This window comes from Orcinus orca, chromosome 7 (assembly GCF_937001465.1).
Source record: "Orcinus orca chromosome 7, mOrcOrc1.1, whole genome shotgun sequence".
In the NCBI taxonomy this organism is placed as follows: domain Eukaryota; kingdom Metazoa; phylum Chordata; class Mammalia; order Artiodactyla; family Delphinidae; genus Orcinus; species Orcinus orca.
Genome location: NC_064565.1, coordinates 29,814,578 through 29,958,756, shown reverse-complemented (window position 1 = coordinate 29,958,756; position 144,179 = coordinate 29,814,578). Strand labels below are relative to the sequence as shown.

Genomic DNA, 144,179 nt, shown 5'->3' with positions numbered 1-144,179 from the left:
CATGGATTCATAATTCCAAAGGTATCAACATGATATACAATGGAAGTCCTCTCTCCCACCCCTTTTCTATTGCCACTCTGCTTCTGTCTCCAGAGGAAAACCATAGTATAAATGTCTTGTGTATCCTGGCAGAGATAAATGAATACGTCCTGAAGTGTTTTAAATGATTCAAAGTGTTTTCAGTTTCCCCAGATTCTCCCTTTTGTGTGTGTCTGTTTAGTTGAAGTGCTGTGATCTGTTCATTTGTTATTTTTTTTATTTTTAAGTTCAACAAATCACTTTCAAATTTCAATTTTTTTAATTTAAAAATATTACCCATAATCTCATCACCAATAAGTTAAATATATTTTCTTCTCATCTGTACCCATACATATGGATACTCTGTACACATGCATATATATACAGTGTTTATGTAGTTGCAATAGGTATAGTATGGTAATGCAGTAAATATACCATTATATCTTATGTGCAAAATTTTTGACTGGGATATAAAAACACTAAGAACATTTCCTCAGTGTATGGCTCAATACATTCTCAAAAAATGGAATAACCCCAGGATTGTATGAGTAATGGATGCTCTCTACCTTCTCTCTTTCTTGTCATCCACACTATGACAAACAGAGGTCCCATGGAATTACTCTAGTCCCTGAAACATAAAACAATTTTGCAGAACTTTTAGGGCAAAGAGAAATTACAAATCTTATTTAAGAGGATTAAGCTCACATCCCACTCCCAATAGGATCTGGGAAGCCAGCTCACTCTCAGAGCCCCTCTGGCACTCATGTGGTAAATGCAGCCTATCTTTATCATAATCCCACTCCACTCACTTTCTGAAAGAACCATTCAAATCATAGTATAACAGAAATGAAAGAGTCTTTATAGGAAAAGGGAGCTAATGTTTGTTGATGCTTACTATGGGTCTGACACCATCCTAGATACTTTTCAAATAAGTACAGACTTTGTAGTTAATCCAACCTAGATTTGTGTCTTAAGTCTTCCATTTAATAGCTGTGTGACCTTGAGCGACATGCTCAACTTCTCTGAGTTTTCCCATCTTCAAAATGGAGTTAGAATGCCCAACTCATAGCAGTGTTGAGATTATGAGCTATAAGGAATGACAAGAACCTTAAAGCAAAATACTCTTTTTATTATTTTCTACTTACCAATTACCAATAATTTTAGACAATGAAGACACACCAAAGGCAGTGTAAATAATTAGATTTCATTGTTTTTATTCAAAATCTCTCCCTCGAAAGTACCTGGTATATCAGTGGAAAAGTCCTTATTACCAGGCTTAAAGTGATATGTGCAGATAAACAGGTAGTTGTACCCTCAGGTGTCTTCAGAGAGATATCTACTTAAGATATTTTCATAGGAAACTTGCACAAGCCTCTTAGATAGCCTTATCCACCAGAGGGCAGACAGCAGAAGCAAGAAGAACTACAATCCTGCAGCCTGTGGAACAAAAACCACATTCACAAAAAGAGAGACAAGATGAAAAGGCAGATGGCTATGTAACAGATGAAGGAAAAAAGATAAAACCCCAGAAAAAAAACTAAATGAAGTGGAGATAGGCAACCTTCCAGAAAAAGAATTCAGAATAACGATAGTGAAGATGATCCAGGATCTTGGAAAAAGAATGGAGGCAAAGATCAAGAACATGCAAGAAATGTTTAACAAAGACCTAGAAGAATTAAAGAACAAACAAACAGAGATGAACAATACAATAACTGAAATGAAAACTACACTAGAAGGAATCAATAGCAGAATAACTCTTGCAGAAGAACGGATAAGTGACCTGGAAGACAGAATAGTGGAATTCACTGCTGCGGAATAGAATAAAGAAAAAAGAATGAAAAGAAATGAAGAGAGCCAAGAGACTGCTGGAACAACATTAAACACAACAACATTTGCATTATAGGGGTCGCAGAAGGAGAAGAGAGAGAGAAAGGACCCGAGAAAAATATTGGAAGAGATTATAGTCAAAATCTTCCCTAACATGGGAAAGGAAATAGCCACCCAAGTCCAGGAAGCCAGAAAGTCCCATACAGAATAAACCCAAGGAAAACATGCTGAGACACATAGTAATCAAACTGGCAAATATTAGACACAAAGAAACATTATTGAAAGCAGCAAGGGAAAAACGACAAATGACATACAAGGGAACTCCCATAAGATTAACAGCTGATTTCTCAGCAGAAACTCTACAACCCAGAAGAGAATGGCATGATATACTTAAAGTGCTGAAAGGGAAGAACGTAAAACCAAGATTACTCTACCCGGCAAGAATCTCATTCAGATTTGATGGAGAAATCAAAAGCTTTACAGACAAGCAAAAGCTAAGAGAATTCAGCACCACCAAACCAGCTCTACAACAAATGCTAAAGGAACTTCTCTAAGTGGGAAATACAAGAGAAGAAAAGGACCTACAAAAACAAACCCCAAACAATTAAGAAAATGGTAACAGGAACATACATATCGATAATTACCTTAAACGTGAATGAATTAAATGCTCCTACCAAAAGACACAGGCTTGCGGAATGGATACAAAAACAAGACCTGTATATATGCTGTCAACAAGAGACCCAGTTCAGACCTAGGGACACACACAGACTGAAAGTGAGGCGAAAGAAAAAGATATTCCATGCAAATGGAAATCAAAAGGAAGCTGGAGTAGCAATACTCATATCAGATAAAATATACTTTAAAATAAAGAATGATACAAGACACAAGGAAGGACACTATATAATGATCAAGGGATCGATCCAAGAAAAAGATATAACAATTATAAATATATATGCACCCAACATAGGAACACCTCAGTACATGAGGCAACTGCTAACAGCTCTAAAAGAGGAAATCGACAGTAACACAGTAATAGTGGTGGAAGTTAACACCTCACTTAAACCAATGGACAGATCATCCAAACAGAAAATTAATAAGGAAACACAAGCATTAAATGACACAATAGACCAGATAGATTTAATTAATATTTAATATTAATTTTATTTAATAATAAATGAGACTCATTTAATTTATATTTAATGGACATTCCATCCAAAAACAGCAGATTACACTTTCTTCTAAAGTGCGCAGGGAACATTCTCCAGGATAGATCACATCTTGGGTCACACAACAAGCCTCAGTAAATTTAAGAAAATTGAAATCATATCAAACATCTTTTCTGACCACAACGCTATGAGATTAGAAATGAATTAAAGGGGAAAAAAACATAAAAAACACAAACACATGGAGACTAAAAAATACACTACTAAATAACCAACAGATCACTGAAGAAATCAAAGAGGAAATCAAAAAATACCTAGAGACAAAAGACAATGAAAACACGATGATCCAAAACCTATGGGATGCAACAAAAGCAGTTCTAAGAGGGAAGTTTATAGCTATACAAGCCTACCTCAAGAAACAAGAAAAATCTCAAATAAACAATCTAACCTTACACCTAAAGGGACTAGAGAAAGAAGAACAAGCAAAACCCAAAGTTAGCAGAAGGAAATAAATCATAAAAATCAGAGCAGCAATAAATAAAATAGAAACAAAGAAAACAATAGCAAAGATCAATAAAACTAAAAGCTAGTTCTTTGAGAAGATAAACAAAATTGATAAACCATTAGCCAGTCTCATCAAGAAAAAGAGGGAGGGGACTCAAATCAATAAAATTAGAAATGAAAAAGGAGAAGTTACAACAGACACCGCAGAAATAAAAAAAATCCTAAGAGACTACTACAAGCAACTCTATGCCAATAAAATGGACAACCTGGTAGAAGTGGACAAATTCTTAGAAAGGTATAACCTTCCAAGACTGAACCAGGAAGAAATAGAAAATATGAACAGACCAATCACAAGTAATAAAATTGAATCTGTGATTAAATATTTTCCAACAAACAAAAGTCCAGGACCAGATGGCTTCACAGTTGAATTCTATCAAACATTTAGAGAAGAGCTAACACCCATCCTTCTCAAACTCTTCCAAAAAATCGTAGAGGAAGGAATACTCCCATACTCATTCTATGAGGCCACTATCACCCTGATACCAAAACCAGACAAAGATACTACCAAAAAAGAAAATTACAGAGCAATATCACTGATTAATATAGATGAAAAAATCCTCAACAAAATACTAGCAAACAGAATCCAACAACACATTAAAAGGATCAAACACCATGATCAAGTGGGATTTATCCCAGGGATGCAAGGATTCTTCAGTATACACAAATCAATCAATGTGATACACCATATTAACAAATTGAAGAATAAAAACCATATGATCATCTCAATAGATGCAGAAAAAGCTTTTGACAAAATTCAACACCGATTTATGATAAAAACTCTCCAGAGGGGCTTCCCGGGTGGCGCAGTGGTTGAGAGTCCGCCTGCCGATGCGGGGGACGCAGGTTCGTGCCCTGGTGCGAGAGGATCCCACATGCCGCGGAGCGGCTGGGCCCGTGAGCCATGGCCACTGAGCCTGCGCGTCCGGAGCCTGTGCTCTGCAACGGGAGAGGCCACAACAGTGAGAGGCCCGCATAACGCAAAAAAAAAAAAAAAAAAAACTCTCCAGAAAGTGGGCATAGAGGGAACCTACCTGAACATAATAATGGCCATATATGACAAACCCACAGCAAACGTCATTCTCAATGGTGAAAAACTGAAAGCATTTCCTCTAACATCAGGAACAAGGCAATGATGTCCACTCTTACCACTATTATTCAACATAGTTTTGGAAGTCCTAGCCATGGCAATCAGAGAAGAAAAATAAATTAAAGGAATACAGATTGAAAAGAAGAAGTAAAATTGTCACTGTTTTCAGATGATACATGATACTATACATAGAGAATCCTAACAATGGCATCAGGAAACTACTAGAGCTAATCAACGAATTTCGTAAAGTTGCAGGATACAAGTTAATGCCCAGAAATCTCTTGCATTCTTATACACTAATGATGAAAAATCTGAAATAGAAATTAAGGAAACCCTCCCATTTACCACTGCAACAAAAAGAATAAATTACCCAGGAATAAACTTACCTAGGGAGACAAAAGACCTGTATGCAGAAAACTATAAGACACTGATGAAAGAAATTAAAGATGATACCAACAGATGGAGAGGTATACCATATTTTTGGATTGGAAGACTCAATATTGTGAAAATGACTATACTACCCAAAGCAATCTACAGATTCAATGCAGTCCCTATCAAATTACCAATGGCATTTTTTACGGAACTAGAACAAAAAATCTTAAAGACACTGAATAGCCAAAGTCAAAAGACTGAATAGCCAAAGCAGTCTTGAGGGAAAAAAACGGAGCTGGAGGAATCAGACTCCCTGACTTCAGACTATAGTACAAAGCTACAGTATTCAAGACAATATGGTACAGGCACACAAACAGAAATATAGATCAATGGAACAGGATAGAAAGCCCAGAGGTAAACCCATGCACCTATGGACAACTAATCTGTGACAAAGGAGGCAAGGATATACAATGGGGAAAAGACAATCTATTCAATAAGTGGTGCTGGGAAAACTGGACAGCTACATATAAAAGAATGAAATTAGAACACTCCCTGACACCATACACAAAAATAAACTCAAAATGGATTAGAGACCTAAATGTAAGACCAGGCACTATAAAACTTTTAGAGGAAAACATAGGAAGAACACTCTTTGACATAAATAATAGCAATATATTTTTGATCCACCTCCTAGAGAAATGGAAATAAAAACAAAAATAAACAAATGAACCTAATGAAACTTAAAAGCTTTTGCACAGCAAAGGAAACCATAAACAAGACCAAAAGACAACCCTCAGAATGGGAGAAAGTATTTGGAAGTGAATCATCGGACAAAGGATATATCTCCAAAATATATAAACAGATCATGCAGCTCAATATTAAAAAAACAAACAACCCAATCCAAAAATGGGCAGAAGACCTAAATAGACATTTCTCCAAAGAAGACATACAGATGGCCAAGAAGCACATGAAAAGCTGCTCAACATCACTAATTATTAGAGAAATGCATATCAAAAGTACAATGAGGTATCACCTCACACCAGTTAGAATGGGCATCATCAGAAAATCTACAAACAACAAATGATGGAGAGGGTGTGGAGAAAAAGGAACCCTCTTGCACTGTTGGTGGGAATGTAAATTGATACAGCCACTATGGAGAACAGTATGGAGGTTCCTTAGAGAACTAAAATTAGAATTACCATATGACCCAGCAATCTCACTACTGGGCATTCACCCAGAGAAAACCATAATTCAAAAAGACACATACACCCCAATGTTCACTGCAGCACTATTTACAATAGCCAGGTCATGGAAGCAACCTAAATTCCCATCGACAGACGAATGGATAAAGATGTGGCACATATATACAGTGGAATATTACTCAGCCGTAAAAGGAACAAAATTGGGCCATTTTTAGAGATGTGGATGAATCTAGAGACTATCCTACAGAATGAAGTAAGTCAGAAAGAGAAAAACAAATATCGAAAAACAAATATTGTATATTAACTCATATATGTGGAGCCTAGAAAATGGTACAGATGAACTGATTTGCAGGGCAGAAATTGAGACACGGAAGTAGAGAAAAAACGTACGGACACCAAGGGGGGAAAGTAGTGGGGCGGGGGTGGTGTTGTGATGAACTGGGCATTTGGGATTGACATGTATACACTGATGTGTGTAAAGTGGATGACTAATAAGAAAAATAAATAAATATATATATATAAAGATGTTTTCTTTATTTGGGAGAAGGTGAATATTTGGACGTTTTGTCTTGCATAGGGAAAATGAAAGATTTTAAAAACAAGGGACAATTGACTTCTTATTAAAAAGCCCAAATTTCTTTTAAGTAGAGAACAGATATTGCACTAAACAAAAAGGTAAAGCAAAAGTAAATTAATTTTACTTAGTTATAAATGCTGTTTAACAAAATAATGATGACAAAGGAAAATCTATAACCAAAACAATATCTGTGTATATCTGTGTATAGTGAGCACTTAATGGATGGTCTTGCCACCCCCATTATCTCCTATCAATTTTACTTTGGCAGAATCAATGTAGTGACATTGCTGGATCCCAGCAGCTATTTTGTGCAATGTGACCTTGCCGGTTGGATTCCTTCAATAGCACTGGGAATGAGCACCTCTTGCACACTGAGCCAGCCAGAAGTTTTCTCTGGGAATGTCAAGGTAAGACCAAGAGACACTTAGGGACCGTTGGCCATGATGTTTCCAACGTGTAGGTAAAGAAACAAATGAAACTATCCTACAGAAAGAGAAAGAGAGAAGCAAACAGAAAGCAGCAGAGATGAGAAACAGCAAGCATGCGAGTCTCTGATTCCAGTTCATTCCCAGGAGCTGGCTGCAATCCCCGTCTTTGGGTTCAGAGAGACTACTCTAGGTATAATTTTAATCATTTTTTTTTCCTATAGATAGTTGTATTAGCTAGAGTCATAGCAGGAAATAAAGGTCACCCAGATTGTCTGAGAATCCTGTGGAAGAAGTAAATGTCCCCACTTATTTGACTTTAGGCTTGGCCATGTTACATGCTTTGGCCACTTGGAAGTGAGTAGACTTGACTTTTGCCCTATCCAAACAGAAGCTTTATGTGTAATTGTGGGGTTTGGGTTGGTTCACTTTCTTAAGTTTCTGCCCTCTGTCATGAAAACATCATATCCTTTCAGCCTGGGATTTAAATTGAGACGACACTTGGAACTTGAGCCACAGCTGACTCATATCCCTCATGTTACATGACCCAAAAACAAGTCCATTGTTTTAAGCTACTGAGACTTTGTTGCCACAATAAAAACTGACAAATACAGTGAGGCACCCATAGATGAGCAATAGCTAGAGGCCATCGGTACCTTAAGTTAAAGAAATAAAGGAAAAAATAGTATACTGAGAGCCAGTGAGAGCTGCAGGAGTGAGCAAAGCCTAGGGGAAGCTGTGGTCCAGGGAATGGAGCCACTGCTCAAAGAACAGCAGAGGAAAGAAATGAATATCCAGGTCTCTCCCTCCTCTTACCTTCATTCATATTTGACAGCACTTCCCACTGTCAAAGCCAACCAGAATTCAATCAACAAGATGGTCCACGTGAATGAGCCCAGACGGCTCAGCATCCCAGAGCGTTGACCAACACGATGGCAGACACTAGCCATTAGCCATACTGGCAGTGAATGGATGGAGAACGGGAAGGACAAGTGTAGAATAACTCCAAAATAACTCAAACATATTTATGTTTCATGCAACCAAGAGTCCTACAAATGTAAAAGATAAATTTTACTCACACAAAGAATTAGTGAGAGATACATAATGATTTGAGATCATTCTCTCAATAGAAAAGAACATTGAGACCATAGGTTACTAGTAGGCTATAAGCTACTTTATTGAGAGGAAATAACTTGATGGGAAGGGGAATCACATTTTATTTAAGCTGATTCTATGGTACCTGATGTTGTACCACATAATTTTATACGTTACATAAGTACTTGATCAGGACAATGACAGTGATAATAGATTTGCTTCTCTTCCAGCATGGATTTAGAGAGTGTATTTCTATTTTCCTGATTATGCAATGTAGAAAAAAGAAAAACTGTACTGTAGTTCTCAAAGATTTTAGGTAACAAAAAACTGAGGGTGTTATTTTGCAAAAGACAGTCCTGAGTTGTGGGATTCTACAAGTGATTTATTCTGCTACATCATGGGAAAATAAATGCTCTTTCCCACTGACTGAGACTCTTTTCATTTGTCAACTATTGATCCCCTCCCACAACCTCTCTACTTAGTGCCATGATTCTTCTTGAGGTTAAACCAATGAAGCCCAGTCCCATTTATTTCTTCCTACTTTATGCTGTGGTATCACCACGATAACATCAGAGCAGCCAGCCACTCATCTTCAGTTAGTAGCTCTGTGGCAGACACTAGCTAAAAGGAAGCTTTTAGAGGTTGTCTAGGTATTTCCTTTCAGAACCTAATAATATAAATTACACCCTGAAAGGAACTACAGAATGCATATTTTTAAGAATTATTTCCTTTCAATTTTATAAGCATCTACATCTGCAGTGCCCCTTTGTTTGCATTCTAAGGAGAAAGCAAGAAGGAAAAGCCATAACAGGTATTAGCACCTTCTATATTAGGCAGGAGGCGGGCAGCTTCCAAGAGAGATAATGAAGGGAATGGACCAAGTTGAAGGTCAAAGAAAAATCCGCCATGACTCCCAAATGCTCCTGATAATTTAGTGCTAGGATCCACGGATGACGTTCCTCTAACATTTAGTTCCTCAAATCTTACTGAAGAACTTTTTGCTCCCAAAGGATTTGTATTTATTGTTTCTAATTCATTAATCACTACTCCCTATTTCTGAGCTATTGTGCAAAGATGCTCATCTCCCTCTTAAGTCCTCCCATTAGGGAATGTCCTGGCAGTCCAGTGGTTAGGACCCCAAGCTTCCAATGCAGAGGGTGATGGCTCGATCCCTGGACAGGAACGCAAGCGGAGCAGCGCGGCCAAAAAAAAAAATAAGTCCTCCCATTAAATTGACATGGTTCTGAACACACCAGGGATCTAGACTCCTCCACAAACACTTAGACTACCCAAACACTAGCTTATATTGTGGAAGTGAGAGGCCAAAAGAAAACATCTGTGTCTGTCTAAATAATTTTTGTTGATTCCTTTAGATAGATCAGTAATTTTGTCATTTGAGGGACATTATCATTTGAATTGTACTGACTTTCTTTTTAGACTGAAAGCTACATAATTTTTTTAAAAAGTTTCTTAGCTTCTAGTCTATGAAATATTAATAGCTGCTCATGTGCCCTCAGTGATGCTTGACCAATATTATTAAAAGTACCAGGAGATCAGTCTCTCTATTTATTTACTTACGTTTCATCTTGTCCAAGAAATTATTTAAGGTGGCTTAGAGGGAAAGTTTTTTTAATACAAAATGCTATAGATCAATGATGACAAATGGCTTTTATGCTATATGAAACTTTATTGTTTGGTAGTGGAGACCCAGAAAATGGTGTTGAAAAGGATTTGCAGCCTGCTTTGCTGCTCACTAAGAATGAGTGACATAACCAATTAGCAATGTCTGCCATGAGTGTGGGAGGGGAAAACAGCAGATATACCATCATAGTTTTTTTTAGGTAAAAACTGAAACCTAAGTTTTAAATGAAAATATAAGTGAATAATCACGTACTGGAGAGGGTTTCCCCAAGTATGACACTAAGGCAGAAACTATAAAAACAAAAGACTGATAAATTTGATCATGGAATTTTTTAAATACCAAAAGAGACCACACAAAAAAGTTTTAAAATGAAAAACTGGAAAAGATTTGGCAATACTCATTAAATAAGGTGTTTTCATACCCTTTAAATCAAAAGAGCTCTTCTAGATTAATAACCAAAATATGGTCTTCACAATTAAATAGGGGCAGAGAACATATCAGCTCCACCTAAAAAACACCCAGCTTAGAATGGCTTAAGCAAATAAACGTTTTGTTGTTTTCATGTAAAATAAGTCTGGAGGTAAGCAGGGAAATCTAGGGCTGTTATGAAAGCATCATGATGTAATCTTGCCAACAGGGACCAGGCTCTTCCTGCTGTGCCATCCCTAGCAGGTGGCTTTCCTCTCCTCCTTACCACACAGTGAAAAGGTTTGCATCAATGCAGTCTTATATCAGGCAGGAGGAAAAGGAAAGACAGCGGGCAAAGCCAAAACAATGAAACAGACTGGTTTATCTACCCCACGTTAAAGGGCTTTCCCCGAAGCCCCTCCCAGTGACGTCCACGTCACATTCCCTAGGACTGCACAATCCCAGCTGTGAGATAGGCTGAGAAAACAGTTGTTGGTGTTGTTTGGGATCCTCATTTTCTTCCACAAAACGTGGTTACAAGAGTTTGAACCTGAGAGTCATTCTAAGGAAGAGGAAACCCAACAGCTATCCTTCCCCAAACAAACTCTCAGTAAAGCCCTTATCGATTGATTGCCAGTTTTCGTCGATGAAAATAACTTTCATCGAAGTTATTTTCTGATGTACTCTACAAAACGAACCACTTCCTAAATGTATGCTGAGGGAAATACATGAAGTTATTTCGCAATAAAGCATTCTTATTTATTGAGCATGTTTACCAAGAATAACAACTTCATTTAGGAAAAAAGCTATAGCCTTTTTCCTGCAACACTCAGGAAGAAGTTTTTGTTCAGGTCTTTTCTAACTGAATATAATAAAATCCTATCTGCTGCAAATAAAAGAATGGTCATCTTTCTGTTCCCTGTAGTAAAGGTTGGGGGGAAAGCAGGCAAGATGCAAGATGTGATTAACTCATTCACAAATAGTATGAATGTGTAAGAAACAAGCGAAAGAGAAAACATTTCAAAACACATGCTGGGGTTACCCAACTGGAAATGTTTAACTCTTTCATCCCCAAACCTTCCCACCCGACTTTCATGGAGATCTTGTCTAAGCCTCAATATAGAGGGTTCCATGCTGAGTGTGAGCACTTTAGTCCAAGGACAGGTCAATAAAACTTCAACTCATCAAATGTTATTTTCCATGATTTTCTATGTGGTGGTAATAAATATAACACGGTCTATGGCAGAATAACCGTGTCCAGAGACGATGTGCTTCTTAATAGATGTTGCCTTGAGGTGCAACCTTAGTGACATGATACCTGGTCAGGGTACAATGTGGACACAATGATAAATAGCAGGTATATAATTTGTGTTAAAAAAGCACTCTCCTTTTGACTAGATTGTCCACTTGCTCAGACCAAGGATCTCTTCTTCATTGTTCTTATTCATCATTCTTCCCGAGCACTTAGCAAAGTGCCCGACCCCTAGTATGCCCAGTAATTTGTGTTTAATTCACTTGACAATGAGGAGACTACCTTCTGGGTCCCTCCGTTTGGGGCCATATTGTGGAATTAGTAAAGTCCACCCTTAGGTGATATATCTGTCAGTCAATATTCCAGCAGGAAACAAAAGACACCCAGAAGAGGTATTCTGAAAAAAATGTAATGAGGGACTTATTTACAGAGGTACTGCAAGGATTGAGGAGCTACCAAAGGGTGTTGAGACACCGAGGGAAGGCAGCAGTGGGAATTCCCTACTACTCCCAAGCCTGAAGGGAAGGAAGGAAACAGGAAAAAAAATCACAAGAACAACAAAAACAAAAATCAGTGAATTGGAGCTACTACCAAAGCAAGTATGTTCAACAAGAGCTGAGCCATGAAGGGATGAAGACTCAACAGAATTTTAGTCTGGAGCACGGATGGAGCTGAGGAAGAAATACCCCAACCTTTCTGTCCTCCCACCTTCCAATCTCCTGTTGGTGCTTCCACTGATCAACTCAACCGTAAGCCAAAGAGCAATGGAGAACACACAGTACCACATGTAGAGGTCAGATTCCCGTGGCTCAAAGCAGAGCAAAGAAAGGCAGGGAACGGATTGGTTTGGAAGAGGCAGCAGCAGATGAAGACGGACCAGCACAGGGGGAATATGGTTTCCCTTGAGACGTGTTATTCGGAGTGTGAGAGACCATTTCTGAGACTCAATCAGAAAGAATGCGCAGATAAACTGGATTTGTAACTATGGGAGAAATGAGCCTCTCAAGTATGTATGGTTTTCTTAACATTACTCATCAGGACCATGTTTTACCATCTGACTCTTTTTTCACTTAAAAAAGAACTACTAAACTTAGGTTCTCCACAAGGTTTTACTCTGCATTTTGAAGAAAAATTTATAACGTGCTTTAAGTTTTGCAAGACCGTTTATGACTAATTCTTATAAACTATACTTTGGTTTTGCTTGGTCGTGAGGAGAGGAAAAATAGTCTTCCTCCTCCCCTTCTAGGTTTTGGGCTGAGACCACCCCCCCCCCCATAATAAAAGAGAGATTAACAGGAGAAAAACAAATTTAATTGAATTTTGTATGTACGGGGACCCCAAAGATATGAGACTCAAAGAGGTGACCAAAGCAGGCAGGTTTTATACGTTTTTAGACAAAGAAATGATAAATTCATGAAGAATTGATAAGACAAAGAAGTTTGAGCATAGGGTAGTAAATGACTGAGGAAGTAACGAAGTTTGTTTATACAGTCTTCTCGGACCTGAATTCCCTGTCTCTGGTGATAAGGATGTCTCTCTAACCCCTGGTACAGGGAGGGTACCTTTCACATGAGAGATTTCTCTCTCGTTTATTTATCTCTCATTTATTCTTGCACCTGATGTTTCTTAAGTAACTTTAAATCAAAATCATCAATATGTCAAAGTGGTATATTTTGGGGTGGCCTCCCCTGAACCTCACCAGTTGGTTTGTTTGGTTTGGTTTTGCTTTAACTTTTCAGCTACAAGGCCTTCTTAGGAAAAATCAAGCAATAGGGTATTGGAACCATATTTGTTGAGACATATTTTATTCGGGAGGTAAAATCAGTTTGAAGTGATTTTCAATATTCAGTTCCTTTAAAAGAAAGGAAACCTCTACCTCTGCATGCCTAAAGCCAAGTGTTATATTGTCCTTAAGTCTGAAAGCCTTTGAATCCATCATATTCCACAGCATCTTGCCCTTCTCAGGCCTGTGGGCTCCCCAAATTTCTGGAATGGCTGTATTCAGGACTAAAACAAAAGGGGCCTCTCCCCTGAACTCCAGACCCATACACCCCTCTGTCTATCTGACATCTCCATGTGGATGCCACAGGCCTCTCAACCCTAACTAATCCAAACTCAATCTCTTAATCTTCAACCAAAGTTGGCTCCCCCCACAGGCTTCCATCATCTTTCCCGTTACTCATCCCCAAAACCTTGGAGTCATACTTGGCTGTGCTTTTTCTCGTACCTCATATCCAACCAAATTGCAGGTCCCTGCCCTATTCCAAACCGCATCACCGCTGGAATGGCTTATTGCCTCCTAACTGGCTCGCCTCCATCTCTTCAGGCTCCTGATGGTATATTCTCAAGTAGCAGGCAGAGTAACCCTTCAAAATGTAAGTCAGGTGATACTACCCTTTTGCCCACAATTTTGCAAGACCCACCTTCTCATTCAGAGAAAATCCAAAGTCCCTCCAATCAGCCCTCATCATCTGACTTTGCTATTTCTTCTCTCACCTTGTTTCCTTCCGCTTCACCGCATTGCAGGTACACTTGCCTCCTCGGGTCCTACTAACTCAGCAGGCATGTTCATGCCTTAAGACAATGGCCGTCTGGCCAACTCTGCGGGGGCTTCTGCCCCAGAGCCACATGGCAACCTCCATCAGGTCTCAGCTCAAATATCCGCTCATCAAATGAGGCTTTCCCTAACCACCCTATTTCAACTACCCATCCCTCACCCTCCTCCTTTCCTGCTCTATTATTCTCCACAGCATGCGTCACCATCAGCATTCTATGTATCTTTACTTTCATTTTTTTTTTTCATCACGCTTTCCCCACTCCCAAGAATAAAGCTTTCAAGGTGATGGGAGATTTTCCCAGCTAGCTGTGCGCCTGGCACATAGTATGTACTCGATAAGTAATTATTAGATGAATGAAAGATGGGATGAATGGTAGAATAATGTTGTAGTAGAGATGTGGATAGACTTCTTTTTTTCTATACCTATTATTTGACTTCTCACGTTCTGTTCAATAAAAACTTCTGGATTTTTTTTCATTTAAATCAGTATATCTCTCTCTAAAATTACATTGCATTAGGAAGTAAACTTCTCATTCCTTAGTTTCTCTAGATTGGAGATCAGCACAATTTTTTCTTAAAAATCAAGTAGTAAATATTTTTAGCTTGCAGGCCAAAGGGTCTCTGTCACAACTACTCAACTCTCCCTCTGTATTGCTAAAGTTGCCCTGGGTACAATAGTAGACAAAAGGGCGTGACTGGGAGCCAGTGAAACTCTATTTACAAAAGCAGCTGTGAACCAGATTTGGCTTTTGGGCTGTGGTTTGTCAACCCCTGCTCTAGAAGAAATCCCAACAGATTTGTTACTAATCCTGGGGTATAGATTACCACAAATCAGCTCTGCCCAAAAACTACCAATGTTTGAATACACTCAATAGACTAGAATCTGAGCAGAAACCAACTTGATTCTTGCTTTCACTGCCTTCCAGCCTGCTCTATGAACTATGTTTTCTTTTCTCTCCCCTGGACAAAATCTCGGACTGATCCTATGGCTTTTTCAGTCTCTCTCAGATTAAAACAGTTCCTGCTCCCTTGGAGATAGCATAAAGTCCACGACAACATTTTAACTACATAACTACGTGACCTGTCCAAATTCTCCCATTCCTTCAGGGCCTTACTCTTCCCTAAGTCTCCTCTGATCATTTCAGCCTATGGCATCCTTTCAGCTTCTACTCCACCCCAGCTTCAGTGTAGTCTCTGGTCTGCATGTTAATTTTGTTAACATATCCTGCCATACAGTTTCACGTTTTGTACCTTTTCTCTCTAATGACAAGCAGACCTCAGAGATACTTCAGGTTCAGTCTCAGACCATGGCAATCAATCAAGCATCACGATAAAGCAAGTCACACAAATATTTTTGTTTCCCAGTGCACCTAAAAGTTATGTTTACACTGTACTGTAGTCCATTAATCGTGCAATAGCATTATGTCTAAAAAAATATTGATACATGCCTCAGTTAAAAAATACTTTACTGTTAAAAAATGCTAACCATCATCAGAGCCTTCAGTGAGTTGTAATCTTTCTGCAACAGTAACATCAAAGATCACTGATAAGAGATCACCGTAGCAAATAAAATAATGAAAAAGTTTAAAATACTGAGAAAATTACCAAAATATGACACAGAGACAGAAAGTGAGCAAATGCTGTTGAAAAAAAATGGCCCATAGACTTGCTCAAAGCAGTTACCACAAATTGAATGTTTGTAAAAAAATGCAATATTTGTGAAGCACAATAAAACAAGGTACACCTGTATTATAGTAAGTTCTAAATATCGTAGACGTCAGACTGAGGAGTCTCCCCACCTCCCCATATTCCTTGTATGGGAAAGTTTCATTGATTTTACTCCCAAATCATCCACTCACCATGCCATGGTACAACTATCACCCGCTCCTGTGTGCACTGACCTGGGCCCTAAGTAATGACCTCATTCCCTCTTGACCACCCCCCTTGAATTTATTCTCCACTCTACAGAAAGAATCATCTTTCTACTTCAAAATGTAAATCTGATCCTCTCTCCAGACCCACCCAGTCTTTGCTCCCCCAAACTCCCTTTAAAACCTTTACTGACTTGCCATTTGCTCTGAGAATTAAGACACTCCTCTTGACTTAAAAGGTAACACACTGCTACATTTAAAATGGGTAAACAGCCCAACCAAAGTCCTCAAAGTCACTATGGTGTAATGTTCCATCTCATGAACCCATGAATATGCCACCCTAACTTATTAGACAAAGAAGTCATTTCCAGTGTTTTGAAATAATTGTTTCAATGATTATTCTCCCTTGTCTTCCTTTGTGAGGTTCATCTTTCTTTTCACCATAGGCACTTTATTTAGCTATTATAAATAGCTATTATAAATAATACTGAGATAAACATGGTTTTGTGCATAAGTATTTTCCTACCTTCTGATTATTTCCTTAGGACAAATGCATAAAGATGCAATCAATGGGTCAAAGACCAAGGCTGTTGAAATATAAATTGTCCTCCAGGAAGATTGTACCAATTTGGACTGTACAGCAGAACCTCAGGGTGTGATTGTGTTGATTTCCTAACATTCTGGCTAATTAACCCAAGCCCCGCCCCCAACCCCACCCACCAAGCGTCAAGTTCTGTCACCTACATGCCTTTGTTTCTTTTGTCTACTCGGCCTGGCTAATGTTACTCCCCTTCCAATGCTTAGGAGCTTGTCTTGAAAACATGTCCTCACCAATCTCTGCCAGCTCCTCTTTGTTCTATGTTTCTATCATACTTCTGGCATCCCACCAAATATAATACATTGCAATGATTTGTTCATTTGTCTGTCCCTTAAACTAGGCAGTGAATTATTTGAGGGAAAGGACTATATATTTATTTATTTTTAATTTTTATTTTATATTGGAACATAGTTGATTAATAATGTTGTGTTAGCTTCAGGAGTACTGCAAAGTGATTCAGTTATACATATACACATATCTGTTCCTTTTCAAATATTTTCCCATTTAGGTTATTAAAGCATATTAAGCAGCGTTTCCTGTGCTATACAGTAGGTCCTTGTTTGTTCTCTACTTTAACATATAGCAGTGTGTACATGTCAATCAAAAGGACTATTAATAAATAGTGATTTTTAATATTAATATTCAACCCTGTAACCTCACCATTTAGCACCATCTGGAATACAGGACGTACTCAGACTGTTTCAGATGGAAGAAACCTGGAAGCCAACTATCCTCGTGGTGCGATATAAGCAGGATCCATCAATTCCCACAGCTCTGTCGCTCCATTCAGCCTAGTCCAAGTAGTGTGAGTCACTTAGGGCTGGCCCAGCTCTGGAGCAGAGTGTTTCTCTCCAGAGTACCCCAGGGCTTGGCTGGATATGGGAGGTGGCCAGCCCCTTTTTTAGGTGTTGCTGCTAGCCTGTCTTTAGGGTGCTAAAAGCAGCAAGAGATCATCAGATCAGGGAGATGAGCACCTGGGGTTGACAGAACTCTAGACCAGATGTCACTCCACCCTCTTTCCTCCAGGATCTGTTCACATCCATCAGTAGGATTGGCGCATGTTTTGTTACTCAGAAAAGAGGGGGGAATTTGAATGTTAGAAGACTGGGAAGTAGATGAGGAAGGCCTGAGTGGATGCTAAGAAACTAGGAGCAGAAAACCATCGCCCCCCGATTTGGCCAATAAACTTTATTAGAGTCTCTGTGACAAAATGGAAGGACCAGGAAAAGACAGAACTGTTTTTGTTGGTGTGATTGTTTGTTATTTGATGAAAGTATTGGGGAGACATCAGGGCATGAGTGAAAGCCAGAAGCTGATGGAAACCCTGCACCCCTGAGCTCAAGCCGAGTGGCCTTGGGGCCAAGTGGTGGAAAGAGGCAGAGAAATGCCTTCCCTTCATTGGTTCCAAGCTGTTGGCTAGCGTGCTTGGTGGAGCTGGAGGTGTGATGGGAGGGACCAATGTGCCCAGGGTCAGATTTTCAGCTGGTGTGGTCAGGAGATTGAGCAAATAAGTAAATACAGTGAGAACAATGAGAGCCAGGTTTTTCACTGTCAGATAAGGGAGTTAGGATTAGGGAAATGGGAATACTAATCACTTTATAGCGCTGAACTGGACTGAACTGGCCTGTAATAGAAAGACAGGCAGGTAGGCAGGTAGGTAGATAGATGGATTAAACAGGTATAGGTGTATATGTGTGCATCCATACATTGATTGATGCATTCAGAGACTCTAGAAGCAGCAACACTCTAAAGGCTGCTCTTGCTTTCTTAATGCCATTTTCCATTAAAAGGAACCTGGGCTTCTTGAAGAAATGGCTCTCTCCAGGACTGGGGCAAGAAACGTACATAACGAAACTAACACCTTTTGTGCTAGAAATTAAGGAAACGCTGAAGACTGATGAAGGAGACATCAGAAGGGCACACGAATAAGGACAATTTGAGTATAAAAATAATAATTGTAACCTATTGTAACCCCCTGAGTAAAATGGAAAGCCATGAGTACATGCTGATACAAAGGAATCAATAAATGGAGGAGAAGGGAAAGTTCCACCCTACAATAGATCGCCAATTCATAAATCTAGACGGGATGATGGAATTAGAAAATCTCCATCTGACATTGCCTGATTCATCCTCTGTGGTAAACAGAAACAGCAGATAGATGAGTTGTTCTCCCTCTCTTCTTTGGCAAGATTCATCTTTCTCTTCACTATATGCACCTTATTTATCATTCTGGATATGTTTTGGGAAGTCCCATCTATTTTCCCACCATCCACCGTTATTTTTCAGTCCCTGAATTTGACCTCTGCGCATTTTGGTTAAATGGGACCTGCCTCTTGAGGCTCTTCTACCCTCTTCCACCATGTCCATCATTTCCATCATGGGTCTGGCCTGTCGTACCTTCCCTCACCCCCAACTGCAACCCAAATCTGGAGCTCTCAGACGGGCAAAACCAGATTAACTTCTGCTTCGTGATATAAGGACAATGGACGGAGTTTTCCCTTCTCTTTCTTCCAACAGCTCATCCTACTTTCCCCACTCAATCTGAGATGTGTTTCTTGCCACATTACGATGGTATTGGCGACCGCTGAGGATTCTCCCAGCCCTTTCCTAGTTGAAATAATACAAGTGTTATCAAATACTCTATCCTTTCCACAGAATGTATTCTGCACCTACTAGAAGGGTGAAGAGTGGATATGGAAGGGAAAACATGATCCTGCACACTTTGTTTCCCTCCCTTTTTTTCTTTCATCTTATTAATTTCTTTTTCTCCTTCAGCACAGGAATTATTATTTTGATCATAAGATAGATGAAGAAGCAGTGGGCAAGAAGCTACCAAGTCTGGATGGTAGTCTAATTCTGCCAGCACAAATTATATGATCTGACACGAGCAACTTAATCATTTGAGCCTTAGTTTCTTCACTGAAAAGATGAGGGTTTAATCGAATAACTTCTTAGAGCCTTTTAACTCCTGAGCCCATGAGTCTATGATTTGAGCTTTAAATATTGGAATGCTCTTGGACACGGTCCTCAAAATTCTTTTCTCTACTGTCACTTGGTGATATCAAGAAGTCTCTTGGTTTCATATACCAGCACCCTGACAACTCCAAACTTTATATCTCCAGCCCCAATCTCTCCTTTCCTCCCACCATGAGCTTCCCATCTCCAATCGCCCACCTGATATCTTCGCTGTTCAATAAGCATTACAGATGTAATGTCTAGAAGAGAATTCTTCATTTATGTCTGCTTCTCCTTCTCCAGCCTTCCTCATCTCAGTGAATGGCACGATCTATTACCTAGATTCTCAGACAAAAAAATTTAGCAAACTTCACTGATTCCTCTGTTTCTTATACTCTCCACATCCAATTTAACAACTCCTGTTTGCTTTTCCATCAAAAATATATTCAGTCAGACCAACTTTCAGCACTTTACCACAGCCATAACCTACTCCCAGCTATGACTATCACTCCCATAGCCTTTCTTGTCCCTTACTTTGTAGTCTCTAGAGAGCTTTCAAGTTCTTTTTTTAATATTGAAATCCAAGCGTATCACTCCCTTGTTTGAAACCTCCAGTGGCCTCCCAATATACTCAGGAAAATAACACATAGTCCTTACTATGACCCAAAGGTCTTACCTACCCTAGCACTCGCCCACCTTTAATCCTTCAACAACAGTCATTCCGGCTTTTGTATATTCTTCATATATGGTGGGAAGAGATTAGCTAGCTGCTTCCCAAACCTGGATCTCTTCCTCCTGGATTGAGATAGGTTACCTTTCTCAGCCTCCCATGCCATTAGCAGTGGCATATAACTAAGTTCTGACCAGTGGAATAAGAAGAGATAAGTGACACATACCATTTCCAGACCTAGCTTGTAAACACCTCCCACATAATCTATTTCCCTCATCTGCCAATGGGATGCAGACAGTCTGGCAGAGGACTCAGGCCCCTAGAGGGTAGTAAAGCCACGAAAGGGAAGGATCCTGGATTCCTGAAGCAATTCATGAAAGCACATCCCCTAAAAGCATACTAGCCTCTGCTGTGAGGAAGAATTAAGCCTATTTTATATTAAACCACTGAGTGTCCATGGTGGGAGTGAATGGTATTTATTAAAGCATAATCCTCTCCTAACTAAATCATGTACCGAACTTCTTCCTAAGTCACTTACTTCCTTTGTTTGAAACCTTTCTGTATTCACATGGCCTACTCATTAGACCTTACTTAAATGTCATCTACTCCAAAAGGCCTTCCTTCTCTCATTACTCCTCTGAAATAATCTAGCCCCTCTCCATCACTGTCTATCATCCCCTTGCCTTACGCTATTTTCCTTCAAAGTATATATCATCAGCTAATGTGGGTATATATTTAATTATTATTTGTTTATTGTCTTCTCACACAAAAATATAAGCTCCATTAGGACAGTGCCAGCAGTTTCTTTCTTTTTTTATTTTTGAATATTTTTTGCTAGATCAGTGCCTAGTACGTAGTAGGAGCTCTATCAATACTTGAATGAATGAATGAATTTTCGCTGCTCTGTAGCAGCATGGCCCTGTTTCTGCTGCTGCTGTCACCACAAATCCAGTTTCCTCTCACACACCTCATTTGCAGAAACACAGCAGCACCCATCTTGTCACTCTCCCATCCAGTTAAGCTTTCGTTTTCCTTATCTTAACAGCTCCAAATGAGGCAGCACGCCTCCTGAAGGGTGATATGCTGTCACGGCTTCAAAACTGCGAGAAGTGAAAGAACAAAGGCAAACTCCAACAAGGAGAATCTGAACCAGTCTTGGAGGCTGACGGTAAGGGCTGAGAACACAGCACCTCCATATGGACCTGGACCGAGACTGGTCCACCACAAGTGGGTGCCTCCCAGCCCCTGCTTTCATGCAGAACTTTTCAGAGCTGGAACTTCCAGTCTTCCTCTCCTCTCTTGCTCCTTGGTAGGATTTGGACCAGGATACTTTTGGAAAGAACGTTGGTATGGTTAGGAGTCAGATAGCCTCAGGTTCAAAGCCGGGATCTAATCCCATCAGGTTCACCTTTCAAGGTGGGGTCACATTCATTAATTCAGCAGTACTTACTGAGTGCTTTCTCTGTGCCACTCTATACTAAATGATGGAAAAACAGCCATAAGATAGATGCATATAAAGATTCTTGGGCAAGATACCTAGCCTCTCTGAGGCTCAGTTTCTCTGGCTACAAAATGGGCAAGAAACCAGTTTCATTTCATCTTTAAGAACTAAATATGACAGCATGTGAAAGGAATTGGTACATGTTATTTCTTCATTTTCATTAATTGATGGCCTCAAATATTTTTTTTAAATTTAACTTAATGGATCATCTTTTCTATGAGCATAAACAAAATAATAAATCCATGCTTTCCTACAAGTTCAATAAATTTAAAAAAAGATAGGTGTACAGAATGCTACTTCAAGGAGTTTATAATCTAGTAGGAAAGATAGGCATAATTTCACAATTCCTTGGTTAACAACTGTGACAAACTCCCTGACAGAGAAGCCACTTGTTGTATGATGTTTCACGTCAATCTATAGTCTGTGGGATCAGTATACATTTTCAAACTGTAACTGGACTGAAATTTAAAAGATGAGAAATTAACTAATCACAGCTGGGCAATAAGGCAGAAGGACGATGGGAGTGCACCAGCGGAGCTGGGAAGGCATCTGGAGTACGATCAACATGGCACAAGCCCGAGTGTCCAGTACCCAGCGAGCAGAGTGGAAACTGATGAAGTGAGGCAAGGGCAAGATGGTACCCAACCCTGAGAGCCAAGGTTGGGACCTCGGTGTTATGCTAAGAACAATGGGAAATCATTGCAATATTTAAGCAAGGGAGGGAGGCCAGGGCATAATCAGTTCTGCATTTTGTAATGATTACTCATGTTTCTGAGAAGAGAATGGATTGTCAGAGGAACAAGCATAGAAAAAGGGAGTCAACTAGGTAGTAAGCTCTCGCAAGTTCCAAGTGAAAAATAATGATTCCTTGGACAAGGGTGTTAACAATAAAGATGGAGAGAAGCAGATGGACTTGAGAGATATTTAGAAGGTAAAATCAATAAGATGTTGTGATGGATTGGATCTAGGCAACGAAGGAGTGGGGCGCACCCCGCAAGACTCCTGGGTTTCTAATTTGAGCAGCTGGGAAGATGCTGCTGCCATTCGCTGAGATAGGATTCACTGGAAGAAAGGCAGGCAGAGGAGGAAGATCATAATTGTGATTTTGGACACTGTGAATTTGCAGTGACAAAGTCTGAGCTCATGTGTGCAACAGTGAGGACGTTACTATCCTAAAGAGTGATTATGAAACCTGGCTCAGGACCCCAGCAGACGAAACGCTCAGCTTTCTTTTCTCACACCCAGCCTTCCTTCATAAATTCATTCAACACGTGCCAAGCACTCTTCTAGATACATGGGTGAACCCACAAGGTCCCTGCTCTCGTGGAGTTTACTTTCTAAAAGTGTAGACAGATGATAAAACACACAGACTGTATTCTAGCTAAACAGCAGGAAGATGAATAGAGTAGAGTAAAGAGGAGAGATGGGGCTCTGTTTCATGTAGAATGGCCAAGGAAGTCTCTCTGGGGCAGTGACATTTAAGCACAGCCCTGAGTGGAGTGAGAAGGTTGGCCATAAAGATGGTGATGGGGAAGTGGATGCAGGCAGAGGGGACCAAAAATCGTAAAGACCCTGAGGTGCATTCGATTGGCTTGTTCTAGGAGTGGCGCAAAGACCTATGTGGCTGGAACCCAGTGGGTGTGTTAGGAATTGATACTAAAGGTGTGGCCAAAGCTAGACCACATGAGGGGAGGAGTTGGCTTTTACTCTGTCAAAGTGAGATGGAAGACACTGGAGGATTGTGAGTTGGAGAGTGACAAGAGGTATGTCCTGGAGCGCAGAATGTTTCAGCCTATGTCAGGAGGCAGAAGCCTTCAACAGAACCAACTCTCTCCAATGCTCTCTTCTAGTTCTACTTCAATTCAGTGAATGAATATAGAACAGCCTGTAGAATTCAATTAAGTTTTTTTCAAACGACATTTACAGAGCATTTACTATGATGCTCTTCCAGGCCCTTTCACGGGTGATAAGTGGTTCAAGAGCAGCCTCCTTTCATGATACCTTTGCTGGACATGGTATTCATGACAGCTAGGAAGTGGATGGATTTTATTACCCTTATTTTACAGATGATGAAACTGAGGTTCAGAGAAGTTAAGTACCTTACATAAAGTCACACAGCTGATAAATGGTAGAGTCAGGATTCACCACATGGAGTTGGGCTTCCCAACTCCAAGTCCACAGGGCCTCCATGGCTCCATGCCAGGCTGTCCATGACCTGAGTCTACCCCTGAGTGTGTTGTGTATTGAAAAGAATGGATCTGAAAACAAACAGGCAGATGACCAGTGCCCGAGTATGTTCACATTTCAAAACAAAGTGCATCACTAACAATGAATGAAGAGGAATATTTTCAAGCAAAGAAGGGGAAAGAACCCTCCAAGCAGAAAGAACAGCAAAGTGTACATACTGTTTAAGGGCCATGATACTGGCTCCCCATCCTAACTTCACTTCAGAATCACATCAGATGTGTGTGTGTCCGTGTGCACACGTGTCCACACATATACATATGTACTGTGGCTCTACTTAAGACCAGTTAAGTTACTATGTTTTAAGTGACCCCGGGTCTATTCTGCTATGAAGTCGGGATTGAAAAATACTGAATTATATATTGGTTGTCAAACTTTATGGCCCACATCTCTGGCCTCCTCCTTCTTTATTGGGACACCTATGGGTCGGGGCTGGTGAACACGTACATTAAGTAGTAACCAGGTGACTCCAATGCAGGAAGCATCTTAATCACAGCTCAATAAATGGTAACAATGGTCAGATTTGCCAGAGGGAGCCATTTCGCCTGCAGGCAGGAAAAGTGTACAAAGTAGCACAGGTGTTTAGAAGAAGAGGCTGCCAAAAGTCAGCTCGAGTGGAAAAAGCCGTGACTCAGCAGAGCTCAGCAGGATCTTCAAGGCCCTTCTGACTTCTAATCTGCCCCATCAAAAAAAAAAAAAAAAGGAATATCCAATACTACAAGCGGAAGTACAGACTTCACAGAATTTCAAACACTTTCAGAAAAGAAAAGTACTGCCTCTTTTCAGCGTTTCCATTTTCCAAGTGGTTTCTAAGTGCTTTCAATATTGAGGGGAATAACTCGGGCTTCTTTTTTTTTTTTTTTACAGTGCACAGCTAATTACCAGACATACCCATCCTGCAAGGATTTAATGCCTACATAAAACATGGGGCCATAATGAAGATAATTGAAAGTATGACTTTCATCAATATTTAATTAGCATTTGGTGCTAACTCATTATTTCAGTACAATTAATTTGACATCTTGCTATATGTCCTGAACAGATTTCAATCCAGAGGGCTGTTTTATTGGCAAGACATGTGTAACACTACACGTGCCCCTATCCAGAGGAAACAATATGAAATATGAGGGCGATGACTGACAGTTTAATCTAGTTCTGAACAGCAGAGCCTAATATATTAAAACCAAATAAGCATGTTTACATAGCAAGGCAAATCCAGGGCTAATGAAAATCCTGGCCCTGCTCAAGAGGCAGGGACAGATCCCCAGTGTCTAGCACCACTCTCAGGGTAACGGCTGTTGCACTGGTGTGGGGAAACATTCAGAGCTGGGCACCTGCAAGCAGGAAGTTTAACAACTCACACACCTGTTCAGTCAGAGAAGCTCAATGTATTATCCTGCTAGAGGCAAGGGATTCTGCAGCAGGAGAAGAACAAAGAACTCAAAGCCAGGATCCTGGGACCTGGGTTTCTAGCAGGTCCCATGATTTAACCACATGTTAGCCTTTAAGCAAGTCATTGCCCAGCCAGCCCCATGGCTCAGTTTATACATGTGTGGAAATGGTAAATATGCCCCATTAAACCTGCATCTCTTCAACTATCGGTGGTAAAGGACCAGTTTCTTGTCTTACATTTTGTTTTGTTTTTGTAATTTTCCATTGGTTGTGAATTGATAATCCTTGAAAATACAAGAAAAAAACCCCACAAAACAACAAAAATACAAAAACAGTAACACTATTCTGGGCACTGATGAGATGAAAGAGCAGATAAAACACAAACAAGTTTCCTGAGTCCATAAACCTTATATTCCAGTGCAAAGAAAAAAACTAGTAAATAAGTAAAGCAATAAAGAAAATGGTAATTTGGGATAGTGACAGGAGACATGGGGAAAAGAAACCAGGTAACAGGTCAGAGAGAGATAGGGAATGATGGGTTGCCTTTAACTGGGTGGTCCCTGAAGGGAGATCTCCGAGACAAGGATCTAAAGCCCAAGATCTGATGGGAGGAAGAGCCTGGAGGGCCTAGGTCTTGGGGAGGAGCGTTCCAGGCATCTTTACACGCCAGGCACTAGGATAGATACCAGAGTTGCAAAGATTGATATGATACAGCCCCTGCCTCTGAAAAGGTTATTTTCTAATTAATACTCATACATAATTGGAACATTTTAACGTAAGAGAATCTGGGTATTTTATTGCCCTTTTGATGTGACTACTTGTTAAAAAAATTATTAACAGATAATACCTTTATTGAGTACCTACTGCGCGCCAGGGTTTCTTCCAAGCAATTTTCATATGCTCATAGAAACCCTATAAAGCAGGTTTGATGATGATTATTACTATATTATTGTTAGTGAACAATAAATAAAAAGGCACAGAGTAGGTAATTTCCAAAAATCACAGCAAGTGAGAGAAGCAGAAATGAAATCCCAATAGTCTGAGGCCAGACCCAGCACTCCTGACCTTTTGTAGTATACTGAAATTACTTCTTACTCTGTTACTGTGTCAGTAAATATATCCTTCCTACATGGAGTTCAGAAGGTTTATATGTTTTTTAAAAAGAAGGGTATCTTTTCATTTTGGAGCAATAAGTATTTTTTCTATGCCAATATTCAATTTAACAATTTGAAAAATGGAAAGCCATAGATTCCTCATTAAAATAATTTATAACTTGAAAAAAATAGGTAAAATAAGATAAAAAGATATGCAGAGTAAAGCCTCAATATTTTATTATTAGATTCGACAGATGTAAAATTACTTTTTTCAAATACCATATGATATCACTTATATGTGAAATCTAACGATGATACTACTTGGAAGCCACACCATTTTTTTTTCTTTTCTTTTCTTTTTCTTTCTTTTTTTTTTTTTTTTGGCCATGCCATGCAGCATATGAGATCTTAGTCAGGGATTGAACCAGTGCCCCCTGCATTGAGAGCATGAAGTTTTAACCACTGGACTGCCAGGGAAGTCCCTTTATATGTGGAATCTAAAATATGATACAAATAAACTTATTTAGAGAAGAGAAACGGACTCACAGACATAAAAAACAAATTTATGGTCACCAAAGGAGAAAAGGGGTGGGGGAGGGATAAATTAGGAGTTTGGGATTAGCAGATACAAACTACTATATATAAAATAGATAAACAACAGGGTCCTACTGTATAGCACAAGGAACTATATTCAATATCTCATAATAAACCATAATGGAAAAGAATATGAAAAGGACAAAAAAAAAATTAATCTTTCAAATTGCTATACTCCTGGGCTTCCCTGGTGGCGCAGTGGTTAAGAATCTGCCTGCCAATGCAGGGGACGTGGGTTCAATCCCTGTTCCGGGAAGGTCCCACATGCCAAGGAGCAACTAAGCCCATGCGCCACAACTACTGAGCCTGCGCTCTAGAGCCCGTGAGCCACAACTACTGAGCCCACGCACCACAACTACTGAAGCTGGCGCGCCTAGAGCCCCGTGCTCCGCAACAAGAGAAGCCACTGCAATGAGAAGCCCGCGCACCGCAACGAAGAGCAGCCCCTGCTTGCCACAACTAAAGAAAGCCCAGGTGCAGCAACGAAGACCCAACGCAGCCAAAAATTTAAAAAAAAAAAAAAAATTGCTGTTTTCTTATTCTCAGTTTTTGTAGTTATCTTATATGGATCATCAAACATTCGCAAACCACACCTGAGGGCCACTGCTTTAGACTTCTCTCAGGGTTGTGAGAACTAGTGAATGAAATGGATTTTAAAATAATTTGAAGACAGACTGAACAGCAAGCTACTTCTGAGGTAAGAAGGCAGCAGTGGCATTTGGATACAGGGAGGAGATGTACTTTTCTTATGATCTAAGTGGGAAACAACATTGATCCCCAATTTCTTTTTCTGTTTTTGGCCACGCCCTGCAGCATACGGGATCCTAGTTCCCCGACCAGGTATCGAACCCATACCCCCTGCAGTGGAAGGGTGGTGTTCCAACCACTGGACTGCCAGGGAAGTCCCTGATCCCCAATTTTGAGTCAGTCTCCTCTCTGAGATTTCCTGGGGCTCATATTCAAGAATAACACAATTAATTTATGTTTAGTCCTGCTATAAACAGAAAGTTTATGAACTAGATGAACTAATTGGTACGCCAATAGTATGTATGATATATCAAAACTTGAAAAGCAGAGAGAAATCTGCTTTACGAAACAGTGCATCACTGTGAACATCTCTGGGCCTCTCTGTCGCACACATGAGTCCCCTCTCCCCACTCCAGGTAAGGAAGCTCCAGTATTTACCTCTAGGCCCCATTGTCATTGGCTCCTGAGATCTCTAACTCCCTGGCACATCTCTGTCTCTTGCTCAGGCCAAGAGAAAGATGTTAAGCAGAGAATTGTAGGTGCTTGCAGTAGAGTGCTGATCGACCACCTGCACTAGAAAGGTGAGTGCTGGGGGCACATGGGAAGGGTACCTACAGCATCTGCTACAACCTTGAAGGATGAGCACATCTACCAAAGGCACGTAAAACAAAGTCACTGTCTTTACAGAGCAAAGCGGGAAGCTGGTATTGTACAGTGGACAGGTCGTGGAGTTTGGATTTGAAAGGAGCATACTTGAATGTTATCTCCAGACCTTACTGGTTATGTATATCAGACAAATCTCTTAATGTCTTTGCTTCATCCATATGTTTCCTCATCTGTGGAATGACTAGAATAATAGTAAAACTGACTTCAGAGCAATGCAAGTGAGGTCTGTACTGATGGGAAATGCCTTTAAACAGTCCATTTTCGTTTTTTCTATTAGATGGTTTTAGAAAATAAGATTTCATGTTGTAAGCTATTCAGATTTTACTTGGAAAGCTTGTTAAAAATACAGCATCCTGGAATCCATATTTAGAGCTTCTGATTCAAGGTGCTTAGAGTGTAACCCAAGATTCTGCATTGTTTAAAAGTTCCTCTGTGACTCTAAAGCGTGTGGTCTGTGGGCCATGCTTTGAAAAATGCTGCAATAGCATAGAAGACACAGAGGGAAGAGGACAACTGGATGTGACGGAAGGATAGGGCTGAGTAAGGAGGTGACGGTCACGTGGGAAACTAAGGGGAACTTGGATTTACTCTGTGGGCAGAGAGGCAACAAGTCAAAGGCTTTAAAATAGGGGAGTGATGTGATTGGTACCATACTGTAGAGGAATGCATCTGACTGCAGCACTAAGGATAGATTGGGGGGAGGGGGAGGAAGGTGAGGACTGAGAAAACTCCCAGGAGGGAGGCTACTGGAATAAACTGGAAGAGAGGAGCTCAGATCTGGCATTGGGGCAATGAATGTGAGAAGAGAGAAGAGAAGACATGGGAAATGGGGACCCAGATGCTAATGATAGATTTTAAGAGAATGAAACAGAACACAAAAATGTGTCCACATACCGTATGCTCCTATTTTGTTTATAAATTTGTGTGTATAAACACACACACACACACACACACACACACACACACACACCATTTACATAGAGAAAAGAGAAAAGGAAATGCAACCAAACATTGAGTGGTTATTTATCTCTGAAAGATAGGATATAATGGTGAGCTTAAGGATTTTTCAAATATATATTTTCTTCCAAAATGCTCTATAATAAGCATGGATTACTTTTATGATTATATAAAAAAAGAATGTGGGAATTCCCTGGGGGTCCAGTGGTTAGGACTCTGTGCTCTCACTGCCAAGGGCCTGGGTTCAAGCCCTGGTCAGGGAACTAAGATCCCACAAGACATGCGGCACAGCCAAAAAAAAAAAAAAAAAAAAAAGAAAGAGGGAAAAACTTTATTATATAATTCAGGAGTTCACAAGGATGAATGAGAAACAGCCAGAGGAATATCTACATAAAGAACAAGCCAGGCTTCCTGAGGATTTGGAAGCAGATTCCAGAGAACCCTTTGGCACTATTAGTTAACTATGATATGACAATTTAGGTGAGACAGGCTTTTTCCAGCTACTACTGTCATCGCATATGCCTTTAAAATACAACTAAATAAAAGTTACTACAGGTTGATTGATGGCTGGAGTCCTGCTTGCTTGCAAAATGGGTAGAACTTGAACTATATATTTATTGCACATTCGAGGGGTGAAACGCTTTTCTATTTCTTTAATGATTTTTAACTTTAGAGTCAGATATTCCCAAGGGAGGAAAAAATCCATAGTTTTCAGAACTGACAGGAAAATATGTAAGCCTTAATAAAAATCATGCCAAGTACCATGGTGTGGTAATATATCTAAGAAAAATCCGATATATAGAATAGTTCTCCTTAGATTAGCATGTTTTAATTTTGCTTGAATGAAACTTGATCGTTGATTGGAGGTGAAAAGAGTAACTATAATCCATGACCACATAATTTGGGGTAACATAGCATGGAGCTTTCAGGATTGGCACTTTTCCTTCCTTGAATGAGCTTCTGATGAAAGTCTCATGTCATAGTTATGTCATCTTAGGAAAGAGGCCCAAAGCTTCCCTGGGCAGCCTAAAGCAGCCAGCTCCCCTGAAAAATCCTCACAGCGCTATTCCATTGACACCCAACAAGGGAACAGGAGACCTCCTAATCTTTCCCCTCAAAGAGGAATGTCAGGCTGGCTTCAAACAGTGGAAGGGCTAATTACCTCGCAATATTAACAAAGGATGCGAAGAGGGGTTTTCGCTGTAAACTAGGCTGAGAGGGGGCATCACCATGATGGAGGAAGCAGGGATCAGAATGAGAGCGAGGTCAGGCTCTGCTATTGTTCCCAACAAAGCAAACAGCCCCAGGCAAATTACCCAGAGAGAGAAGAGCCTGGTGCCTATGTAGGCAACGCCTGTAAAATGGCAGAGCTTGTGTCCTAGAGAATATTAGGACATAGGTGGAAATGTAAACAAATCAGTAACAACAAACAAGCACTTCTCAAGTCAACGCTATGAAAACACTTGCTGTTTGCTGTCTACAGCCCAACAGGTCAAAATGTCTCTCTACAGTCCTGTCCAGGAAAAGCAATTCCTAAATTCAGTGACTCCTACTTCATTGACTGTGGACTTCTGGAGAGGAGCTAGGGGTTTTGCAAGGGACCCTGATACCTGTAGATAGGCAAATCTTACAGAAGAAGATATAAGAATGCAGAACTACCTGTAAAGAGCATTGGTATTGCATCTCACCTGTATTTCTATACCTACTACTACTTTTCAAGCGTATATCAATTTCACTGAGATTAATTCATAGTAACTTTGGATATTTGATATTTTCTCACAGCACATACCAAAAATAGGTCAACTGTGGTGTGAGGGACTGTGAAACTTCCTGACACTCAAGGAGTACTTCCCTGCTCAAAAAAGCTAGGAATGCCTGCCTTAAATAATTTACAGTTATCAGTATAAGACAGTAAAAGAGCTTCTGATAACAGCTTAGAGATGTGGTTCTCAGTCTTGGTTACACATTCTAATTATGTGGAGAGCTCTTAAAAAACCCAATGCCCAGGTTATGCCCCAGACCAATTAAGTCAGGATCTGTGAGGTGAGACCCTCAGCATCATATTGTTTAAGCACATGTTTTTCAATTTTAATTTCTCTGAAACTGAAAAGATGCACACGGTAAACGTTTATATGCAAAACCAAGGATAGACAGTAAACGTCTCCTCCCACCTCTTAATAAAAGATCTATTATCTTTTCAGACACTACCACTATGACCAGCTTCTTGGCAATGAAGCAGAGCTATCCGGAGCATATATAAGCATAAAAATTGATATTCTTCTTGTTATATGAATTATTAACAATTATATTCACCACACATACGACAACCTCCGCTATATGGATGTATGTAGCATAAAGCTGTTAGCCCACAAGTCTACAAAGAAACAAGCTGCTAAGCTGACCAGAATCAGCTGCTTCTAGGTTTTGTATAAATATTTTATTTATATATGTTTATATATGTTTATATCTATATGTTTACTAATTTTGCCATCCGTTAGCTCTCAGTGACAGACCAGCAGTAGTAGACACCAACATTTAAAAAGTACTTTGGGAGATAAACTTTAGTTTGAGAAAATTCTATCAATTATCTTAATTTTTATGCAAATGCCTGCCGCTGTTAGAATTCACCCTTGGAACTAGTTTGAGAGCCATTGCCTTGAAGGATCTGGAGAAGTGCTTGGGTGAAGGAGATAGAAATGGATAGAAGAGAGAAAGAATGATTTGTCCCAGTTCTGTCCCTTTAGACGTCCAGACCCTAAAAGAAGACGACAAAAGTCAGGTCCCAGGAGTTTCTAAGATTAATTAGAATTTGCTCAAAATCCATGTCTTTATCTTTTCATTCCTCTGGCTATCTCTGGGCTTCCCCTTTAAACAACCCACAGCACTGTGTTCCCCCTTAAGATCATGGACAATGTCTTGTGACCGAGGCATCCCTGATGCCTGGCACAGTAGCTGGTCCTGGAAAGTAAGAGTCTCAGGAGCAGAGTAATGCCAGCTATTAGCAGAAGGGGCTGCCCCTTAAGCTGCTGTGAGAAGCAGGTGTGGAGGCTTGGGAATGAGGTAAAGGGAAATCTGCAGATGTCACCAAAGAAAACGCCGTCCCAGGAATTCTTCAAGGAAAGAATATGGAAATCAGAAAACCTGGATCCCAATTCCAATGCTGGCACTATCTACTTGGCCTTCAGCTGGACAACGTTATGGCCCTTGAACGGTGTTCTCTGAAGCCTCGGTTTCCTTAGAGACGTGGTGGGCATGGAGGCATTGTGAGAAGGTGGCCACGTGTATCAGCTGTGGCAATCTTGCCCCATTTCATTCAGAACAGTTCTGTTTTCATCTGGTTGGGAGTCTCCCATCACATCTTATTTGAATAAAACGTTTTCTTGCTTTAAATGTGGTTAAAATCAGATCATTTCTGAGATTTCCTCTGGCTCAAACATTCTAAGATTCAATAATTTCTAGAACATGAAATTAGTATTTCCGACTCCTGAATTTTAAAATTCATTTCTTCTTTGGCCTTGGAGTGAATCATTTTCTAGAAGTGCTGTCTGCCTCTAGAGGAATGTTCTCACGCTGGCACTCTAAGTGCATGTAGGCATAAACGCATTAATAGCTTTTCAGGATTTCCCAGGCAAATCAATCATTGTCTTTTCCGGTCAGATTTGTAAAACAGCAAATGGGATCTACTGGGGTATGAGTGGCCCACAAAGACTTATCTCTTCCACTGAAAATTTCCAGTGAAAATCAAAACGTAGAAAATATTTCTGCTTCCCCCCAACTTCCCAGCAAGCAGAGGAAGAAGCACCACTTCACTTCATTTAAAGATAACAAATGAGAGAGATGCTATCCTAATAGGAATCAGAGGACTAAAGGATTAATTATTTCCCCTGGAAGTGACTACCCCCCAGTAAGAGGCGATCTTTCCCTCCAGCAGTTCTCCTGCATCACCGATAATACTGCCTTATGCAGAGAAACAGTAGCAGCTGCAGTTGTCACTCTAGATTTTTAAATTCTCAGATGCTAGGACTTAGTGAAAACTGAGATTCCTGAGTGGATTGGGAGGGGCACTGGACTAGCATCTAGGACAACTGAATTGTGGCCTTGGTTTGACCATGTGACTTACCTGAGTCTCAGAGATGGGAATAATGATCCTGGTTCTACAAACCTCAAGGGGTCTCTGCAAGATAAGATGCATGAAGGTTCATTATTGTAGGTTGTCTTAGTCAGCGCTTGCTACTATAACAAAGTACATAGACTAGGTGGTGTCTTAAGCAACAGACCGTCATTCCTCACAGATCTGGAGGCTGGAAAGTCCAAGATCAAGATGCCGGCAGATTCAGTTGTCAGCAAAGTCTCTCCTCCTGACTTAGAGAAGGCCACCTTCTTGTTATAGTCTCACGTTAAAGGAGAGAGACTGTGTGTTCTATTCTCTTCCTCTTCTTAAAAGGGCACTAATCCCTTCACGCTCATGGCCTTATCTAAATTAAATTACCTCCCAAAGGCCCCACCTCTAAATACCATCACTTTAGTGGTTAGGGCTTCAACATATGAATTGGGGCAGGGAGAGGGGTGCAGACAGTGGGACACAAACATTCAGTCCATACCAAAGGCCAAGCACTATAGAAATTAATAAACTATATGTTGGAGACTGTGGGATGATCTGATCAACATCTATTCCAACCTCTTTCTAGGATGCCTTCCTATATTGTAGGGCCCAGAAGTTAATGACATTCCTCAGATGATCTCGCAACTGTTAGTCTGGGTGTAATTTGAGTTTTGCCAATCACACACATTTATGAGAGACTTGAGTACGGGATTGGATGTAGTGAAGAGCCCGGGTTTTGCTTGTGCCAACTGTTACAGAAGTGGCATGGTTTTGCAGCAGGCAGCTGGATAGGTAACCTCTGGATAGGAAAGGCAGTTCAGTGATTGTGGTTGAAGCGGCTCCTCCTTTGTCAGCCCGGTTCTGGGGTATGGCCTCGGGAGTTTTTCTTGGAAGCTCTGCCTATAGAATTAGTTCCCTCTGTCCTCCAGTGATTCTGTAAACGATTTAACAATCGGCTATAAATCCTGCCTTAAACTCACTAGAGTCAAAAGTTATTTCGATTTTTCCTAAGTCAGTTGCTAAGGAGAGATAGGACCTCAGAGAGAGGTGGAAAGAGGTCTTCAGATTTTCAGGTTGATGTTTAAGAGATGTTTAAAAATTATGTATGGATTAAACACAGAGTGTCTCAGGACAGACTGGTGGAATCAGATTAAGGAGGTGACCTGTGGACATACGTTGAAGGTCCCTGGATGTCATACTAAAGACATTATGCCCTGAGTTTGTAGCTAATGGAAAGCAATAGATTCATGTGTGTGTTTCTGAATGGTCAGCCAGGATAAGCTAGGATTACATGCAATCCCAGAATCGTAGTGGTTTACAACAGGGGAGGCTTATTTCTTGTGTATATTTCCTACATGTCTGATACAGTTAGACTCCAGCTAGGACCCCCTAATAGAGCACCCTCTATCTGGAACATGGCAAGTCTCACAGCAAAGGGAAAGAGAAGTTAGAAAACCCCATGTGATTTGTGACAACAAGTCATGATGCCAAATGAAATAAGCCAGACAGAGAAAGACAAAGGATGCATGATCTCACATTCATATGTGGAATCTAAAAAAGCCGAGCTCATAGGAACAGAGTAGAATGATTGTTGCCAGGAGCTGGAAAAAGGGGGAGATGTTGATTAAAGGGCACAAACTTTCAGTTATAAGATGAATAGGTTCTGGGGACCTAAAGTACAGAATGGTGACTCTAGTCAACAATACTGTGGTATATCCTCGAAGGTTGCTAAGAGAATAAATTTTATTTGTTCTTACCGCACACCCACACAGAAAAGAAAAAAGGAAAGAAAAGAAAAAGAAAAAAGGAAAACTGCAGGCAGGTCCTTCCAGCCTCTGCTTGGATATGTCACAGGACATCCCCATCGTCATTTCATTGACCAAAGCATCTCCATCGTCATTTCATTGATAAAGCCAAGCCTGACACCAGAGCAGGGAAGAATACCCCTGCCCCCAAGAGGAATGGGCAGAAATATTTTTGAGCAAAATTACAACTTGCCACACTCTGGACGGCTTGCAGAAAAGGATTGAAGAGATGTTACTCTGTAATGACCTCTATGGGAAAAGAATCTAAAAAAGAGTGGATATTTGTATAACTGATTCACTTTGCTGAACAGCAGAAACTAACACAGCAGTGTAAATCAATTATACTCCAATAAAAATTACTTTAAAAAAAAGAACTGATAGTGTTGAAGCCCTGCTAACTTTGTTTAAAAGTCTAAAAATAATTGCACCCAGTAAAACCTAAAATAAATATTCATACATTTTTATAATAAAAAAAAGATTGAAGAATTATCATAGTAACAATGAAATCTTATTCATTCCACAATACTGAACACTTGTTATCCACCATACCTTCTGCTGTGCTGGTGCCAGAACAGAGTGGGGTCCATAAGATGGACAGGGTTTGGCTTCAAGAAGTTTTTAGGCTAATATGTACTTATTATGTGCCATGCGCTGTTATAAACGCCTTTCCATGTATTATCTCATTCAATCCTCCTAATATTGGGTAGGCCAAAAAGTTCGTTCGGTTAGTGAATCCATTTTCAATAAACTTCTTGGTGAAAATGAAAAAAGTCTTTACCTGAAGCCGAACAAACTTTTTGGCCAACCCAATATCATCCCTAGTTTTTAGATTATTAAACTGAGACTTAGGGAAGTAAAATACTTTCACCAAGTCCAGACAGAATATGGCAGACCAGATCTGCACCCAGGCAGAACGCCATGTGCTTGCCCTTCGTGGTAGATCATCACTCAGCTGAAACTCTCCTAGGAAAGCATGATGGAAGTCTGTGGGCTGGAGAAGAGGCAAGGGCTTCGAGAGAGAGAGAGGGGGAGAGAGAGAGAGAGAGAGAACAAGAGGAAATACCTGGGCCTGACTATGGAAGAGATACGAGCAGTGAGGGAGCCGGGTCTCAGATGAGTTAGGACACTTGACAGATGAGCGAATGTTTGACTCATCTTTAACTAACATAAGTGCATCAGAAGAGGCTTGTTTGTGAGGGAAGATGGTGACCGCGATGTGGGACATGTAGGTTTGAGATTCCTATGTGAGGCATCTAGATAAATTTTGGAAAAACTAGCTTGGAATTCAGGAAAAAAGTGAGGAATAGAAAGATAAGGAAATTTGGTTGTATAGGATTTTCATTGATATCATGAAGCAGAAGAGATAGTATCCCAGGCATAGATTAGCTTAAAAAGGTTAAATAGCCAGTTCTAAACTGCTGCAGCCGAAGAACATGTTCAATTGTACAAAGCAGAGTCACTCAGTGGCTTGTTTCTGTAGAAGGGGGAAGATTTCTCAGATGAGGCTCAATTTGGAAGTTACCCTCTTCCCGTCAAAATTCATTCAGTAACAGGCAGCCGGATTGGACACTTTGCAGAGTAGGTGTTACAGAGCGTAAACCTTTTCATTCTTCATAATTGCATGGATCTTTACTGCAGCTAAGAGGAACAGAAATAAGTAGGGAGGTATAGAGTTGACATATACTCTGTACTTAGTGTCAGAATTAGAAAAACATCCGGAATATCGGCCCTGCTATAAGTAAGTCAATATATGGGTGCATTAAATTATGAAATATTGACCAGGGTGGACACCAAAAATAATCAGCAAACAGAGCTGTTCTGGGGGTTGGATGGGAAGGGAGGAGAGAGATTGCTTTGAGCCACCTTTGATGAAGGCGTTCCCCTTGCCCTCATTAGGGTGAATATGAGTTAAACCTGAAAGGACTGAGGAGTCTTTTTTTTTTAATGTTGGAAATCTGCCATGTTTTGGTTCTTTGTAATTTTCCTGCTCTGTTGGTCCAGAAACCATCTTTTGTCCTTGTGGCTTACCTTCTCTTTGTTCTGGAAAGGACCCTTTTCTGTCATGTAAATGCAAGGTAAGTACCCAAATATTGCCCTTAGGGGAGCCTTGTATGTAGCAAATATAGATGCTTAAGACCAAATATTAAGTAAACTGCATAGCAATGTAAAGTGGAGGTTTTAGCAAAGAGTATCCCTGAATTGTTAAATTCTTCACCCTAAAACAGGAATCGATTGTCCTGTGCTTGAAAACTGTGGCTTGTTCTTGAGAGATGCATGTGAATTCTCACCTAAACAATTATTCATAAGAGACTGATGCCGAAACTCAGCCTCTGTGCACTGGTGCCGAATCAAATCTCAGAGACAGAGTTGTGGGTGAAGTAGAAAAGAATAGCTTTATTGCTCTGCTAGGGAAAGAGGGACACAGTGGGCTCATACCCTCATAAACGGTATGTTCCCACCCGGGGGGATTTAGTGAGGAGTTTTATAGCAATGGTTCAAGGGAGAGGTTGCTGATAAGGGTCAGGGTGTGTGCAGGGCCGCACTCCTTTAATCCGGCCTCAGGTGGTCTCTTGATGAGCCCCTGTGGTTCTCGAGGTTATCAAACTGTGACCTTCTCTCTGGAATGAAGAATGCTTCATCAAGTAGTTAACATCTTCCATTTGTTGGGGGTTTTAGTTTTGCAGAAGAGCTCAAAGATATTGTTATGTGTATCCCTTGAGGAGGAACCAGGACCCTGCCCCAAGGCTACACTATTGTTTCTTGGTGATCCTCCCTTGTCTCTGCATCCCCTCATTCCCTGATTAGCAAATATTTGGTCCTGCCCTTTGGAACTCAGGGAAGGTCATGGAGGCCGGAGCCTATTTCCTACACACAAGAAAAGGGGGACAGAGAATGGCTTTCATGCCTAGGAGCCCCACAAGGTCCTGCTCGGTTTCAAGACGAGCACAGAGGCCAGGCTATTTCATGAGATGAGCACAGACATGCTCTCTGCCCTCGGTGCTGGAGGAAACTGGTGATGATGAGGGCTGCACTTGGCACCTTGCTCCTGGGATGGGATTGTGGGTCGCCACACGTTGGGCTGCATGGCTGAATGAACCAGACTGGAAAGGAATTGTTGGCCAGATTCCATCCCAAGAGTAAGCACGTGATCCGCTTCATCTGACGGTCAAGGATTCTTCCAAGAGGCTAGTCCCAGGGCATGAACAAGGTAAGGGCAATCCTCTTCCTCTCCCTTGGATTGTGAATACTTTGAAAGCAGAACCGAGGATCTGTAGCCTAAATTCCAAGAAAAGTTGTCTGGAATCTATGGAAGCAAAGACTGGTCCTTCCAGATGCAGTTGTAAGTTTCAGTCTGTGTGGCACTGCTGCTGTCCCCCAGTTCACAGCCAAGTCTACTTAGAAGTCCCACCCGGGGTGTCTCAGGTGTGCTGGGAGGGTTACCAAGAGCACTGCCAGTAATCTCCAAAGACCAGTGGGGATTTCAGCAGCCGTCTCCACCAGAGGAAGCTGTGACCAGCAGAGTAGCTGTCCCAAGAGGGCAGCAGCCACAGAGGCCCCTGGGAGGGGTTGTGCCTTCTTCAAACTCATGCAAAGGTCACATTAGCGTGGGCCAGCCCCAGCCCTGCCTCCTTTGGTGGGGAGAACCTCTATCCCAATCTTGTCCAAAGATGATCTCGGGGGTCCTTCTATTTCACACCAGGAAAGCAGTCAGCAAACAGTCTACAGCTTACCCTAAGGATGCAAAAAGGGCTCAGCTCAGATACTAAGTCTCCCTGGTGGAGGAGAGGGTGGGGAGTCCAGCACAGCCCATCTTTTCTAACCCCAGTGATCTGTAAATCACTCCCTTCCTTTCAGAGTGAATGTCAACTGAACACCCCTACAAGGAATATACCCGAAAATGCCATCTTTCTGAAAACACTTCAAATGGCAAAATAAAATTATAGACTCATGTCTCCTGACCTTCACATGACTCGAGATGTCTTTACTAGTTCTTCTTTCTCTTTTTATTCTAAATCAGTGCTTTTTTTTTTTTTCTTGGTTCTCAGACTTTGCATCCAACAATTTGGCACAAGGTATCTGGACTCCTTTGTTAAATCATAAGTTTCAAGCCAAGCTATTAATAATGTATCATCAGACAAAGCACCAGAACAGAAGCAGCTTGAATGGAACACTTAAATGATCTTCCAGGAAGCAAGATTGTATTTAAAGTGTGAGCTGTATTTGAGGCTTTCTACCCATTTCGGCCAATGTGCTTGCTCTTTACTTACAAGCCCTTGTGTGCATCTCTCCACGTGCTTTTTTATTCTTTGTTTTTTGTTTTTTTTTTTTCAGTTTTTTGGCCGTACCGCATGTGGCATGCAGGAAACTTATCCTACCAGGGATCGAACCCACACCTCCTGCCGTGGAAGCGAGGCGTGTTAACCACTGGACTACAAGGGAAGTCCCTCTCTGTGTGCTTTTTAACAGACTTAGGTCTGGAGAAGCAAGCAGGCAAGTATAACGGAAGAAACCTTGGTTAAAGATGAGAAAACTTAGACTATTTACACTTTGTTCCGGGGCCTTATTATTGTTTGACTTTGAACATGTCAATTAAAACTCCTACTTTCCATTTCCCCTTACGTAAAAGTAGTATTATTTAAAGATATAAAGGTAATCTGAAAGAACTTTGAAATTATAAAGAGCTTTCCAGTGAAAGGCATTAATTCCTTCTTCGTATGGTTTATTTACTATAATCCATGGGAATGCTTCCACTGGCAGGAATCTGGACTTCATTTAAACTGAACTTCCAAAGGATCCCCAAAGCAGTTGGCCTTTCTTTATTCTATTTGGCATCAACATCAAAAAAATGTGCACACAATAAATATTTAACTTTCAAGTCATATTTTTCTTTTGATGTTTATCATCATTTCTGGGAGGAAACGTTTAGACAATGTTTTATCCTGGGTTCCCAGGTGATAGAGCCGGAGGCAAAACGTATGGACTAATATTTATCAGAGAATACGCTCCCCAGGGAGCAGGAATGGCGGCAAGGGCAGCAGAGTGGGGGGGGGGAGAAGTCACCAAGCCACCAAGCCAGGCACCACAGGCTCCATCTCAAGGGACACTTTTCTGAGAGGCCTTTTGGAAGACGGACACTCGAGGTGGTCCACTATGTGCGAGAGAGAGGAAGAAACTATTGCTTCTTCGCTTCCATTTCTCCTTGGTCAAAAGTTTGCATCTCAGGTTGGCGTTAACTCCACCAGCCTGGCAGTCGTGCCTGCCTGAGTGGTCCAAGCATCCTTAGCTCTGCCAGGAGGAAGCCCAGCCCAGGCAGTGCTGTCAGGCTGCACCTGTGTGAATTCAGGCGACAGCAGCCTCTGGGGCCAAACTAGTGCCCCAAAGCCCCAGTGGAAGGCACAGCTTCGAGGATCTTAAAAGGTGCTTAAGAGGTGTCAGCTCAGAACATAATATTGAAGTATTTCAGGGATTACTTTACTTTGCAAAAATATCCATTTGTGTTTATTTTCTCTGTCACTTTTCGTAAGAATAGAGTCAAAAGCAATCCATCAAAATGGCACACTTAGGAATTCTTAGCATCTGTAGACGCTGAACGCTAAAGAAACTACCGTCGACTGAAAAATAAATGCACAACTTAAAAGGGAGAATTATGTTTCATTCGACAGACTCCCTGAGGAGCTAAGCCTGGGAGGCAGCCTCTCAGACAGCTCTGAGGGACTGCTCTGAAGCGGTGGGGGAGAAGCCAGTGTATACAGGAGTTTTTGCAACAAAAACCACGAGGTCAGAACATCAAAACATTACTGTTAATTAAAGAAAACTAGACTTCTCAGGTTAATGAATTTAGGGCTTTTCTGTGTATGGGAAGATGCAAGAGTCTGGGTTCACTGAAGTCATCCCTTTGAGATGCATCTTAACTATCTAGGGCCAGTGCCCTGCTTTTCTCCATCCTGAATCCCCGCAGGGTGCAGCACTGGGGGTGGCTGCAGTGGCTGGCTGATGGCTTCATGGCCCCAACATCCTTTGTTTACTGATATGGCAGGTGACATTCTTCATCCATTCCATCCAGCCTTGACTTTTCCGGATTCTGTGCCCACGTTTGTGGACAGTGGCCCTTCTGTCTTGTCATTCATTCATTCATTCAGCAAATATACTATTGAGCATCTACTCTGTGCCAGGCTCTCCTTTAGGCTCTGGAGATACAGTGATGAACACAGACAACTCCCTAGCTCTTGTGACACGATATTCTGATGGAGGAAGCTGTTAATAACCAGGTAGGCTAAAAGTAAATAAATAACTTCAGATGAAGAGGAGGGATACGAGAGAAATATAACAGGGTGATGAAATAGTCTTGTAGGTTCTGTGACTCTAGATCTGGCTTAATTTTTTCATGGCTGGCCACTGGTTTTAAAGCCTTGATATAACTACAAGAGTATATGGCCTGTGAACTCCTTCACGCATTGAGGGGAGCTTTTATCTTCTCTTCCTCAGTGTCTTCCTAAGTGCCCGTTTTAAGCATGACTGTTAATAAGAGATACGTCTAAGTCCAACAAACAATGTCTTCTTGAGGATTGGTGAGATGATCATTTGAGGCATAAGAAGCCTTCTTTCATCCCCCCCCCTCCCCACATCACATGATGCCTGCAGGTTCTGCCTAGGAATGTTCCCTAGGAGGTGTTCTGTCGTAAAAGTTCAATGGCTTCTGAAGAAGAATTTGGCCTGTCCATTTTAACCAGAAGTTTGTTCTTGTATTATTAGATCTAGATATATATTTGGAATAAAGACTGTCACAACCCAATTCCAAATAAGCTCCATTTGTAAACTTTGTTATTTTTCACCCCAGTGTATTCCTCACACTCTCAAAGGAAAGAGAAAAAAGAGAAAGCAAAGCTATATAACCAAACAAGATTTTTAGAAGTCTTTCTGGTTTTGCTGTATCCACACATTGTTGGTCAGAATAGGCTAGCTTATGCTGCAGTAACAAATAATCTCAAAATCTCAGTAGCTTAACATACCAGAGGTTTCCTTCTTACTCACAAAACATCTGCTGTGGGTCCATATGACTCTTTAGAGCAAACTTTCCGTCGTGTATGACACAGCAATCCAAGCCGTGCATCTCAACAGGAGTCCTACTCAGGCACCAGGCAGCTTTTCCATGCCTTGGCCTGGAGATGACACACATCATTCCCAACCACTGCCCATTAGCCGGAACCAATCATATAACCTTGTCTACCAGCGAGGATGCTGGGAAATGTAGGAGAGCAACATGGGAATGTTTGCAGAACCCCACTGTCTCTCCCACACTGGTCACTATGGGTATCAAGGAAAGAACACACAAAGCAGGGAGTGTTCATGGGCCCTTTGCCTGCCTTACTCTCCTACCAGCATCAACTTAGGGGGTCCTGTGAGGTTCTTACTCAATTTCACACAACAGGTAGAATTCGTTGGGAAGGACACCTGGCAGAGTATCTCACCCAAATTCTGCCACCACCACCCCCATCCATGGTTATGGTTATTATTTCTCCTTGAAGTTGTGATTTCCACAAGACAGCTCACCCAAAGTACAGATGTTCCCCCGAAACTGCTGAAAATACTTTCATGACAAGTTCTGGAAATAAGGCCAAAAACATGTGTGCCAACAACCCATTTCAGTCATTTTGTGAGATGGTTATAAATGTAAGCACGTCGATTTTTATTTTGTTTTACATTTTGCTCGGATTCAGGGGGGCCAGATACCATGATTTGATATTCACCTTGGGAAGGAGGAGCCTGGCATCTGGCAGGTTCTGCTGTGATAGGAACAGACTGCAAACTACAAAAGACCCTCCTTAGGGTCCTGCTCCTGTAGCTGAGGGAAGAGAATAGAAACTCTGTGTGTGTGTGTGTTTGACAATGTGAACAATTAGCATCCCAGTCTTCTTTTCTTTTGTCGGTTCTTCCGACAACATACCTCCAAATTAGGATGGTAAGCCCTAATCAGAAACTTCTGGAAAAGAAGTGGATTGGATAAGGGAAGAGACGGAGGAGAGAAAGTATGCCCATTCTCGAGTTAGTGCCTGCCAAAATATTAACAGATCATTTTATTCTCTATTCTCAGGCTCTCTTGAATGTCTTTCATTCATTCATTCAACTAATATTAGGGACCAGTCTTGGTCCCTATGAAAAGCACTGAGGAATCAGTGATGGGAAAAATGAACCCCGCCCTTGCTCAAGGAGGTTCAGTCTAGTGTGGGCACCAAGCAGTGTACAGATCACTACGGAAACAAACCTATAACTTGCCAATTGTGGGTCTGTGCTTGTTTGTTCTCGAAGCTATTTTCTGCTGTTCCCCTGATCTGCTGCATTTCCTCCACCCTCTGGCTTTCTGGTCAGTTCAGCTGACAGAAGGCACCTGGCAAGACTGGAGGGTGGGAGGAGGGGAAAAGCCACGAGCTTCTCCTCCCTCACCACATTTCCTCCGGACAGCCCTGGCTATGGCTCTAACTCAAACCATGTGGCTTCTCCCCCAAGTTTCCAGTGCCTCCCAGGCCTCCCCAGCTCTTCAGCTCTAATAATATTCTTCTTCATCACCCCTCCAGACCCAAGAGTGGCAGGGGCTTCCAACAGTCGTCTCCCCCGTGTTTAGCATCTCTGGAACCATTCTTCATTAAGTTTCCTCCAGTATGGGTTTACTTCCTGTTTACTATTATTACTTCCATAATAGTAAACACTGTGATGACGGCCCCCCCCAAAAAGGTATACTGTGACAAGAGAATGTATAATGAGGACTCTGTCATTGTCATCATGGACAGAGGAAGCTTTTTGGAGGAAGTGACATTTGAGCTGAGATTTGAGGGCTGAATCAGAGTTAAATAGGCAAAGGATGTGGGTAAGAGCGTTCCTAGGAGAGAGAGCAGCCTGGGCAAAGGCCCTGAGGCAGAGGAGCTGAGAGCCATCTAGAAATGGAAATAAGGGTAGTGATACCTGAGTATAAGGGGCAGAGAGAGGGAGTGTCATAGGATGGGGCCGCAGAGTTAGGAACAGACTGGATCACACAAGCCCTACAGACCATGCTGAGGACTTCATTTGACAATGGGAAGCAACAGAGGGCTTTAAGCAAAAGAAGATGATATGCATTTTTAGAGGACCACTCTGTCTATAGTGCAAAGGGTATGAGAGAAGCGGGTGACAGTGGATTTGAAGAGGCTGCTTAGGAGGTACTGCAACAGCTCAGGCAAAAGGAGATGGCAGCTCTGGCAAAGGATAGGATTAGAAATGGAGAAAAGTGGATGGACTCAAGAGATATTTAGGAGAGCAATCGACAGGACCAGGTGACTGATGAGTTAGGGAGAGGTGATGGAGAGAGGGACACCAAGGATGACTTCTGGGGTTTGGCTTACACAGGTGGGTGGATGGATGGTGTGCCATTCACCAGGACAGGAAACACGAGGAGGAATGGGTTGTGTGTGCACGTATGGGGTGAGGAAATGGATCAGGCGTTTGGTTTCGCTCACATTGAATTGAAGTGCCTTAGCGGTATCCAGAGGCATTTGTCTCTAGTAGGCAGCTGGATAGATGGCGCTGGAGCAGCTCCATGGCAGGTTGGATTATTGTTCCTAATTCTTCACTCCCCTGGAATAGGATTTTACACCCACGTCCTTTGCCACGTAACTTCGAAGTGACTCTCACAGGAGCCTTGGCCATGTAACTGTCTATGATCAGTATAATATTGGTGGACGAGATGTAAACAGAGACTTTAAATATGCTTTCATGTTTGGCTTTTGATCTTCCGTGAGCCGTTTCAGGGAGCCCCTGGCCCTCCAGCCTAAGCCCCAGCGTGAGGCCATGTAGAGCTGACCTGAACACAACCTGAAGCCTGGGTCCAGCCTGACCCAGCTAAGCACCGCCTTGCTTAGCTGACCTGAAGAACTGTAAGCATTGCTGGAAAACACTGAACTTTTGAAGTTGTTATGCATCAGAAACCGAAGAATGTTGTTCAAGGGCAAGGACCAGACAGTCCTCCCAGGGATCGCAACCATTATGGAATCTGGGGGCACGTTCATTTCGGATAAAGCTGGACAAACTTTTCTTTGACTGTCCCTCTGTCTTCTGGCCCAGGTAGTTCACCTCATCTGAATATCTTTAACCTTTCCTTCTGTTGCACTCCAACTAGGTTGATAATCATGTACTTGGGTTCCAAAACTGTGTCACTGGGTTCGCTCCCAAACTCTACGTTCTCTATCCATCTTTTCTTTAAATATTTATTTATTTTTATTTATTTGTCTGCGCCGGGTCTTAGTTGTGGCATGTGGGATCTAGTTTCCTGACCAGGGGTTGGACCCAGGCCCCCTACATTGGGAGCGCAGCGTCTTAACCACTGAACCACAAGGGAAGTCCCTCACTATCCATCTGTTGGCATCTATGGTACATTCTGACTCGGTATGTCTTTGAGTGGCAATGGCTATGCCTTTCAAAAATTTGCTCTTTAAATAGGACCTTCAATGCCTTGGGCCAGAGTCAATCAGAATATCCTACTATGGATTTGACATCTTTGCCAAGGGAAGGCTTCATCTATATCACAAGCGTGACAGACTACATCCATCAGTGTGGAAACCAACTTTTTCCAAATGAGAGTGGAAGGACTTGAAACAGGATCTTTTCTGAAGGCTCAATTCAGGTTTCTTGACAGGAGGAGGAGGAGAAGGTGAACATCTATGTTACGCACGTTGCTTCATTGTTCCTCCAATTGGAATTTGCTCCAGCTTTTTTAGCTCATATTCTCAACCTCTTTCTTTCTCTTCCTCTCTTTCTCATTCCTTTCCTCTCTCTCCACCTATTCTCTGTTCATTAATAAAAGCTCTCTTTACTTAGTTTGGAATAAAGGAAACACCTTAAAATATTTAGGTAAATCTCTTGTCCCGTTCTGTGCTAATTCCTTATATTATTCATTACCATAACAGAAGTTTATATTCATTCCCTTTCATTCCGCCGCTTCTCTTTGTGTTTGAAGAATTCTCTCATATCCATTACATTCTGTAATGTAACTCTATTTCATAAATGACTCCCTTCATCTTTCAGAGGACTGTCTAATGAGTTTTTCCCTTTCTCCACTTTAAATCAACCTGCAATGATGTTTAAGACCCACAATGGTTCTAATGCAAAGGTCAGGAAAGACCTCATGGCATTCACAGCTTCTTCACTGAGTATTTCAAAGAGTCCCCAGGCAGGGCTGGAGGACCTGGGTCCCAGCCCCAGCTTGTGCACTGGGTAGATTTGTCACCCTAGGTAATGTTCTTCTTAGCTTTAAAATAGAGATAATATCATGCTATTTAGTGTATGTGATTGTTGAACTAATTAAACTGAGCAAGAAAAAATTTTGATATGTTAAAATATCAGGAACTGTAGCTGTTAGGAGTGTTTTGGGGGTAAAAGAAGCAAACAACGCAACTCACAGTAACTTGAAGAATTGGGTTTATTTTTCTCGTAGAACAAGCCTAGAGTAGGCGATCACTGGGATTGGTTCAGGGATCAACAGTCTCCTCTGCCCCCTTTATCAGGAGAGCACAGACTTCCCAGAACAGTGCACCCTGTACAGACTTGCACTTATTTCTCATGGGCTAGGCGTGGGTCATATGGTCTCATCTAGCTCAGCGGAGCCTGGACAATTGAGTATTTGGAAGTCAGCAAATGGCAAGAAGAAGAGAGTTGAGAATATTGGGGGCAATGGGGCAGCGTCGGGGAGGGATTATTTAAAGTTATCTGGCACAGAAAGCTTTGAATTACAGCCACATTAATGCACCCACAATTCTGGTACTAGTTCCACTGTGTGGGTTTTCTCCCCACACCAAGTAATTCTCTGACACCAGCTGGGTGTCCTACAATTCAATTCAATTCTGACACTGTCTACTTGGAGATAGCATCATATCCCACAGGTTAAGGGCTCAGTCCCACGAGACTGTCCCCCAACCCTAGGATGTCAGTCACCAAGTCCAGGTTGTCACCTGTGCTTCTGACAGTCTAGCTATAGATTGGAGGTTCCAATGACCCTCTCCTTGGGTTTGATTAATTTGTTAGAGCAGCTCCTAGAACTCAGAGACACATTTTACTTACAAGATTACAGGTTTGTTATAAAAGGAGCAGCCAGGGCTTCCCTGGTGGCGCAGTGGTTGAGAGTCCGCCTGCCGATGCAGGGGACGCCGGTTCGTGCCCCTGTCCGGGAAGATCCCACATGCCGCGGAGCGGCTGGGCCCGTGGGCCATGGCCGCTGAGCCTGCGCGTCCGGAGCCTGTGCTCCGCAACGGGAGAGGCCACAACAGTGAGAGGTCCGCGTACCGCAGAAAAAAAAAAATAATAAAAGGAGCAGCCAGATGGAAGAGATGCATAATTGCAGAGTATGTGGGGAGGGCACACAGAGCTTCCATGCCCTCTCCAGGCACGCCGCTCTCCCCAAATCTCCATGTGTTCACCAACCCAGAGCTTCTCTGAAGCCCATCCTTTTGGTTTTTTATAGAGGCTTCATTACAGGGGCAAGATTAATTAAATCACTGGACATTGGCAACTGATTCAACCTCCAGTGCCCCTCCCCTTCCCAGAGGTCTGGGGTGGGACTGAACCCGCTAATCACACGTGGTTGGGTTGGCCCCTCTGGCAACCAACCCCGCACCCCCAGGTCCTTTCCAAAAAGTCACTTCATTAACATAAATTCAGGTGTGGTTAGAAGGGGTTTGTTATGAATATGAAGACACCTTTATGGCTCTTTTCACATGGGAATTCCAAGAGTTTTAGGAGCTCTGGGCCAGGAAAGGGGGTGAAGGCCAAATACATATTTCTTATTATAGATCACAGCATCACACACCTAACACTTCCCTTTTGAGAAGGTGCATTGCTTCCAGAGGTACAAAACTTCCATTTATCTAGAGAGAGCAAAAACCAGAGAGGAGACGTTATGTCAGTCGTGAGAGCCAAGTGCACTCTGTGTTTTCCTCGGGGCTGCCTCGCTCCCCAGATCTAGATTACGGCTCCAAGGAAATCAGGAGACTCAGCAGCTTCCTAAATAGAAGTTCTCCATGCAGAGTGTTCTTCTCTGGCTCTAAGTTATTTAACCCAGTGACTCAAAGTCCTGGCTCTAGAGTCAGATGGGCAGAGGTTTAATTCTGACTGCCCTTTCTAGTTGCTGATCTTAGGCAAGTTAATGTTTAATACCCTCATGTTACTCACTTGAAATGGGAATAACCATACTACTTACCTCCTTGTACCACTAGGAGGATTAAATGGAAAACACTAAATACAATGGCTGACATATAGTAACCACTCAGTAAAGAGGATCTATCGTTAATATTAGAGGTAATAGTGAAAGTTTTCAAACGTACAGATTCCCCAACCCTGTCCCAACTTTACCCCAAAGATCAAAGTTAACAATAAAAATTAGACTGAATAATGATCTTTTATTTGCCTCTAAAATTAAGTCACATGATCTCTTGCTGAAATCCATCCTAGATTCTCTGTAACTGTTACTGTTAGAATGACAAACCCTCCCATATATTTACTAAGGCTTATAATGAAAAAAAGATGCCATTCTCGAGTTTGGTGATCAGTCCTAATAATGTATCCAGTAAGCTCATTGGTTGCCTGAGGTAGTATCTTGCCAAATCCAATTTGCAAAGACAACAGCTTTATAGACATTTCTTTTTATCTTGTTCGTAATATTGCCCATTAAATAGAAGATGTACCGTGCCAGGTCTTGTTCATTTCAAAGCAAATTATAGGAGGTGATTCAACTGTGCACCAGGAGAAAGAGTCCAGTGTTTCACCAGCAGGGCCACAAAATTAGACGTCTGCTTCCTGACAGGATGACAGATCAGAAGAATTTAACATTGATGAATCTTAATGCTGTCATCTACCACAATGTTCTTCAATTATTTCTTTGTGAAAGAATGACTAATGATAATTCCTACTAGAGGATCATTTGCATATTCAAGCTCAAGTGTTACGCGGAAGAGAAGAGAATGTCGATTTGTTGAGAGGACAAACTCCTTCCCTCCAGAGTAAAACGATTCTTTTCTACATTAGGCTTGCTACTGAAACCCAGGGAGACAGAAAATATAATTCAGGAGCTGAGTCCAAATCTATTTTCTCATTTCCAAGAACAAGAAAAAACAGTATCTTTTTCTCCCATTCTAGACTAGATTTTTTTTTTTGTTTTTAATGTGCTCCCTAGTTGCCATTGTTCATAGGGGAAACATGATCTGGATACAATTGGCCTAATCAACTCTTAATTCGAGGGCCTAAGGGGATGATTACACCTAGCGTTACCCACACAAGTAGCTGCTGACACCAGGGTCCTTTTGAAAGTGCTGCTCTTGACATCAATGCCAGGTAGGTGGCCCTGGAGACTTCAGACTCCAGGGCCCAGAGAAGCTGAGCCGTTGCATCTGGTAGAACCAATCACGGCAGCGCCAAAAGCCTGTTCTGTCCTCCAGATGAACAAGCGTCAAGATATCTGTCCTTCCTAGACCGTGAGCAGATGCTGGCCAAGGTTGCCACCTTCCAAAAGGAGACAGTTGGAAGGAATGAACCCGGGCTATGCCAGTCTGATTTGTTAGACTGTCTGATCCCAGGAACAGATCAGGAGAACTTGCTGCTGCTGCGAGGCTGCACATGGTTCTTCCTAATTACAGGAGGAAACAACGAGCCAATGCGAGGTAGAAGCAGCAGCAGCATCCTCTAGCGGGCTGCATTCTGCTTTCAGCTCTCCCTTGGCCCGCATGAAGCCAGTCCTCTTCTAGACAGTCAACAAAGTCCACTTGGAAGCAGCGAGTGGAATGTGCAGGATGGATAGGAAGTGTCCACGTGGATATAGAGGAGAGCGTGTTTCTGGTAGAAAGAGTCTCATGAGTCAGGCCCACGGGCTTGAAACACCACGATGCTCGTATCAGTTTCCTAGGGCGGCCATGACAAAGTACTGCGAGCTGGGTGGCTTAAAACAACAGAAATCTGTTGTCTTACATTTTGGGGGGCTAGAAGTCTGAGATCAAGATGTTCTCAGGACCATGCTCCCTCTGAAGCTTGTAGGGAAGAATCCTTTCTGGCCTCTTCCAGTTTCTGGTGCTTGCTGGTATCCCCTGGCTTCTGTCCGCATCACTCCAATCTATGCCTCCACTGTCATGTGGCGCTCCTCACGTGTCACTCATGGCCTTCTAATAAGGACACCAGTCACCAGATTAGGGCCCACTCTAACTCAATAGACCTCATCTTCCCTTGAGTACATCCACAATGACCTTATTTCCAAGTAAAGTCACATTCACTCATTCCAGACCCCAACGTTTCTTTTTTGGAAGACACAATTCAACCACAACACTGGCACATGAAGAACAAATAGGAAGCATCTAAGTGAACACAGAGGAGAAGATATTTCTTTCTTTTTAAAAAATATTTATTTATTTACTTGGTTGCGCAGGGTCTTAGTTGCGGCTGGTGGGCTCCTTAGTTGTGGCATGTGAACTCTTAGTTGCAGCATGCATGTGGGATCTAGTTCCCTGACCAGGGATTGAACCCAGGGCCCCTGCACTGGGAGTGTGGAATCTTACCCACTGCACCACCAGGGAAGTCCCAAGAAGATATTTCTGATAGAAAGACTATCATAAGTCAGGCCCAGAGGGACTTGTAACACCATGATGCTTGCACAGAAAAACAAGCAGTGCAGTAGTCTGGGTTCCCCTCCTTCCCTCTTCACTCTCATCAGCCCCTTTCTTCCCCTGTGCTAAGACCTATAACACTCATGATTACTCACCCAATGCATATATAGGGGTCAGTAATATAATCATAATAGACCAGCCCACCCTTAACATTTGCTGGGCTCAGGATAAGACGGCAAAGTGACCCACATGGCATGTGTCTAATTATTTAAAGTCATACTTCATGCTACAAATTGTCAAATAAGTTATATTCTCCTCTTTTGACAAACACACCTTCATTACTACACACTTTACAAAGAAATTGGAAAGCTATGGTTTTGATTTAATTGAAAATCGGCAACATATCAAAGGTAATGTGCCTGGGTGTTCTGTAGAAGGGTTGGTGATATTAGGATGAGCAATAAAATGAAAACATATATAATTCATAAATTATCATATTTATTCCATAGAATTTCTTTTTATTGCCTTAATTTCAGAAAATGTACTAATTATGTTGTTGTTATCAAGCTTTTCACATAGTTTGTATTTTATTGACAGTATTGACAAATTAGACTAAATTCCTTGAGTGGTTATTGTTCTTAGGTAGTTTGTATGAATTTTAATCTTGAGAAACTTTGCTGAGGCATGAGCAACTGGAATAGTCAACAAAATGCTTAAAGCACTGCCTACATTCAGATATGAAACATTTTCTGTGTGGTAGGAATACTTAAGATTTACCCTCTTAGCTAATTTCAAGTGTTCAAGACAGTATTATTAACTATAATCAACATTTTATACATTAGATCCCCAGAACTTATTCATCTTTTAGTGAAAAGTTTGTACCCTTTAACCAACATCTCCTAATTTCCCCCACCCCAAGCCCCTGTCAACAACCATTCTATTGTCTGCTTCTATGAGTTCGAGTTTTTTAGACTCTCAAGGGTGTGGAGAAAAGAGAACCCTTGTCACTGTTGGTAGGAATGTAAATTGGTGCAGCCACTATGGAAAACAGTATGGAGGTTCCTCAAAATATTAAAAATAGAACTAACCTATGATACAGCAATCCCACTTCTGGATATATATCCAAAGGAAATGAAATCAGATCTTGAAGAGATATCTGTACTCCTATCTTCACTGAAGCATTATTCACAATAGGCAAGATATGGAATCAACCCAACCCATTCATCAATGGATGAATGGATAAAGAAAATGTGATACACACACACACAATGGGATATTATTTAACCACCACAAAGAAGGAAATCCTGCCATTTGGGACAACATAGATAAAACTGGGGGACATTATGCTAAGTGAAATTAGCCAGACACAGAAAGACAGATACTGCATCATCTCACTTGTCTGTGTTTTATTTATCTTCAAACTACTTTCATATATCTCATTTCCTCCATGAAGTCATAGAGTTTTTTTTTTTTTTTTTTTGAAGTCATAGAGTTTTAAACATTAAAATAATCTTATAAAGTTTTATTGGATTTGGCTGTGTATGTAGCTAGAGCTTCCTCTCGGCTGGACTATAACTTCAAGAGTAGGGACGTTAAGCATTTTACTCATCACAGTCTGCCTTTAGTATTAGACATTTTTGAGGCAAATAGATAAAATAAAAGAGCCCAGTTCAAGATTTTCTTTGTCAGGCTAGGAGCTCTGGGAACTAGGAGTCCTGCAGCAAAACTACTGACTAAAATAAAGTGCCAATAATACCCATTAATCCAGAAATTCCACTTTCCATTTTCTACACGGAAAATACACGAAGAGGCAATATGTACGTGACATCCATTGTTTATAACATAGAAAAGTTCAAGAAATCAAATGTATATTTTACCATTCCGTTACTGACAAGCTGCAGTAGAGCCATATTATAGAATTCATCAAGGCAATTTAAAAAGGATGAAGCAGATATATGTACATTCACAATGAAAGATGTTCAATACATGGATTACATAAAATAAAAAGCAAATTGAAATACAATTGATTTTGATTTCAAAGTTGATGTTTGGCTTATTTTACAATTACATTTTTTGTCTAGGGTATCTGTACTTCCTGTTCCTCTACCCCTTCCTGAACAGTTCAATTCTGAAGTCATTAAGTGGAAGGGAACAAGGTAGGTGCCCACACCAGAGAAAGGGGGAGCTGTAGTGGCCCAGAGTGGGATGTCAGGGTTCAAACCGGGTGAGGAGAATGCCCACGTGAACTTGGGGGGCGGAGACAGGAGATCGAGTACACTCAAGAAAACCGATCACATAACTAAGTATATTAAAGATAATGGGAGATAGGTTTATCATTAGCTGGAAAAGGGTCTACAACTATGAAAGGGAGAACACTAAAATGAATCCTGTCGTTTACTACTGGATTTAGAAGTATCAATGTGACCTTGTGGTTTTCAAAATACACAGATGGACATATAATAAACATAGGAAAAAGGACGTAAATATATATGCATATGATATATGTACACATATACATGTACATGAACATGTACATGTACATATATTCCCTTGCTCTAGCCCTTAAAAGGATCTGAGAACAGGGATACTCCAGTAGCAATAAGCATGCCAAGTGCTCATATCCTGGCTTCTACATACCATTCTCCACTAAAAGCAACTGGGGTTACTTGAAAAAAACCTGATTCTAGGGCTGAGGCAGAAGTATATGTCTGAAACATCTTGCTATTTCAGGAAGCAAGGAAGTGCTTAAAGAATGTCGAGACATGACTAAAGGACACAGAACTCAGCTGGATGAAGCCCTCATTGGCCAAATCAGGGACAATTTGACCATTAAAAGAAATAATGATAGTAAAGGACTGTAACCCATTGAATAAATAGAAAATGATATTCATACAGATATAAATAAATACATAACCAAATAAGTAAAAAAGTTTCATGAAGCTTGGGATACTTACTTACATGGTTTCAAAGTAACTCCTCACAAAAGGCTTATTAATTTCAAAAAGATTAAAAAGTTACATTCTAGTGGAAAAGCCCGACTGACAGAAACTTAATAATCAAGGTGAATATAATGGGACAAATGGGAGTCATGTGCCACCAGATATGCTACAATGAGAAGAACACAGATTTACTTCTGTGATATTCCTCCCAGTGTATTCCTGCAAGTAACCAGAATTTAATCATGAGAAAAAAAAAAAAATCCAAACCAACTCAAATTGAGGGACATTATACAAAATAACTGGCCAAGAATCTTCAAAACTGCAAAGGTCATGGAACTCAAGGAAAGACTGAAGGAGACTCAAGAGCCATTATTACAATTAAATGCAACATGCAAAGCTGAACGGGATCCTTTTGTCATAAAGAACATGACTGCAACAACTGGCAAAATGAGAATGCAGTATCAGTTTAGACAGGTTTAATGTACTGATGTTGATTACCTGATTTCAATGGTTCTATTTAGATAATATCCCTGATGTAGGAAATTCACACAAAAGTATTGAGAGTTATGAATTATCAGGTCAGTAACTTCCTCAAAATGATTCAGGAGAATAAATTCTTTGTTCTGTACTCGCAACTTCTAATTTTGCAATTGTTTCAAAAATATTTTCTTGAAGACAACTATACAAAATAATAGTACATAAAGTCTATTCCAAATATGAAAATAGAAAAAACTATGTATAACTTTACATACAGACCTATGGAAATATACAGAAAGAGCTTTAGATGAACAATGGTTATATTTGGGAAAGATAGCTGGTGGGGCAAGTTAGGAAGGATTCTTGTTTGTGATTCAAAATGTTTCTGTATTGTTTAAATTTTTATTCAGTGATAATAGATTCATATATTGCTTGTATAAAATGAGGAGAAGATAAAACTATCATTATTTGCAGATGATACAATTATATATTTGCAAAATAAAATTGACTTGAAAACTACTTCATGCATGCAGTAAGAAAATTCAATAAGGTAGCAGAGTAGAAAGTTAATGTACACAAATCACTGGATTTCATATATACCAGAATCAAGTTACAAAATGTAGTAGAAGAAAAAAATCCCATTTCTAATTGCAACCAAAAAAGATATAATTTCCAGGGGGAAAAATAACAAGATGTCAGTTCTCAACTACATTAATATAGAAATGTAATATAATCTCAAAAGTGCCAACAGGATACTTTTAAAAAAACTTTAAAAGGTGATTCTAAAGTTTATATGGAAAAATAAACAAGAAAATAATGTGTGAAGACAAGATGAGTTTTTCAATAGGTGATGCTGGAAAAACTAGATAATCGCCTAAAAAAAAAAAGTTGGTTTAAATCTTACATTTTATGATCAATTCCATATGAATCAAATAATTCAATGTTAAAAAAAACATATAAAGTTACTAGAGGAAAACTTCAGGAAAATTCTTTGCAAACTTGCAGTGTCCTTTCTACCTGATTCAAAATCTACAATCTATTAAAGAAAAGATGGATAAATGGGTACATTCATCTCCATAAAAATAAAAACTTCTACTCAGTGAAACACAAAAATACAAGCAATTGGGAGATTGGGATTGACATATATACACTAATATGTATAAAATGGATAACTAATAAGAACCTGCTATTTAAAAAAATCAATAAAATTCAAAAATTCAAAAAAAAATACAGGCAAAGTCAAAATATAAGTGGTCAACTGGGAAAAGTATTTATTTACAATTTATATTAGAAGTATAGTGCTAATTTTCCTAATATATAAAGAGCGTCTATACAAATGATGAGATTAAGATCGACAACATCAAAGGGAAAAAGAGATAAATAGGCTAAATGGGCTCTCTATAGGAAAAAATGTTCCTTAAATGAAAAACATTCTAAGATTTATTCATGTATACATAGAAATACAAAATAAGACCATACTAAAATATGACTTTCCTCATGGCAAAAATTCCAGCCATTTAACAATGTATCATGCTGGTGAAGCTGTAGGCAAATAGCACTTTCACTCATTGGCAGGAGCACAAATTGCCCCTGAGGAGGTAACCTGGCAGTACTATCATACGTGCAAATACATTTACCATTTGACTCAGGAACTTCATTTCTGAGAATGTGTCTTAACCATATATCTGCACACATAGGACACATGGCAGTGTTATCCACTGTAACATTGTTTATAATAGCAAAAGCTTTGCCTGGTCATATCAATAGTGATCTTAAAAATATCATCAACCTGAAAAATCCATCAATCGGGGCTGATAAGACAAGTAATGTTACATTCTTACAGTAAGATACTTACATACTTGTTTTAAAAAAGGAGGGGCGAGGGGGATTTGAAGCTACTGACACTTAAAATATATTTTTTTCAAAAAGCAAGGCCTATAGTGAATATGGTATACTTTTTTTTGCAAGAATAGAAAAAAATACATATTTTTATTTGCTTATATTGATATAAAGATATTCTTGAAGGAGACACAAAAATCATTAAAAGGAGCATTCAGTTTGGATGGAGGTAGAAGTGAGAGCAATTTTTCCCTCTATTACTAATATTAACCCCGCAAGGTATGGGTTTATCTCATAAGAAATTGGTAATATTTAACTATTTTGACCTACAAAAATGGCAATTTCTAATAGTTACTGTTGCCATGTTACAGATTTTGAATATATGTGAGAGTACAGAAGAACATGGGAGGTGCTAATATTATTGGAAAGTTGTAATCTTATCAATTGCATGAAGTCAAAATTCAGAAAGATGTCATCTGAGGAACGATTATGTTGTCTTCTATGAGATAATGTTAATTCACCAGCTTTTTCTTTGTGCCTTGACCAACTGGAATCTCAAAAATGTTTTGACATTTAATGGTTGTCAGGTTTTCTCTTGCTTTTTTTCTTCTTAATTTTTGTGTATGATTTTGAAAAGTGAGGTTTTTTTTGTAAAAGGTATAGTATAAAAATAATTGTATCTGGTAAAACTGGTGATCCTTCCTGTCTAGGGAAAATGGAAGACCTAAATAGTGGTGGGATATACCCTAATAAATTAAGCCTTGAGTTCACATAGTCACCTAAGAGGTACTGGAGATCACTGAGTATACTGTAATCAAAGAGTCAATAAACACAACATTTTTGCTGTCATTTGGAGCCCTGAAGATGTTACAGTGGTTGCAGGAAAAACAGGAAGATGTATCAGATAAGCTATTAAGGAGAAACCTGGGTGGGGAATTCCCTGGTGGTCCAGTGGTTAGGACTTGGCACTGCCGAGGGCCCTGGTTCAATCCCTGGTCAGGGAACTAAGATCCCACAAGACGCGTAGCATGGCCAGAAAAAAAAAAGTACGGAATGTGAATTAAACCCAAATAAAAATGCAGGTTGGACCTCAGGTTCGGGGGCTGGAGAGACATATGATCTAATCCAGGTTTTTCAAGGTTTTCTGTACCATGAGTATTTTCTCAAAATGACCTCTTATGCAGGATGGGGGTGCTAGCTCTCCTAGAAGCAGAGAGATAAATCTTCTTTTCACAATTCTGAGAAATATTTCCCTCTCTAAGCTGACCATCACTCACTGTGTATTGGAGTATTGTTCTGATTTCACCATTGGTTACAATTCAGTATAAGATCCAAGTGGTCTCTAGGCAGAAGCTGTCTTCTGCCTGATGTCGTCCGTAGTCACCTGGACAAGGTGACTAAGTCCCTTCACGTCCCAGCAGAGAGGATGAGAGCCAGTGAGTAATTTCTTGCTCTCCCAGTCTTCCCTGAATGACAATGAAATCAAGGGGAAGGGGCCAGGGAGAGGAAAGGATGGAGGAGTGGAGAGAAAAGGAGTAGGAGAGAGTCACCTAAAAAAATATAGGTCTGAAGACTCTAAGCAGAAGGTCGCTTCACTTGAGACAATTTGGGGAAGAAATTCTCAGCCTCCTTTTCACAAAACAAACTCAAAACCCTAAGAGGTACAAACATTGACCAAGAAGATAGGAAATCACTAAATTTAAATGTAGATGAGAGAGATACATTTTATTACACCAAGAGCTACAAAAGGAATAAATATAGCTATCACTTAAAGGTCTTTCCACAAACCTGAAAATCAAGAAATATTTTGGAGGGCCTCCCTGGTGGCACAGTGGTTGAGAGTCCGCCTGCTGATGCAGGGGACATGGATTCGTGCCCCGGTCCGGGAGGATCCCACATGCCGCGGAGCGGCTGGGCCTGTGAGCCATGGCCGCTGAGCCTGTGCGTCCAGAGCCTGTGCTCTGCAACGGGAGAGGCCACAACAGTGAGAGGCCTGCGTACCGCAAAAAAAAAAAAAGAAGAAAGAAGAAACATTTTGGAGAGGAAGGGAAGGGATGAAATGCTGCCCAACTGGAAAACACAAATAAGCAGATGTCTGATCCAGGAGGAAGGAATATGACCACGGGAGGAATGCTGAATTTACAGATTAACAAAACGCTCAGCTTCATCTGTTTGCTCTGCTGGCTTTTCGTTCCTATGGCTTCTAGCTCAGGAAGTTGGTTCATCATGCTTTTTGAGAGTTAAGAAACCAAAGCATAGGTCTTATTTAAAAAATCCATTGGTTCAGCCTCGATAAAGATAAAAGTCAAGTTTAAAATAAGCAGATCTTGGGACTTCCCTGGTGGTCCAGTGGTTAAGAATCGGTCTTGCAATGCAGCGGACACTGGTTAGATCCCTGGTCGGGAAACTAAGATCCCACATGCCGTGGGGCAACTAAGCCCGTGTGCTGCAGCTACTGAGCCCCTGCACCACAACTAGAGAGCCTAAGTGCCGCAACTCCAGAGCCCATGTGCTCTGGAGCCCTCGCACCACAACTACTGAGCCCCTGTGCTCTGCAGCCCGTGAGCCACAACTAGAGAGAAGCCTGCACCACAACTAGAGAGAAGCCCGCACCACAACTAGAGAGGAGCCCGTGCACCACAGCGAAGAGCCCACGTGCCACAAGAAAGATCCTGCATGCCACAACTAAGACCCGAGGCAGCCAAAATAAATAAACAAAATAAAATAAGCAGATATTCCCTAAATTGATCTGATCCTCTTCATCTCCTTTTTCTATACTATCTATGGTATTGGAAGTCATTTTTCTCCTAGGGAAATGCCAAGGGATTTGCTCCTAGGATATCAGAGATTATAACTGCAAAACTGTGAACAAAGGAGAAGATTACAGGAAACTACACAAGGTAGGATGACAACTGTCCCTTAAGTGAGAACTGATCCTACTGTAAATCAGTCTATTGGGCTGTCTTGCTCTTTACAGTTCTACGAGAAAAAAAGATCACAGTGGAAACCGTTTGCTTCCTACTTTCAATTTTCAATGTGTAATTAATGACAAGGTCTATAGAAGTTTACAGAGACATTTGAAGGTTAGTAACACAGAATGAGTTGAACAAATTCTTAATAGCGGTTTGCATTTGAATTACATTGTGAATATCCTCCATATCAATATTTCATTTGTAATCACTGCAACAAAGAGCGCCTGGTTTTAACTCAGAAACAATGCAAGCCCAATTTGGGGTCTAAAACATAAAGAGGATTTCCTAGGTTTGCACTCCATTGTAAAAAAAAGGAAGAGAGAAATTAGGATAAATTCTTTACTTACAGTACCAACAAAGAGAACATCACAACTTTTCTTTTGGTATCTCAAGGTCCTGTGTCCTGGACGCCCCATGTTGCTGGGAGGAAAACAAAAACGCTTGAGAGGTCTCATGCTAATTCGAAAGACAAAGTCGTTAAGCACAAGGGTACCCGAAGGTTTCGGCCAACATCTGCTCTAGGATGCAGCTGATCCATTATGGAGAATTAAGAGTCCGTAGCAAGGTACTAAAAGAAAAGTCAATTTCTGAGAATAGTCCAGTCTGTGGAATCACTCATTTGAGTTTAGTGATTAACTGGAAACTCTCAGTGGTGTCAAGAGTGAACTAATGTCCTTTTCTAGAAAAACTGTTCTATCCTGTACTATCTAACTTGTCCAGGGTGGTGTCAGGTTTTGTGAGGCTGAAGTTTATACCACTTTTGGGGGTGCTCTTTAAGAAAAAAAACCTAAATTATTGCAAAATTTGTTAGAAAAGTGAATATTTATTTTGAATAAGAAATCAGAATAAATTACACACTTTTAAAAGCTGATAAATACAGAATCACAAAATCAATATAACAATGTTTCTATTAATTAATGGTCTGACATACACTATACTTCTCTTTTTCCCTAAAATTTGCATAACCTTTGAACACTTCTTCATATTGACAATTTTGTAATATATTATCTCTAAAGAAGTAACAGAAACATAAATCAGTCTGAAACATGGCAGATGAAATCTGTGTTATAATACTGATAGTTTTTTTTAAAAAGTTCAGTTTCACAACTTGCTGTTGTTAATGAGATGCTGTATGTTGGGATGCATAAAACATGACTTGACACTCAGTTGTACTGCGTCTATAATACTGCTACCGATTTTGTGCCCTACACACATAGAAATTTTGATAAATTTTACACAAATTCCATCAAGAAATAAAAAATGTGCTTTGATAATTATAGATGGTGCATTATAAGGTACTATATTCTCACAGGACACAACTTCCATCTTTCCTAGGTATTAATGAGAACTGAATTCACCTCTTGCAAATTTGTACATTTGAGGGTTCGAAGACTTTTCCACAGGCCACATGGCTCTATACATGTCAAATATTGTTTCTCCTTTATTACCCATATACATAATGCCAGGTGCAGTAGGACACGTTTATATCATGATATAACATCTGGTCCTGAACCTTTTTTTACATTGTTTCAGGAATTTGGCATGGTAGGCAGAAGGATTATTCCTGGAAGTCATTCCTTCACCAGAACAGCTAGCAATAATTAACTGTACGTGGATGCTGTGATCCACCTCCATAGATCCCACAAAACTCAAACTAAATGTGTTCCCAAACTCAATCTTTCCCTGGTCGTAGCCTCAAAATGCCTAGGGCCACTCCAATACAATACCACACCACCCAATACAAGAGGAAGAGTGTCAGAGAGAAAGTTGAAGTGAAAAGAGGCAACAGCCTTAGCCAATTGCAGTCCAAACATCTTATTTCGCAAATTTTATGAAAACACAAGAATATGCAATCACATTACCAGAATCTGTCCCAGAGCCTTGGAAGGAGCCCATGTGAGGGGCTCTGAAGCAGAAGCTTTATTCATTTCATGGGAAACTCACATTCATACACTGGCCACAAAAGCACAGTTTGGAAATGTTGGGTCTTCCCCTACGTTCATGCTCATGGCCATCAATCCCAGTTAAGACCTCGGCATCTTTGTTCTGCAATTGCTCTCATGCTCTTCTTTTGGTCTCCAACCCCAATCTTTCACTTTTCCTAACTTTCCAGATTACTCTCATCTTTCTCCATTTTGTTTTCCCACTTCCCACATCAGAATCTTAAACTAATTGCCAATTGCCTCATTGAAACGTGAAAACTCTTGATCCTCTAAAAAGTAAGTTTCCTCAAATTTAGAAGAGTTAGTGTTCAGTTTAGCTACTGATTGATCCTGCAGTGGTGATGAGAGCTTCTTTCTCCTGTAGCCAAGTATGTGCCTGTATGTATGTCAGTGTGAGAGTTGCATTCACATCCACTCTTGTCATTCAATCCTCACAACATTCCTATAAGGTACCAAAGCCGTTAACATTTTAAAAAATGGAGCATTAAGCTCAGCGTTTAAGTCATTTGCCCAAGAACATACAGCTGGTAAGCCGTGGAGGATTCCATTGCAGTGATACTGACTCCCAGCGGCTTAGTTAAATCTGTGTGTACTGAGGGCAGGAAACCACAGCTGGTTGGTGGACCCAAGTTCTAACCATTCAGCTTAGATTGAGTGTCCCTTCAATGTCTATGCAGCTTTCTCCAGTCCCTATTATCAGGTTTACTAAATCTTTTCTCTAGGTCCAAAGCACATCTATCTGGCTCTTTAAGACAGGAAGTTACACACAGGAGACTTTGGGCTATACCCCCATTCGATTTTCAGCTTCCCTAGCCTCTTGACTATATACTTTCCAAAGCATAGTAGTTAAGAAATTACAGGGATGACATGGACATTTATAATTTTTCTTCAGATGCTAACAGCCCTCAAATATTCATAAATAAAGCTTATTTTGCATATTCAAAGAACAGAAAAAGAACAGGTCTTCAAAGGACTACAAATGTCTTTCAGGGGAGTAAACCTGAGAACAAGCGGATGAAAAATTATGAAAGGAAATACATATAAAATAAACTAAGAAGTAAAGTATCAGGCTATAAGGATGAACATGACAACAAAAATACACCCCCAAAATTAATGGAAAATTTTTAAATGACTAACAAAATCCCCTCGTCTTCATCACTGCTAGGCCTCAGGGAAAAGCAGCTGAGACTTCAAAGAAGCTTTTTTTTTTTTTTTGCATTACGCGGGCCTCTCACTCTTGCAGCCTCTCCCGTTGTGGAGCACGGGCTCCGGATGCGCAGGCTCAGCGGCCATGGCTCACGGGCCCAGCCGCTCCACGGCATGTGGGATCCTCCCGGATCGGGGCACGAACCCATGTCCCCTGCATCGGCAGGCGGACTCTCAACCACTGCGCCACCAGGGAAGCCCCCAGCTGACACTTCATACTTCCATTTTACTCTCCTGCCAAGTTTTTATAGCAAATAGAACCAGGATGCCCTTCAGTTAGCCAAACACATAGATTTACCATCATCTGCTTTAATCCTATTTCCTCCCCTCTTGTTAACAGACCAGAACAATTGTCTTTTCTTCTATTTAAGGCCACTTATGTTAATGAACATCATCCCAATGTGCGTATTCAGAAATCCTACATAGTCCATTAGCCTGTTTCTTACATACTCATATCTTCCCTCTCAGTGGGATATTCCCATTAGCTTAAGGATTGTTTTTGTTATCAGAGTAGTACAGGTACATAATACAAAAAGACAAACAGTAAAACTAAACCTGTTATGAGAGAGAGCAGCCCCTACTTTACTGCCACTCCTGCTTTTCCCAGAGGCAAACTCAGCCAACTCTCAACTCTTTCCTCTTTCCAAACTCCAAACTTGCTGTTATGGCTATTTACTGTTTCTTTCTTTTTCTTTTTTTTTTGGCCACATCACAGCAAGTGGGATCTTAGTTCCCCAACCAGGGATCGAACCCATGCCCCCTGCAGTGGAAGCGCAGAGCTCTGACCACTGGACTGCCAGGAAATTCCCCTATTGTTTCTTATTTATTTAATTTTTAATTTTTACTTTGACATTATCTATTGATTTCCCACTAAGATAGATTAAGAGCATAGAATCCCAGTTTGTGGTTACAGCAATACTCAGTGTTTACATTATTGTGCTAGTATAAAAACACTGTTCCCAGTTGAGCCCAATAGTATGATCTGACTGCATTTCCTCTCTGTAGGACTACTTTAGTTCCCTGGAGTTAACAAATGTTTTTGTCTGTATATGTGCTTAGTTTTCTAGTTATCAATCATTAACTTAATTCACAAACTCTCTCCAGAATTCTCTAAATAAGTGCAAAAACAACAGATGAAAATTCAGATCTACATGAATAAGAACACTGAAATACTAAATATGTGGGTAAATAGAAAATATTTTCTTTCTTTTAATTTCTTTATAAGATATTGGCTGTTTAGAGCGATAACTATAACATGATAACTGTATGTAGAAATAAAGCACATGACAAGAGTGGTACAAGAGATGGAGGAGGCAATAAATGAAATTAAATAGTTGTACTTTTTTCTAACTTACATGAAATGATGCAACATTAAATATAAGTAGACTGTGATAAGTTAAGGATATACATTGTAAGTCTAACACTACTAAAAATGCAAAAACATATAGCTTAAAAAGTAAACAGAGGAAATGAAATAGGATTAAAGACATTAAAAAACACACAAGAAGAGCAGGAAAGGAGCAACAGAGGAACAACAACAACAAAAAAAGGAAGAAAAATACAGAAAAGAAATACGAAGATAGATGTAAATTCCAACATATCAGTAATTACATAATGTAATTTATGTAATTTTTTAAAATTGACAAACACCAATTAAAAGGCAGAACTTATTAGACTAAATTAAAAATAAGACAAAACTATATATTGTCTATAAAAGACTCACTTTAGATATAAAAACACAAATAGGATGAAAGTGATGGGGGGAAATATATGTAGCATGTTAATATAAGCTTTAAAAAACTGGTGTAGCTATATTAAGATTACTAAAGTAGAGTTCAAGACAAAGTATTATCAGAGATAAAGAGGACTTTTATTATGATAAAAAGATTATCATTAGAAAAACATAAAAATCCTATGTGTGTGTGTATCTAATAAAAAGAAATTTCAAATACAGTAAGTAAACATCAACAGGACTGAAAGGAGAAATAAACAAATATACAATTATAGTTGGCAAGATTGAGATGAACACCCCTCTCTCAGGATCTTTACCTATTGATAAAAAAGAATGCAAAAAACTAGTAAAGGTATAGAACATTTGAATAGCATTTTCAACCAGTTTGATCTAACAGACATTTATATAGACTGCTACACAACTGAAGAATACATATTCCTTCCCATGCAGGTGAAACATTTACCAAGACAGATTACATGCTGAGTGATAACACAAGTATCAATAAATATCAAAGGCCAGAGCATATCATCTGGCCAAAACAGAATTAAATTAAATTTAAAAAATAAGATATCTAGAAAAATTCCTAACTATTTGGAAATCAAGATAAAACACTTCTAAATAACTCATTTGTCAAAGAAAAAAATCACAGGGAAATTAGAAAATGGTCAAATGGAACAATAAAGAAACATAACAAAAAGCAATTTTTGGGCTTCCCTGGTGGCTCAGTGGTTGAGAGTCTGCCTGCTGATGCAGAGGACACGGGTTTGTGCCCCGGTCCAGGAGGATCCCACATGCCATGGAGCGGCTGGGCCCGTGAGCCATGGCCGATGAGCCTGCGCGTCCGGAGTCTGTGCTCCACAATGTGAGAGGCCACAACAGCAAGAGGCCCACGTACCACAAAAAAAATAAATAAATAAAATAAAAAGAAGGAAATAATTAGACAAGTTGGAAATCAATAAAATAGAAATAACCAACAATAAAAAAAGAAAAGTCAAAAGATTAAAAAAAATCTGACCTTTAAAAAAGATTAATTAAAGCTGATAAACTCCTATGAAGCCCAGTCAAGAAAATAAAGGAAAAAAAATACCAATATTAGGAATGAAAAATAGGTATCACTACAGATCCACAAACATCAAAAGGATAAAAAAGGGAAATAGTATGAGCAACTTAATTCATGCCAATTAAGTTTCACAACATATATAAGATGGTCATAAGTGAAAAACATGACTTACCAAAATGTACATGAGAAGAAGTACAAAATCTGAACAGCTTTACATTATTAAATAAATTGCAAAAAAAAAAAATCCCTATAGAGAAAATTTCTGGTCTAGATAACTTCACTGGTGAATTATTTCGAACATTTAAGAAGGCAATAATGCCGTATTATACAATCTCTTTCAGAAAATAGAGGACAAAGAAACATTGCCCAACCCATTTTAGAATAATTTATCAAGAATAATTGTAATACCAAAACCTAATACAGCTACTACAAGAAAAAACGAAAGCATACACACACACATACACACACACACACACACACAGACCAAAATCCTTCACAAACATATACACAAAAATTCCTTAAACATATATTAGCAAATTTAATCAGTAATATAGAAAAAGAGTACCTCACAGCCAATTTGGGCTTATTCCAGAAATCAAGATTGTTTTAAAATTTTTTAATTACTCAATGTAATTCACCACATTAAAACAATAAAAGAGAAAAATATGTAACCATCTCCATAGATTTAAAAAAGTGTATTTGACTAAATTTAACACCTATTCATAAGAAAACTTGCAAAGCTGGGTTAGAAGGAAGCTTTCTCAGTCTGTTAAAGGCATCTGTGATAAACTGCAGGTAACACCATACTTAATGGAAAAGTAGTAAACTTTTCATGCTTACTTCAGCAACCTGGGAATGATGTTCATTCTCATCACTTCTATTCAACATTGCACTGGAGGTACTAGATAATGAAATAAGCCCCCGCCTCAAAAAAAAAACAAAACAGAAAGTATAAAGAATAAGAAGGAAGAAGTAAAACTTTCTTTTGTTCCAGAGGATAAAAATTTATGTAGAAAATCAGAAGGAATATATAAAAAACAAAACAATAATATACAAAAACCCCTAGTAGAGTTAATAAGTAAATGTAGAAGGCCATACAAGAAAATATAAAAATTGCATATTTATACCTTAGAAACAAATAATGGAAAATAAATTTTTAAAAATACCAGGATTTCTACTTCCAGTTAGTATTAAATGGTTGCAAGAGGTTATCACTTTCACCCTAACAACAAAAATAAACCAGACAAGGCTTAATTTTTCTAAACCCAGGATGCAAACTGAGGATGCAAAAAACAAAGAAACAAAACAAAACAAAACAAAAAAACAAAAACCTTAAGAGAACTGCAGAAAGTGACTAGTTCTTTATAAGGTGGAAGAAATCCATGGCTATTCTCGTCTCTGGTGAAACAGCAGGGTAAAGCAGAACCTACCACAGATGTAAGGTGAAACTAACCAAAAAAAAAATTTAAACCACTTAATGGCTGTCTGTGGACTGGCATGACAAATTATAATTCTGAAATTCTGAAAAGCCACAGTCACAGAGGAAGTCAGGCACCAACCTGCCAAATCTTTCCTATGGGACTTTACAGAGTGCTTTACAGAGTACTAGGCACAGTACACCACAACTGAGGGCAGAGTAGGGCAGGAAAGACACTCCTATGCCAGAGGAGCCTCTCCCAAATATAAGGCAACCATCCACTGAATTGCATGGGCAAAGGGAATGAGGGAAACCAATTCAAGGTACTCAGGACTTTTACCAGGGAAATATTGAGGGCCAGCTAAAATGTAGAGAGCCCTTCTCCCCTTTCCCCACACTAGGTATTGCAGGCTCTCATCTTCCAAGGTATGGGGGTGAAGTTGGAGATACCTCTCCAAGGCAGAAAGAGATCTCCCAGGGAACTGAAAGCCTGGAACAAGACTGAAGAGCAAATGACACTTCTCAGCTGGCAGCTTGGCTATAAAACACAAAATACATCTGGAATATTGCCAGTGCTCAGAAGGAAAAATCTTCATTTTGTTTCAAAGTATATGAAGCCAGTGGTAAAATGCATTAATACAAAGTTGTGACAAAACCCAGAACAGAATCACTACAGATATTGACTCAGCCTCACTTTAGTGGTGGGACAAAAAATAGCATGCACTTTTTGGGAAGTACATATTATTTACTTTAGTTTTTATTGCTTTTTTTTCACGTGTGGCATAAAATCAAACATTACCAGCAAAATTAAGAAGAAAATGTGATTCATCGTCAAGAAAAGAAATAGTCAATAAAAGCAGATCCAGCTATAGCCCAGAAGTTGGAATTAACAGAGAGGGACTTGAAACTATACCAAAAATGCTAAAGGAAATGGAAAGCTAAACAATATACATGAAAAGAATAAGAAACTTCAGAAGAGACACTAAAACATTGAATCAAATGGAAAGTCTCTAAGTGAAAATTACATCATTAGGTGAGATTAGTACCAGAGTGGATTCCACTTAAGAATCTGTGCACTTGAAAATGGGTCAACAGATAGTACACAAACTCAAAAACAAGTAGGATACAGAATGAAAAAACAAGAAAACCAAAACAGAGCATCTGAAATATGTGAGGCAATATTAAATGATCTAACATACACAATTGGAGTCACAGAAAGAGGAGAGAGAGAATGGGAAAGGAGAAATATCTGAAGAAATAATGACTGAGAATTTTTCAAAATTGATGAACAACACCAACCTGTATATCAAAAAGCTCAAGAAACCCAAAGAGGAGCAATTCAGAGGAAAACATACCTAGACACTTTACAGCAAACTGCTGGAAACCGAAAACAAAGAATGAATTTTAAAAGCAGCAGGAGGGAGAGGCTTCCGGGAAGATGGCGAAAGAGTAAGATGCAGAGATCACCTTCCTCCCCACAGATACACCAGAAATACATCTACAGGTGGAACAACTCCTACAGAACACCTACTGAATGCAGGCAGAAGACCTCAGACCTCCCAAAAGGCAAGAAACCCCCCACGTACCTCGGTAGGGCAAAAGAAAAAAGAATAAACAGAGACAAAAGGATAGGGACGGGACCTGCACCAGTGGGAGGGAGCTGTGAAGGAGGAAATGTTTCCACACACTAGGAAGCCCCTTCGCGGGCGGAGACTGCGGGTGGCGGCGGGGGAAAGCTTCGGAGCCGTGGCAGAGAGCACAGCAACAGGGGTGTGGAGAGCAAAGCGGTGAGATTCCCGCACAGAGTATCAGGGCCGACCAGCACTCACCGGCCTGAGAGGCTTCTCTGCTCACCCGCCGGGGCGGGCGGGGCTGGGAGCTGAGGCTTGGGCTTCGGTCGGAGCACGGGGAGAGGACTGGGGTTGGCGGCGTGAACACAGCCTGCAGGGGATTAGTGGGCCACGGCTAGCCCGGAGGGAGTCCGGGGAAAAGTCTGGAGCTGCCGAAGAGGCAAGAGACTTTTTCTTCCCTCTTTTGTTTCCCGGTGCGCGAGGAGAGGGAATTAAGAGCGCGCTTAAAGGAGCTCCAGAGGCGGGCGTGAGCCGTGGCTAAAAGCGTGGACCCCAGAGACAGGAATGAGACGCTAAGGCTGCTGCTGCCGCCACCAAGAAGCCTGTGTGCGACCACAGGTCACTATCCACACCCACCTTCCGGGGAGCCTGTGCAGCCCCCCACTGCCAGGGTTCTGGGATCCAGGGTCAACTCCTCCGGGAGAACACACGACGCGCCTCAGGCTGGTGCAACGTCACGCTGGCCTCTGCCGCCGCAGGCTCGCCCCGCACTCCGTGCTCCTCCCTCCCCCCGGCCTGAGTGAGCCAGAGGCCCCGAATCAGCGGCTCCTTTAACCCCGTCCTGTCTGAGCGAAGAACAGACGCCCTCAGGCGACCTACACGCAGAGGCGGGGCCAAATCCAAAGCTGAGCCCCTGGGAGCTGTGAGAACAAAGAAGAGAAAGGGAAATCTCTCCCAGCAGCCTCAGAAGCAGCGGATTAAAGCTCCACAATCAACTTGCTGTACCTGCATCTGTGGAATATCTGAATAGACAACGAATCATCCCAAATTGAGGAGGTGGACCTTGAGAGCAAGATTTATGATTTTTTCCCCTTTTCCTGTTTTTGTGAGTGTGTATGTGTATGCTTCTGTGTGACATTTTGTCAGTATAGCTTTGCTTCCACCATTTGTCCTACGGTTCTATCCGTCTGTTTTTTTTGTAGATTTTTTAATTTTTTTCTCTTAATAATTATTTTTTTATTTTAATAACTTTATTGTATTTTATCTTACTTTATTTTATTTTACTTTATCTACTTTCTTTTTTTCTTCCTTCCCTCCTTCCTTCCTTCCTCCCTCCCTCCCTCCTTTCTTTCTTTCTTTCTTTCTCTCTTCCTATTTCTACTAATTCTTTCTCTCTACTTTTTCTCCCTTTTATTCTGAGCCGTGTGGAGGACAGTCTCTTGGTGCTCCAGCCAGGAGTCAGTGCTGTGCCTCTGAGGTGGGAGAGCCAACTTCAGGACACTGGTCCACAAGAAACCTCCCAGCTCCACATAATATCAAATGGCGAAAATCTCCCAGAGATCTCCATCTAAACACCAGCACCCAGCTTCACTCAACGACCAGCAAGCTACAGTGCTGGACATCCTATGCCAATCAACTAGCAAGACAGGAACACAACCCCACCCATTAGCAGAGAGGCTGCCTAAAATCATAACAAGTCCACAGACACCCCAAAAAACACCACCAGACGTGGACCTGCCCACCAGAAAGACAAGATCCAGCCTCATCCACCAGAACACAGGCACTAGTCCCCTCCACCAGGAAGCCTACACAACCCACTAAACCAACCTTAGCCACTGGGGACAGACACCAAAAACAATGGGAACTACAAACCTGCAGCCTGCAAAAAGGAGACCCCAAACACAGTAAGATAAGCAAAATGAGAAGACAGAAAAACACACAGCAGATGAAGGAGCAAGATAAAAACCCAACAGACCTAACAAATGAAGAGGAAATAGGCAGTCTACCGGAAAAAGAATTCAGAATAATGATAGTAAAGATGATCCAAAATCCTGGATATAGAATAGACAAAATGCAAGAAACATTTAACAAGGACCTAGAAGAACTAAAGATGAAATAAACAACGATGAACAACACAATACGTGAAATTAAAAACACTCTAGATGGGATCAATAGCAAAATAACTGAGGCAGAAGAATGGATAAGTGACCTAGAAGATAAAATACTAGAAATAACTACTGCAGAGCAGAATAAAGAAAAAAGAATGAAAAGAACTGAGGACAGTCTCAGAGACCTCTGGGACAACATCAAACGCACCAACATTCGAATTATAGGGGTTCCAGAAGAAGAAGAGAAAAAGAAAGCGACTGAGAAAATATTTGAAGAGATTATAGTTGAAAACTTCCCTAATATGGGAAAGGAAATAGTTAATCAAGTCCAGGAAGCAGAGAGAGTCCCATACAGGATAAATCCAAGGAGAAATACGCCAAGACACATATTAATCAAACTGTCAAAAATTAAATACAAAGAAAACATATTAAAAGCAGCAAGGGAAAAACAACAAATAACACACAAGGGAATCCCCATAAGGTTAACAGCTGATCTTTCAGCAGAAACTCTGCAAGCCAGAAGGGACTGGCAGGATATATTTAAAGTGATGAAGGAGAAAAACCTGCAACCAAGATTACTCTACCCAGCAAGGATCTCATTCAGATTTGATGGAGAAATTAAAACCTTTACAGACAAGCAAGAGCTGAGAGAGTTCAGCACCACCAAACCAGCTCTACAACAACTGCTAAAGGAACTTCTCTAGGCAAGAAACACAAGAGAAGGAAAAGACCTACAATAACGAACCCAAAACAATTAAGAAAATGGGAATAGGAACATACATATCGATAATTACGTTAAATGTAAATGGACTAAATGCTCCCACCAAAAGACACAGATTGGCTGAATGGATACAAAAACAAGACCCATATATTTGCTGTCTACAAGAGACCCACTTCAGACCTAGACACACATACAGACTGAAAGTGAGGGGATGGTAAAAGATATTTAATGCAAATGGAAACCAAAAGAAAGCTGGAGTAGCAATTCTCATATCAAACAAAATAGACTTTAAAATAAAGACTATTGGGCTTCCCTGGTGGCGCAGTGGTTGAGAGTCCACCTGACGATGCAGGGGACACGGGTTCATGCCCCGGTCCGGGAAGATCCCACATGCCGCGGAGTGGCTGGGCCCGTGAGCCATGGCTGGTGAGTCTGCGCATCTGGAGCCTGTGCTCCGCAATGGGAGAGGCCACAACAGTGAGAGGCCCGTGTACCGCAAAACAACAACAACAGAATATACAAAAAATTAACAGATAAGGGAGAAGCAGACCAATTCACTGATAAAGTTGAAGATTTTAATACTCATTGTTCAGTAATTACTAGAAAAAAGTAGACAAAAACTAGTGAACATATAGATGTGAACAGCACTATCAATCAGCTTGACCTTACTGTCATATAGCATACAGTACTCAACAATTGCAGAAAATACATTCTTTTCAAGTGCATACAGAAGTTTCAAGATAGATCATATTCTGTGCCATGAAACAAGTATCAATAAATATCAACTTAATGAAAATATATGGGGTCTATTCTCTGACCACTATAGATTTAAATTAGAAATCAGTAAAAATATAATACCTAGAAAAATCCTCCCAAATATAGGAAGTAAGCCCATGGACCAAAGAATAAATCACAAGGGATATTAGAAAATATTTTGAACTGGTGATAATGAACATACAACATACAAAAAATTGTAAGATGTAATTAAGGCAGTGCTTAGAGAAAAATCAATAGTTTACATGATTAGAAAAGAAGAAATATGTAAAAATTAACAATGTGAGCTTCCATCTTAAGAAACCAAGAAACGATGAAGAAGTAATAAAGTGGGGACATCGATGAAGTAGGAAATGGACTAACAACAGAGAAAATTAAGTCAAAAGTTTGTTTTTTATATTCATATAGCAAGACCGATCATTAATTTTTTTATGGATATTTAAACAACTTTTGTTTTAAACTAATTTTAAACTTACAGATTTATAGATTGTTTTTAAGGGCCTGCTCTTAAATGGTCCTTCTATGATGCTGAGCATGGTGAAGTGGTAATATAAATGTGTGGTAGAAACAGGAGGACTGAGCTCCCTCTTTGCTTCTTGCTTATCTTGTAAAACAACTTGCCCACATATATTTATATAGGCTTTACATATTTTAATTTAGAAAATTGCCACCATTTACTGATATACAGTGTACACTCTTTTTTTGTATGCTTCAAAATACGATGCCAGTCAGCTTAGTTGGTGGAGGGACCATGCCATAGTCACAGTATTTAAATTAAGCCCTAAAACTATACAATTTTAGAACACACTCTGAATATTTACCGCTAAATTTTCCATTAAAACAACTGTTTATAAGGACGGATCATTATTGATCCATGACTGTTCCTCTACTCATCTGTGAGAAGGTGCATGAGAGTAAGGGGTCTGTCTTTGAATTTGTTTCGTTTTGCTTTACCATCACTGCAACTTGTATAGAATAAGGGCTCAACTGTATAATTGAGGAAATACTCCTCCATTCAGCCTCAAACCTGAAAGGTCCAAGATGAATGCATCAGATCAAGACTCCAATGTGCTAGATTCTCCTAAGTTTGAGTGTTACCAGTTCTCATTAAAACAAACAAAAACCAAACAGCATTTAATTATCATTCATTTTATGGAAAAAAAAAAACCCAATCCTCATTTCATGGAAAATGTTATGTTTTGAAAATAAGAATTTACATTATTCTAGCAATTGCATGCCACTTATTTCCATATGATTATCTAATGATGGTCTGTCTAAGAGTTAAGTACAAACTAGCAAAACAGCTTACATGACCATAATTATCTTCCCCAAGCAGAAGCTGTATCAGTAACTTCTGTTTTCAGTGTTACCAAATTTACCATTCTGGATAGCTTAAAAAAAAATCAATTTATTGACTTTCCCAGAATGTACATTTTTTAATGTTTAATCTTTTTTCTCATTAGTAATATAAACATATATTTGTTTTATGGAAATTTTGGAAAATGCAGTCCATTGGAACAAATGATTCCCAGTACATAATCCAAAGACAAATGCTCTTATTATATCCTTATATTTCCCTCAAGTGTATTTTTATTAAATATTGGTATATAATAGTATGGTTTATCTAAACAAGATAAAAAAACCAACAGGTTTTTTTTTTTAATTAACTTCACAATTCATTTCTTTCCCTTTCTCATATAATAGGATAGGTTCATTTTGCCCATTGTAGTGCTTTTACATCTCAACCTAAGGTCATTCCTAGGCCTTTTCCATTTTATTTGCTGCTACTGTAATTGGGATCTTATTTCTCATAAATGGTTTCTGCCAGGATATATTATCTTGCAGATTATCTCTACATTTTCCTAGCCAGTTTACTATGAATTTGGGTCTTCTAGGAAAACAACTGTATATAACTTTCAAATATAGGCTTCCTTTCCCATACTTATGTTGCTTATTTCTTTCATATATATTTCACTAAAATTTCTAGAATAATTTTAAATAAACATATTATCAAACTACCTGTGTTTTGGCTGACTCTAATGGGTCGTCATTATGATGTTTTTGGCTAATGGTGTGAGGGTGGTAGTCTCAATGGTGTTGAAGAATTATTTCCCATACTAGGTTTGTAAGGATATCTTGTGAAAAAAATAAATGTGCAGTTTTGCTGAATTCCACTAGATGATCATGGCTTTTACTTTACCTTTTGATGTGGTACAAAACTGTTACCGTAATACTGAACCATCCTCAGAGTCCTAGGTCAACCTTAGGTGACTTGGTTTTTCTTTTTATTACTAAATTCTAGCTATTAGGATTTTATTTAGGATTCTATCACTCATATTTATAATAGAGATGGGTCTGTAAGCCTTCCTTTTTGGGTATTCTCTTAGGAAAATGGGGAAAGGGGTTAGGAACCAGCATTTACTAGGCTACTGCTACCTCTAGGACAATGTATTAGTGTCTTACATATATTTCACTTATTTTTTGGCAATTTTCTAAGGTTATCTGGTTTCATACTAGTTTGATTAGAAGTATTGCTTAAATTTATTTTTCAGTATTTTCTTCAATGCACATATCATGGGAATTATCAGTTCCTAGAAAGTTTGAAGAAAGTCAACCTAGTTCCAAGACTTTTCTGGAGGTAATTATTTTATAATTGTTTCCATTTTTTCCGTGATTGTGAATTTGGGCAATTAAGAGCTTAAAAGGCCTTTCCTGACTTAGTCCTATGTACTCACGTATTCAGAGTTCTCTCACTTGGATTCATTCTTACCCTCATCAAAAAAAAAAAAAAAAAAAAAAAAGACCTGCACACACAGAGGTACTACACATCAACAAAAAGCACTACTTTTCAGCTCTACTGAATTTCAGTAAAATCACCAACTCCTCTGACCCCTGAGCCTCCATACTTATTCCCTTATATAAACACTCTCCTCTATGCCTGGCTAGCAGTAATTTACTCTTGAGATGTGCTACACAATACCCTCTATTCCCCTTTCACAGGCTTATATTTTGTTACTGATTTTATTAAATTCCATCAGAACAGGGCATGTCTATTACATACCCACAAAAGAGATCATTACTGAAAAGGTTTTTCTGATAGAACACGTTTTACCTATTCTGTTTGTCACACTAGTTCTGCTACATCTCTGTAATATTATCTTTGCCTTCTCCCTTTTTGGTATCCTAGTTGATTCTTTCCCCTGACTTTGCCACACACACAGTATTTTGTGCTTTGGAGGATATACAGTCTATTTTAAACAGTGGATAGTTAGAGCCTCTTATTTTTTTAAAGATGCTTAAATGTTTATAATTCAAAGTTTAAAATCAGTGAGAAAACATTTTAAATTCTCATTTTATGGAAGAGGAAGAATTTTGCACTTTTGATTTCCAATGCCAGTTCCCCCTCTTCGTCTTGTCTAATTTCCTTTTTACTTACAACAGATGAACACTTTCACATTTTACATTTTACAGTTGTGAACCAGCCAGGGTTCACCAGTGAGGGAAGGGAAGGAGGACCTTCTTCCGGGAGGACGACAGCTATCTCTGAGTGTGATCCTGAGGTGGGAAGAGGGGCAAGCAGGTGGGAGTGTGGAAGGTTGGGGAGAGGGGTTGCATTCAAGTTTACAACGTTACAATTAGTCAGTCTTCCCTCTAACAGTTTAATACTTATTGCCAGTCCTTTTAAGCCTCAGCTTCCTATGCTTGGATTACTTTTGATCAATGTTCCCTATGCTTTGGGTACTATGTTAATATACTACCTCTATATAATTTGTGTTAACTTTAGAAATGAATCGCTAAACAGCTAAGAGTTTTGGGGTCAAATTTTTTTTCACTTAAAAGTATTGCCAGAGAAACATGACTTTAAAATTTTTTTTTATTGCTTGGATACTCACACTACTTATCTTTCCAATTTACAAGTCACCCAGTATGTCTAGGTTTGGACATCTGTTCATGAATTCCACCTGGAGCACTATGAATTTTCTTATTTCTAAAACTCTTAATTTTTTTTAAGAAAAATAATTAGTATCTTTAATCACTGATTCTATTCCAATTATTATTATTATTTTTTTGCACCAATTATGCAAACACCAAGTCTCCTTAACTCATCCTCTGTAAAGTCATGGCCTCCAATTGCAACTGGGCCATCATGTTTTTTCTTCACGTCTGCTATTCCAAAACTCCTCTGCTCTTCTCAAATCTCTGAAATCAGCAAACTATGGCACCAAAGTTAAATCCTGCCCACTGCCAGCTTTTGTGAACAGTTCTAATGGAAACAGCCACCTCGTGAGCTTACATATTGTCTATGGCTGCTTTCACATTACAATGGCATAGCCGAGTGGGTAAAACGGTTACTACCTAGTCCTTTACAAAGTAGGTTTGCTGACCCCTGATCTAAACCCATCATCCACCCCCTTTACTCTGAATAGATGACTTCACAAGGAATAAAAGACATAAAATGAGTATACCAACTTTCAGGCCAAAAAAAAAAAAAGTATTAAATCTGACTCGACATCCTTTGCATTTCCCCTTCACATGCGTTAGGGGCAGTCTGTCTGGCATCTCATTCCACTCCTCTTCTCTTCAGACTAGGACATCAGTAATCCCTTTTGTATTCTACTTTTCTGACTCCTTATTATGACATCCTAATATACTGACATTTCTCCCACCATAAAGGAAAACAAATCAAAGTAAGAAACTGAACCTAAACCCCATCTTACAGCTACGGTTTCTGCCTTGCCATCTTCGCTGGACACCCCACAGTCTCTACTCAGAGCATACATTTCCTTACTCTAATCCTACTGCTTTCCCCACTCCAAAGACTCCTTTCATTTGCTCCCTCACAAATTGAATTTATATTTTAGTTGCCTATTTGACTGCTCGGTAGCACTTGACACTGTTAACCATCCCTTCTCTTGAAGCATTCTCTTCTCCAACTGCTAGGATGGACAGTCTTCTGGTTCTGACTTTGTGATCACGCATCTTCTTTTGCAAGCTGCTCTCTCTCTGCTCGTCCCTGTCTCTGCCCTGTGCTGCCTTCTCACCTCAGCCCGCATACACTGGTTACCATCTGTAGAATACTAAGGATTCCTGACTTTATAACTGAGATCACCCTCATGTTTATGATTCACATATCCAACCAGAATGCCCTATAAGAACCTTAAGATCAACAGGCTCCAAATCAAAATAACCTTTTTTTTTCTCCACAAACTGCTGCTACTCTTGTGATTACTGTATCAGTGAATGTATCAGTACCATCCTCCACCCAGTTGCTCAAATATCAAACCTGGGAGTCACTCTTGACTCCTCCATCTTCCTTCTACCATATGAATTTCCAAGTCCTCTCAGAATTTCCTCTCCAATCTCTCCATCCCAGGTCTCCTAGCCTAGCACAAAGCACTAGTATTGCTCACCTCTTAAGAGGGTCTCCTTACCCTCTCTCCTCTAGCGCCCTCCAACCCACCTGAAGATTGACGGATTGTTGATGACATACTCAACACTCATAGATTAAGTTCGACTCTTCTAATAAGATCTTTAAACAATCGTGATCTTTGCTAACTGGTTTACAACATGAGATTTCTCTTCCCTTTATACAATGGGATATAGCCACACCTGTTTTTACTCCCATAAATGTTCCATATGAACCTTGCCAACACACAATCGGTTGGATGATACCACCACTAAACTGCCTAACTCCCACTCAATTTGAGATGAGCATCACTTCCTCAGGAAGGTTTATCAAGTTTAATGCATCTAACTTCACTACTCTTTTTCAACTGCATGCCACTTTCACTTTTCCTCATTTTTGCCCAATTTTCATAATGACCTGCACATTTGGGGGACATTTATAAAGTATACATTCTAAAAACCTTCTGCTGTGGCAGTTATATCAGAGTCCTCAGGACACTGGTTGCCTTTGTGTGTGTGTGTGCTGCAAATGTTATTCCTAAACCTCACAATTTTTCTTTCTTTGCACTTATCCTGGTTTGAATTTGGACGAAAGGCCTGGTTTGAATTTGGACAAAAGGATAAGATTAGATACCATAGGAACTGTTTGGCTCTGATGTCACAGACTGAAGCAGGACTACACTTGAATCCTTTACAAAGGAATTAAGGGTGGAGGGCAAGAGATGAGGGAGAGGTGGAAAGGAAGCACTCCTAACGGGAATGACAAACTTTTTTGCCACTAATCATTGCAGACATCTGCATGCAAACCTCCCTGGTACAAAAAATAAGAAGGTAGCAATCATGTAAACATCTCTATCAATGTCTTCTATTTAAAAACAGTGATCAAAAAGCAAATGCCAGTCTTGGCCTTCTCTTAGAAACAAATAATTCTGAGGTGATAGAACAGAGGAAACACAACATTCCAATTTTCTAAAACAAAGTATGAAGGGTGCTGGCTGCTGCAGAGTAAGGGAAAAGGTTATATACAGTTCATTTAAAGTTTAGAATATGACCACTTGTCCTATCTTACTATAGTTGTATAGGTAATATTTTTTAAGTGTTTCAACCCTTCTTTTATTCTTTTAAGGGTAATTCAGTGTGTGTGGACATGTGTATGTGTGTGTTGAGAATATGGAAGGTTTTTCACTGTGCATTTCTGTGACTTTGGCCGTAGTTTTTAAGCACTAATTATGTTGCTGTTACTAAGCTGGTGTAGGAATACACTGCCCCAAATTTGCTCTTTTTGAGAGCAGCAAATAATTAGCTGAAATTAAGAAGGGGTAGGAGGACCAGGGAAAGGTGATCTAAATTACATAGCATTAGCATAAGTCACGCAATATTGATGGTATGCATATGTTAAAGTACATATATATGTAACATCTCAGAGTCAAGGAATAAGTTTTTAGTAGGTTCCAAAAAAACACTAGTTTTCTTATGTAGAAAAGACAATTACTAAGCATAATTCTAAAAGCTACCATATCAAATACATGGCTCTTTTTGTAAAGCATCACAGTAATCGGATAAAGAATTATTCATAGTTTTCAAATAAACACAAAATAAACCAATTAATTCTGAATAAGTAGTATCAACTTTATTTTAACTCAATGTGCTGAAATGCAAAAAATATTTTCAGCAACAAGATACAAAAAGTATGTATCTCATCATTGACATCAGCTGATTAAAAATGAGGCTGAAAAGTTCAAAATGTCTTTATACATTTGAATCTTGCACATCAATTTGCCCCAGAACTGATTTTTAAATAATTTCAGCAGATTTTTATTTTCAAAAATGGGACTCACTTAAGTTATATCTTCATTCTAAAACTGAATGCAAAAATTAACTGGGTTACAGTATACAAGGATAAACCCTTAACAACAGAAAAAGATTTAAATATAAGAATTCTTTTTCAAACGTGAAGTCCACATACTGCAAACAGAAGACACAGTGTGGTGATTTCATTCCTAGTGAAGAAGTCTCGCATGGTAGGCACTCAATATTCGTTCAACTGGACCTAAAATTTACATCATTCCATTTAACACTTAAATAAACTAGAGCTCATAATCTGTATAAAAGAGGTTTGCAAAATACTCTTATGTGTGTTGAAAGTGCTGTCTTTATAATCTGAAAAACACTAAAACCCAACCACCCACGTTGTTTTGCAAGAAGACATTGAATATTTTCATTTTATCCATCAAAGAGCATGAACATCCAACTCAGAACAATTCACCTCTTCAAGGAGACTTGGCTTTGAGAAAAGCTTGAGTTGGATTTTAACAAAACAACTTACTAAAGTCCCTAGTGTTCTATTTTAGTAACACTGGGTAGCATCTATGATCCACAATTTTATAAACAATTCTGCTTAGGTTTTAAATTTATGCACAAAACAAATGGGTAAATAAATTAATAACTATACTTTTGGCAATTTAAGCTCTAACTTAGGTCTCGTTTAAAAATAAACCAATAATGTTCATGACAACTTTTTAAGAGATCTTTGTTAATATTTTAAAACTTAATTTTAAAATTGATGTCCTTAAAAGGCACTGTTTTCACATTTCATCATGCAGTAAATTGGTCACATTTTTGAGAATTATAATTTCCTCTCAATTGTCCCCTCAAAGCACATTTAAATGGAATACACTTCAACTAACCTAAACTTTCAACATTTAACTGAGTTCTATTTTCAGAAATTCACTCTTTTGAACATACCACACACAAGTCCAAGCAAATACAAGTACATGTACACACACACACGCGTGCACGCACGCACACACGCCCAAATGACCACGGAATACATGCAAGAATCTCCAATTACTATTTCAAGACAATGACACATGAGTATTCAAGGAGGTAACAATGGCAGGCCATAATGTTATGGCACCTTCATATTTGTGCTCCAAATACCGATACACATTAATATTAAAAAATGAAAAAGGCACAAATACAGTGTTTCTGTATCTCAATCTAAAGAACAGTTCTCCAATAGTTACTTTTATAATATGGAACATTTAAGACCAGTTACTACTTTTCTAAGAAAAAGCTCTGTTTAGGTGACAAAAGGGAAACAGGAGCAGGCTTTAGTTCAAAAGTCAACACTGCTCAGGACAAAATCTGTGCCTACCGAAAACAATGTCTGTAGTTTAAAAATGAAAAAAAAAAAAAGCTATTACAGCACTCACGTCAGAATACATTAACAGTTTTGTATCATTGTCTCAAGAACCCACAATACCAAAAATATACATAATAAATAAAAAAAATAAATCAACTACCATATGATTCTGTTAGTATAATGGTAGGAATTATATTATCTGAAAAGTGGACATTTCTACAAATGTGGATATTCTTACAGCACAGTGTTGGACGTTTTTGGTACAAAATGTGCTACCAAACTAAAAAAAAAAAACTTTATAATAAAACCCTTCAGATTTGCAACAAACACTAAAGTAAGTATGTAAGTAAGGGTAAGCTGAAATGTTCATTATAATAGGTGTTATCACTGAAGTCACTATGGTTAGAAATGTAGACCCAAGCAGTGAATTAATTCAGAATGCGCCTGTGTGCATCCGACGTAAATGAATACACCAGTATTTTTTTAATATATGACAACAAAATTCTAGGGCCTGAGGGATGAATTTTTGTTTTCTTCTAAGACCCTGGCAAAATCTCAAATTCTTAAAGTGTATATGTATGTGTGTGTGGTTTCTTTTTTAAATTGCACATTTTAAATTTAAAGGGCTCAATCTTATGGTGAAGTTAAGGAAGTGAATTTCTGCTCCCTATAATACTCTTACATAGGATGGAATCCATTCATATGTAAGAATCTTTCTTCTATCCGAAGGGAGTCTTCCAATTTCAAATTTAGGTTAACACAACAAAGACTCAAGCTACACAGCAAGAAATGAAGATATCTGAAAATATGATCTTTTTGAACTCCAGTTTGATGTGGATAACAAATGATTATTTGACAGTGTTTGTTCAATGTAAATATGAATCACTCTTGGTATATTAGGATTGCTTCAGTAAATACCTAACAGACAGATAACAAAAATAAAATCTATTTTAAAACTTCACGCTTCATCTTTTTCTTTTTGTCCTAAATTCAAAAACTAAATAAACGAATTATACAAATTTTAATCTGGAGAATAAAGTTATATATGTAAATATATAGGTATATGCATTTTTTTTTCCAGTGAAAAAATTTTTTCCCTTGTGGTCAAATGTAAATCTTGCCTAAGAAGCATACTGCCACTGTCACAGGAAATTAGATGCAGTGACTTGACACCGATTGCTCCTGCTTCACCAGGACAATGCACCAGAACAGACTTCTGTTGTAAACAGAGCTATCGAAAACTGAAGATGTGTATGTGTTTAAAGCTAAAATTCATTTATAATAAAGAACTGGCCCGTGAAAAGCAGTTTATGAATAGTTTATCCTGTTCACATTATGCAGAATTTCACTATCATCCACAATGTTGGTACAGTAACTGAGACAGAAAGGAGAAAGCTAGGGAGGAAAAAAGGTTTCAGAGTGTAGCCTGACATATTTCTAAGGGTTCTCTCCTTTAGTCTGCAAATAATAGCAGTTCATTGCTTTTAGAAGGAGAGTAGGCTGTCCAGGATTCATTTACTGTCAGGTGCCTTCTCCAAAGCGTGATAAACAGGCGTGAATTCAATAATGAATATCTGGAAGTCAAACCAATTTAACTATAATCGAGAATATCTTCCTTATCTATTATCACAAACATCCCAGTTGCCTCCATCTGTCTTAAAAATTCTTTCAAAAGTTAAGACAATTAATTATACCTTATCAATTCTCTCAAAAGCAAAAAAAAAAAAAAGTACCATTCAGTATAAAAAAGTTACACATTAAAAGTGCATATATATCTTCTTAATTGGCCCACTCATTAAATTTACATTTGGTCATCCTTACTTTTAACATGTACAGAATTCTTCATATAAATGTAGGTCACTATAAATTTAAAAAAAATTAATTCAGCACAAAACATGCTTTCTTCTTATTGAAATCTTAACCTCAATCAGTTCTCAATCACTGTAAACTTGGATAAACTCACAAAGAAACACAAGCAAAGGTTTGTTATGCTTCTCTTAGTTTGTTGGACAGATAACATAAAAACACTACAAATTTCATTAAAAATTTGGGCCAACTCATTGCATATTTGCCCCCTGAAATGAAAAATAAATTAGAATTGAAGCAGTGTATTGCCATAACTTACCTTGAAGGTAAGCAGGTTCTCCTGTATTTATAGAACTTAGACTGGAGACGTTACCAGTAATCTCCAATAGAAGTGCTTTTTTAAGGAAAGCCTAGTTTTAAACTTTGAGATAGCATAGGACAAACCCTATAATATTCATTTGCCTTTCTCAAACTAATGGAAGATCCTTTTGAAACTTATTATCTTCAGTTATCAATATTACTGCATTATGGAGCTAGTGCAATCCTGCATAGCCTTGGTCACAATGACAAGGCACAATAAAAAAATTAAAGTATATATATGAACAAGAGAAGTCACTGAAGATAATTTAAGGCCTTGAAGTGAATTAGAGTATAATCAGTCTAATTTAAAGCTGAAGAATAAACCATAAATTATCCACCTGAAATTCAAGCAATATGCTTTCTCAGCTTCTGTTCTGTGGACAAGACAACAGAAACAACTCTTGCTTATGGTTTGTGTATTAGAATCCTTCTGGACCTGGAGGAGTAAAAGTCAGTTCCATTTTTCTACAGTTCATGGAAGATTTCAAGACTGTTTTAGCCGTTTTCGTGGAATACCAAACTGTGGACACTGTGCAGATGCTAGTGCTCGGAAGGCTTCTGCTACCAAATGTGGGTGAGACTGAATCATGGACTTCCACCCAGATGTTTCCATTATGTCTGCTGCTTGGCTGAAAAATAAAATTAAGAGATGTTTACTAAAGAATACTTTTCAAAATGCACTGTCAATTTTTTTTTTTTTTAATTTACAGATTTCAAAATGTCTGGAACATTCTGTTTGCCTCTCTATGTATTCAAACCATTTGAATTCATTAAAATATCATCTTTACCTTACTGGTATTTTCTTTTGTAAATGAAACTATTCAATTTTTCTGGAAATTCTACTCTTGGAAGTGTGTGACACTTGTCTGCATGGTTCTACTCCCACTGTCACCATTTCTATACCCGCTCTTTCAAGAGCTCTTTTCCCTGGCTCTTACATGCAGGTTTTCTTTAGAGTTCTAAGTTTTGCCCTCGACTCTTCTCCCTTAACATTCTTTACTTATCTTATCTTATCCACTATTCACAATTTTAACTATCATATTCAGTGATGATAAATAATGATTTGCTAAGTCCTAGGCCTCCCCACAAAGGTTGTTCCCAACCACTTGTTCTCTTTACTTGGATGTGCCTGGAGACCCATAAATTTGGGACTGTCGGAAGGGAACTCAACACGTTTCTCCCAAGGCCCAAATTCTTCCTCTCTCATTTCCCATCAGCTAATGCTTCTACCATCACCCAGTGATTCAAGTCAGAAACCTGGAAGTCACCCTAGATGCCATCCTTTCCAATCAGTCATCAAAGCCCTATTTTAATTCCCAAAGGTATCCTGAATCCCTAGTTAAGGCCCACATCATCTCACATTTGAATTATTATGGGAGTCTCCTAATTTGTCTTCTACTCTCCTATCTTGCTCCTCTCAAACCAGCTTCCATGCTGCCTTAGTAACATAAACACTAACATGAACACATCCTCTTCTACTCTTCTCCATTGCCGGTACCCAAGTTCTTTAGAAAGAGAAAGTTTCCTAGTTCTTCCCCCTAGCTTTCTACCTCCCACTTCCATGCTCTGGCACTCTGTATAATAATACTGAACTGTTTACTGTACCGGATGTACAACATGCTCTGAGTAAACACAATTACCCAAGCAAAAAATCTAGTTATCCCTCCTTGTCTCCTGTCTTCTCTCCTTTGTAACCACCCTCCATCCAAATAATATCCAAGTATTATAGATTGTCCATTCAAAATATTATATCCTTTTATTTCCCTCTGGCCACACTGTCGCCAGTCAAGTCTAATTTTGCCCTCATCTTTTGCCTGAAACACTCCAATAACTTTCCAACTGGCCTACCTATATATAACCTTGCTCCTCAACTACCACCACCAACTCAACCTCCCCACAACCATGCATGTGGAGACATTGCTAAAAACACACACCTGATCACAGCCTACTCTAGGTTAAAACCATTTACTGTATGCCCATTCCTGTTCGAATAATGTCTAAAAGGCCTTCTGTGATCTGATCTTTGCTCTCGTCCTCCAGCTTCTCATGCCCCACCCTCCATACTGTTCTTTCTTATCACCAAAACTTTGCACACCTGAATGTCTTTTTTCGGGATATACTTTCCCACCTCTTTGCTCTTCTTCATCAGGTCTTTATTTATACAACAATTCTTCAAAAGGGCTTTCTCTGACCCCTAGATTAGGTTCGGTCCCTTTGCTATATGCTCAGATGGGTATGCTCTACATTACCTATTATTCCACTTAACTTCAACTACTTGTTTAATTCTTATACATCTCCTGCTAAAACATGAACTCCATGAAGGCAGGGAAAACATCTGTCATGTTCACCATTATATTCTTTGTACTAAGTAAGCACAGTGCCCTGGGAATTTACTGGATAATAAACATAAATATCTATCAAACGATTGATCAACTATTGCTTCATGCGTCTATACTTTGATTCAAGCTATGCTGTCTGCAATGCTTATTTCCTTCCTAGTTTGCTAATTCCTATTCCTGTTTTAAGACAAGCCTCAATCATCTTCATCCCTAAACCTCCAGCCTTAGTCAAATGCCCTGCATATAACCTTCTTTAACACATTACTTACCATATTATAATAAAATGATATATTCATGGATGTGTTCCTGTAATTAGATCAATTTCTCAAGGACAGGATTTTTCCCCATAATTGTTTTTATATGCAGGACCCCAGCATGGTGCTTGAGACACAATAGATGCTACACAAATGTTTGCTTCACTAAATAGCAGCTAATAACAATTTAAAAAAAAATTTGCCTAACATCCAATTACCAGTGTGTCGTCATGTTTATAATTTCAACTCGTTTAGAATCACACAGATACTTCTTAATTTACCTGACATTTTCATTTATTTAATTCAACAAATAGCTATTGAAGGTCTCTATGTACAATACAGCTTCTACACGGGATATAAAATAAGCTTATATTTTTTGACATTGAAAAAGCTATACAAGGCAAAATATTTTCTTAACAGAATAAAACTAGAGCTTGAAAGTGGCAAAGTACAAAGAATCACAAAACAGTCATTTGATTTTTTTCTAGGATCACATACCATGATAATGTATTATCACACACTGACCAATATATAGAATAATCAATATCTTAAAAGTAGCCACTAATTTTTACTTTCATAAAACAGAATTCACAAACTGTTAAGAATTCAGTTAACCAACTTCAAATTCTATCAAAACAGACGAAAGCAAGGGGCGATAAATCAAACATTCATTTTCTTGTCTCTAATGCAATTTATCAAAAGTTGTATCAACTTTTGATAAATTGCAAAAATGTAGTTTAAGGGTTTACAGGCAAAAACTAACCAAAAGCATATGCAAATTCTTCAACCTCCTGACTCCTGATACTGAATAATTGCAAAGAGTAAAAATGTTACTCTAAAAATGAGTGAAGGGCTTCCCTGGTGGCACAGTGGTTAAGAATCCGCCTGCCAATGCAGGAGACACGGGTTCGAGCCCTTGTCCGGGAAGATCCCACATGCCGCGGAGCAACTAAGCCTGTGTGCCACAACTACTGAGCCTGCGCTCTAGAGACCACGAGCCACAACTACTGAAGCCTGCGCACCTAGAGCCCGGGCTCCTCAACAAGAGAGGCCACCGCAATGAGAAGCCCGCGCACCGCAACAAAGAGTAGCTCCCGCTCGCTGCAACTTGAGAAAGCCCGCGCACAGCAATAGCAACAAAGACCCAACTCAGCCATAAATAAATAAATAAAATGAGAGAAGAAGAAAAAAAAAGGGAATAATATATTCTAATAGTTACATCATATTCCGAAGATCCAGGCTTAGAAAGATGTCACAACTACCCTGCTCATTATAATCTACCAGGGAAAGGAAAGATCAAATTGCTACTATTTCTGGAATGGTAGGCAGTTAGCCTAATATAACATGTGATGCAAGTTATCTGGCTACCTTAAGAAGCAGTGGGTTAGCATTCAAATGTCAAGAGTTTCTAGGCAAATATGGAGGGTACATTTCCTCATAGGATAAAATAAATATTTCCCACATTTTTAGAAATGCTTTCTGAAGGGACAAGGGCAGGATCTCCAGCCACTGAAATACCTGGACTCAGCTATATACTACATGAACATACGTGCTTAAGACATTAGAGCGTCCATCCCAATTCACATTAGAAGCTGATCTACAACAGAACATAGCCTCAAGAATCCACTAAGTAGTCAAATTATTATTTTTTAAACTGGCAGTTTGCTTCATATAACTAATATCTGGATTCATACTTATTGGAGATGAACAAAAGGCTATGCAAACACTTAATTTCATGTATGCAGATCAACTATAAGTCAGAAACTGATGTCATCTTACTTGCTGTTCCAGTTTTTCCCATCTTTACACCCAAGCTGTCGAAGTACACTGCACCTGCATTGAAGATTTAAACACACTTAAGAAAAAGGTCGGTGAAGAATTGTTGAAGGTGTCATGTCCACTGAAATACAAGCATAGCTTACCTATTAATAAAGTCTATGGCTTGTGCTTTCAACTGTTCCGCACTGTGCAAATCTGCAAGGACAAGGGTATCAGCAACATTTTCTACTGAGAGGTTACTACACAAAGCTTCTTCACACATGACCTTCAGCCGTTCCAGTGCATACTATCCAAAAGGAAAACATAACATTAAACATTTACTCAAACTAGCAAGTTTTTAAATACACGATATTTGTAACTTAGAAAATGAAGTTTAAGCCCATTACACATTGAACTGAGGGTACTTTAAAAGTCTTTAAATTACTTTAAATATAAAGAAAGTATGAATTAATGCATTCAAGAGAAAGACTAATTTTTCTTAAGAAATTTCTATTTGCATAAGTGCAAGATACAGGATATTTTTTAAATAAGGTTTTATTCTTTAAAAACCCCTTATTACTCAATACTCTTAATGAGTATATTTCTCTTTTCTACTATTTTAAACACCAGTCAGTACACTGCATGTTGTCACTACTTAATTCTGAAAAATAAATTATAAGGCTAAACAAATCATATTCATAACCATTAAAAACTTAGTGTATGTTATCAGAACATCCTTGGCAATTTATTGAGGTAAAATTGACATAAAATAAATAGCACATATTTAAAGTATATACTTTGATAAGTTTATACAGCCATATAACCATCATTAAATCAAGAGAGTGGACATATTCATTACTCCCCAAAGTTTCCTTCTATCTCTCTGTAACCCTTCTTCCTCACCCCACCCCAGGCAATACCTCTGATGTGTTTTCTACTGCTACAGTCTGCATTTTCTGAAGTCTTCTATAAATGGAATCATACAATTTGCATTTGTTTTTGTCTGGCTTCCACGCATTATAATTATTTTGAGATTCACGCATGCTGTTGTCTATGTATCAATAGTTCTATGCTTTTTATTGATCAATAGTATTCCACTGATCTACTGACAAACATTTGGGTGTTTCCAGTTTTTAGCCATTACAAATAAAGCTGCTATAAACATTCATATACAAGTCACTGTATGGGCATATGCTTTCTCTTCTCTTGAGCAGAAACCTATAAGTAAACTCGCTGAATAATATGGTATGTGTAAAACTTTAAAAAAATTGCCACATGGTCTTTCAAAGTGGTTGTATCATTTTACATTCCCATTAGCAGTATATGAGAGTCCTAATTTTTCCATATCCTTGACCATACTTCGTATGGTCTTTGTAATTTTAGTTATTATAATATAGTTACAGAAGTATCTCACAGTGGTTTTAATTTACACTACCCTAATGTGGTTGAGCATCTTTTGATATACTTGAATGACACTATTTTAGGAAGTGTCTGTTCAAATATTTTTATTTTTAGAAATAACTTTGTTTACTTATAATTGAGTTTTGAGAGGTCTTTATACAGTCTGAATACAAAAGTCCTTAATCATTTATATTCTGGACAAAAGTTGTTCATCATCAAAACAAAAAACAGGGGCTTCCCTGGTGGTGCAGTGGTTGAGAATCTGCCTGCCAATGCAGGGGACACGGGTTCGAGCCCTGGTCTGGGAAGGTCTCACATGCCGTGAAGCAACTAGGCCCGTGAGCCACACTACTGAGCCTGCGTGTTTGGAGCTTGTGCTCCGCAACAAGAGAGGCCGCAACAGTGAGAGGCCCGCGCACCGCGATGAAGAGTGGCCCCCGCTCACCGCAACTAGAGAAAGCCCTTGCATAGAAACGAAGACCCAACACAGCCAAAAATAAATAAATAAATAAATATACAATTTGCTAAAAAATAAAACAAAACAAAAAACAGAAACAAACCCCAAAGTTGTTCATCAGATATATGCTTTGCAAATATGTTCTCCCAGTCTGCGGCTAGTCTTTATTTTCCTATGTCTTTTGAAGAAAAGAAGTTTTAAATTTCATTGAAGTCCAATTTATCATTTTTCCTTTTACGTATTATGTTTTTGGTGTCATAGCTAAGAAGTCTTTGCCTAATGTAAGATCATGAAGACTTTCTCCTATGTTTTCTTTTAGAAGTTTAAGATTTTTAGGATTATAATCTATTTTGCGTTACTTTTTGTATATGATGTGAAGTTCGCATACAAAGTTTTTTCAAATGAGTTCAACCACAGTTCATCTGTTTGGACATAGGCTATCCAACTCCTATAGCACCATTTATTGAAAAGACTATCCTTTCTCCACTAAACTATCTTTGCACTTTTATAAAAAATTAAGTAGTCATACATGTGAGTCTATTTCTGTACTCTATATTCTGCTTCAATGAGTTATTTGTCTCTCTTGTCACCAATACAATGCTGTCCTAAATACTGAACCTTTATGAGTCTTCCACTTTGATCTTCTTTTTCAAAGTTATCTGACTATTCTAGGTCCTTGCACTTGCATATAAAATTTTTAAATCAGCATGTCAATTTTTCCCCTGCAAAAAGCATGCTAGGATTTTGATAGTGACATGTTGGTTTTACTAATCAAAGGAGAATTGACATTTTAACAATGTTAAGATTTCTAGTCCATGAACAAGTTTTTTCTCTCTATTTATTGAGGTCTACCTTAATTTCTATTAGCAGTATAATTTTCAGCATACAGGTCTTGAACATATTTTGTCAGATTTATGTCTACGTATTTCAAATTTTTGACTCTATTATAATGGCATTTTTACATTTAAATCTTTATTGAGATAGTAATATACACTTGGCCCAGTTTCTCCCAATGGTACCATTTTTCAAAATGAGTATAATTATCACTATATATACATATACATACACACATACACACACACACTTACATACACACACAGACAGAAGTGGCATGGACATTAATACTTTTGGAGAAAGCTCCCAAAGTGCTTTAGTGCTTTGAGGATTGAGAACTACTGGCTTTGAGATTTCCTGAAATTTTTGTAGTTTCCCTACCTTCAGGAAATCACCATTATAAAAGAACATTATAAAATTAACATTTTTTTTCTCTATACTCTTATATTAGAAAAGAAATCTATGAATACAAGATTAAGTTAGAAAAAAATACCCAATATTTTTTTCCTTTTTTTAGACAAAGGTCATGCACTGTATCTTAACACTAAGAATATCTCAAAATTGCAATAGACTATATATGCTATTGTGTGTGTGTTCTCATAAAACAGGGTAATGATACACTCAAAACTATTGAGTCTACAGTTACTCTGCCATTTCTGTAAATTGGCTCAAGATACTTTTATGTCTTATTGATTTAAAAAAATTTCATTTCTATATTATCCCACTGTGTGTTATTTCATAATACTCTCAAGAGCCATCCACAAACGGTATACATTGGTTCAATATTTCAAGTTATTGGGGGTTCTCATTTGATGATAGTTTTCTAGATACATCAAGCTTGAGGACATTTTTCAGCTCTTTAAGACCGAATTACTTACTTTGTCTGCAGCTGCCAACAAGTTGTCAGCCATTTTGTCAAGATTTGGCGCTTTCCCTGTGTAAATGAATCTCATCATTTCTTTAAAAACCTCAGGGTCTACATCATTTATTTCCACTCGATTCTGGTATTGAAAACAACAACAAAAAAGTTATATTTCAAGAACACACACATACACAAATGAACCAAAGCAAAACTGACAGCAACTTAAAAGCCCCAAAGTGTATTTTAAAATTGAGGTAAGTAAATCTTCAGTAGGCTAAGTAAGTAGGCAAAGTGAAGCAGGCAGGTCTAAGAGAAGTACACCAAGTCAAGCACTACCATGGAGGAACATAAACCCCAACTTCTCAGTTAAAAAGAGTTCAAACAGAAATAAAAAAACCTGTAAGGCCAAACTAAATACATCTGAATTCAGTTTCTGACCTCTATCTTAGAAGAAGATGGTTATTAACTTTTTTTGTTGTTGAAAAGAATTAGGTGGTAATACAATGCCTAAGACTCAATAACCACTGGTTCTAGTCCCAGCTTTAAGCAAAGGTAAGGTCAGGTATTTGAGAACATACCAGAGCCCACTACCTCAGAAGTCTCCTACAAAAACGGCATGTAATATTATCTACGGGCACCTCACCTCTTTACTTGAGACATACTCAAGTCCAAAGAGGACCAGTTGCTTTTTTGCTCCTGTATCTTTGTATTTGGTCTCTCTCCTGAGATCAATGAAGCTAAATAGTTAACACTAAACAATACCAAACTTTTCTGACCCTTTGATGACAATAACATTTGACATCATTGATCAGAAGACTGATCATACTACCTGCCCAGACCAATAATCAAAGGAAAGAAAGAAGCTACTTCGTTGCAGCTTCTAGTTCTGCAGGGAGAATAAAGCTGAGACATATAAATAAACTCAGGAGTTGCCTAGTTGGAGCAATAAGGCTCATGTGTAATGCAACCCGCAAAAATCAACCTCTGGTCTTTAATCTGACTACATTTCAAGATGACAGGTGAAAGAGAAATATCTGAGAAAACCAAATAGGTAGTATCTTGATTACAATTCATGCATACTAATAATGACATAATTTATGTCCTTTATTAAATCTAATAAATATCCTCTTATTATAGTGGTAAAAAGAATGTAGGAATTGTCTTTGTTCTAGAAAACAAGTTCCAAAATCAACTCAAAGTCTAGAAAGAAGGAATATACATCTTAACTGGAGAACTCTCAAATAGTTATGGACAAGTACAGTCCTTTTGGACAGCTATCCTTTTGGATAACAACTACCCACTTATTTTGCTACCAGAAGGGTGCTGAAATAGCTGTTACGTGGAATATTCATCCACAGTAAGCTACATCTATTTTTCTATGATAGAACATATTTCCCCCCATCCTTCTATTTCTTTCTAAAATCATAATAAGAAAATGCACCTTTACTTTTAAAATATACATTCCACTATTCTACATTTGTACAAATATTAGCCCTTTAAACCATGTTTACCTTTTTGCTTTCTTCCATTTCATGTTCAAACATTGCATTAAAAACTGGGGATCGAGCTGTAACAAGATTAAGCATCATTATTTAATGTACAAATTTATGAAAGAAAGGTACTATATTACCCAAAAGTAGAAAGTACCTGCAAGTACAGATTTATGAGCTTTAAATTCTTGTCCTCTCACGAAAAAACTGCAATCTGTAAATCTTGTGTTTTCCCAGAGATTACCTAAATCATCTGCTAGTCGACATTCAGGCACCTTTAAAGTATTTGTATTAGTATGTCCTGATATATTTACTGAATCTTGGACCACACTCACCTAATAAAAAAGGGACAGCAAGAAAAAACACTTTTATAAATTAATAACAATAATAAGCTACTAAGTCTAAACTTAAACTTCTTATCATTAAAATCATGTAGAAAATTCAATGTACTCCTGATCAAAAATAGTAATACTTGGGAACTGAATTTAAGGACACAACTTAAAGGAGAGAAATAATATAGAAAACAATTGAAACGAACTAGATCATTTTAAAGTGACATTTTATGTAAATAAATGGCTTAATGATTCCTTGGAATGCTCGGCTATTAATCACAAAAAGTATTTCTCAACAAGAAAAAGGTCATAATATGATTCCAAATTCAAACAAGGAGAAGGTATTTTTGTGAGGAGTAAGAAATTTCTTTAATTTTTATTTCCTCACACTAAAGACCTATCAACATTTAAAGTTTATTATACATTCAATAAACACAGCATCACTCTTATGACTTTTTAGAGTATTTTAAAATGTTTTTTAAAACTACAGACTACAATATGCAATTTGGGAAGTATTTTAAGTGTTGTCCCTATATGTTTCAACTCTAAACAAATTGATTTAAATATCTAGTAATATTGATTTAAATTTTAAAGTATGAGAATTCTCACAAAACCAATGTAGTTATTAATGTTCATGGAAATCTTTTATTTAAAAAAATCAACAGTAAGAACAATATAAATATAATTTAATTCGATTTGCAGACCTTTTATTTACCTGTAAAATAATCAATAAATAAAACTTGGTATGACTGCAACACTGCTTTTATATGGAGTCCAATATATATGGATTAAATTATCTCTCAGATGACTACATACTGAATGAAGTCTTAAAACACTACTGACTAAGATTGGCACACTAATTTTTTAGGAAAAGGAATATACTATTACTAGGAATTTCATATTACATTTAATAAATTGAAGAAAATACTACCTCAACTAGTAAATCAAATGTGTCAGGAGTAAATGAACCACCTTTCACAAAAAGTGCTATATTAGTTATCTACTATTTCAAGTTACTAAGTTTTATGGTTGTTTGTTATGCAGCGATAGATGACTGTTCATTTAAAAACATATTTCATAAGGCTTTTGTTAATTAAAAGTAAGTATAAGTAAGGACAAATACAGTAAACTATGTAGAAATTGTACATTGGAAATGGATAAATTGGACCAAACTACTAACATGCTAAGAAAGTGTAATGGTCCAATATAAAATGTTTGAAGAATATTAAATCTCATTAGTCCTCACTCATCCAGATGTAATAACATCTATCTCATATGAATGAATAGACGGCTTCTAAAGAAAACTTTATTTTCTGAGGATATTTTTATTAACCATTTTGTTTGTCCACTTTTATTAACCTTTTGGAATCACACATTATAGAAATCATCTAATCCAATCACCTCATTTTTAAAAAAAAATTTGAAAAAGTGAGATCCAGAGAAGGTAACTAAAGCGTCCTAAATCCACTGCTAGTCAGTATCAGAGGAAGACTAGACCTACATCCCTTTTTATAGCATTCTTTGTACTAGACAGTATTTCTTTGGATTTTTAAAGAAATTAGTAGTACGTTAATGCAATTATGGTTCTGAAGGGATTTATCACAACAATCTTCTGAGATGTTCTTCTAAATATAGGAGCCAAGACATTGTGCACATAAATAAGTTCATGAATAAAGATTCTTCTATTAAGTTTTTAATTATTCAAATTGTTTCTAAAATTTTACAAACTACAAAACAGAAAAAAAAAGCTTCACTAATCCTTACCTTATTGCTCTGTTACACCATACATTATAACTTAAGGATACATAAATCAAAAATGTTGGTATTAATATTCAGGGTTTAGTTAGGATCACAAAGAGTGTTTGCTTGTTCATATCAGCACTGCTCTTGAAATTTCTAGAGAGCAGAAACTGGATTAAACTGAACAGTTCTATTACTTGCATAAAGTATGCAGTGGAGTCATGAAAATGTGACCATATTATTTAAATTTAGGAAAAGATTTCTTAAATTCTACTTATTATCTAATTATCTTAATTCAAAACAATATATTAATGTAAAAATTTTACAAAAATCAGGTGATAGAAGGAAAAAAGGATCAAAAAATAAAGCTATTATTATCGGGCATAGATACTGATGATGATATATTTGTACTTTGTATATATAATCACAATTCAGAAGAATTTATATTATTGGCATACACATCTACATACTATTATCACAGCAACCACAAATTTTAAGTAAGACATAATTAACATTTCATATTCTGAAGAGTATTCAAGGGACTATTTATAGAGCAGAAATTAATGATCTAATTAAAACTGATATGCAATGAATTCTGATGATTATTTTCTTTGATACCTATAATTAAGAAATTGGTAAAATTTTCATTTTTTTCTAGTACATATTCAAATATAGGTAATGAACATTCTTACTGAATGGAAGCTAGAGTAAAAAATTCAGAAGAAAGGCTGAGATTCTTTCCTGAGGTTAAACTGTTGTTCTTTCAAAATAAAACAGCAAATGCACAATACTCAAAACTGACAACGTAAAACCTCAAACTCATTTGACAGCTCCTTTTCAAATTTGCTTTTGGATCAACTCTGAGAATATAATTTAGACTAAAGATGAACATGTGCAGGCTCTAATCAGCTGTGACTTCCCTGGAAATCTGGGACTACTGGTTCCTATTTTTAAAACTCTCAATTCTCTAAACTAATTCTGAAGGCTAGCTAGGAATATCCAAAGGTGCATAGTACTACAAATTTTGCCACTCTAATCAACCACCTAACCATCCCCTACACTGGCTCCAAAGTGATAAACTTTTAGTAGTCCAATTTCATATCATCTTCTAGAATACTGGGTCTTAGACTTTCTGGCTTTCATAGACAGGTATCCTTTTTCAGAATGCAGATGATAGAAATCAGGTTGTCAGTTTTCCATTTTGTCATTTTTAGAGAATAAAACCCAACTTCCATCCACTATCAAAAGTATTTTAAAATAGAAAGGTTAACTTAGCAACAGAAAAATAGGAGGGGAAAAAAAGTCCTTCTAAATGAATTAATTTAATTTTATGAACAATTCATTACATATATTCTACCTGTATATACAGTCTTCTGTATACCGTAGAATAGCATGGGTCTTTGGACCATAAGATTATTTAAAATCTGCTGGTTTCCAAAAGATAAAGCAATTTAACCAATTTTCTATTTTTCCTACTTATTCCTCAATTCCTGTTTTCTGCATCACTTTGGGAGAGAAGGGGCATAATTGTTTACACTGCCAGAAATTTCTACCTCTGGCTATTTGACTCATAGTATGGAACTTGCAAGATTATTTACATCTTGCACCAAAGAGTAGCACCAGACTGCCTTACCTGTCTACAGCACCACTTGCAGGGGAGGGGAGGAGGCAGTTCTTTAGGTAGCCCAGTGCAATGCTTCCTCCTCTTCTGCAAGCAGTGCTGGAGGTGCTGTAGAAGGAAGGGCATCAGTGAGAGGTACGGAATAAAGAGGGAAAGGGCACAAGGAATGTTTGTTCAAAGCACTTTTTGCCCACCTATGTTAAATAAAGTGCCCAGGGTATAAAGGTCTACATCAGTAAAGGTATGTATTACAGTATCCAAAACTGAATTTGATCAATGTCAACTTAAAATACATGTCATGGTGGGTTCGATTTTTAGGAGGTCACTAGCTCGTATAATTTAGCATGTGAATAAAAAGTATACTTCAAAAACTTGTATCAGAAAAAGATCTTAATTTCAGCCTTCATTCTGAACTTTTTGGTTGTCTAGGTTCCAATAAAATATACTTAGGGAAATATACTTAGTAAACAATATTTCAATTCTAAAAAAAGAAATATATTCTTAAAATGTTTATTCACAAAAAGACTTTTAGCTGCAGTAGTTTTTTTTCTTAACTGGATTACACAACCTTTAAGATCCTTTAAATTCTAAGATTATGTGATTAAAAAAAATTAACATGCTGAAATTTAAGATAACTGCTAAAATTATGAAAAGATTCTACGTTAAGAATGCTTAAATAAATAAAAAAAAGAATGCTTAAATAACATAACCTACAATTATTTAAAATACTACTTAGAGCATTTTATCTATTGGCAACAAATGCTTTAGTATGTATTTTTATCAAATTATTTAATGATAAACTCTGCTCAAGACACTTGCGGTATGTGCTTTACCAACCAAATAATTGTATTCATAACAAATGCATCATACAGTTCATTTAACTTGTCTAAGTGAAAATAAGATGCACTATATTTGCACTATGTAGTCTCTGGGGCCATATTTCAATTATTTTTCTGACACAGTATAATATATAATTAGTTTGTAAATCTTGCCAAGAAATTTTACACATTTTCTATAAAAAGAGTAAAGCTACCTTAGTAGCAGTTAAGGAAGTTATTGTGCTTCCAAGACACTCATCTGTCTACAATAACCTACTGAAATATATTTAATGCTGAGGTTACCTGATCATCTCAACAATTCATATAGATAAAGCTACGTAATAACAATGACAGAACCAAGTTCAAGTCTCAAATTAAGACAAATCGTAAGTGTAAATTATTAGAAGGGGCAATGCTGGTAAGTTTCAAAAGATGACATTTCATGCATATATCTTATAAGTCTGTCAACAGACATAGGTATATCTTAAAAATTTTGAGATGCTTTTGCTTATAATGCTAACATCTATTTGAATAAATGAATCTAACTGCTTGAATGAACAAAAAGCTTCCCAGCCTTTTTTCAGGCACTTTTACTTCCGTTCAAGTATGGATTCAAACTGATAAACTAGTAATAATGTTTAATATCATCAATCTGAATATGACAGAAAATACTGACCATCTATTTAGAATTATTCAGAATGAAGAAGATATTCAGAAATCTTGATAGGAAGCTATACACATCCATAGTCTTCCTATGAGGAAGAAGTATTTAGTATGTGGTAGTATAACTGTATATACAATTTATAGCTTAAAGACATGAATTTTTTCAGACTGGGCTACTATATTGATTTCTAAGAAAATCCAGTCAGCTTTTACATGGTTAAATATTTACATATAAAATATTACCAATTACACCAGTTACTTAGTGTATATTTTTGCTTCATCACTAAATATAGCCAAACAGCGAGTTCCTTGAGTAAAAAATGTACCCACCTCACAAAATAATGTAAGCTTGTCATCTGGTAAAAGACCATTAGCTTCATCAAGCAAAAAATCCCTTCGAATGAATTTTTTAAAACCCCAGTCTTTCCCTTGTACAAATCGATATGCTCTTTGGCTTTCTGGTGGAAAACAGAATAAAAGTTTAAATAAACAAGTATCCAAGAAACATTCTGTTAATGATAACACAGTTAAATGAATGTGAAAAATAGGACTGGGCCAATACATCCATCATAAAAATTACAGATATGTGTGTTCATAGGTAAAATGTCAAAACAGTTACATTAGGTAGAACCAGATCATTTCACAGCCTACCAAAATTTCTGGCCATTATCAATGAGCTCACTTTCAGATTCCTAGATATCTAAGTAGAAGAAAAGCCAGATCAAATGTCAAGGAGAAGGAAGAGATCTTTTAAACAATCTAAGCCCTTTAACAATGAAGTAGGATTAAAATACATTGGCATAGGCATACTATTCATCATCTAATATCAGAACCAACTTAGAAACATACCTCTCATTTCTTGTTTCTCCCTTTAAAAATGGATGCTCTATATCACCAGGGCATCCTGTAAGCTTTCCTGGGATAACCATCCCACTGATTTAAGTTGCATTAACTAGAGAAAAATCCATTAACTGGTAAAAAAGCTAAATAAAGTCCCCTATTATTTCTAGGTCTTCAGACATAGTCCCATTACCTCTAAAAACAATTTTCATAAAAGTCCAGAAGACGGTCTTAGTATGATTAGTAAAAGATTTAATAAATGTCTGAAGTAAATGTTTCAAATGCCTAACATACTGATTAACAGCTGTATACTATGAAATAAACAAGGTCCTTTACAGAAAGTATTCATTATCTGTTATACAAGCTGAAGGTAGAAAACCAGTAATAAATTTAACTGAGATACTCCATGTTAAGGACTGAATGTTTGTATCCCCTCAAAAGTTTCATGTTGAAACCCTATCCCCAAAGTGATGGTATTAAGAGGCCAGTGAGTGGGATTAGATGAGGTCAGGAGTGTAGATACCCTCATGAATGTAAGGATTAGTGCTTCCTAGCCCTTTCCATCATGTGAAGACACAGTGAAACACTGGCAGTCTATAAGTACAACAGTCGGACTAGAATCTGACTATGCTGGCACCCTGATCTTGGATTCAAAGTCTCCCGATTTGTGAGAAATAAATGTCTGTTGTTTATAGGCCACCCAGTCTATGTTACTTTGTTATAGCAGCCTGAACTAAGACACTCGCCTGTCTTAAATGTCACACAATGTGAAAACACATGTGAAACTATGTATTACCTTAGCAACAAAATATATTATTAAAGTGTGTATTTGGAGGGTTTTTTGTAGTGAGGTTAGTACTTGATTTTTGTTATTCACTTCCAGAAATCACTTCAAATTTAATGCAGCAGTTCATATTTTCCTACTATGCACACTGTACATTTCCTACAATGATCTTCTGTTATGAAGTGCCAGGCTACATGGTTTCAGCTGGCTATAATTCAGAAGCTTGAACTGAATTTAACAGGTCCTGAGACTAAAAAAAACTGATTTCCTTTCAGTCAGTGTTCAGCCCACTGCTCAAAAAAATTCTAGTGACAAAATATCAGGACATTCAAACTCCTTTCACATTGTTCTTCAGATTTTATTATCTGGCAAAAATGGCAAGGAAGAAAAAGAAATGTTTCCTGAACACCTATTACATATGCCAGGCATTGAACCAGGCATCTTGCCCTGACAGTAGCTGTTTTTACAAGTGAAAAGTGAATGTCATTTTAGGGCATAAAAAATTTAAATTTTAATATGATTTAAAACTAATTTTACATGTCTTAGGAAGTCTAAGACTTAGTAAAACAACTGTAACTGTACACTGGTATTTAACAGCCAAAATGAAATGTTTTGGGTTAAGCAGATTTTAGGTTTTAGGGAAAAAAAATCCTAAGTTTTTCTAAGTAAAAGTGCGGAAGTCACAGTACATAGTTACACAGAGACTTCTTCAAGTCAGTTTGGAAATCACTTACCCATTGCTTTTGTTTCTTCCCTTTTAGCGTTCAGAAGGGAAAATTTGAATTTTGCTCGAACTTCACTTTTTGGACAGCTGACTAAAAGCAAATATAAGGACAAGTAGTCTTTACTTTCATCATCTAATCCCTTTGGATTTACCCTCAGGCACCTAAAATAAAACAATAGGCTCACAAGGAGGAAAATAATACTTTAAACATTCAAGAGAGAGGATACTGAAATCATTTGTTAAATCTTTTTTTTTTTAAGAGAACTGGTTTTAATTTAGAAGTGTCTTCAATTATCCACTTATATATATATATATATTTTTTTTTACAAAGTAAGTTTATCTTATTTCTTTTTTTTTATGTTAAATCTTAATAATAGAACAGCACTCCTGTCAATATCCTCACAGTTCTTTACAATTCTCTATACTATTAGGAACTTATTATAAATCTAATATAAAATTAGACAAATATCCATTCAGAAACAGTAACAACAAAATTTTAAAGTAGCCGATGATCATATCAAAAACAAATACCCAAAACAAACAAACATCTTACCATTTCATTTTGTCACTGGGGCTCGATGAGAATGTTGAACTTTTTAACACTTCACCCATTTCCTCTCGACAAAAACTGAAGTTATTAATGGTCCACATGTAGGAAAATTTTACAACTTTAACCTAAAACATTCAGAAAAGCACTTTTCAATGATGACTTTTACACTCTTGACCTGTCACATGTTAAACATTCTTTGACCCACTCTTCTAACACTTCTAGTAACAATGCCAAAGTGCTTCACAATATTCTCAAACTACTACACAACTTGTAAGTGACATAAAGGAAGGCATTTTTAACAGCATGTACCTGTGTGTAACACCAGCTTTCTGCTATAGGACCAGTAGACATATCTCCAGAGAGAGGTGGGGTGGGTTCCCGAGACATTGCCACTTTATTGTAGTCTTCTAAGATTTATGCAATATCCCACACAGTTGAGTGCTTTACTACAAAGAAAAGAAGTTTAATTTACTAATCAAAAAGTTTAACTAACTGAATCAAGAGGAAAGAAGTATTTAAACAGTCATAAAACAATTACTTTCTCAAATTACATTATGAGGAAACATAAGGATTTCATTTAAATTAATGAAAATTAATTTTTTAGAAATAAAACCATAAAACTTTATGCCATATAATGCTTGAAATCTGAATGAAGTTAATACTTACAGATTTTATTATACAAAGGCATGCTTTCCAAAACTGTCACAAATCAAAAAATAACATATAGCTTAATAGTAAGATCAAAAACATAAAATCACAAAGTAACGTGGAAACTTGTAACAATTAATATTTGATTCACCTTCCTTCACCTTTCCGTTGACATATTTATGAAAATCAAAAGGGCTACGAAGTTAGAACAGCCCTGGAAACTACAAATATTACTCGTCTTTCAGACCCCCAAGTTCTGACCAACTAAAAACACAGAGTGAGACATAACAGGCAATGCTGAAGAATTATATTCCACAGAAATCTACCTCTATCTCAGACACACAGGTTCTCAGATAAGACTTTGTCCCTATCAGAGTGTTCCCTACCAGATAATATGTACCGTCTCATAAAATTTCCTCCCAATTGGCTGTTCTTGAACTACATCTATTTGGACACATAATTAATCATCATAACCTGGCCAGGACATTAGTGACTAGATGGTGCTTTGCAACTTGGAAAAGTCTATAAAAGAAAAGAGGCAAAATCCAGAAGAGCTATGTAAGTATTGCACTTTGCAGGGGTATAGGCGGCGGTGTTGAGATTACATTCCAGTACAAGGAATCAAGTCTGGAGAACACTGTTTTCATTTAAGAATAATTAATGAGTGAAGAAAAGCACATGAGTCCTATAAAAAGAAACTACTAAGGGAAAAAAAAGGAAGGACTTCATTCAAAATGTAGAAGAAAATATCTGCTCTGTGTCTACAACCAATGAAACAATAGTATGAAATAAGAAAACAAAGACTGAAGAAAGCTACCTGAAAGATACATAAAAACAAAAAGAGGGCTTCCCTGGTGGCGCAGTGGTTGAGAGTCTGCCTGCTGATGCAGGGGACATGGGTTCGTGCCCCGGTCCGGGAAGATCCCACATGCCGCGGAGTGGCTAGGCCTGTGAGCCATGGCCGCTGAGCCTGCGCGTCCAGAGCCTGTGCTCTGCAGCGGGAGAGGCCACAACAGTGAGAGGCCCACGTACCGCAAAAAAAAGCCCAAAAAAAACCAAAACCAAAAATCAAAAAAGATATAAAAGGTATAAAAAAATGCCAAACTACAAATGAAGATGCACATTCAAAATCTGTACTAGAAATAAACAATAAAAATAAGAAACCACCACCAAGATTAAAAAAAAATCACAAGTATCATGTTTGATTAAAGGAACAAAAATCAGGATGGCCCCATTTTTCTCCTCATTGTTAAATACATATAGAAAACAGGATTAATTACTACAGAGGTCTAAGGGGAAAAGGGCTGTAGCACAAAGATTCTGCACTATATCATGTTTCTACTCCTTTATGATTGGATTGTTTGAGTAATTCCCTCTTTCAATAATGGCATCTATACTAATATACTCACCCAAATGTATTTATGTAGGTTCCTCACATACAAGAGTTCCTGTCACATCATGTACTTGCAGCATGACACAACTAGGCAATCAGCAAAGTAGCCAGGCAAGAAAGTCAGGATGATAACATTGGGAACACTCTATGAGGAGCACTTAAAAGTCACAATCAGCATTAAAGGAGAGGTGAAGAAAAGTGGATGTCCCTTACTTAAGTAAGCTAGAGGAGATAAATGGTTGAAGGAAGGAAGAGTGCCTCAAAGAAAAGTGAATACACAATTTAACAGCATTGTACACTGTCACTTTAACAAGAATTATTCACTTCTACATAAAAATGAGGTACTGCTTGTAAGTACCTCCAGCTGTTATCTTCAGTTACTTTTATAAACCACAAATGGTTATTTACATTTGAAAACAGAACAGCAAACAGGTAGTCACAACAGGGAGATCCAGAGCACCATCAAAGACGTTGGTTCCCCCTCCATATTTAACAGCTTTACTGAGGTATAATTTACATATCATGAAATTCACTCATTTTAAATGTACAGATCAATGATTTTTAGTGAATTTATACAGTTGTCCACTCATCAATACAGTATTAGAGTACTTCCAGCATCCCAAAAGGTCCTTCCCACCCCCAAATTTAGGGAACCACTCATGCTTTCCATAGTTACACCTTATCTAGAAATTCCATGTAAACAGAATTGTACAATATGTAGTTTTATGTGTGGCTTCTGCTCTTTCCCCTGAATATGTATTACAGTTTCCTGTTTCTTTGCATATCTCATAATATTTGGCTGAAAGCTGGACCTGTTAGTCAATACACTGTAGCAACTCTGGATTCTCATTTGTTTTTCTATGGGTGGTTGTTTTCTTTTTAGTAACCTGCTAGGACTTAACTGCAGTATCCATCTCCACCATATTGTATAGCTGCTGATATCTGTTTGGCTTTTTATTCTTAACTTTTTTTGCCCGGTTAGCAAAGCTGCAGGCTGTCCCCTTTCTTTCAAACCAAGTTTGCTACTTTTAGCTGACAAAGCCAAGTTCCTCCCACTCCCTCCTTGGCCCCAAATCAAGCCCTGAATCAAGTCCACCTGATCTGGCAGCAAAGCTGCTGGTCTTCCTGGCTAGCCCCAGACTAGTAAAACTACCACTGTTTTCTACTGGGTTGAAGGTGGAAATAGGAGCAGAAACACGAGTTGGATATTTCTCTTAAGCAAATTCACAATTAATAAATGTACCGAAAGGGCAACGATTATCAACTTACCCATTAGGAATATGTGAAAGAGCCTGTCCTAGTCAATACTTTTGCCACTGATTCTGAAGCAAGCTAATAAAATAAGCCACAATAACCAACCTTGAAAACAACAAACCAAGAAAAGTATTTGCAATGCATATAGCACACAAAAGGGTAATTTCCCTAATATATAAAGAATTCCTAAAAATCAGAAAGAAAAAGTAAAGAATACAAATAATTCATAGAAAAAGAACTTTACTCATAATAAGAGTAGTATAAATTAAAACTAAGTTAAGAAGCCATTTTTTAACCCAGGACACTAGTGATAATCCAAAAAAAGTGGTGAGAGTTTAAGGATAGGCATTCTCATACATTTCTTGTGGGAATGTATATAAATTGTAAAGTTGTTTTAATAACCTCCCTCATTTTTTTTTGCGGTACGCGGGCCTCTCACTGTTGTGGCCTCTCCCATTGCGGAGCACAGGCTCCGGACGCGCAGGCTCAGCGGCCATGGCTCACGGGCCCAGCCGCTCCGCGGCATGTGGGATCTTCCCGGACCAGGGCACGAACCCGCGTCCCCTGCATCGGCAGGCGGACTCTCAACCACTGCGCCACCAGGGAAGCCCCTTCCTCATTTTTTTTATGGTGAAATTTCTGGCAAAAGGGAAAGGAAATGATGCTAATAAATAAACTACTATTTTACAAGTATAAAAATGCTGATGCTTCTCATGGACATCAAATAACACTAATTATATGGTTTCCGTCAACTAAGAATGATTTCAAAAAGATTCAGAAAAAGTTAGTGAGATGAAGAAGCAATTTGCAGGAGAATAGCTAAAAAGGGGGAGAGTGGAGTTTAACCTCCTTTATAATCAGTTATAAAAGAATCCATGGGGCTTCCGTGGTGGCGCCGTAGTTGAAAGTCCGCCTGCCGATGCAGGGGACGTGGGTTCGTGTCCCGGTCCGGGAAGATCCCACATGCCACGGAGCGGCTGGGCCCGTGAGCCATGGCCGCTGAGCCTGCGTGACTGGAGCCTGTGCTCTGCAACGGGAGAGGCCACAGCAGTGAGAGGCGCGCGTACTGAAAAAAAAAAAAAAAAAAAGAATCCATACCATTTTTCACCTATAGTATTTATTTTCAAAGATTATTTTAAACTGTCAATTCCTATAGCCAGGAAAACTGCAGAGAAGCAGATATTAATTTACTGGCAAATCTTTTCTGTAGGACAATCTTACAATTAGTATCAAAAGAAATTTTTTTCTCAGATTCATCCTAGAAATTCATCTTGGGACAAATATCACAACTGTGGGAAAAGATAACTAAGTATAAGCGTAGTATGTTTTTGTGATATATTTATATACACAGAACTATGCAACCATTAAGAATGTACTTAATTTTCTTAATGACAGGTAAAGTATTCAACATATGTTTCAAGTAAAACATTAAACAGAGTATGCCTTAAAGGACCTCACTTTAAATAGCACATACAGGCATAGCTCAAGATACTGAGGGTTCGGTTCCAGACAACCACAGTAAAGCGACTATCACAAAGTGAGTCACATGAAATTTTTGGTTTCCCAATGCATATAAAAGTTATGTTGACACCATGCTGTAGTCTATTAAATGTTCAATAGCATTACGCCTAAAAAATGTACAGACCTTAATTAAAAGATACTTTATTGCTTAAAAATGTAACCATCACCTGAGCTTACAGAGAATCATAATCTTTTTGCAATAGTAACATCAAATATCACTGATCAGATCACCATAACAAATGAAAAAGTTGGAAATATTTTAAGAATTACCAAAATGTGACACAGAGACATGACATTAGTAAATGCTGTTGAAAAAATGGCACTAATAGACTTGTTTGATGCAGGGTTGCCATAAACCCTCAATTTGTAAAAAGTGCAGCATCTGTGAAGCGCAAAAAGTGAAGCACAATAAAACGAAGTATGCTTGTAGAGTTATTACAAGTATGGGTGCATAAAGAAAAACAGACTGGCACATAGACACACTGAGTTGAACTTTGGCACTGATAATGCTGCTAAGATATATATCTAAGTATTAACAGAGGCTACCTCTGGGTGGTGAGATTTTTGCTTATTTTCATTTGTTTATATTTTCTAAGTATGTTATTATGTTTTAATTAACAGAGATACAAGTCATTATTTTTAAAAGAAGTAGAAAATCAGTTATTTGCATGCTTACATTAGCCCACAGAAAATGTGTTTGTGTGTGTGTGTGTGTGTGTGTGTGTGTGTGTGTGTGTGTGACAGAGAGAGAGAGACTTTTCAAGTAGTAGACATTGAGAGACATTAGGTCAAAGAAGATGGTAAGTCAAAGAAAACTTTAATCATAATCTTTAATACTTAACTTTCTATAAGAAGATGCTAATTTAATACTAATAAAATAAATAAAACGTAAGTTTAAAGAATCTAAAGTAAAAAACAAAAGTTCTTTAATGCCTCTACAAGAGTTTTTACCTTGCTCAAGTGTAACTCACAACATAATCCATATATATATATATATATATATATATATATATATATATATATATATATAAAAGAACCAAGTAAAAGGTTACAAAGATTTTTGTCTTTTTTCCAACTACTTCAAATGATGTAGTTATGTAATGGGGGTATGAAGAATACTGGTGAGCAGACTGCATTTGTGCATACTTACAAGACATTATGTACCTTGTTTATTCCTCCACAACTCTATGAGTTGGATGTTAATAACCCCACCTTAACCATGAGAAAATGACTAGACAAGTTAGAAAGCTTACTTTAGACTTTATTAACCAGAAAGTGGGTGAACACAAATTTGCCTGGCTCCAAAGTCTACACTCTTTCCATAGAATAATGCTGCTGCTCCTGATATAATAGAGCTGAAACAGCCCTTAACCTGTCTGGTCCAACTCTTACTTTACAGTTGAGGACCAAGATGAGAGAAATGGACTAGACTAGAAAAATAAACTGCCCACGTTTACATTGCTGGATAAATATCAAAAGAAGGACAAAGACAAAGATCTCCTAATGTCCATTTCAGTGTTATTGCCAGTATTCTATTTTCTTTTTCTTCTCTTCAAACGTTTAAAAAAAAAAAAAAAAAAGATAGTAGACCATCAGCTACATTCAAGACCTTCAGGACTTCCTATTCTTGTTCTTGCAGAAAGAGCCCAACTAATATAAAATCTAGAGAATAACTGTAGACAATCTACACAAATTAACAAATAAAGGTTTCATCCATATTCTAAATATGTTTCTTTTAAAAATTTTAAGTGTGATGTTTTATAGCTTTATTTTAAAAAGCAAGACTTATTAGAATAAACACATATGTAATTTTCTACTTAAAAAAAAAAATGTTTGAGTGCCAGACTTAACGTTCTATTATAGCAGTCCCCAAGCTTTTTGGCACCAGAGACTGCTTTCATGGAAGACAGTTTTCCCACGGACAGGGGTGGGGGGTGGTGACATGGCCCAGGCGTTAATGTGAGCGATGGGGAGCGGCAGATGATGCTTTGCTCGCTTGCCTGCTGCTCACCTCCTGCTGTGTGGCCCAGTTCCTAACAGGCCATGGACCGGTACTGGTCCACGGCCCGGGGGGTTGAGGACCCCTGTTCTATTAGGCATACGTAACAGACACACACTCAGCTACATAAATTCACCATAAAGAATGTCAAATATCCAGAATATATATAAAGAACCGTATGTCAAACAACCATCTTCCTACCACCAAACCTCTTCTTCCTACCAGAAGTTATCTGTATCTTAAAGTTCTAGCATAGCAAAGAATTTCTTCACATTCTTGTGTATCTGTGAATCCCTAAACTATATAGATAGAAATTTACAGATGTAGTAAAGTATATGCATATAGACCTCACTGAAAATGGCAAAGTGGGGTGTGCTTTGTGCAGGCTGGTAACCTTCCTGAAGGATCAGCTTAAGGGCTTGCCTTTGTCTCACCTGTCTTGGAGCTTCTGCAGGGTAGAAGCAGCATTCTGGGTGGCAGCATTTGTCAAAACCATTTAAAAGCAAATGTATTACTGTACCTGTCTGGAACAGGGGTAAGTGTTGGGGCAATCATCAGCCAGATAGGAAAGCCTGAGGAGAAAGAAACTAAGAAAGATACTTGGGAGAAAAGGGCTTTTAAAAGCTCTTACACATACAGGGGAAGTTAGAAGGTCATGTGCATAACTGAGTCCAAACATATCCTTGGAAAAAATGTGAGACAACCCTAAGCTATCAACTCTGGCTGACCTTTAGGTGTCACACAAGCAGAAAGTGAAGACTAAGGCAGAGCTGTAAATGGTGAAGCTTTGAAGGAGTGCTCAAAAGAAAAAGCCAATTTCTACAAAACTAGAAAAGTATGTTTTTGGCTCTGTGTATTTATGGAAATCAAAAATAAGTTGAAAGTAAAAAGATGAAAAAAGATATTCCATGTGAAGAACCAAAAGAGAGCTGGGTAGCTATCGTAATAAGACAAATGGACTTTAGTCAAAAGTTATCACAGGAGACAAAGTAGTACAGTACATATTGATAAAAAGGTGAACCATGATGAAGACATAACAACTATAAACATATATGCAAACATAGCTCCAAACTATATCAAGAAAGAACTAATGAAATTGGAAACAGTCAATTGCTCAATAATAGTTGGAAATATCAATACGTGACTTTCAATAATACATAGAACACCCAGGAAGATGATCAATAAAGAAACTGAGGACTTGAACAACATCATAAAACAACTAAACCTAACATTCACATGTCGACAACAGAATACAAATACACATTCTTTTCAAGTGCACATGGAATATTCTCCACTTAGACTGTATGCTATGCCACAAAACAAGTCTCTGACAAATTTTAAAATACTGAAAAAGTATCTTCTCTGATTGCGCTCCCTCTTCCCCCTTGGGGCTCAGGTATCCATCTTACTGGGAAGAGCAGGATGTCAACACTTCCCATTCTATTGCTGAAGCTAAGTTCCCAAGTGAATGTGGCCAAGAGATGGCGGGGGTTGGGGGGCGGGGGGGGGAATGTAGGATCTACCTTGGGTGTGGTGCTGTTGTAGCACTGACTGCTACTGTTGCAGCCTGTAAGGTGGGAGTCCCATACTGGGAGGACCAAGCCAGGAAGACCCGAGGGTGCCATTCCCCTCCTCTACCCCTATTCCACCAAGTGCTTAGCTCCTAGAGCAGAGATATCACTGGGAGAGAAATACATCACTGTACTCACTCCAGACTCCAGAGACCTGACCTGGAGATACTGCCTGTGGGGCAAGGAGGCCATAAAACTGATAGCTTCAAATCTTTTCCTAGAGAAATAGCAATTCATTTGCAAGGGAATGAGCAAGGGTGCTCTGAAAAACAGAGAGGTCCTGGTGAAAGGCAATTGAGAGGAGATTAGAGGAATCTTGGGACGTAAAAGCTAAACTGTAGGCCGGTTTGTTTGCTAGGGAGCAATGGAAACAACTAGGAGGAGCCTTCCTGGGGTCAGAACATATCTCAAGCACTGATTTAGGAAACCTTTCCTCCAAAGGAACTCAAATTTGATTAGTACGTGAAGCAATTAATGCCTCAGGCCATTGCTAAAATTATAGTGCAATTAGCCTTAGATTAGTGGACCATAACAGTTCTAAGTTGTCAGGGAAAGAGACAGTCAAGAACTCTGCCAATATCATTGTCATCCCAGCGTTAACCATTGGAAAACGTAGGGCTATAACCCTAGAGAAGTAACATCAGAGGCTGTGTGTGTTCGCGCACACGTGTGTGTGTGTGTGTGTGTGTACGTGTTGGGGGGTGTGGTGGGGGAGTGGGGTGGATGGAAGGAGAGGAAAACAAACTCCACTAAAATAATCCCGCAAGTCACTGAACAAATAAACAAGCAGGTAACAGTAATATGCACTGGAAGGGAGAAACCAACTCCAAGAATTTCTAACATTATATAAAATGTCCAGTTTCAAACATAAAATTATGCAGATTTTCTTTGCAAAAAACATGCAAAGAAACAAGAAAGCATGACCCATATAATGGGGAAAAAGTAGGTAATAGAAACTGTCTATGTAGGAGATGTTGTATACACATGTGAAGAACTAAAGGAAACCGTGATTAAATAAGTAAAGTATGTTGACAATGTCACAAAAAATAGAGCATATCAATGTAGAGGTAAAAATTACTATTATTTAAAGAAACTCTGGACTTGAAAAGTACAATAATTGAAATGGAAGAAAGAAACTCTGGACTTGAAAAGAAACTCTGGACTTGAAAAGTACAATAATTGAAATGGAAGAATGACATAAGGGGCCATGTTCATATACAGCAGATATGAAGGTAGAAGAATTACTGAACCTGCTGAGAGATCAAGAGATTATGCAATCCATAGATGAAAGAATGAAGAAAAATAAACAGAGTCTAAGAGAAGTGTGGGACCCTATTAAGTACACTGACACACATATAATGGGAAAAAAAAGACAAAATGGAGCAGAAGAAAAAAATATTCTAAGAAACGTTGAAAACTTCCCAAATTTATTGAAAAACAACAATATATACACATTTAGGGAGCTCAACTAACTCCATGTAGGATACACGCAAATAGATCCATAGACACATCACAGTAAAAATGATGAAAGCCAAAGACAAGGAAAAAATAGTCACTAGGATGGTTATGCTACAATTAAAAAATGGAAAATTACCAGCATTGGTGAGAATGTGGAGGAATTAGAAACCTTGCATATTGCTGGTGGAAACAAAATGGTTCATTTCAGCTGCTGTGGTATATTTGGCAGTTCCTCAAAAAGTAATTCCATTCCTAATTATACATCCAAAATAACTGAAGACAGGTGTTCGAACAAAAACTTGTACATCGATGTTCACAGCAGCACTATTCATAATAGCCAAAAGTTTATTGGCTAATAATCCAAATCATCAACTGATGAACTGATAAACAACATGTATAACCACGTGGGGCTTCCCTGGTGGCGCAGTGGTTGGGAGTCTGCCTGCCGATGCAGGGAACATGGGTTCATGCCCCGGTCTGGGAGGATCCCACATGCTGCAGAGCGGCTGGGTCCGTGGGCCATGGCCGCTGAGCCTGCGCTCCGCAGCGGGAGAGGCCACAACAGTGAGAGGCCCACGTAACGCAAAAAAAAAAAAATGTATATCCACACAATGGAATATCATATAGCCAGAAAAAGTAATGAAGTATGTGCTATAACATGGATGAACCTCAAAATATCATGCTAAATGAAAAAAGCCAAACACAAAAGGCCACACACTGTATGATTTCATTTACATGAAATATCCAGAATATGATATGACATATGGACAGAAAGCAGATTAGTGGTTGCCAGGGGCTAGAGGGAGGGTGAGACATGGGGAGTGACTGCTCAGTGGGTATGGGGTTTCCTTTTGGAGTAATAAAAATGTTCTGGAACTAGATAGTGGTGCTGGTTACACAATACTGTGAATGTACTATAAACACCAATGAACTGTATACTTTAAAACTGTTAAGGGACTTCCCTGGTGGTCCAGTGGGTAAGAATCCACATTCCCAAAGCAGGGGACCTGAGTTCAATCCCTAGTTGGGGAACTAGATCCCACATGCATGCCACAACTAAGAAGTCTACATGCTGCAACTAAGAGCCCACATGCTGCAATGAAGATGCTGCGTGCCACAAATAAGACCCAGCACAGCCATAAATAAATAAATATTTTGGGACTTCCCTGGTGGCACAGTGGATAAGACTCCGCACTCCCAATGCAGGGGACCCGGGTTCGATCTCTGGTCAGGGAACTAGATCCCACATGCAGGCTACAACTAAGAGTTCACATGCTGCAACTAAAGAGCCTGTGTGCTGCAACTAAGGAGCTGGCAAGCCACACCTAAGGAGCCCACTTGCTGCAACTAAGGACCCCGCGAGCCACAACTAAGACCTGGTGCAACCAAATAAATAAATATTAAAAAAAAAAACTGTTAAAATGGTGAGTTTTATGTTATATGAATTTTACCTCATTTAAAAAATATATGCACATACATGTCCATATCTACATATACACACATATTTCTTTTGTCATTAAAAATAATGGAATTATAAAGTCTCTTCTGTAACTGTTGAGACTAAATTAGCTACTATTAGAGAATAAAGTACTAAAGAGATTATTTTTAATAACTCCCAAGAGAGACATTTTCAATAGCTGTGTAGTATTCCTAGTGTGTTAGCTATCAAGCTTCCAGACTAATGGAATATATGAATCATCCAGCAAAGTTCAGGTTTTTTTTTTTTTAAAGCCATACTGTCTGAAGAATATTATCGAAATTCTATCCAGTTATAAAATGTGACTCGTGTATTTACGAGGTACCTCTTTTGTACTGTCATCTGTAATCAGCGCAAGTCTTCTAGGAGCTTTCTTAACCAAATGTGATGTTGATCATAACATTTTTGTGTATTAATTCTTCAACTAACAAAATGTAAATCACACTGCAACTGTGAAATACTACCATATTTATCCTAAAAGTTATAGAACTGCTTCATGAAGTTATAACTGAAAATACTGTCTGAGGTCAAGGCAATTTTATATATATCAACTATAATTACATAATGAAATAAGTTAGTATGTAACTTAATATATAATAATATATAATGTTCAACAGTTTTGTTAAGACTTATCAGGAAGAATAAAGATAAAATAATAACAATACATGTATCATAAGCTTCTTAAATCTCTTTAAATTAAGCCTATGGGGACTTCCCTGGTTGCACAGTGGTAAAGAATCCACCTGTCAATGCAGGGGACATGGGTTCGAGCCCTGGTCCGGGAAGATCCCACATGCCGCGGAGCAACTAAACCCATGAGCTACAACTACTAAGCCAGTGCATATACAAGTTATGTTTACACTATACTATAGTTTACTAAGTGTGCAGTAGTATTATGTCTAAAAAAATGTACATACATTAATTAAAAAATATTTTCTTGCTAAAAATGCTGACCATCATCTGACAACACAGGGTTGCCACAACCTTCAATTTGTAAAGACACATTATCTGTGAAGCACAATAAAGCAAAATGCAATAAACGTTGTGACTGTATAAGGGTAAAGAAAGGTTTAGGTTAAAAATAATGAGAATAAATATATAACTGACAAATCCTATCCAAAACAAAGCAGGTACAGCTACATTAGCTAAATTTAAAATTTAAAAGAAATTTTAAAGCAAGAAGTATTCAGAGACATAAAAAGGAAAATAATAAAATGAGAAAAAAGGTCAATCATAAAAACATAATACTAAATGTGTCTGTATGCAATAGGATGATTCCAAAAATCACACTGGGAGACTTTAATTCACTTCTCTCAGTAAGTGAAAGAACAATCGTAATGACATATATAGGTAAATATACATACACATATTCATATATATATATGAGGGGCCAGAGGGAGGGAGAGAGGCAGGAGTTGAGGGGAGAGATATGGCACCCAACAGCAAAAGAATGCAAATTATTTTCAATGGCACAGGAATCATTGGCCAAAACTGACCATATTACTGCAAGATAAAGAAAGCCTTACAAACAAATACTGGTCAATGAAATCAATCAAAGTATAAACCTTAATCACAGTGGGATTAAGTTAAAAATCAATAAGCAAAAAGATAACTAGAAAATACCTAATCTCCAAAAATTAAATAATAGCTTTCTAAATCTATGGGTGAAAAAAGAAATCACAATGAGAATTAGAAAACATTTTGAACTGAATATTAAAGATAAGAAATTTCCAAACTTGTAAGATGTAGTTATATCAATGCTTAGGAAATTTATACCTTTCATGCATATATCTGATAAGGAAGGCTGAAAATCAATGACAAGCTTCTATCTAAGGAAGCTAGAAAAGAGTATGTCAAACCCAAAGAAAGGAGAGTAATAAAAGTATGAGCAGAAAGCAATGACTAGGAAAAAAAGTGTACGACAGACAACAGAAAAAAATGCAAAGCCAAATGCTTTGTATTATTTTTGAAAAAAATAATAAAATCGATAGCTTTAGACTAATCAAGGGAAATGAGAGAGGACACAAATTTACAACACCTAAAATGATGCTCTGAAGGATAATGAGGCTATCATGAAAACGTTATACCAACTTAATTGATAATTTAAGTAAAATGAGAAAATTATCTGAAAAAATCACTTTCCAAAACTGACATACAATATGAAAGAGAAAATTATAAAGTCCTATTTTTATTCAACTTTAATTATTAAAAACCCTCTCACAAGGAAAACTTACAGGAATGGCTTCACTGCACAAGCTCTTCCACAAAATGGAAAACAAACTTCACAGCTTGTCTGATGAAACCAGTGTAACTTTTATACCAAAACCTGTCAAGCACATTACAAGAAGGAAAAATATAGGAAAGTCTGTCTCATGAACATACATATAAAAATCCTAAGCAAACTAATAGCAAGTCAAACCTAGGACTGCATGAAAAGTATATTTCATGACCAATGAAGTTTTATTTGAGTAATGCAAGGGTGATTAACATCAGAATCTATTAGTTTTTTCTATTAACCAAAAAAGGGGGAAAACAGATCACCCTGACAGATGCAGAAAAAGCATCTGATAAAATTTAATACCCATTTGGGATAAAAACTCTTTAAAAATCTGTGAATAAAAGAGAACTTCCAAAAAAAAAAGAACTTCTTTAATTTTACAAAAAGTGTCTTAAAACACATACCCACACCCCTACATTAAGAGTTCCAGGTGAGATGAGACAAGAAAGACCACTATCAGCACTTTCACGCAACACTGCACTTGAAGTCCCAGGCAGTACCTTAAAGCAGGAAAAAAATAAAGGCATAAGAATTGGAAAAGAAAAAAGAAAATCATCATCATTCCCAGATAACACACATGATTGTGTACAAAGTAACAGAATTAACAAGGAATTTTGTACAAGTTGCTGTATAACATATAAAAATCTATTGTATTTCTATATGTTAGCAACAATTAGAAAATAGAAAATTCTAAAGATACCATTTATAATATAATTTAAAAATCCATTTTTCCTAGAAGTAAATCTAATGAAAGATGCTCACAAACTCTATACTGAAAACTACAAAATGGTACTGAGAGAAAAGTAAAGTAAAAAGAAATATGCCATGGTTCATGAAATGTAAAATAAATCTTATAAAGAATTCTCCCCAGATTGACAAAAATTCAGTACAATCACTATCAAAATCCCAGTTTTGCTTTTTGTGGAAATTGTCAGATGAATTCTAAAATTTATATGGATATGCAAAAGCATTCTTGAAGAACAACAAAGCTAAAGGACTATAAGTACGTCAAGTGTATGACATCAAGACTTAAATGTAAAAAATAAGTATAAAATTTCAAGACTTAAAATATAGCTATTGAGGGCTTCCCTGGCGGCGCAGTGGTTGAGAGTCCGCCTGCCGATGCAGGGGACACAGGTTCGTGCCCCGGGCCGGGAAGATCCCACAAAAAAAAAAAAAAAAAAAAAATATATATATATATATATATATATAGCTATTGAAATTAAGACAGAGTGGTACTGGTGAAAAAATTAGAGAAACTGATCAATGGAAGAAAACAGAATCCGGAAACAGATGTACACATATTTAGCATATTTATGACAAATAACGAAATGCAGTACAGAAATGATGGTCTTTATGGTCCTGGGTCAAATGGACGGTCATAGAGAAAAATGAAATCTTGACTCCTACCTCATGTCATATACAATGATCAATTCCAGATTTAGTTCAGATATAAATATGAAAGTAAAGCCATAAAACTTGGAGGGAGCGGGGAATGGGAGAATATCTTTACAACTCTGGGGTAGGCAAATATTTCTTAAGCAGGACACAGGGTAGAAAAAGATATTTGCAATACAGGGATCTGATACAGGGCTTATATCCAGAGTATACAGAGAATTCCTACAAATTATTATAAAAAGTGCAGGGAATTGAACAGAAAAATTGGCCAAAGACTTAAATACTTCATAGAAAGTGAAAAAAAAAAAAAGATATCCAAAAGGTCAGTCAACATATGAAAAGGTGTTCAACTTCATTAGTCATCAGACAAATATATTAAGACAACAGTGTGATAACCACTACTCACACAACAGGATGGCTAAAATTAAAATTAAAAAAGATAATACATGTTGCCAGAGAGGGAGAAATGAATCTCTAAAATTACACTGATGGTGAAAGTATAAATTAGTCTAGCCACTTTGGAAAACTGTTTGCAATATCTATTAAAGCCAAACAATTGAATACCTTGAAACCCATCAATTCCACTCCTGGGTATACAGCCAGAAGCATACATTCATATGTTCTTCAAAATATGTGTACAAGATTGCTCATTGATGGGCTCTACATATAAATATAAAAACAAAGCAGTAAAGCTCTTGTGATTGTCAAAAACTGAAAACTACCCAATTATTCCTAAGTAATAGAATGGGTAAACTATGGAACATTCATATAGTGAAATATTATACAGCAATGAGAATGAAGTCAGAAGAGCAGAGGTATGAGTGACAAGGTTTTGAGGAATTATGGATATCAAGGTTTGTAGCTTAGAAAACAGACTTAAGTCGATGATAAAGGTGATTCATGTAAGAGACAATAAGAAGCTGCGTTTCTGGACAATTTAACAGTTTGGGGGTAGGAGAGGAAGTGGAATTATCATCACATTCAAGAAGACCATAAAAATATACATATTCATTATAACTTTACAGAAGTAAACACACAGAAAAATGATACAATGAGATGAGTGTTATTTATTAGCTTCCTATGAATCCAATCATGCAAAGAACCCTATTACTATTCCAGTAGGTGCTTACTAAGAGGGAACAAAAATCTCTAGCAGTTACTGCAAAGTGTATTTGCTACTGATTCCAGCAAGTCACCAACAGACTTCATCCAAGGTTTTCAACTCATGGAATTGAGGAAGTTTTCTCTGCAAATGCATCTTCAGTACTATACAAAGAATCATTGTGAAAATTTATTTTATAATAATCAACTTCATAGCCAACTTAAGAGAAACTTATCTGTTCTATAAGGAAAGAGTTATCTAAAATGTGTAACTTTTTCCTGAACAGAAGCAATCTAACAATATCAGGAATAAATATTTTGTAAAGGCTTTCTATATGCCAGGCCTAAGTATTTGTCTAATTTGATTCCCAAAATAACTCTATGAGGAGAGTAATCACTGCTTCTGCCAATGTTATAGGGGAGTAAACTAGAGTGCAAAAAGGCTACATAAACTACCCAGGATTATAATGCTAAAATTTTGGCAATGTCTGCCTGCCTGCCTGGATTCAGCCTAAGCTTATAATTCTTAAAGACGACCTTTCTAGCATGTTAGTAACAGAAAAAAACAACAAAAACCAAAACAAACAAACAAAGGGGTTTCATACTCTCTTCCAAACTCATGTGACAGATTATATGGCCTTCCATCAACTTTCTAATTTCTAGATGTCTAGATCAGATATTGTACCCAAGATGGAACTTTGAAAGCAGTACACAGTTCAAGGCAGTCAAGTGAGCACATTTATCTGTCTTTTTTATTTCTCAACATACCAATGAGATGAAAACAAATTTTTGCAAAAGAATGTAGTCATAACTGGGCTGGAAAATACAAAAGGATGATATTGGTGGATCAGAAATTTTGAGAAATTTAAGGCAGATAAATGGGAACAAATTAGCAGAGAAATCAATTAGATAGGAACAAGTCAGCAGAGAAACTTAAAGGAGAAAATCACAACAGACAATTGGGAAAAGGTCCAAAACTGTAAAATAAAACAAAATAACCCTGGTAGAAATGGAGACAATTTAGGGGACAGAATGGTACACTTAAATAAAACAGGAATAAGCTGCTTTGAACAAGTGGTTAGAAAACAAGAATTCTTGTTAAGTAAAAATATAAATGGGGGACTTCCCTGGTGGTCCAGTGGTTAAGAATCCGCCTTCCAACGCAGGGGACGCTGGTTCAATCCCTGGTCAGGGAACTAAGATCCCACATGCTGGGGGGCAACTAAGCCCACGTGTCACAACCAGAGAGCCCAAGCATCGCAACTACTGAGCCCACACACTGTGGAGCCGCGTGCCACAACTAGAGAGAAGCCTGCACTCCACAACTAGAGAAAAGCCTGCACACTGCAACAAAGAGCCCGTGTGCCGCAACTAAGACCTGACGCAGCCAAAAATAATAAATATTAATATATATATATATATTTAAATGATAATTCCAATGGGTAAGATAAACAATAAAATGTTTATAATTAATGGAGAATAAAAGATAAAGACTACTTTTGAAGACACAAACTAAATACACAAAGAATATAGGAAATAAGAGAAGTTAGGGACATGGAGGTCAGACAGAAGAGATCCAGTATTCCAACACGAGAGCCATTAAATGCTCCTGAAGGGGATTAAGACAGAAATAACAGAGATACATCAAGAGAAAAAACCAGAAGACTATTTCCACGATCTGAAGGAAGACACAAGTTCCCAGTCAGGCCTCACCAAGTACCAAGAATGCTTACTGAAAAAAGATCTATACCTAGACACATCCTGGCAAAATTTCAAAGTTCCACCAAATAAGAGAAAATCTTAAAACTTCTCATGTTATCTACAAAGGAACCAGTCACACTGAAATCTAAATGCTGTTAAGATATAAGGAGAAATGCTTTTAAGGTTTTTAAGAAAAATTTTGAATTTAGAATTTCATACTCAAAATTCTTCAGGAATGCAAGCTGAAGAAAGGACATTTTCAGACAGCAAATACTTGAAAAGTCTGTCATTCTATATTGAAAATTACTCAATGAACCCAATGAACTCCAAACTTTTTTGTGTGACGTGCCTTTATGATTAAAAATCATTTGCTCTCAGCATGCATGTCTATTTATAAATTAATGTATTATTATAGTAATATATTTACGTATATTATAAAGCATATCAAAATTAAAAATAATCAGATAAAAATTAAATAATTTAATTTTTAATATATTCTGACACCCCCCCCCAAATTATCTTGTGTAAACCCATTTATGTGGATGCTTCGTTTTGAAGACCACAGCTCTAACCAAATGAAAACGAACCCTAAAGAAAGAAACCATGGGCTTGAAAAAACAACAGAATTGAACAGGTCTCAGTAGAGAAGGAAACTAAAAAAGAACTAGGAGAATTCACTACAATTTGACACTTAGAAAATTTTCCACTGGTAAAGTTTTTATGTACATAGGATTACATTTCATTTTCTGTGAGGCCACCCTACTTTGTTCTATAGTAAGTATTTATATAATCACATTATAAATATTTCCAGGTTTAAAATTTTTAGAATTGGTCTGCAAATAAAGCAAAAAAGAAATTAAAATGCAAACACATTGATGATGTAGCCTTAACAACGAATAATAATTGGGAGATTGACGGAGTGAGGAGAGAAACAAGACTATCATTCACAGAGGTAGGCAATACTGTCTAGAACTAAAAGCAGGCACAATTTACAGTGGGAAGTGGAACTGGGGGTGGGAAGGTGACCTCCTATTCTTTTGACTCTTATGTAATATGACTCGCAATATAATTACAAATTCTATTTTTAAGAAGCATTATAAGCAGGAGGGAAAGCAGTACATAACACAGTATGCCCATTTAGAAAACTGAAATTGGTTACTGATTGCCATAGTCAGCTCCTATTAAATACACCTACCACCTCCATCACCCTCCATTCATTTACTGCCTTTTACTACTGAGTTTTACATGCACAGAACAGCTGTGTTTTTACCTAAACTATGATCTTCTTGAAGGTTTTTCTGTTTTATTCATTTCTGCAATGCAAAGCCTAGCACAACGCTCAGTGTTTATTTTTTAAAAAGAGGGAAGGGACTAATTAAATGGTCTGAGGAAAATAATGGAGAAAAGCCATCTTGTAATTCCAATCACTTAAAACCAGTTTATCTCAAGTTTACTAAAGTTCACTGAAATGCATATAAGACGGAGAGAAAGGCTCCTCTTTGAAACAGAAACAGCTGTGACTCTCAGGAGAGTGATTCAACTCAGTGGCAGCACATCTAGACACAGGTTCTAGTAAAAATCTTAGGGGGCAGGAACAGGGGCTGATGAAGGATATAGCAACGGAAATATTCTGAACCCTCAAGAAAAAAAATGGCTGGGGGTGGGAAGACCATTCCTGCTTCCTGACTATATATACTCCTACAGAAGAGGAAAGCTAAAAGAGCTGGGGGGGAGTGGACGGGCACACAGGAGTCACGGCTTATGATGAAATCACCCAGGGCGTGCGCATGAGCGCGTGCGCACACACACACGTTGCGCAAATACTTACATTTACCTTATAGTCTCTTACTGGGGCCCTTAATTTTTTCCTACTTTGGTTATTGAGAGGCCTAAGTGAAATAGCAGTTTTACAGTTTGAACTCTCTGCCCAAAATAAAAGGTGACTTTTCTTTAAAACTTGGTAATTTGAAATTTTGGTAAATCAAAAGCAGGAGACTATGGGTAATTTGATATGGTCCAACCAAGTACTGCCAGCCTCTAATTGATTACAAATGGTAGACTCACAGGTTTATATTTTTCTAGGGCAGTGATTCTCAAATTTAACTGTGCATTAGAATCACCTGGAAGCCTTGTGAAACCAGAATACTGAGCCCCAACCCTAGGATTAATGATTCAGGGGGTCTGGGTTAGGCCCCAGAATTTGCATTTCTAACAAGTCTCAGAGGATGCTGATGCTGCTCATCTAGGGATCTCACACTGAGAATCACATTTCTAGTGTGAGGATTAGACCAGAAAGCTATTATTACCAATAATACAAAAATCTCACCATCCCTGCTGCAGCTATCCATCTGTCCTCTACTTATGACTAAGTCTTCCATTTTACCTGAGTATTATCCTGAGAGGTAGATCTCTTGGGCTAGTTTTCAACTTCGTTTCAGGGTCTTATTCCAGTGTTATGGAATCTGTTTTGAAATCTACAACACCCTCTAACACCGATAGTAAGGAGGTAGTTCTAATAACATATATATGGAAACTTTATTAGTAAAGGAAAATACAGACATTTTAAGACGAACTCTTTCTCTATTTGATAAATCCTAAAAGCCATTAATACATGTTGGTGAAGGTTTGTACACAAGCAGGGATTTAAAGCCTCTGCTTACTGCTGCCTTGTCATTCACTGCCAAGGTTCTCCCTTAAAAAAAAAACAAAAAACTAAAAGTCAACTCCCGTGTACACACACTGTAACCCCAAAAAATCACTCCATTTCTGTCGCTTTAATGTATTTTTTTTAAAAAGATTAAAACTAAAAGTTATTTAACATTTCTTGACATAGATGCAATGTCATTTTCCTTAACAAAGGTAAAAATGGAAAAAAGCCCTGGGGTCCATGTGTTGGGAGACCTGGATTCTAACCCTGGCCGTTTTTGGTTTCAGAACACATGCCCTTTTGCACATCACTGAGCTGTTGGCTAAACAAAGCATTCAGGGCGAGAATCACTAAATCCTATCCAGTTCTAACATAAGCTTATACAGTAAGACTCATACACTGTAGACTAAAATGTACTCGATATCACTACATGATTTCCTCACAGTGCCATGAACTTCTTGGGGAAAAAAAAATTGACTACAGATCACTTCAGAACCTGACTGCGTTTCCTGTAGCATTACATATAAAGGACAGTCTGGCTCTTTGGCAACCATTTAAAAAAAAAAATCGTCATTTAAAAACAACTAGGGGCTTCCCTGGTGGCGCAGTGGTTGAGAGTCCGCCTGCCGATGCAGGGGACATGGGTTTGTGCCCCGGTCCGGGAAGATCCCACATGCCGCGGAGCGGCTGGGCCCGTGAGCCATGGCCGCTGAGCCTGCACGTCCGGAGCCTGTGCTCCGCAACGGGAGAGGCCACAACAGTGAGAGGCCCGCGTACCGCAAAAAAAAAACAAAAAACAAAACTAGAGTTATATGTCATGCTAGTTGCTACAAGTTCAATTGTTTTCATATTACTTGTGTAATAACATATACAAGGCACAATAAGAAAATTATAAGCCTATCTGCATCTATATTAATAGTCATATCCCCTTAAAATGTATGAAGCAAATATTTCACTTTTTAAAAGGAGGCTATTTCCAGAGGACGGTGAAGGAAAAAATGTAAGTAAAAGGAGGCTATTTCCAGAAATCTTATAAAGACAGTATTGGGAGTTAAAAAAATCAGCCTTATTTAAATACTCAGCATGGCAGTTTATGACTATGGTCATTAAACTTCATGAGGTAAGATTTTAAATTATAGTGATATATAAACTGTGGTGAACCAGAACAGGGCAAGACTAGCAGTCAGGAGACTACTCACTATGGCCAAGCTGCAAGACCCCACCCCACTCCCCATTCCTTTGGGGTTTTTTTACTCATTCATTTCTTCCTTTATAGTCTCTCTCTCTCTCTTATTCACTGACCTGTTTGAGTATCTTGGGAGGTTCTACGCTGAGCTAAGCCCTGTGGAGACAAGGAAGGATGGCATTATTTGAACTGATCTCAGGGGTCCCTTCAGGTAGAATCTTTATTCAAGATCTAATTTATAAATTATAACAACACACTCTTTATCAAACACAAGAGGAGTAAGTTATCTCAATCAACAAACAATAGATAACTTAACCTTATTCCTTCTTTAAGCACCAACAGTGTTTTAATCTGTTGATCTTGATTGCCACTTCTTCTGTAAAATGTTTACTAACCGTTTGTTTACTCCCATTAACATTTTCTTCAGTAAAACGAATTACTCCTTAGCTACCCAAGCACTTTCATAATCAATGCCTCTTATATAGAATTAATCAAATTTATTGTAATTATTAGTACAATAATCTGTAAGATCTTACTTCACACTTTAGAATTTTACTCCTATACATATTATCTCATTTGATCCTCTAAACAACCCTGTGAAGTAGTTACTTCTATTTTACAGACAGGGAAACTGAAGCAGAAGCAATATGATCTAAGGTCATAGAGTTTTAAAAAAAAAAAAAAAGACAAAAAAAATTCAGAAATTGAATCCAGGATTTTTTTTTTTTTCCCCACTTTTTGGCCATGCCCCACAGCGCGTGGCATCTTAAGTGCCCTGACCAGGGATTGAACCTGCGCCCCCTACACTGGAAGCATGGAGTCTTAACCATGGGACCACCAGGGAAGTCCCTGAATCTAGGATTTTTAACTGAAAATACTATCGTTTTTTTCAATCCATCAAATATGCTGAACTCCTTGAGATTATATTTTCACCTTTACGTAACCACTGCCTAGTGTATATGATGGCAGATATTAAGCAAAGACATATTGACTAGATTTGAAGTCAACTACTAGAAAGGTATTACATATTTACTAGACAGTATATAATTTATTGCCTCCTAAAAAACAAAGTACCAGAGATAATTTAGTATTACAGAATTATCCATGGAACACCATCAGGGTTGAGAATTTGGTTTCTGAATTTAGAGTTAGGTGCAGATCCTGAAGCTGTGTAAGCTCTCTGGGCCTCAATTTTGTTTGTAAAATGGGAATAATAAATGGTAATTATCTCAAATGACTGGTGTACTGAATGGGAATGTATAGAAGACACCTAGTATAGTGTCTGGTACACAGAAAGCACTCAATAAATTAGTTTAATGTGTATGAGTATTAATATGAAACTAAAAAGTAGAACTAGTTTACAAAACAGTAATAATCTCATGAACTATGAAGAAGAACAGAGTTAAATTTGCCTAAGTATGTTGTTGAGGTTTTGTTTTTACTTTTTCAACCTTTATCACTTGGCTCTCCATGAGCTATTTACATGAGCTATGAACACTGCTCTCACGCTGCTGCTCTCATACTGCTTATCTCTAACAACTTCCGTCTCCCTTTTAATGCAAGTAATGTGGAGGTGTAGTTGTAAAAAGATAGACTGACATCCAAAGTGTCTCTCAGGAATTGTGTAACCTTCTAGAGAACTTCCTGGAGTAATGGAATTGATCTGTCTCTTGACTGGGCTGTTGTTACACAGGTGAACGTATCTGTCAAAACTCACTGAAATGTACACGTAAGAAAAGATGTGTATATGAAACAATGCAAGTTTTAAAAAAAAGTTTTTTTAGGTTTTATAACCCTTGAACAAGTTACTTTCCCTTTTTGGCCCTTAGATTTCTCAACTTCAGAAAGGGAATAATTTCTCATACAGAAAGAATATAGTGAGTGTTACAGGAGATAAGGTCTATAAAGTACTTAGTTTCTGCACAGTTAGTTGCCAGTTCTGGATCCACTTAACATTAACCCTAGGCATTTTTCAGATTTATTTGAGTCCTAAAACATTCCTCCAAAATAAAACCTACATTCTCTCCCTCTCCCTTCTCCTACTCTTCCCCTCATCTCTTTTATTTTAGAAAAATATGAGTAAACATTTGATTAAAGCTTTTGCCTCCTTAGTTTTTTTTTTTTTAACAAGCATAATACAGTCTTTTGCCTTCATATTTCTCTTCCTTCTCATTTAATTATAGTCAAACAAGTGAGAATTCCCTGGGGGTCTAGTGATTAAGACTCCGCGCTTTCACTGCCAAGGGCCTGGGTTCGGATCCCTGGTCAGGGAACTAAGATCCCGCAAACCACCCGGTGCTGCCAAAAACAAAACAAAACAAAGTAACAATTCCTGTTACTAGTTTTCAATTTAAAAGTGTCTAAGCAATGTTCTTTGTTCTAGAATTCCAGGACACTGGAACAACTTCACATTCATCTAGCATTTACTGAGCAAACATTTATTAAGAACCTAAATCGGTCAGGCACTGGAGAAACAAAGATAAGGTCAGAGAGGCAAATACCTAACTAAAGCAGATCAAATAGAACTGCTAAAATCATATCCTTTTCTTACACCTGTGAAGGATCTATTGGGTTGGCCAAAAAATTCCTTTGGTTTTTAAGTAAAAATAAAAGACACATTTTTCATTTTCACTAAGAACTTTACTGAACTTAACGTATTCACCATTTTGTTCCACTACTTTCTGCCATTTTTCAGGCAACTTCATAATTCCATATTCGCAAAACTTTTTATCTTTTTGAGCAAAGAACTGTTCCAGGTGCCTTTTGCAGTCTTCCAGGGAATTGAGATTTTTTCCATTAAGAGAATTTTGTAAAGACCGAAATAAATGGAAATCCGAAGGTGCAATGTCTGGTGAATACGGTGGATGATCAGAACTTCCCAGTGAAGTTGAACCAGTTTTTGCCTGGTCATCAAAGAAACGTGCGGTCTTGTGTTACCCTGATGGAAGATTATGTGTTTTCTGTTGACTAATTCCGGACACTTTTCGTTGAGTGATGCTTTCAGTTGGTCTAATTGGGATTCAGTGGAACTTACTACCTAGGATAGCTTGACCAACTACGAAAATAAACTTGAATATATTATGTTAATAACAGAACTTGTTGGAATTAATCATTTAGTTTTCTGGAAGGAGCTCATAATAGAGGACTCCCTTCCAATCCCCCCATATACACAACATCATCTTCTTTGGATAAAGACCGGCCTTTGGTGTGGTTGGTGGTGGTTCATTTCACTTGCCCCACCACCGTTCCACATTATTGTACAGTATCCACTTTTCATTGCCTGTCACAATTTGTTTTAAAAACGGAACATTTTTGTTACGTTTAAATAAAGAACTGAATGCGGAAATATGGCCAAGAAGGTTTTTTTTCACTTATGTGGAACCCAAACATTAAAGCAATTCACATATCCAAGTTGGTGCCAATAATTTTCAATGCTTGATTTGGACATTTTGAGTATGTCAGCTACCTCCCATGGTATAATGTTGATTGTTCTCAATTAATGTCTCAATTTGATCGTTATCAACTTCAACTGGTCTACCCAACCACGGAGCATCGTCTGCAAGAAATCTCCAGCATGGAACTTCGCAAACCACTTCTGACACGTTTGATCAGTCATGGCACCTTTTCCATACACTGCACAAATCTTTTTTTTCCGTTTCAGTTGTGTTTTTACCTTTCTTGAAATAATAAAGCATACTATGCTGAAAATGTTGTTTTTCTTCCACCTTCAATATTAAAATGGCTACACAAAAATTCACCAATTTGATAAGTTTTTTTTAATGCACGCTGATATGACAGCTGTCACAATACAATCTACAAAATTTGTTTCGAATGAAGTTAAAGACACCTAAGCATCACTAGAGTCATCTTATGGAAAAAACCAAATGAACTTTTTGGCGAACCCCATAGTAAAAGGAGTTGGAGGTAGTTAAAGAGTTCTGCTGACTCACCACTGTTGCTTCCAGACTACTTTTGCAACCTAACAAAACTGTATGGCAACTGCATGAGTCCATTCTTACAAAATTCTCTTACATTCTTCTCTCTTGCAATCACCTACTCACCTCTCTGAGTTAGACTCCTTTACGGAGGACTTCAACCACTGTCTCCATTGTCTTCTTTACTATTCCTGCCACCACCCTGGATGACTGCACTCCAGTGGACTTCTTCCCTACCAGCATCAAAGTTCTTTTACCTTCCTGAATGATCTCACCCACTTAAAATTTTAGCAATCTTTTTCAGAGATTCTGACTTGGAACTTACTACCTAGGATAGCTTGATCAACCATGGAAATAAACTTGAATATATCATTTTAATAACAGAACTTATTCCTATTCTGTCATCAATTTAATCCCCCAACAGCTCTTATTACCAACACTTCACTGAGTCCATACCACTCTTCTTAAGTCATTACCCCCTTATGGCTTCCCTTCCTTCCTTATCAAACTCAAAACCCACAGTGGATCACTTCAAAAACTCTCTAGTAAGCACGCTTAACATTTCACTCCTTTGTTCTTTTATCACAACAATTCTGTAAACCCTCCATTCTGTATCAGTCTAACCACCCACTGTACGCTGTTATTTGGGTTGCTGAGCAATGGTGTAGAAAATCTTTAAAAAGAGCAGAACAGCTTCTGAAGTGTAGACTTTCATTAAATATGTACTTCTGTTTTTAACTAATTGATTTCAAGAGGATTTGTTGCAAAATAAAAGTCTTACCAAATGATGAAATAATTAAACTAGAAATTCAGCTCCTTAGTTGTACTAGACTCATTTTCAGTGCTCAACATACACAGTGGTGAATGGCTACCATAATGGAAAGTGGGAATCATAGAACATTTCTATCATTACACAAAGCTTTACTAAACAGTGCTGCTCACTCATTCTATGGCAGAACTGCTCAACCACTATTTCAGCTTACATAACCTACAATTTCTCACTGACACCACTTATTGCTATCCTTGTGACTTCATGAACCTTGCAAGCTGCATGAACGTGGAACAGGCTGGTACCCAAAGCAGTCAATGAAGGCGGAGGCATCAAATCTCTTACCGTCACCTGAGACCAAGAGGAGTTAGTTACCCCTAATCATTTATGTCCCAGCCCACTTCTAATCATGGAGATCCTCACCTTGATACTGTCACTGGTTACACTGTATCTGAGATGGGTTAGGGAAAGAGAGGTGTACTTAAGATTCCTTTCAGATTTTACCACCTGTTAAAGGCAGAACTCATTATTACACATGTCTCTCACCTATCACTAGACTAGACCATGGCAGCAGCTGGAAATAAAAATTCTACCAAACCCACTAAGGCTTATTTTAATGCAACTATTAATAATAGTATTTCAGTAAAAATTTAACAATCATTACAAATGTTAAATTGGACAAGATGCTGGGACAAAAGACATAAACTAGTACTATCCTAGACAAAAGCAGGAAAAACCACCATCCTTGAAAAAGATAAGAGGAACTACCACTTTGGGGAACTCTAAATCATAAAATCTAGGGGAAAGAAATGGGCAAAACAGCATGCCTTAGGATACAGGGTTGTAGGGATCTATATGTCTCTATCATTACACCCTGCATGTCTACAACCATTAAAATGGCTTACTCCTCCTTAAGGAATCACACTTTCTTAAAGAAAAACATTTCATATAGTTACTTAGTTTACAGGGGAAGAAAAGAGGAAAAAAAAGGAAAGAAAGAGAGAAGTTGAAAGAGAAAGAAATGAAGCAAAATGATCCATGAAAAGCATTGTGTTAGGACACCCTGGATTTTAATCCAGTCTTTTCTGAAATAATGTAACAAATGGTCAAGCTAGACTAAATCAAAGGAGGCTATTGCCATCCACCTACCAGCCCTGCCTCTCAAGGAAATGCTTTATAAAAAAATAAACTGAGTTGTTCTTATACCTCAAGAGAACACTTTAAGTACATGAATGCCATCTCAGTTCTTCCGATGATGAGCTAATAATTCCAAGATTCTTATGACTAGCAATAATCAGTAACTACTTATGAATATGTAGAGCACAAGTATTTATCAAACAGCTGTGCTACCCACGAACAGTACTTTGCAGCAGTAAGAAATAAAGTCAGATATTAAAATATTAGCTCTAAAAAGGCATAAGACAACGTTAAAAAGGGAAAACTATGAGCTTATCTGCAGTTATGAGTCTGTATGTGTGACTTAACAGAAGAAATCAACAACTAATTATGATTCACAAAAGGTACAGGAATGGTGCATCCCTACATATGATTCTAACATGATCTACTTGACTGTGGAATGAGAAGAGACTAACCACAATCCTAACCCTGAAAAAGATACACAGGCAAAAGTATTTTTCACATCCTTGGTATTCACTACACAATTGGATAATTTAAAAAAAAAATTACTAGCAACACTGCCTTCTGTGACACAAGAAAAACTCCATAAATAACAAGAAATTAAGTCTAAAACAATACGTAGCATGCTGTGGGCATTTGGTAAAATTTGCTCAACTTTCAAGTTCTGAAAACTGAGTCAACTCTGCTGGGTAGACAGCACTTCCCTTATTTAAGGGGTAGCAAAACCTCACAAAATAATGAATGAACATAACCTACAATCTGGGTAGATAATCAAATAAGAGCAAGAGCATTCCAGTATTGCATAATTAGAGCTTTGGGGAAATGTTGCAGACTCACTCAATAAAAGGGCCTACAAAACTTTTCACCAGCTTGCAAAATCTTAAAACCTGTCCCATGTTTAGCAATAGTTAGGCAGAAATGCACCATTTGTAAGAAAGTCAGTAAACTATACAGTGAAGTTGTAATTTTCATGACAGTCTCATTTTCCTTAAATTATACTTACATTTGTTTTATATTCTGCATCTTATCAACTGACAAGGCAACCAGAATCATTTGATGGGTTTTATGAAAATATACACGTCTCTATTCCACTTTCCCTTGGTGTGCACATGGGAGGGGTACGTGGGTATGAGTGAAGAAAGGAATCGTGTATATTTTGAAAAACTAGCCATACCACTTTACACCCACCAGAATAGCTAAATAAATGAAACAATATCAAGCAAACGTTGCAGAGTATGTGGGACAAATAAAACTCTCATTCACTACTGAAAAGACACTTTGGAAAACACTGGGTAATGTATACTAAAACTGAACAAAAGCACACACGGTCCAAAAAGTTCTACTACAGCAAGATGTGCAGATGTGCAGCAAAAGATATGTATTGATAAAAGAATATTCTATAAGGGGCACCATTCATTGTGACTCAAAACTGGAAACAACCTATATGTTCATCAACAATAAAATGGATAAATTACGGTACATATACATAGTCATACAATGGGATGGAATACAATAGAATGAGAATGAAGAAGATACCACTACACACTACATGGATGGATCACATAAAAACTGATGTAAGAAGCCATAAACAAGGGTGTTGATGCTGTACGATGTTACATGCTTGTCTCTGAATGTATGTTATACTCCATAAAAGTTTATGTAAAATAAAAAAGCAAATAAATATTCAATAAATGAGCAACCTTGATGCCTAAATGTTTATAATACAATCCTATTCCCAGTGTCATGTTCCCTCCACCCTAAAATTGGGACAGAACACTTTTAAAAATCTTCCCTCATGCTAATCTAATACATTTTTATATTAAAACAAAGAAGGCTATATTAGGGTAACAGAATGCAAGAGTCATATCCTTTTTAGAAGAGAAAACACTAATCTGAAAAGAATTTTAACACCAAAGCTCTCCCTCTCCACATTATCTTCACCACCCTTCCATCTACCAAGAGTTCACTCCTCTCTGCCATTTATTTAGTGGAAATATTTTTAAAGTAATGAACTACCCTAGAAAGGTAGTTATGAGGATTGAAACAAAAAGAGCAGATATATGAAGTCTTCAGCACTGTGCCTAAGCACTCAATGACTAAACAGTATTAAAAAATCCCAAACAGTGACTCTAACAGGTCAAGGGCTATTTCCAATTCATCACTGTAAACACAGAACCCAGCATTTAACAGTTGGTCAATTAATGGAGTAAATAAATGATATGAGCTCAAAACAAAAAGAATAAAATAAAAACAAGGCAAAAGTGGGAAAAAGGGAAATATCAAGAAGTTCAAAGGAAGGCCTTATTTTTATACCAGGGTAAATGACAAGATTTTAAATCTCAAATGAAGCAACAGAATCAGGTACATATTAAAACCATTAAAATAAATAAAAACTGCCTCAGTATTACTTTTCCTCCATATACTTCAAAATGAAGAAGTCAGATGTCTTAACTAAAATTTAAACATGGTTCTTTAATACTGAAATCCTTTAAAAATATTTCTGAATGAATTTCCTATGAGTTTGACAGGAATCATAAGTATATAACAGGTTATTTTTAAGACATCTATCATAGCACATCAATATTCTGACTAAATATGTCGTAACAGAAATGAAAGTGGATTTCAGTTGAACCTTTATACAGTGGTATTATTTTTATGAATTTAGATATCAAAATCATCAAGACTGCAATCTTACATTAGACTTAAAAGACAAATTAATAAGATACTTTAATCTCCATCGTGTGCACAAAACACCAATGAACCATTAGATAAGGTTCTAATGGTTCCCTTTTTCCCTTCCTTTTAAGAACACTGTCTACTTATTTATCTTAGATAAGAAATAGCATCACTGTTTTAATTAACCGACATTTACACAAAGCAACTTATGTGGAAAGCACTATTCTAAATGTAAATATAACTCATTTGGTTCTTGTAACAACTCTTACAAGGGAAGTAGTTATCCTTTCCATTTTACAGATGAGAACACTGAGGCAGAGATGCTAAGTAACTTACCTAAAGTCACAAAGCTACTAAAAAGCAGACTGGATGCACTCTATTAACCTCTGCGCTATACTGCCCAGAGATCTCTGAAGCTAAGCAAAACTAAATTTATCCTGACTTCACCTGACGCTGGGAGGTTAGCTATTTTGAAGACCTTGCGTGATAACCATAAAATGAAGCAGCACTAATGGCACAGTTAATAAATTCTAAGATACCCATTTTTTTTTCATATTTTAACATATCTAAAATTGATGGCATTTTACAATTTTAACTGACAGTGCTGTCTCTCTGTGGAGTACATAAAGCAGTGGTGCATCTGGTAACTGCAGGCAAGTACGATTCAAAAACTTATGGTATGACCCTCATGGGTTAGTGATAAGAAGTAAATGAGATAAAATATCTAAAGTACTTGACAACTCTGGTACAAATGCTTTAAAAAAGGGCATTTTCCCCCTTTAAACCAAAATGATCTATGAGGATATTCCATTTACACTGTAGTAAGTTGTCAGTTTCTCAGGCCCATGTTCAACTAAACCTGGTTATATTCTACTAGGGAAAAATAACTGGTTTCATTATACAATTTGATGAACAAATAAAGGACTTTGGCTGGGGAGAAGGCAGGCAGACAAAACAACAGTGAAAATGAGACACCTGAGAAAATAAAAATTATCAACAGTAAAGCATAACTCAAGATACCTCCCAAGTACCACTTGATTCAAGCCAGTTCTCAAATGCCACTGATAAAATGCTGACATGAAAAAGTATCTTCACTTTTTAAAAAATACACTTTGAATGCAAATAACTAAATATGCTTGGTGTGTGCCCATGCCCTGCTTGAGCTTTTCTAACAAAACTGGACATATTGAACTTAACCACAATGTTAAATAACTGGTTAACAAAGGTTTAAACTGATACTAAGAGTGGCCACCAAAAAATTTTAATTAAATAAAATTCAATTCATTTAAATATTCCTGTGTCAATACTTGCCTTGGTAATTTCAGGATGACTTAATTAATATTCAATATTTTTGGGGGGGGGTTGCCTTTGTCTTATTGGATGAAAACTACCTTTCAGGGTAATTTCCCACTAAAACACCAAAAATTGCATCCAAATTACAACAACAAAAAAACCACCTTGAGCACGCTTTACCTTAAAAATCACTTAATTTTGATGGGGCAGAAGGGAGGGGATTAAAATGCATTTTCACAAGGAGAAACTGAAATTTGCTTAGAAAACATACCCAAACAGGAAACAACAGTATCTTCTTTTAACATATCTCAAATAAGATTTTAAAAGCCTCATACTACATTTCAGTTACACTACAACCTTTGAGACCGTGCATTACCTAATATCAGAGTGAAACCTCTTTCTTTTGTATTTGTTACTCCTAAGTATTTTTATTACTATATTACTTTCCCTTCAAGTGTATAAACAACATACCCCAACCAAAGTCTGAGGTAATGCAATTTTATATTTGTAGGTCAAATTTTTTAAAAACTGCTATTTTTTATGTATGTAAAGTGCTGTTTCACAGAGTTATATAATTCAGAATTTAATGCTAATAATTATTCTGTCCTTTAGAACATGTAGGCAAGTCTGAAGAATATCAGAAGAATTCTACTTATGCATATAAACAAAAGGCCTGGGAAAGTATACCTATAAGAACCATAATATATGAAAAATATATAGTTGTCGTACAAGAATTTATTAAGATTTTTAAAAAAACCAGGGAGAAGACAAGAGTAAAAGCCAGTAGGAACTAATAAAAACAAAATTTTTAAGTTACAACTTTCTTAATATAAAATATAAGGAAGACTGCCTTAGCAGATCAGAATAACACAACGATGTTTCTACAAAAACTCAGGAAGGTATTTCAGAAGCAAAAATTTTGATTGACCCTATCTTCCTGTTATTTTAAAGCAGATGTCTTCTAGAACCTTTATTTACTGTGTTTTTAAAATCCATTTTAACATCATTTACCCTTCTATTACACTATTACACCTTCTAATACACTATTTTCTTGCCAATTAAGGTTTTGCCAACTACAGTATTCTTCATAAAGTAATTCCTGAAGATGAACTGTGTTCTACTATGATGTAAGACTTAAGTCTAGGGACATTTAGACAACTACCTAAAATAGCATTTAAGGTATCAGGGGAGTGTTATTATACCACTGAGCCCAAAACACCATCATTGACCATATAACTGATGTTCACCAGTAAATTCTTAGCAATCCTTACCAAGGCTTTCATTTTAATTTGCTAAATCTGAGAAAAAGTTGTATGTATAAAATTTCTCCCATTCAGAAAAAAAAATCATTAAAGCATAACCAAAATATTTACATTCTACTATTACTTAATTATTCCATAAGTATAGATATAATAAATTATAAAGCTAACCAACAAAAACAAAACACCACCTTTGACAATAACAAAGAAAATCTTTAAATTTTTTTTTTACATCTTTATTGTAGTATAATTGCTTTACAATGGTGTGTTAGTTTCTGCTTTATAACAAAGTGAATCAGTTATACATATACATATGTTCCCATATCTCTTCCCTCTTGCATCTCCCTCCCTCCCACCCTCCGTATCCCACCCCTCTAGATGATCGCAAAGCACTGAGCTGATCTCCCTGTGCTATGCGGCTGCTTCCCACTAGCTATCTGTTTTACGTTTGGTAGTGTATATATGTCCATGCCACTCTCTTGCTTTGTCACAGCTTACCCTTCCCCCTCCCCATATACTCAAGTCCATTCTCTACTAGGTCTGTGTCTTTATTCCTGTCTTACCCCTAGGTTCTTCATGACATTTTTTTTCTTAAATTCCATATATGTGTTAGCATACAGTATTTGTCTTTCTCTTTCTGACTTACTTCACTCTGTATGACAGACTCTAGGTCCATCCACCTCATTACAAATAGCTCAATTTCATTTCTTTTTATGGCTGAGTAATATTCAATTGTATATATGTGCCACATCTTCTTTATCCATTCATCTGTCGATGGACACTTAGGTTGTTTGCATCTCTGGGCTATTGTAAATAGAGCTGCAATGAACATTTTGGTACATGACTCTTTTTGAATTATGGTTTTCTCAGGGTATATGCCCAGTAGTGCAATTGCTGGGTCATATGGTAGTTCTATTTGTAGTTTTTTAAGGAAACTCCATACTGTTCTCCATAGTGGCTGTACCAATTCACATTCCCACCAGCAGTGCAAGAGTGTTCCCTTTTCTCCACACCCTCTCCAGCATTTATTGTTCCTAGATTTTTTGATGATGGCCATTCTGACTGGTGTGAGATGATATCTCATTGTAGTTTTGATTTGTATTTCTCTAATGATTAATGATGTTGAGCATTCTTTCATGTGTTTGTTGGCAGTCTGTATATCTCCTTTGGAGAAATGTCTATTTAGGTCTTCTGCCCATTATTGGATTGGGTTGTTTGTTTTTTTGTTATTGAGCTGCATGAGCTGCTTATAAATTTTGGAGATTAATCCTTTGTCAGTTCCTTCATTTGCAAATATTTTCTCCCATTCTAAGGGTTGTCTTTTGGTCTTGTTTATGGTTTCCTTTGCTGTGCAAAAGCTTTTAAGTTTCATTAGGTCCCATTTGTTTATTTTTGTTTTAATTTCCATTTCTCTAGAAGGTGGGTCAAAAAGGACCTTGCTGTGATTTATGTCATAGAGTGTCCTGCCTATGTTTTCCTCTAAGAGTTTGATAGTTTCTGGCCTTACATTTAGGTCTTTAATCCATTTTGAGTTTATTTTTGTGTATGGTGTTAGGAAGTGATCTAATCTCATACTTTTACGTGTACCTGTCCAGTTTTCCCAGCACCACTTATTGAAGAGGCTGTCTTTTCTCCACTGTACATTCCTGCCTCCTTTATCAGAGATAAGATGACCATATGTACGTGGGTTTATCTCTGGGCTTTCTATCCTGTTCCATTGATCTATATTTCTGTTTTTGTGCCAGTACCATACTGTCTTAATTACTGTAGCTTTGTAGTATAGTCTGAAGTCAGGGAGTCTGATTCCTCCAGCTCCGTTTTTCGTTCTCAAGATTGCTTTGGCTATTCGGGGTCTTTTGTGTTTCCATACAAATTGTGAATTTTTTTGTTCTAGTTCTGTGAAAAATGCCAGTGGTAGTTTGATAGGGATTGTACTGAATCTGTAGATTGCTTTGGGTAGTTGAGTGATTTTCACAATGTTGATTCTTCCAATCCAAGAACGTGGTATATCTCTCCATCTATTTGTATCATCTTTAATTTCTTTCATCAGTGTCTTATAATTTTCTGCATACAGGTCTTTTGTCTCCTTAGGTAGGTTTTTTCCTAGATATTTTATTCTTTTTGTTGCAATGGTAAATGGGAGTGTTTTCTTGATTTCACTTTCAGATTTTTCATCATTAGTGTATAGGAATGCCAGAGATTTCTGTGCATTAATTTTGTATCCTGCTACGTTACCAAATTCATTGATTAGCTCTAGTAGTTTTCTGGTAGCATCTTTAGGATTCTCTATGTATAGTATCATGTCATCTGCAAACAGTGACAGCTTTACTTCTTCTTTTCCGATTTGGATCCCTTTTATTTCCTTTTTTTCTCTGATTGCTGTGGCTAAAACTTCCAAAACTATGCTGATTAAGAGTGGTGAGAATGGGAAACCTTGTCTTGTTCCTGATCTTAGTGGAAATGCTTTCACTTTTTCACCATTGAGGACGATGTTGGCCGTGGGTTTGTCATATATGGCCTTTATTATGTTGAGAACAGTTCCCTCTATGCCTACTTTCTGCAGGGTTTTTATCATAAATGGGTGTTGAATTTTGTCGAAAGCTTTCTCTGCATCTATTGAGATGATCATATGGTTTTTCTCTTTCAATTTGTTAGTATGGTGTATCACATTGATTGATTTGTGTATACTGAAGAATCTTTGCGTTCCTGGAATAAACCCCACTTGATCATGGTGTATGATCCTTTTAATGTGCTGTTGGATTCTGTTTGCTAGTATTTTGTTGAGGATTTTTGCATCTATGTTCATCAGTGATATTGGCTTGTAGTTTTCTTTCTTTGTGACATCCTTGTCTGGTTTTGGTATCAGGGTGATGGTGGCCTCATAGAATGAGTTTGGGAGTTTTCCTCCCTCTGCTATATTTTGGAAGAGTTTGAGAAGGACAGGTGTTAGCTCTTCTCTAAATGTTTGATAGAATTCGCCTGTGAAGCCATCTGGTCCTGGGTTTTTGTTTGTTGGAAGATTTTTAATCACAGTTTCAATTTCAGTGCTTGTGATTGGTCTGTTCATATTTTCTATTTCTTCCTGGTTCATTCTCAGAAGGTTGTGCTTTTCTAAGAATTTGTCCATTTCTTCCAGGTTGTCCATTTTATTGGCATTAAGTTGCTTGTAGTAATCTCTCATGATCTTTTGTATTTCTGCAGTGTCAGTTGTTACTTCTCCTTTTTCATTTCTAATTCTATTGGAAAATCTTTAAATCTTGAAGACACTCTGAAGATAACTCCGTGTTTGGTGACTAAATGGGTAGTGATGACATTAATCAAAACAGCAAACTTGCATGCTTTCAAATTAAACTCCTCTACCATTGCATTGCCCTTTCCATCTCTCCTCTTGTCCTTCGGAAACACTCTGCCCAACACTCTACTTTCCTTAGAAAGCCTTCCTTAAGGCTCCTTTTCTGTGCTTACAAGGCAACCTGAATAAACTGCTATGACAGCACTAATCACACTGAACAATATTTAATTGTCCATTGCCCCTAGACTCTGAGGTCTAATTGCATTCCTAAAAGTCTAATAGTTACTGCCTGATAAACAGTACTTAAAAAACATTCTATTTGAGTAGGTTCTGAATGAACAAGTTGTAGAGTCTGAGATGCTTATAGAACACCCAGATGGTGATAAATAGAAACATGGGTCTGAGCTCAGGAAGGAAGACATGGTCCATGTTATAGATAAAATTCTACCCTAAATTTAGAATTGTGGCTTTGGCAGATTAAAACAAAAATCATCAAATAGTTTATGGATGGACTGACGACTGAGACATAAAATTTTCTCCCTGTCACTAAATGCAATGTGTACTCTTTAGTTCCCAACTTAATTGATTTCTCAGCTTCAATCAACATAGCAGATTAGCCACACCCTCCTTTTTTGGTCTATTGCCTTGACTTCAGTGACGGTAAGGAAATTTTCCTCCAACCTCTGGCTATACCTTCTCAGTCTCCTTTGCTCCATTTCTTTTCCTCAACGTTAAATGCTGAAGAATCATAGGGGACCACATCCCTTTATCTTGTCTCTCTATACTCTCTCCTTAGGCAATCTCATCCCCCACCTTCCATACTGAAACATCCATTATCAGCTATGTACTGATTATTCCCAACTGAATTATGATCAATACTCCCCCATTTCCATAAACTAACAAAATACTGCTCCTCCCCCAATATTCCCCTAGGTTAAGCACAAGAACCACTAACCCTGGAAATCGGCCTTCTCCTCTCCCTAGACCCTCAAATCAAATCCATCACCAAATCCTAAACTTTACTTCCCAAATATTTGTCAAATCCAGCTGCTTTATCTCTATCACCACCAGTCTGGACCGAGATTCTATCATCTCTTGCCTAAATGACTATAATAGGTGAATTCAATTCTACTCAAAGTGTGAGCTGTGGACCAATACTGACCCATGAATTACTGTTATTGGCGTGAGACAAGGTAAATACAGAAACTGAGAGGCAGCATTTAGAAATTTTTATAGCAATTTGACAGACACTACCACAACATCCATTTTACTGTGTATTACTAAAGTACCAGCACAAACTAGAAAGTAAAACAAAACAAAACATGTCCTTCGCCACGGTTAAGTTTGAGGAGCCCTGGCCTAACTCGTCTCCCTGCTTTTACACTTGCCTCTCCAATCTGTCCTCCACAGAGCAGCCAAGTGATGTTTTTAAAGCAAAAATTTAAGTAACTTACTCAGCTGTTTAACATTGTCCAGTGGCTTTCCACTGCTCTTAGGATTAAGTACAAAGAGCTTAGCAATAATTGACCACTGTGATCTGCTCCTGTCTCATTTCATATCACCCAGCCTCATGTGCTAAGGTCCAGTCTCCACAGGACTTTTCAGTCCTAGAAAGCTGAAATCGCCAGCATCGCTTGGGTAACTCCAGTTCATCCTTCAGACTTCGGCCTGAAAGTCATTTCTTCAGACAAACGTTCTCTGATACATTAGTGAGCTTTTGTTGTTTACAATAATTTTCTTTTGTGGAAGTTATCGTAACTGTAGTTATTATTTTTGTAATAATTTGCTTAGTTTCTCTATTGCCCAACAGAGTTTTGCCATCATGAATACAGGTACACTCTTTCCATAACGTGTGTCACCACAGCTTAGCAAGTGCCTGGCACAGATCAGATGTTCAATAAACTTTTGCTAAGTGAATAAACCTAAGTCAGGAAACAAAATGGTGACCAGGACCACCGAAATGCAAATGCCTGCGATATCTAGTCATATATAAGACTTGGGATACATCTGTATACCAAGTGCTTTACAAAGTTAAATCTTCTTTACTCCCCTAAACAACCTAAAAGACAGGGAAATCTCATTGATGAGATTTAAAAAAAAAAAAAAAGATTTTTCAGAAAGGTGAAGAATCTTGTCTAAAGTAACCAACAAAAAATTGGAAGATTAGAAGGTCTGAGAGGCAACGAAGGGTAGCAGTCTCTACAACCATATTGTCTGGCTCCATTGCTTACTTAGCTGTGTGATTTTGTGGAAGTAATCTGATTCTCAGGTTCCTCATTTGTGAAATGGAGATATAATAAAGCCTTCTTCAATGGATTGTTGAGAGGTTAAACAAGGTAATATATATAAATCATTTGAAAGAGTGGCTGGCATAGTGCTTTATAAGTATTAGCGGTTATAACTGTTTTTAACGTTATCAGTGCTCTTATAAGATAATTTTATCTTCTTACTTGCTTATTGTCTGCCAGTGCCACACTGATATAAATTACAAAAAAAGCAGAGTCTGTGCTATTATTCTCTGGTGGAGCTTTTCTCAAAGACTTAAACCCTACAGAAACTGAGTTAAGTAACTATTTCCTCAGTTCTCTCTCTCAAGGATGGGACATACAATCATTTTAGGTGCACAGGAGAGTAGTTATTACATACCTTGGATACTTTAGAACATTAGGGCTTAATATTTACTGGAACCCCAGTTGGGAAGGGCTGCTCTTGTGTATGCCCAATGCCTGGCATGAAGTAGATGCTCATTAAATATTTTTGGAAAGAATGAATATTTACAAAACCAAAGGAATAGTGCTCAGCACAGAGCAGATACTAATTATCAATTCTATTCCACCCCTTCAAAGTTTCTACAAACTTTAAAAGTATGATTCTATGGGAGTCATTTTTCTTGAACTGGGGCAGTCTGCATTATTCAAAGCCAAATGCAGAATACAGACAGTAGGAAAGCCAAGGAATAGAAACCAATGTTGGCAAGAACTATGAAAATAGTAAGAGGTGAAAGATAAGTAGAACTTGAATATGCAGGGGAAAGAGCAAAGGTTATTCTAGGCCAGGGAATAGCATAAGCAAAGGCAGTGTTACCCAAAGTTTAATGAACATTCCATTGGTGACACACAAAAAATATTTTCAGCTATACACAGGCAAACAACTTTACTTTGATAGTTCCATATGCACACATTTTTATGTGTAATTGGGACAGCAAATTGTGATTTCAAACTTTTACTACTTACAACAACATTGAGTTAACAGTACCTATTTGGATTTTTTTTTGTGAGGTGTTTAAAAAATGTATCAAGAACATAATAATGCACAGGAGGTAAGCAAATATGACAGAAATTGTCAGGGTTTTAAAGAGTAAACTTTTGTACACATCAAGGCATGGTCATGTGAATAAAACATAACATGTTAGTAAGAGAAAAGCCACCAGTCTTTGGAATGAAGCCAAAGCTCTATCCTGAGTAGCAATTCAACATAAGGGACAGGTAGGTGTGAAGTATCCAACCAGGTTTGAGTATTTAATTGTAGTACTAAAATTCTCATTGGCAAAAATCCTCATTTTTCCCTATGATAAATCTGCTACATAATTCAACTTCAGTTATTCCCAAAACAAAGATAAAAATTTAAAATTTCCAAACAGGTACCTGAAAATGGCACTGCATGTAGCCTGGTAACTCACCTGAAAATAGGGAGCTAAAACTGTACTTTTCACACCAGAAGGAACTAATTTATAGAGTAACAAAATATGAATCATAGCTACCTCAAAAAAGGTGTTAAATAAAAAAGAGCAAAAAGACAGTTTTCCATTCCCCCTTCCTCTCTCAAAATTATCCTACCAATAGCCAAACCAAGTCAAGCTAAGAGATGATGATAAAGAACATTTATTGAACTCTTACCAGGCACTGTTGTATTTTACCTGCATTAAGTTATGCAATTATCACCACCATCTTATGAAGTACATCACTAACCCTATTCTACAGCTGTAAGAATACTGTGATTAAATAACTTGCCCAAGGCCAGACCTGGTAGACAGAAAGGCAGGGATTTAGATCCTGGCAGTTCAGCTACAGAGTCTGAGCTCTTAACCACTAGGCACCATTTCTCTCAAGAATAATAGAAGGATAATTTGAAATATTCCACCTTTCCCATTATGGCAGGAGAAATGTAATTTTCCAAGGTATGAACCTTTTATTACTTAAGTTTCCAGTCTAAGAAACAGGAGGTTCAGCTATATGGAAAAACTGGGAAGATGAGTACTACAATAAAACAATCTAGGCCCAGGAGTATTCAAATACAGACAAATCGTCAGAAGCCTCAAAAGTATGGCTGAAGGGCACTATTCACAGAGAAAGATGCCAAAAGTTGGGCTAAGCAGAAGGTGAATCCTATTTCTACTGGATCTACTGCTTTGAGAGAGGAAATCCCACCCATCTCCTCCCATTTCTGTGATTCAGTACACAAATGCATCAATTCAAGAAGAACTGTAAGGGGAAAGGGCAGCAGAAGGGAGCAGAAAGGGGTAAGTCAGGACTTGGACCCTGAACTGCAGAGTGAGCTTGATGTACCTGGGGAGAGAGAACGGATGAGAGGGCAATGTGTGCCTGGAGGTAGGCAGGTTGAGGGCATGACCACTGGGGTGAAGGCACCGAGTGGCCTGGCTGGAGAGCTGAGAATTCACCCTAAAATGGGCTAGTGGGGACTGTTTCAGGCGTATACGTTTGGGATAAGGAGGGATGGACGTGAACGCGGGGGTGGCCTGCAGTTTCTCGCTTTGGGCAGTACTGCCAAGGGACAAGGTATCAAGGTGCGGGCGAGGAGGTCTACAGGTACAAAGGGGGTAGAATGGAAAAGAAAAAAGGCGCAAGGCTTGTGGAGGAAAGTCGGGGGGATCCTGGTAGACGGAAGCTGGGAGATCAATGGGGGAGGGGTAATTCCCAGGGGAAGTAGAGACGCGCGAGGTTAGGGAGGTCCGGGGGGCGGAGGTGGGGCTGAAGGGCGGGGGCGGAAGGCACGCCTCAGGAGCGGGGGTCCCAGACCGAGAGGGATGGGGGCGCCGAAATGGGAGAGGAGGAGGTCGCTGGGTTTCAGTGCAGGTGAGTCCCAGGAAAGAGGGGGCAGCCAGCGACCAAGGCTGCGGCCGGGACCCCGGAGGGGGAGGGGCACCTACCCGGACGTGCGGGGCTGCGGCGGGCAGCCCCGGCGGCGGCTCCTCTCCGGCTGAGGCGGCTGAGGTGATGGCGGCGAGTCCCTGTGGCGGCCGCCTCCGCCGAACCGCATCCCTCCTCCCCGGCCCGCCCTCCTTCCCTATCTCTCGCTCCTAAACTTCTTCCCCGGGATAAACAAACCCGCCGCCAGGGGCGGCCGTCTCCGGCGCTCCCGCCCCCGCGCAGGCTCCCGCCCCCCCCGCCCCGGGCCAGTCTGGGCTCCGGCTTCCGAGTTGCGACTCCAGCCCCCAGCCCGCGACGGCGCGTGCGCGCGGCAGCGTCTGCTCGCAAGGCCCTTCCTCCCTCCCTTCCTCCCTCCGGCGCCGGGCACTTCCGGGCCGGGCCGGATCGGATCAGGCTGGGGGTTGAACGTAGCCGCCGCTGTTTGCGCGGGGCCCTGGGCTACTAGCCCGGCGGGCTCCGCATCCCGGGCCGAGTCTCGCCTGGTGAGGACGCCTCCTCCCCCCTGCCCCTCGCCTCCTCGGACCAGCGTCAAACTTTCCTTAACTAAAAACCCCACTGAATAGCTCCTCCTAACTGGTCTGATTGACCACGTCGGGTGAGAGGCGACTGCCGTTTCTGTGCACGGTTTCTTTAGAGCTGTACCAGGCTAGAAAGCCAAGGTACAACTTGTACCAAGCTCCTGTTGCGAGCCAAGAGCCATATGAACTGCCCAAACAAAACAGCAGTATACAGTCTCCAAAGAGGGATAAAGATAAAGACAGCAGTGTGGTAGACAAAATGAAGTGCCACGGTGGAGCGGTTTTCGGTTGGAGATGAACCTGAAATCTCAGGCTTAGGAGGGGAGGGGTCTGCCGAGGGGCTGCTGAGGATGCTTGTGAAGCACGGAAGAGCAGGCTCCCGAGACTGGACGTTGGTGGTAAACAGGGCTATGTCTAAGCAGATGTCTTAAGAGATGAGGGGACTGCCTCACGGAGTTCAGAGAAAGGTGACCACGATACTACATTGGCAATCTTATTCACGTGTTTTAACACAGAAAAACGTGCGTGGAATACAAGCAGCTCCACCTAGATTTTCAGGAAGGAGATAGGATTCGCATAATCGAAGTTGCCTTAGGCCAAGAATTAAAAAAAACAGAAGTGGAAGTGAGCATTGATGTGTTGGGGCCTGTGGGGAGAGGAAATTATTAGTGCAGAATTTCTTGTTCTCCAAACATGAACAAAACCCAGTTAATATTAGTTGCTGTACTCATTGTGGGTCTGTGTTAACTTTATGATATGTGACAGAAAGGGTGAAAATTACATGTAATTTTTGCCCAGGCCTTTTAGCTCTGTCAACCCCTTAGCACTCATGCCCTTTCTTTTGCTAATCAACCATTATTAGGCACTAATGAATGTAATAGGCTCAAGGAATCAAACTGCAATAAATCCTTCAAGTAGATTTCCAATTGGGAGTTAAGAAATGAGTGGTACTTGGGGACTCTTGATACTTGACTGAGTTCTAGTTGGGGAGTGGTTCAATAAACTTCCACCACAAGGATGTCAGACTGCTCGTCAAGATATTATCAGAGTCTTTCCCCTAGGCTTGATCTCTTTGCAGTATTAGGATATATCATTCTTTTCTTGAAGTATTTGGTGACTTTATCCACTGATAATAGTAAATAGTAAGAGTAAATATGGCTTGTAAATAATGCTAACAAAAATGTGATCGTTTGGCAAAGTAAAAGATGGCTCTATGGTCAATAAACCTGGATTAAAGCTTGGTGCTATATTATCAATCCCCTAAAGAACTCCCTTTCTTGATCTGATTTCCTACTAGCTGGATACCTGTTGGAAAACTAGATTATTAAAATAGGTTTTAGTTGGGAATTCCCTGGCAGTCCAGTGATTAGGACACTGCAGGGGGCGCGTGTTTGATCCCTGGTAGGGGAACTAAGATCCCGCGTGCCATGTGGCCAAAAAAAAAAAAGAAAAAGAAAAAGAAAAAATAGGTTTTAGTTTATTGCAGCCATAAGTGACTTTTATAGATAGAGAAATAAGTAACAGCTCTATCACTGATGTAGAGCATAGTGTGCTTCCACTCATACTTGCATTGCTAAGGCATTAGCCATTATGACCATCCAACTCCTTAGATGCCATGAAACTTTATGATACTCATTTTGCTGCTCATTTTCAGTTTTCTGTAGGAAACCATTCAGATTTTTCAATGAATGTGGCTGACTTAGAAGTTCTACTTATTGTAGATAATAGGTCAGCAGCTAGTAAAGATCAGAAGAGCCATTTATTCTCTGACCTTAATGCATGCAGATGAGGACCAGATTTTGAATCTTCTTGACTCAGCCCTATGAGGCTCTGTCTGAGGAGCTATCCAAGCACTCCACTTTGATATTTTAGTGACTGCAGCATCTTATTCCTCTTTTCTAAATTAAACATCACAGCTCCTTCCATTTCATGGCACAATGGACTTGCCACTGCCTTGCATGCCACTACCCTGTTTTGTATTATCATTTTCCAATTCTGTCAAAACCTAAAACATAGAGTGGCAAACAATGAACAAATCCATTATTATCTTCAGTTTAGAGAGCAAAAAAAGGTAATAATGTGCTTGTTAGCAAACATTGTATTCTTCATGAATCCTAAGTGGTGTGCTCTCTGAGCTTCCCTGAACATTTTGCTCATACCCCTACCCTTGTTAATGTGGTCCACCAAGCTCTTCTCTCAGTGAGCTGGCTTCCCCATGTTTTTCTAACCATTATCCCTTCCTGTCTTAAATTTTCTTCAAGGGAACCAAACTCAGGTCTTACTTCCCACAAGCTAACACTTGTGATCAGACACTTAACATTTAGTTTTTGGAATTTAGGTGGAAAAAAAGAACAACTCATTTGTTAATTTTTCATTGTTATAAATATTAGGCCTTTTATTTGGAGGAAAACACTAAAACCCTTGTTGAATAACCTGTAAATTACCTGTAAATTACATGTAATTTCATTTTCTGTTCCCTTGTCTCCATTTCTTCTATCTCTGGCTTTTCATCTTGCATATGAATTCCTACTTTTGTAGTACTTTTGCATTATATTATTATTCAC

The 144,179-nt window shown here is 38.3% G+C and overlaps 1 protein-coding gene across 8 annotated transcripts; it reads right to left on the bottom strand.

The window, feature by feature from the left end:
* Positions 1-63,058: 63,058 nt before the first annotated feature.
* On the bottom strand, positions 63,059-141,308 carry SPOPL (speckle type BTB/POZ protein like). 8 transcript variants are annotated; one of them, XR_007478258.1, is made up of 13 exons: positions 141,097-141,307; positions 100,246-100,382; positions 99,940-100,061; positions 99,397-99,548; positions 97,369-97,496; positions 95,570-95,665; positions 92,022-92,199; positions 91,886-91,941; positions 90,391-90,513; positions 86,985-87,127; positions 86,842-86,895; positions 82,808-83,098; positions 63,059-64,418 (listed from the first exon to the last, which is right to left on the bottom strand). XR_007478258.1 is itself a non-coding variant. In XM_033414340.2 (13 exons), exons 3-13 carry the CDS (start codon positions 100,321-100,323, stop codon positions 82,954-82,956), a joined length of 1,275 nt encoding a protein of 424 aa, XP_033270231.1. In that variant the 5' UTR covers positions 100,324-100,382; positions 113,492-113,583; positions 141,097-141,308; the 3' UTR covers positions 78,767-82,953. The 8 variants fall into 8 exon arrangements, 7 of the variants coding, with proteins under 7 accessions (XP_033270231.1, XP_049567931.1, XP_033270233.1 ...); XM_033414340.2 differs by lacking the exon at positions 63,059-64,418 and adding an exon at positions 113,492-113,583 and having other exon boundaries at positions 78,767-83,098; positions 141,097-141,308; XM_049711974.1 differs by lacking the exon at positions 63,059-64,418 and adding an exon at positions 104,078-104,297 and having other exon boundaries at positions 78,767-83,098; positions 141,097-141,308.
* Between the last annotated feature and the right edge of the window lie 2,871 nt (positions 141,309-144,179).

Coding starts and splice junctions, on each gene's coding strand:
- SPOPL (XM_033414340.2), bottom strand. CDS start 100,323: ATGTCTCGGGAACCCACCCCACCTCTCTCTGGAGATATGTCTACTGGT. Junction 92,200..95,569: donor GCAAGTGGTGCTGTAGACAG/GTAAGGCAGTCT, acceptor CTTTTTTATTAG/GTGAGTGTGGTCCAAGATTC. Junction 91,942..92,021: donor TCATAAATCTGTACTTGCAG/GTACTTTCTACT, acceptor ATCTTGTTACAG/CTCGATCCCCAGTTTTTAAT.